This window comes from Micropterus salmoides, unplaced genomic scaffold (assembly GCF_014851395.1).
Source record: "Micropterus salmoides isolate LMB-PRFRI ecotype aquatic unplaced genomic scaffold, ASM1485139v1 Ms_hic_scaffold_17, whole genome shotgun sequence".
In the NCBI taxonomy this organism is placed as follows: Eukaryota; Metazoa; Chordata; class Actinopteri; order Centrarchiformes; family Centrarchidae; genus Micropterus; species Micropterus salmoides.
The window spans coordinates 28830962-28975140 of record NW_024040817.1 but is presented as its reverse complement, the minus strand read 5'-3'; the positions used below and the strand labels follow the sequence as shown (position 1 = coordinate 28975140).

At 41.1% G+C, this 144179-nt stretch overlaps 5 protein-coding genes across 7 annotated transcripts; 3 read left to right on the top strand and 2 right to left on the bottom strand.

The window, feature by feature from the left end:
* Positions 1–8991: 8991 nt before the first annotated feature.
* On the bottom strand, positions 8992–12377 carry stmn1a (stathmin 1a). Its single transcript, XM_038725515.1, has 5 exons — positions 12282–12377; positions 10550–10593; positions 10274–10446; positions 9876–10067; positions 8992–9777 (listed from the first exon to the last, which is right to left on the bottom strand). The coding sequence occupies exons 2-5, from the start codon at positions 10563–10565 to the stop codon at positions 9715–9717; spliced, it is 444 nt and encodes a 147-aa protein (XP_038581443.1). The 5' UTR covers positions 10566–10593; positions 12282–12377; the 3' UTR covers positions 8992–9714.
* Positions 12378–31917: 19540 nt separating this feature from the next.
* Positions 31918–53734, bottom strand: pkib (protein kinase (cAMP-dependent, catalytic) inhibitor beta). 3 transcript variants are annotated; one of them, XM_038724941.1, is made up of 4 exons: positions 53551–53734; positions 53358–53459; positions 33981–34134; positions 31918–33161 (listed from the first exon to the last, which is right to left on the bottom strand). In XM_038724941.1, exons 3-4 carry the CDS (start codon positions 34120–34122, stop codon positions 33079–33081), a joined length of 225 nt encoding a protein of 74 aa, XP_038580869.1. In that variant the 5' UTR covers positions 34123–34134; positions 53358–53459; positions 53551–53734; the 3' UTR covers positions 31918–33078. The 3 variants fall into 3 exon arrangements, with proteins under 3 accessions (XP_038580869.1, XP_038580868.1, XP_038580867.1); XM_038724940.1 differs by lacking the exon at positions 53358–53459 and having other exon boundaries at positions 53510–53732; XM_038724939.1 differs by lacking the exons at positions 53358–53459; positions 53551–53734 and adding an exon at positions 45057–45114.
* Positions 53735–59352: 5618 nt separating this feature from the next.
* serinc2 (serine incorporator 2) lies at positions 59353–66276 on the top strand. The gene is made up of 10 exons (XM_038724938.1): positions 59353–59488; positions 61447–61608; positions 61913–62100; positions 62263–62342; positions 62875–63012; positions 63431–63600; positions 63882–63972; positions 64148–64316; positions 65253–65468; positions 65550–66276. The coding sequence occupies exons 1-10, from the start codon at positions 59450–59452 to the stop codon at positions 65686–65688; spliced, it is 1392 nt and encodes a 463-aa protein (XP_038580866.1). The 5' UTR covers positions 59353–59449; the 3' UTR covers positions 65689–66276.
* Positions 66277–69498: 3222 nt separating this feature from the next.
* hivep3a (HIVEP zinc finger 3a) lies at positions 69499–116782 on the top strand. Its single transcript, XM_038725422.1, has 7 exons — positions 69499–69598; positions 98549–102786; positions 103316–103500; positions 105362–105519; positions 105620–105655; positions 112673–113256; positions 115492–116782. Exons 2-7 carry the CDS (start codon positions 98941–98943, stop codon positions 116038–116040), a joined length of 5358 nt encoding a protein of 1785 aa, XP_038581350.1. The 5' UTR covers positions 69499–69598; positions 98549–98940; the 3' UTR covers positions 116041–116782.
* A 7855-nt stretch (positions 116783–124637) lies between these two features.
* On the top strand, positions 124638–127939 carry edn2 (endothelin 2). The gene is made up of 5 exons (XM_038725802.1): positions 124638–124820; positions 125352–125505; positions 125663–125779; positions 126379–126462; positions 126569–127939. The coding sequence occupies exons 1-5, from the start codon at positions 124760–124762 to the stop codon at positions 126666–126668; spliced, it is 516 nt and encodes a 171-aa protein (XP_038581730.1). The 5' UTR covers positions 124638–124759; the 3' UTR covers positions 126669–127939.
* Positions 127940–144179: the final 16240 nt, after the last annotated feature.

Below are 144179 nucleotides of genomic sequence, written 5' to 3'. Positions count from 1 at the left end.
ATCATCTTGAGGCTCCACTGATTGGTGCATCGTGCTGAGGATGCAGATTGTAATTTGACAGTTTGTAGGCAAGTAGGTGCCATGTAAAGTTGTCTATTGTTGCATTTCTTTCCGCTCTGCGTAGCAAGGCGGGTGGGATGCCTCCCCAGAGAGGGATATCCACTGACCATATATTCCATCTCCACATCAGCAGTGATCTAGAACTTGATTCTGAATTTGGCAGGTTTCCTCAGCATGTATTGAGTGAAGGGGCAGCAAGCTTTCACATAGAACAGCTGTTCACCCACAGTAATTTCTTACCCTGGTTTGTATGATGCGATGCTGTTTATCAGCCTGTCCACATATCAATAACCTGTGCAAACGTGTCGCCTGACAAGTGGATGCGTCTGGTGTCTTCAAGTCCTCCACATCCATATTCCTCCCGTTGTACACTCCTCTGGCTAAGAGCAGTGCGATAAAGGCTTTGCTCACCTTCTAGTTATCTGCTCCTGACCGGTGTGCCTCTGCCACTGTGCAGTCAGAGATGTGTTGGAACATCACTAGGTCTATCATACATGTGAAAGTACTCAAAGGATCTTCAAAGTTGCGGAGTGTGTGTGCAGTTGGGCCAGCACTGCCCGATGTCCCGTGCGTGATCTGCGCAGGATAGCGCTCCAAACCCCCCTACATCTTTGCCTGTCTTAGGCTAAAGCTCACCTTGGTTAAGCCTACACTAAAGAATATAAATGGCTATAATTAGTTTAGCTGAAAATTGCTAAAATTGCTCGGAATGTGTTAAATATAGAAGTCATAAGAGAAGTGGCTTCACTGGCTCTAAGGTTATCTATAATTTTTGCTTCAAGAGCAGAGGATTCCCGTGGTGGAGATACGGGCAAAAGTAATTATAGGCTACATTATATTGTGATGCGTGGTTTATGCCATAGTTGTAGTTGTGCATTTAGAAGTTGAATTATAGGAGCCTACCTTTAACCAGAAGCTTAGGCCTTTTTCTTTAAGGGGGCTGAGGCTTGTACCCTTCCTCAGGTGAATACAATCCATCAGGTGAAAATGACGGGTCAAAGCTATCTATAGATACCCCCCCCCCCCTCAAATACATTCTCCTCACTCATGTCCTGAAGCATTGCCAGTGCCTCTTGGATTGTTTTGTTACGGTTCATTTCTAGTTTTTGTTATCTTTTAGTAAAGCTAGGCATAGCCTACTGTAAGTGTAGACTACATGCAGTCTCGCAATCAAAAAGACATCTTGACTAAACAATGGGCATTGCTAGGTAACCTGGCATGGTGTCAATGTTGAGCGCGTTATACAGCGGTCCCTATGAGGGAATGACCCCTCTGTGGTTCAAGGATGAGAATATTTCTTTGCTTTTCATTGTGTTGTTACATCAGTTGAAAACTGACCCCTTGGTGGTTCTAGTATTAAAGTAGGTTCTGCCTAACATAGACTTTTTACACATTGTACAGTGTGGAAAGAGTTTGGGCTAATTTTGTCTCAGGGACACCTGGCTGGTTAATGCAGCCATGGGATGAAAATGTCCATATTTAATTTCTATCGGTATTTACTACATCAGCCTTCAAATATCTTCATCAGTAGTACTCTGAGAACCCAAAACCTGCAGGGAAACAGTCCAAAAAGCGGAGAAATTCCTAGATTTTCAGTGACTGGCAGCTACAGAGTCTTGCTGATATGATACTCCCCACACACATCAGTACGCATGTTCATCCACCTGCTACTTTTACTATTAACAGCATATCTTTGCTACATTAAAGACTCAGTCAGCCCTGTAATAGTATTTTCACGTCCGAGATCATCATTCCTCCTCCAGTTCCTCCCCATCCTGGCCTTATCTCACTCTTACTCACCATCTCTGCTGATCTGTGTTTCTCAGCCTTAATGTGCCTTCTACACTGCCTCCACTGACCTCGCTCAGCTCCGCTTGCCTTATCCCTCCCTTACTCAGCCTATCTGCACAACGTCTAAAACCTGTAGTCCTAGCCTTAGCCTGGCCCTATTTGTTGTTTCCCCACAGACACTTTCATTAAGATGATGTCAGGATAGACTCAATTCATTCTACATTATATTTACTCAAGAAGATACAGGCTAGAACGTCTTTCTTCTTTGTTGTGATCTTACCAGGCTCAAACATGGCTTTCTTTAAATAAATAGAATAATTGAGAAAAAATGGAAGAAGATAAGAAGAGCATGTGGCAGAGAAATTGTGTTCTGTACATTATGGATTTACCAGGCTACTGGGTTTAAGATGCTAAAATAAAAAAAGAGAAACTGACATAAATTTCTATTTCACTAAAAAGCAGTGGTTCACAACATAGGGGCCATCAATAAAACATAATAAGGAGGGGGAATCCTACTGACTTTGGTAGTCGCCTGACTTTTGTTCACCACCATGAGGTTGACATTTGTGGTTTTGAGTGAAATGAAATGAAACAAATGTCGGGTGGATTGCCATGAAATTGATACAAACATTCAAGCCACCCTCAGGATAAACTGTAATCAATTTGACAACTCCCTGGCTTTTCATCTAGCGCCATCAGCCTAATCTGTGTTTATTGCAAATTAGCAACTGTTAGCAAGCTAGCATGCTAAACTAAGATGATGAACATTGTATAAATGTTAGGCTACACGTTCTTAACATCAACAAGGTAACATTGCCATTGTCAGCATGTTAGCATGCTGAAGCTAACATTTAGCTCCAAGCACTGCCTCACAGTGTTGCTAGCATAGCTGTAGACCCTAATAGTTGTGTTAATATTTTTGAGCTGTTCTTGAGAATGAGTGCTTGGCAGCCAAAGCTGTGACAGGGATTGTCAAAAGAAACAAAATAGCCATGTACACTTCAGTGAAGGTACAAGTCACTGCTGGAAGACCCACTGTTAGCATTAATGCTGGCTCCCAGCATGCACATATTAATCCCTGTATCATTTGTTCTTTTCAGATTCAATAGGGAATCAAAAACAATTTGTTTTAAAATTTTTCAAGTCAAAAAAATGAAATAAATAATGGGCCACGGACCAAATTTGATTTTAATATTTAATGTGTCTGATGACCAGACGTCTACGTTTTCCAGGGACGGTCCCCGGTTTTGGTGGCCTGTCCCCGTCTGGAGCTGTCCCCGGAAATGTCCCTGTTTTAAAGTGAGTGTTAATCAGATTTGTGGTCACTGTGGCGGGACGTCCCGACAGGAACTCCTGACATATTAACCCGATTTATTTTTATACTGAAAAACTCTGACAGGGTAACCTTCAGGGTGCGTTAAGCACTAAATAACCTGTAGATTAATCCTTACTGTGACACATGAAACGAGACACACAACTTGTAATTCAAAAACAGTCCCGCTTCAGAAATTTACTTACCATGCTCGCAAATTGCTTTCCAGAGATGACCGCGGGAAACGATGACGAAATCACACGAAATTTGGCAGCTTCATCAAGGGTTGCGTGCTAAAGGTGCTGTCACAGCTTTGACTACAAATTCAGTCAGGGCTCTGAGAAAATCGCCTTGTTACTTTCGTCCCATGTTACTTTCGCCCCGGTTTACCCCTACCAACAAATCCAGTCCTTTTGACCTGTTGAAATACCTTTAAATGGCCAGTGCAACTCTTATAATGCAGTATTCCACTTCCAGAAAGTGATTGCAGCTTCTACTTATTGACTGAAAGGTAGATTGCCTGAAAATGACTTGATTATATTCATGAGGGTTATATTTGACAGATTATAACTGAACTAGGACTTTTTACCTTAAAATACGTTATTGACTCAAATGTTATTTCTGCCATGAAATTAGTTGATTATATTCTTTAGGGTTATATTTGACAGATTGCAACTGTCCCCCTTTATTATTTCACATATATAACATTATATTTTTAATGACATACTGACCAAACCAAAAATGTCCCCAGTTTTCATTCAGAAATCTGGTCACCTTTTGTTACTAGGCAGTTACTTACTATTAAAAGTCTTTACTTGTGTGGACAGATAAAACTCTTACAAGAAACAGGAAGGCAGGAAACAGGCAAGAATCCATGTTGCCATGGATACAGTGAGTTAGACTGTGGTCAGCAATGTGAGCCCCATTTTATATTTGTTTACGTTTTGGAAAATGTAGTTAGATGAATAAACTAATAAAAGTAAATTGTGTACTTAAAAATGGAGGATTCTCAGGTAAATCATGAAGCGTTCCCATTTCTGTCCCAGTACACGAATACAGTGAGTTACACTTTGTGCTTCAGTTTTTTTGTATTTAAACACACTCTTGTTGATGTTGAAGATCATATTCATTACATTAAAACAGATTGCGCCATTGCTATCGCACGTTTATTATGATCAAGACACAAAGAAGTTAGCAGCTTTGCGTTTACACAAATCAGACACATTAAATCAGAAACAAACTGGGCCCAGGGGTCAGCGTACGTTCCCCTCCGCCCCCTATTTTACTATTTTTTATAGTATTTAAGTATATAAGTAAGTATTTATACTTGAGCATAAAATCAAAGCATGAAAACCATGCTGTTCATTTTCTTTTGTCCTGAATTTGTAAATAAATAACAAAATAAAAAAATGTGTTATATTTTTCAATTTTGGATTCCCAACTGAATATGAAAAGAACAAATGCATGGATTCCTACTGGTCATGCAACATTTGGGTTGTGTTGATGTTGGTGTGTTATTTAACAAAGCTCATCCAAAACCGTACACGACATTATCACAGAATTATCAAAATTATCACAGATAAGTACTCTGCAGGCTGTGCACTAATAGGTAGTAAGTACTAATGAGCTCCCAGTCTATACTGTCAATTCTGAGTAAAATCAAAGTGTAGGCCTGCAGTGTTGTGCCACTTAAAGCTAGTTTTACAATGTGTGTATTTAATATTAAGAGCAATCCTTTCATGCTGTGTGTATCAGTAATTATCAGAGCTCTTGTGCATACAGAGCATTATTGAGCTGCCATGTAGAAGATTGTCTTGGGTCACTCCTGCTGTGGTAACAAAGCTGGATCGCAGACGGTTATTACGGGTCATTTGTCCATGGAGTGGGCTCTGTTTCTAGTCATGTTAAAACTCCACAGTTGGACACGTCGATGGTGCATTTAACTTTTTAACCCGCGCATTTCTCCTTTCGCCAAGGTATTGAGTCTCAGTGGATTTTTCTTAATTACTGTCCTCTGCCTGGGAACAGCATGGCAAATCAGGCACGGAGAATGAGTTCCCCGACAAGGACTTTAACAGCCATAATATTTCTTTTGTCACTATTTTTTTGTTCTCGTTTCAGACAACTACCAGGCTTCGCTATGACACCCTGATTGTCACCTGCATTATACACAGCATGTGTTCAGCCAGGTACTTTCTGTGAAGAGCCACAAGGAAGGTTCTTATATGGGCTTATAAGATCTGACAGGAATTCTACAGGATTTAAATATTTTCAAATACTTTTTACAGTTAATATGTAAGCTGGCACAGCAGCTCCCAAACAGGCACTCCGAGGGGTTCTTGGTGGTGTTTTAGGGGTTTATAGACCCAGTGAGGAGTAGTTATCTTCTAACTTTGGTGGAAAGGAACTAAATGTATTATATATGACGCACTTGAACTCAAGCATTTCCATTTTATTCACTTTATATGTTTATATATACACTATATAGTTTTTTTTCACAGCTATATATACTAGTTCTTCTGTCAATTAAGATTTCAAAACATATGATCCATAAAATATGATGCATTTTTAGCCACGCTGTATGGTTATAGGGATGGCAACGCCAGTAGGTCTGTCGTCCACCACTTTACTCCATACTGAAATATCTCAGAACCTACAAGATGTGTCAACATTATAAATTGTAGAAACACCTGGGGGTTGAATTCTACTGACTTGGTACCCTGACTCTTCTTCTAGTTCCACCAGTAGGTTGACACTTTTGGCCTTTACTGAAATATCTCAACAACTCTTTTATGAATTGTCATAAATGGTGTCCAGAGGATAAAGACTAGTGATTTTGGTGATTTCCTGCCGGCTGGAGTGCCGGTCAAAGTTTTCGCTTAGGTTTTCCCCTAGTTAGTGTTTAGTGCTAATTAGTATACGTTAGCATCTACATGTCATGTTAGCATACATCTCATACTTAAACGACAAAATAGGTCAATTGTCAATGCCTCCCAAAACAACATATATGACCATTGGAATTCACATGACATTAAATGTGTGGTTATTGTGCAATGGTCGTAGTATGGTTAGGTTTAGGCAACAAAACTACTTGGTTAGGTTCAAGAAAACATTGTGGGTTACAATAATGATATTGTAAGTAAGGAATGTAAATTATGTGATGTTACTCTGTTAATGCTGTTTCACTTAAAACTGTGACACCACTAATCCCCCACTTACAATGCTGTCCTTTTATCACTTCCCAGGAAACTAAACAATCACTTTTGGCTTCAGGTAAAGTTGCCAACAATGGTCGTTCAGACTTAGCCTCGGGTGGCTCTAACAACCATAACAACTGCCGGTATAAATTATCTTGGCAATGACCCCACAGAGCTTAAATAGCTGACTTTCCCTACCAGTCTGTCAGAACTGAAGAAGTCTCATGCATGAGGGACGGAACATCTTCTGGTCTTCTTGTCTGCAAACTTCACAACAGAGTTCTCTCCATGTCTGGTGATGCAGTCGTGGGTGTACAGCGTGAACAGGAGGGGGCTGAGCACACAGCCCTGGGGGGCTCCGGTGTTGAGCACTAGCGTGAAGGTAGTGTATCCACCAACCTGAACTGTCTGGGGTCTGTTTGTGAGGAAGTCCAATATCCAGTTGCAGAGTGCTGAGTTTGCTATCAGTTCCATGGGGAAGATTGTTTTGAATGCTGAGCTGAAATCCACAAACAGCATTCTGAATTAGGTGTTGTTTTTCTCAAGGTGTGTGAGGGCTGAGTGGAGGGCAGTGGAGATGCCGTCCTCTGTGGATCTGTTTGTTCTGAAAGCAAACTGGTGAGGGTCCAGGCTGGCTGGGATGTATTCTTCATGTGCTGGAGAACCAGCCACAGGGCAGTACTTGTTCAAACTAGACACGGCAGACTTTTTACAGGGATGATAGCAGCTGTTTTAAAGCAGGCTGATTGGCACATGTTTTTAGTACACGGCCAGGAATGTTGTCAGGCCCAGCAGCTTTACTCATATTCCCTCTCAGCAGGACTCTTCTCACATCTGCTGCAGGTACTGACAGTGACCGGTCCTGTGGAGGTGGAGTAGACTTTACAGCTGACTCTTTGTTGAGGAAATAAAATCAAGCATAAAGGTTGTTAAGCTGGTAAAGTGGCCACACACGCTCCTTTTTGAGCACCAGTAAAAATAAAATTATGCTTATATGTTACTGCATCTATAATAACAAACAAATGATGTATATTGCAAATACTTTTTAGTGATCTGTAACAAAAGTTTGATACTACACATTTTGCTGATAATACTTTAACGTTTTACTTTTAAAAAATGAAAAGGTACTTTTCCATTGTTTTATTTCTACTTTTACTAATGTAAAAGATGTGAATAATTATTTTATAGTCCTAAAATTCAGTATTAATCCAACAACTTGAGTTTTTCCATATGGGTTCTGGAAGCTATGCAATGAGGGTATGCAACCCTACATGCAATATTACACTGAATACAGTTTTAGTGAGGGGCTTGGAAATTTTGCTGCGGCAATCTTCAAAAGTAGGCTTTCTGTGAAAGAAAATAGATGGATTTAATCCAAGTTTAAATAGTCCTTCCTCAATTTAACTGATAGGATGGCTACTGGGAGAGAGACAGAGGAGCAGAGAGGGGGGAAGTAAAGAACAACATTGCCCTCTACTGGTTTGCTGAAGTGATTACTAAAAACAAACACCACGTTTTTTCAATGTGGAAAACAGAACTTTGAAGTGTGATATGATAAAATTAATTTCCATGGCTTCCAGTCAGGGGAGCAGCTCTCATTAGTAAGATTTTTTAAAATACGTTTAGGAGTTTTTCTTTTTCCAAATTAAGGGTTCAAGGATAGAGGGCACCAAATGGTTGTAGAGTCCTCTGAGACACTTTTCTTTTGACAGGGCTATATAAAATTGACGTCACTTGACAGAACACCAAGGTGGCCCTTATTTGTGTAATTGAGTCATTAAGGCTGTAGGTTATAGTAAGATTTCAGCATATTTTACTAAAATACACTTACATACACACAGCTAAATATACTGTATAACATTTCAGGGTAACTGTCCCTTTCATTGCTGCTATGTCTAACACTCAACTCAGTATTTTGTATCTCAACATCACTGTAATCGGACATATTATAATTTCAGGTTCCTGTATTCTGTAGAAATATTCAACTTCTTGGTATAGTTTAACATCTATGTACACGACCCCCAACCCCAAATCAAACGACCAGCAGAGGGAGACAAACACTGCAGTTTTTAGGAAGCTAGTACACAAAGATTGTTGCCATCATGTGTAGTGATGTCACCGATACAGATCTACAGTATGTCATTAAACTTGCAAGTTAGTCTCTTTCAAAATATTGGATTTTGTGGTTCTCAAAAGCAGCAGTCACATTTTAATTTACCACAACCGATGATGATCCAGTATTTAAAAGCATGATTATAGTTCGACAGTTTGTAAATATGTAGTCAGGCAATCTGCTGGGGGCGACATACATCCGAGTACTCTTACAACAGTCTACATTTAGCAATGACAGTTACGTTCAATAATCAGTACAAGAACAGTTATTCTACAGAGGCAGCAATACCAAAGGTGGGTTTAGTTTTATTCATTGTCATGATATTGAAACCCATTAACTGGCCAAACCTCAAGTACAATCTCACTGACTAGAAGCCTCCAATTTGCTCAAAAACCGTAACAGAAATTGCCATTAAACTGAATTTGCTCAGTGACTGCGTGTATTATTGAGCCGCTACCTTCCACAGTAAAAGGACAGATGAAAGTACAAGACACCAGTAGTTTCAACAGCAAGCAAAATGTTGTTTATATTTATTTTATTTGTTTTAGTACAACAGTTCAAGTCAACTAGCCACTGTATCTATTGAGATGCTGAAGTGTATTGCTCTTTTGCATTCCATGTGTAGGCCCCTGTTCAGAAATGTTCTAGATGGCATCCATTTACACGTCTGGCATGTTAATTCACAGCTATACAGCAAGAAGTCATGTGCTTTGAAGACGACCCCATATTTTTAATAAAGGCGAAGAATCAGCAGCGGCACAAAACATGACCTGCAGGAGCAAACTAGCAGAATCTGGGTAGCAAAGCTGCACTAACACCTGGATGTATAATGGCCAACGCCTCAACCAAACCTTGTGCTACTTCAGTATACAGTAAGTGCCGAAGACAGGTGTGGTTCACAGGGACATTTTCAAAATGCACTATGAAATAGGCAGGGATAAAAGACCTATGCATAGAAACATGCTTCCTCAAAAAGGATGAGTACACACTGCTAATGTTCAAAAAGGGCAGAAGCTGCACTGACAAGCTACATATTAAATGGATTAGACTCAACAAGGGGGGGGGGGAGCCACATGTAAAACCAGCCCAAGTACACTTATAGCAGGAAAATTGAAAGTTTCACAAAGTGGAATTTATTTCAAAAAGGTGGGTAGTGAACACAACAAAAATACTGGCTGAACAAAAAATAAATCAATCTTTGGATACGTAAAAAACCCTATACAATCCCCTGTTTGTAACTTTCAGTCTTCTGAAGTGCCCTCTTTGGTTTCCTTGTTCTTTCGCACCTCCTCCAACTTCTTGTCCTATTAAGTTGAGGGGGAAAAAAACAACAGGGTTAAGTTCAAACATCAGTGTTTGAAAAAGAAAGCCAACTCCATCTATTTTTAGAAAACACACTGACCTTCTCCTTGAACTTCTCGTTCATGGCTGCCATAAGGGCTGTGCGGTTCTCTTTGTTGGCCTCCATCTTCTGATTGAGCTTCTCCTCTGCCATCTTACTGAAGTTGTTGTTCTCTTCCATAGCTTTCTGTAGCACTTCCTTTTCATGCTCACGCTTCTCAGCTAAGTGCTTCAGAACCTCAGCCTCATGGTTCTAAGGGGGGGGGATTAAAACTAGGATGTTACGGCCCATCACATTCTCATTTCTCCACCCATCATCCACCACTAGCTGATGGACTTAGTGTTACAGACTGAAAGGTTTTGAGATTTAAACAGCATCCACCAACATGTAGTTTGAGTGCAAGTGTATTGTTCAGGTTTATAGGACACTCCGGTTTACTACACTGAGTACATTTTTACCTTGCGTCTCTCCTCTGCAGCGTCCAGCTTCCTCTGAATTTCCTCCAGCGAGACGTCCTTCTTCTTGGGAGGAGACAGAGGGAAGTCACCCTTGGCATCTGGGGCAGGAGCAGCAAGGATGACCTCAAAGGCTTGGCCAGAGGCCCGCTTGTCAAGCTCCTTGACCTGGATATCTGACATAAAAAAATATAAGTTAACACAATGCATTAAAGCATGACAAACAATCCTAATTAATGTATTACTATACATTAAAATAGTATTTTAGATATAATTCACCTTCAGAGGCTGCCATTTTAAGAGTGCACTGCAGGTCAATTTACCTGAAGGGGAAATATAAGAAAAGGTCAGATTAATGTGATTGTGACTCAGTGTCGCTGATAAATTCCCATCAGCAGATGGCTCTAATTAGTGACCTCTAGCGGATGTTTTATAGTATTTTCCAATGCAACCATCTCCCTCTAAATGAGCCAAGATAAAAACCAAGGCACAGTGGCAACACCTCATGGCCGTCTTCGGCACTGCAAGCAACCACCGCCCATCAATCCACACAAAACGGCACTGGCATTCAGTGACTGCATGTTAGACACACACCATTGTTTCTTTGAACTTGTGGCAGCAATGCCATCCCGAGCCATCAGCGAGCGCTTGAACCGCTTCATCAGACAAGAGGGACGGGGAAGTCGTTTGAAAGCCTACCTACCGCTGGGCTGATTGTTAATGAACGACACAAGCCTCAATATGCTGAAACAAAAGGCTGTGATCAGGGTGGGCACGGCAGGCCCTCCCAGGTGCAGACAGGCCTGGACTCGGCCTACTAAACAGCCAATATGCACCATCCCAAATGAGATTAGTGAGCAACGTGCGTCTCCGGCAGACAATGGTCATCGGGGAGCACCTGTTCCTTGCACCATGTGTTGGAGCCGCAAGCGGGGGTGGGAAACATGCAGACAGAAACATGCAAACGCGGTGTCAGCATCATTTGATAATGTGTAATCGACATGCATCTGAAGAATCGTTGAGGCACTGACAACAGCTGCCATGTCCTGTGGTCAAATGTATACTGCGAGTCATAAACCACCAGCAAGAAAAATCAGATGGGGTTGATGAGTGAAAGACCCCTCCCTTAAGATTTCATAAATGCTACCAACTAGCTAAACGTGGCATTTGTGTAGTGTCTGCTTTCCATGCAGTGCCAAAAAACAGAAATTCAATTTGACTTAGTTAAAATAATAAGGGTTTGGTGAATGCCCACACCTTGCCAAATGTGCACCCACAGTTGGCGTTCAGTGAACTGCTGCCCGTGTTCCCCCTTAACAATGTCCTCGCTGACAACGCCAAACTATCGCCTTCATTTAGATTCAGTTTTCAGGGAGCTTTGTGGTGTCGTTAGTTAGCTCGAGCATAAAGCGAGCAGCATTAAACAAAGGCGCCTTTGACGGCAACGTGACGAGCAGCTGCAAACAAAGGCGAGCGGGCGGCAGGTTTTTTATCACCACCGAAAATGTCCAAGAATTAAGTTTTGCTCACATGTTGGCGTCGATGAGGGATGACACAAAAAGGACAAAGTGTGTCTGCGCCCCACAAATTCACAGACATTAAATAAGTAATCGAAGTCTACCCTCGTCTGTCTCTGCCAACGGTGCCAGTGTCTCCCACCATACAAAAGGCTAACCCGCCAACCACACGCCACAAAGAGCAGCAACAGCCGCCTCAGTCTCGTTCTGCCGTTGAAATAAGTCACAAACGAATGAAATGCCGAACGAGGTCGAAAATGTCTAACGAAAACCTGTCGGGTCATAATGTTTGTTGGCTCACATGCTATTACTCTGACTCAAGTGACACCATTCACAGAAGAAAATTCTAACGTTGCTATGCAAAAACACCGAACCCATAAAAAAAAAACAATTAAACTTGTCTCGCATGCGTCTCTTCACATGGCGTTTAATTCAGCCACAAATGTAATTCCTGTGGACCTCTTCGGTAAAAAGATGCTGTCAGTCACACCCACCTTCAACAAGCCGCAGACGCTGTGCTCCTCTCTCACAGAAGTCACCACGAGCCTTCTGCGCGAGCGTGTCGCGCGTGCACATAAATGGACCAAAGCGAGTGCCGTCACGCCGTCTGCTGCCAATCATTGGTTGGCTCCCCACTCCTAGGTGCTTCCGGGAATTGTAGTTTTTTTGTGTGTGATTTGACGTTTAGACAATGAGCCTCAACGATTCCACGGCTCAAATTTGATTAATCGTGTTTATTATTACAATGGAGGCAAACAGGGCGCGGCAGCAATCAGTTTGTAGGAAAAAACACATAGTATGGCAGTGTTTAATGTGATTGTTCCCTGTTACAGCGGTTGTAGTCATCCCTCTACTCAGTGCCTAATATAACGTTAGTCTAATGGAGTTTGGAGTTTATTTTTGACATTTAGGTTGTATTAGTTTTAAATTCTGTTCAGAAAATGTGTTAGCCTACTTCACTTTGACGTTTGAGCCTCACTGTGCAGAATGTATGCAGCTGAAAGTGGAACCTTTCTCTGTGCTCACCTTAAATCCATGATTTTGTGATTTGTTTTGATGCCCGTCGTCATGCATTTTACATGGACTTTTCAGGAAAGTAGGAGACCAATTAAACGTTTTTGTTGACAAAACCATGGCAGACACAAACTTATTTGTGTAGCCCATATATCTTAAAACATTGTCTAGAGGACCTGTAACATGGCAGTGGGTCCAACTTCAACGTCATTTCAGGGTGAGAAGAGTAGACATCATCATAAGACAGGGAATGCAGCATAAGCAGCATAAAATACAAATAAAAATGGCACTCCTAATTACCATGCTTCCACATGTACTCATAAAATCATGTCACCATTGCATCTGCCCTGTCTTTTAAATCTGGAACTGAAAATGCATATTTTGATAGATCTGATATTTGAGATCTTTCCACTATAAATATTCCAATATTTTTTGATTCAGGGCCTACAGGGTGGTGGATGGAGGCGTCAATAAGGAAAATGTAATGTTCTTACACTGAAATGCATACAATTCCTGTATGCCCATGGTGACATAAATGTGGGTGACGCTGGAACATATGTTTTATTTAAGGAAATGATGACATGCTGTTGTGTGCTCACTGTTTGAGCCTCCATTACTGGCACAGTGTTTACTCAGACATGCAGACAGCAGAAAGCCTGAAATCAAATTGCTGTACAGGAATCTTCTGCAGCCCACTGTTCCTTTTCTGCTGATACATGTCATTGGGTCCAGCACACGCAGCCTTTACTGTGTAAGATAACAAAGCTGAATTAGCAATAACAACTGGTGCATGATTTAAGGGTTGTACTGCAGCATTTGTAGCAGCAAGAAAAAAGAAATCTACTTGCTTCAGGAAAGGAATTACTTTTTGTTTTTTGTTATTCTTATCCCTGCTATCATGTCTTTCCTTTATTTGTCTATATTCTGACGAACAGTTTGTCATAAGCAGGAGTCAGCCCTGTGTGTTGCTGTTTTGTTTCCAGAAAGCTGTTGTTCATCTTTCTAAGAAGTTAAAGTACTTTGTGTGCTGCTGCCCTCTTCTTAATTTATTTATATTCTGATCCAATTTAGGGCTCATCAGTAGATTTTAAGTGATATCTAGGAATCTTTCTGGCTCCTGCTCCACAATTTCCACAGCTCTCTGAAAAAACTCCCGGGCATTATGTAAATGCCAATGCTTGGACTGAATTCAGCTTCAATCGACCCAACCCAGACTATTTGATTTCAGGCTATTTTTAGCGTAACATTATTTTGACGACAGGAGGAGCAGATCAGTGTTTGTTCAGTCAGAGTGATGCTGTGCTGAATATATTTGTAACCACAGGACAACACAGTTAGATCTATTTTTACTGTTGCCATGTGGATGTCATTTCATCTTGTGATTAAGGCTACTGATTTTTGTTGAAGACACTTTCAGTGGGATGTTTCCTTGAAGAGAGAGAGAGAGAGAAATCAGCCCATTCTGCACATTGGTGGATGGACGACATCCTCTCCTCTCCATCAGGTCACTGACTGAAGCTCTGGCTGGGTGGATCACATAGTAGCAGACACTCTGATTTAGTTTCACACTTTACAATTGCAAAGTCACCAACAGGGCTGCATGGTTTCACTGTCTTTCACTGTCTTATCTACACCAGTCCTTCATTTTTGCCCGTCCGCACTAAAACAACCCTTTTTACAACAAAAAACGGGGTCGGCAGCGTTTTCAACCTTCTCCGTTTTAGGTCTTCGTTTTCACCGTTTTGGTCTGGACAGGAGGTGTGAACGTAGCAAAAGGTCTCTGTTTTAAAACAAAACGCAGTGTGAATGGGGGCTTAGGGGAAACACAATTAGTCACATCACTCATTCCCCAAAAGTAACTGGTGCAAGTCCTTAGGGTCTTGGTGGGAGAGCTGAAAGAGCAGCACACTCACACAGATAAGGGGCAAGGTGCCTTTGAATGCAGAGGCCGCTGTGCAGGTCCTGCAGTTGTTACTGTCAACAATGTGAGAGTGCTGTTGTGTAGATCCAGCGTTTACGTAGTTCCAATCAGAGTTGAAACAATTAGTCAGTTAATTGATTAGTTAACAGACAACGATTCTGAAAATCGACTAAGCTATTTTAGCCATTTTTTATTGGATAGATTAGATTAAATTAAATTATAAGTGTTAGGAATGTGGTTTTGTGTTCATGTATTTTCCTGTTTAGTCTATTTTCATGGGTTTGGTTTTGGATTCTGTATGCTTTATTTGATCTTGTAAAGTTTAGTCTTTTGTTCTTTCGCATATTTAAGTTTACTTAGTATCTGTCTTGTCTCTTATCTTACTTCTTAGTAATGTGCCTTAGTTCTTAGTCCTGTGCCTTAGTTCAGGTCCTTGTGTTATTCCTGGTCTGTGTACTTCGGTGTTTGTTATTATTTTGGTCTTGTTTCATCCTATCCTCTGTCTTTCTGTTTGGTTGTTAGTTTTCTACCTGCTACCCCTGATCACTGTGCCCTGTCTGTTCTCTCCTTGTATCTGTGTCGTAGCCCTTAGTCCTATGTCTCCTTGTTTGTGTAGTCTTGTTTCCTGTTTGGTCCTGTCTGTGTTCCCTGCCCTGGTTTTGTTCTGTCATGCTGTTGTTCCCTGTTTTCTGTTTTTCTTTGGTAACTCTGTCCTTGTGTGTTCCCATATTCCCATGTTTCAGCTCTGCTTCCCTTCCTGCTCGTTTGCCTGTGTACTTAAGCCTTTAGTGCTGTTAGTCTTTGTGACGTCCTTAGTCTTGTGTTGAGTGTTCAGCCGTGTCTTGTTCCCCGTGTTCTTGGATTTACCTTGTGGATACTACTTTGTTCTTTGTTGGGTTACCTCAGTTTTGGACTTTGCCTTGCACTTTCACGTAAGCTTGTTTCAGTTTGGTTTTTGAGTTAATAAATCTTCTGAACTGCACCTTTGCGTATAGTCTGCATTTGGGTCCACACCTTAGACTGCACTCAGCCATCCCCTTCACAATAAGAGGTTTTAGGGTGAACCTCACACATTAACACATTTTCAGTTACAAGAGTTATAATGATAGAATGTCCATATAATTATGATTTTAGGTGCCTGTACACAGGATAAACAGTTGACGATGGATGGATGGATGGATGGTGAGTGCGCAGATAATCATAATTTAAGGAAAATCGTTTATGCAATTAAAGCTGCTTTTTGAGAGATTTCAGTTAAATTTCATTGTCATCGCAGGCTTATGATTATAACTGAAAAGTATCTTACACGTCCGTTGGAGCCCCCCACCAGTCATTCACTGACATCACTCATAGTCTGACCACCTTCACTGGCCATATTTAATTGTTTGTTTAAACAGATGTTTCCCCCTTTTTCTAATCTTTATGCTAAGCTAGGCTAACTGTCTCCTGGCTGTAGCATCCTGTTAACTGTACAGATACAAGACTCTCGGCAAGAAAGCAAGTATTTCTGAAAATGCCAAACTATTCCCTTAATCAGGAACGATTCATTTTCTGTCCATCCTCTTTCATATAGTTATCTTAGTCATCATAGTGTTTTTCACCCATCAGTAGGAGCCTGTGTGCTCAGTCCCAGTCGGTTCAGTGTGGTCGAGTAGCTCTGTCTTAGTCAAGAGGAGCAGATGGTGTTCACGGCCTGCCAGCATCAGTCTCCCCCACTAACTGGATCTGTGGTGCTTCACAGGACAAAGACGGGCGAATGAGAGACGGAGACAGAGAGATGGGGAGGGCAGGCGGAGGCACAGTCCAGTAGCAGCACCAGCCAAAATTTGCAGATGTGTGTGTGTGTGTGTGTGCGTGGAAGAGGATTTAGGTCTTGGTAAAATATCAGCTGTGTCTGGGGGAGGAAGGTTTTAGACTTTGTTTTTGTGTGTGTTTGTGTTGTTGATTAAAAAGTCAGTTTTGGTATCCAGGTCATTGCTTTGATTTAAGAAAATTTGCTTACTCATTTGCATTTTTCGATGAGTTTTCAACAACAAAGACCAAACATTTTTCAATGCCCCACTTTTCCAATGATGGCGTGGCAGAAATGATTCATGGTTCAATTTGATCACCAGGGAGTAAAATGTGCTTGCTCATAGTTTTTTTGTTCAAATATTAAGGTCTAGTTTATATGTTTACAAGACGTTTAGCTCTGACTTATTCCTGCACTGTGCAAGTATTGAAAACATTTTCACGCTAAGGACGGATGCTGTCCTACGAGCGGTGCACGGGGTTAACTGCATGGAGATTTCAAAGCTTAGTGCTAAAAAAATAGGACAAGTGGTTGCATGATGGGAAACAAGGGGGGGTTATTATTAATCGATGCATCTCCTACTGGGCTGCCACTGTGTCATACACACACACCAGCAGCTGATCCACAGGAAGCATTCCTCCTTAGACGCTGAAAGAGCGAGACCCTCCTTTTCAGAAGCGCTCATCCACGCTTGTGTGTGCTGTGGCTGGAGCTGGAAGCCTGACCCATTTTTAGTCCACACAAACACGGTGCGCCCCCCCCCTCGTCCACAGAGGCAGTGGGATCCAATAGTGAGCAGATCAGGGAAACGGGGTGCCAGGAGTCCTCCATGTTTCCAGGCTGCGCCTCTATCGGTTTGTGCTGTAATTGTCCAGATAGGAAGCCTGGCAGGCGTAATGTTTGTCTCTGGGGCATGCAGAGAGGAGGCTGTTACATGTGCAGGTAGCCAGAACACAGCAATTACACATTCAGTAGCCTATCTCATTGAGGTGTAAGTAGTGGAAGCGTAGATAAAGAAAAACAGGGATATTGCTGCTTGGGATGAACGCTGATAAGATCCTGTTGAGAATTTAACCCTCTGAGTAATCTAACAACTGACTCACAAGGAACACAAAAAAAGCCCTTTTTGTAAATATTGCATGCAAGACGATACAGTATGTCCTCTGTTACCATGACGCTAAATCTATAAGGCAGTCATGTTTAAATGTAGTGATAACATTTATGTAACTGTGTGTTACATAATCACCAACTCAGCTGCAGGCTGTCTAGAAGTGGTTTCAGCATCCCTGCCCCCCCCCCCCCCCCCCCCCCCCATTTGCTCTTCATGTGTGTACTGTGTGTGATGTATCCTCAAGTGCTGGATGTAGGCTACTGTAGAAATATGTTGTGTTGTTAACTCAGAGAGGAGCACTTGGGTTCTTTGCAAAAGTGGATAGCAAAAAACAATGGAAATTTTAGGCAACATCTGTGCCCTGTCAAATAATATTCATTCTTATCCTCGATCTTGTTGTTTTTCTCAGATATATCAAAACAAGTATAAAAGGATTGTGTGATGAAAGAAGAATCGAAAAAGAAAAGGAATGGACCTGGACTATGGCATTGGTCTCCCTAAACATGACCATCTCCAAGATAACTGGGTGTATCCAGTAGATGTGATATGATAAAGAAAAATGCCTTTTATATGGCTCCTTACGCTGGGTTTTTAGAACAAAAAAGTCCAACTGATCAACTTTCTCTACCTGTATTAGTTAGGCCATGTTCTCAGAGTCAGACTGTATTTGAAAAGTGTCATTGAGATGGACTCTACAGCTGGAAACCAGTGCTTGCGGGGAGGAAAACAAAAAAAAAGAAAAGGAAGCTTAAAAAACTACAAACCTGAAGGGAACTGTGGAGTTTGGTGAAGTATCTGTGAATTCGTCACTGCAAGTGACACCATTTTAATCAATTAGTCATTTCAACCATTGTTAACATGAAATATATTGTTTGGTGCAACTTTAAGTTTAGTCTTGATCATCTTTATTGTGAAGAATGCAGTATATATAGGCTATTTGGGCTGCTAATTAACATATGCAACTGAATTGCTATACCTGCTACACCTTTGATGTATACTACTTTTTCTTTTTGGTTTTATTACTTATATCTTATGTAACAACATAACATAACATTCACATCATGTATATTCAATATAAACACTCCACTGTATGCTATAGCCCTCACACCAGAGCCAAGAAAACAAGTAGTAGGCCACATAAAAAGGGCGTATGAAAAAGATAGAGACATAGTGTTCATTGATTGTATTATTTATAATGAATATATTTGAAAAGAGTATATTTGACTAATTAAATAACATTTGCATACAATATTTTCACACTGATTAGATATAGACAAGGAACTGGGCTGTGGGCCGAGGTCCGGGGTTCGAGCTGGTTGTCGGGCGTGACTGGCAGAGACAGACTGAGATCCCAGGTTTGAGAGTTCCAGGACCTCTGGCAGGCTGGGAGCAGAGAGAAATGTGAGTTAGGTCGGTTGGAAAACAAACAGTGATCCAAAATTAACTAGTTCCTTTCTAAGGCTCTAGGCAGGTAGGGTACGTTGGCTAGACGTACAGAGATGACTTAAAAATCCAGCGAGGACTGGATCTCTCCTTAAGTAGTAGGCTTGAGCAATGATCAGCAGGTGTGACATTGGAAGCAGGTGAAGACTGGCCCCCAACCCAGGGCTCAGTCACGCCCCCGAGCCACTGCAGGGGCGACTGAGAGAAAAGGAAGACAAGAGGAGGAGAGGAAAAGAGGGAAGGAACAAATAGACAGACAAAACCAAAACACAACAGGCATTACTCCATTCACACCGAAGGTCAAAATAACTCCAAAGCACAATCACACACAAACCAGATGTCACAGCAGGTGTCACGGTAGGGGGGTCGTGACATTTCTATTGTCCATTATTGACAAACTGCTAAACCCAACAAGGTCAATTCAGCCTATCCTATCCATGTCATTAACTGGCTCTCTTCCCACCTAATAGGCAGGACATTCTCTGTGTCTCCCGTTAACTTTAAAACTGGTAATTTTAACATCTGTTGTGGGGTCCCACAAGGCTCAGTCCTAGGCCCATTTCTATTCAAGATATGCGGCCTCTTGGTTCCATTGTAGTGAAGCACAATGTATCTTACCATTCATAGGCTGATGATACACAATTTCACTTTCACATGATAACCTCAGCCCTTGTCTACTGTATGAGTGAAGTCAGATACTGGATGGCCTAAAACTTTCCCTTTCCCCCAAAAGATCCCTGTGGTAGGTGCTAAAGGTCAGAGACCAGAGAGCCACTCAAAACTGATTTCAGGGTCTTTAAAACCCAGCGATAAGATTAGAAATCCGAGTGTTATCCTAGAAAAGGAAATTCATCACCATATTACAAGTAACTAGAACAGCATATTACCACCAAGTTAAATCCATCCTGTCTCAGTCAGATGCTTAAAAACTGGTTCATGCATTCATCTCCTCTCGGCGAGACTACTATAATGCACTTCTTGCTGGACTGCCCAAAAAGACTGTAGGATGGCTCCAGATTATTCAAATGCTGTAGACAGAGTACTCACTGGGACAAGAAAACCTGAAAGGTTATTACTCATATTACATTTAGATCACTTCACTGGCTTCCCATTAAATGCAGAATTGATTTCATTGTGGACAAATCAAATAATGGTCTGTCTCCTAAATACTTCTCTGACCTGCTCACTGCTTACAAAAGCCTGAGACACTGGTCTCCTAACTGTACCCATGACTCAGGCCTATGGCTGTTAGTGCCTCCATCTCTCTCTCTCTCTCTTTCTCTCTTTGTCTCACTCGCTCTCTTTCACTCTTTTCCCATGTGTGGGTGGGCAAGTGATGAAAATTTGTGTCTTTTTTTATATATACGTATTTAAATATGTATTTCCTATTTTATTTTGTTCATATTTGTCGTGTGTGAAGCTCATTTAGCTTACACTGCATGAAATATGTGGTATGTATAAATTTGACTTGACTGAGGATTGATTGAAGAGACCTCGCTCAGTGCTGCTTGCCTTGGCTCATTTTGAAACTTTAAGACCATAGTGCAAGGTATAGGTGGAAATATTAATAAAAGTTGACCTATGAATAAGCAGGTTAATGTTTATGGTCTTTTATTGGTGCTTGCACCCACCTGCTGACCCTTGAGGTCAAAGCGATTGCCCCTGTCAAGTTCCAGATCCCCAATGTCAGCTAGCACCCCTCCCTCAGTGGTTTGCATTAAAGCTGTCCCATTAGCTAATCCTTTGGTCTCTGCATTTACCCCTCCAGCCCCACCCACCCCTCCACCTTGGTGTCGACCTCCCGCTGGCCTGTCGCTTTAGTCTGCACACAATAGTCCTGTTTTGGGATTTCTCCCCGATGTGCCCAACAGATGGGACTCACGCCCGCTGAAACAGCATGCAGGGACAGAGCTGAGAGTGATAAACCTTTTTGTTGCACTGGCCCACAGAGTACCACCTGGTGCATGTCACAGTACAATAGTTTATACATGAGAGAGAACATCGACCAGTGGTTGGTATTAGCTTGAAATTACTGGATTAATAATGCATGCTTGCAGCATGGAGGATAAGGCCACTGTGTTGGCTTTGCCTCATCAGCAGTTTAGACATATCATAGTCATGTCTCAATAAAACAATTCTGCCTTAAGACAGTTATTGATTGTTATCTCTTCCCAGCGACACCTTTTGTTTTTAACAGGAAACAGAAGTCTTGCTCAAAGACAATTCTCTCGTTCTTGCAGGAAGACGATAGTGGAAACATGGGAGAGGAGTTTGTTGCATACATAGAGGAGCTGTTAGCTAGGCTGTATTTCCCAACGTTACTCCAACACAGCAATCTCCTCTCTCCAACTGACTCATGTTTCCACCACCATCCTTTTTGTGGATGTAATTGTGACGGGCACAGTTGCCTCTACAATTGCTAATATCAACAGCTGGCTCTCTCATGTATAAACTAAAACCATCTCCTGCACGGCTTCCAAAACATTTTCTCATTACGACACCAAAATAGATGAAAATGGGCCCAAGTTTAAAAATACTGAAATTTTGCTTTAACTAATAATAAAACACATAAAAGAAAACAATGTAGTAGTCTGGACTGTTCTTCTATTCTAGTAATTGTTGTATATTCATGTAAATTCAATAATAATAATAATAATAAATTCTATTTGTTTATATTATATATTTAAACAAATCCCAAAGTGCTACATGATAAAACAGGTAAGTGCTAATTTATTAGAATAACATTATTTTAAAGTTTCTTTTGTCATTTTTAAAATAAAATTTTGCGCCTGAATTAAACCACCAAACCCTACATTTTTATTTTTTTTTTACAATTAAATTATTTTTAAAGTGTCATAAGAAAGCATAATTGATGCGGTACTGTAGGACTGTGGGTCATAACGGTTTACAGCTTGAGCGTAAGAAGACTTTTCTTTGTCTTCATTTGCTGTTTTTATTTTTGTATCCTGTCACAGTGAAGGGCTCTCTTCATGTTTGCCAGGTTGATGCCCTTTCTGGCAACTGTACAGAATCCTTTCCTATTTTGACAGTGCTTTTAAGCAGCATTTTTAAAAATTCATCCCTCAGCCCCCCTTAACTTAGTTTTACTCTTTGGTTAACATTTCTTTGCCGCAAGTGAGACCCAAATGCTCCGACTTGAAAATGGGAAGCAATCTAGTCTGAAAAGACGGTGAAATGTACGTAGACGGTAATACTTCAGTGTCCTCCTCCATATTCATGCTTTAGATGAATATTTCATTGTGGTGTTGCCCTGATGTTACCCAGGAATACTGTACAGTAAAACTGTAGGCGTCCTAGGCACAGCCTATGGTGAAATAAGAGCCCTGCCCACTTGGGAGAGCTTGTTTTCAGCACAGTAAAAGCAGTCTGAGCCCATGAGCCTGCGAGACCTGAGGGGTGGGGTTATTTTGGAGGGGTGCGGGGCAATCGCAGAGTGATGCGGTTGGGGCATAGATGGGACTCCTTGGTGCTGAATCAGGGCTTGTTACCATCACAGGGCTCCTCTGGGACTGTGATGTCAGCCCCGGGACAGAGAGAGGAGGGGAGGCAAACAAAGGGATGAGAAGGACGAGAGGGAGGTGGAGGTAGGGTGGGGAAAACATTGGGGGATTGACAAAGAAGACCCACAGAGATGATCCACAGATGGCTGCTGAAAGCCGCAGGCTGAATATAAATGCAAATGTATTAGGAAGCTACAAATGAGATTTTTGTCCCCATGATGAAATTAGTTGTATGACTAGATTTAAATTGTTATAGATTTCTTCTGAATTACACTGATTGGCTTAATGAGTTGGTGCTAAGACATTTATTTATATGTTACTGATTGGCCCAAACTTGGACTACCTCAGCCTAGGAAACAGACATGTTAACAAATCTGATGTATGGAAGAAGTTTGTGTGCTGGCGAGTGATAATCATAATCCCAATCTGGGCGATTAGTGTTATCCTGATATTATCATAGCAACATCCACTCGTCCAAGCCAGATGTCTGCATGTGGGGCTCAGCTCAGTTCATTTTCAGTGTTATCTCAGACTGTCCAAGCGTTTTAGTTGCCCTTAGCTCTCAACTCCTAGACGTGATAGTGATCTCTTTAGCCATGTTGCGAGATGAAGAGAATCCCAGACAGTTTTCTCTAACTGAAAAAAAAATCATAAAGATGTAGAAGGAGAAAGCATTGTGCCCTTGATGTTTCAGCAAGTATGAGCATTTGCAATCAACGTTCATTCCAACAAGTCTCAGATCAGACCAGGATATCTAGTTTCAATTTGAATAATCAAACAAAGATAGCGTTACAGCAAGGCACGAGAGGTGAAAATGGCAATAATGGCTATATTAGTACATTTTGAGATATAGCATCTACTGTGAAAATCATCTAGGAATGGGTATATTAAACATACCATATTATACCAGCTGTATAATAAGTACAAAAAAGCACAACATTTAAGCTTTCCATTCATCCTATAATATACTTTGTATATTGTCATATATATTCTTAGCCACACTAGCTGCATGACTCAAGGGATGGCATCGTTGGTTAGACTAACACTTGGGTCCAGACTAAAATACCTCAGCAACTAAAGTAAGGTAAGGTATACTTTATTGTCACATACACATACATGTAGCAAAATTCATACATTTAACCCATCCCCCATTCCTCAGGGGAGCAGTAGGCGGCCAGTCATGGCCCTCAGAGGATGAATCCTCATGACTTTGGTGATGCCCTGGTGCATACATTCATCTATTAATGTCATGATAACATTGTCATTGTGAGCATGTTGGCATGGTGATGTTAGCATTTAGCTCACAGAGCTGCTTGCATGCCTATAGACTTGTTCTCATTCTGGTGGATAACTAGTCAAACTGTGGGAAAGACATTTTCATTATAAGCTTAGTTACATTTCATCAAGAGTCATACATAGTTAAAGTCATAATATAAAGTCATTTTTAACTCCACAAACTCCCATCTGACCTGCTCAGGCACGTTCAGGAACACTTTCGGGGCATTTAAAGGCATTATGGGATACTAGGCAACTTTCTTTTTAAACAATATATTTATTAACATTTTCCATACTGAAACACATGTGTACACAGTGTAGAGTTCTCTACTTAAAGAAGTATACCACTCAAATCTACACTGAGGTATTGGTGCTGGAAATAAAAATCTGACAACCAGGAACAGCAAACAAGTCAAAAGAAAGAAAGGGAAAGAAACCCTTCATGTACAATGTACAAAAATTATGTAACAAATTTCTGCCTAGCCGATTCAATTAAAGTTAATTTCATTGCTTTAGATGGAACTCTTATTAGCCACATCACGAGGTTTACATTATTCAATCCTCCTCTTCATCTGCTAACTCCATGCCTTTCACATTTAATTAAACTGTTCCCAAACCTTCTCAAAAAGGTCCTGATTTCCTCTTTGTACATACGTTTTTTTTTTCCAAAGGAAGGGTTATTAATATTTGCCAAATCCAATATGTGACACGTGGTCTGCTGGTCTTTTCCCAAAATAATGTAATTGATTTTTTAGCTTGTGAAAGACACATCTATCATTACTCATTCTGTTTTGGTGTACTTGTGCTATTCCTAAAATAAAATAAAAACTAGGTTCATCAAAAGATCTTTTGAGATAATCCTTTTTCTATTGTTAATTTCCTTAGACTAGTCAACTTAAGAGAAAATTTAATTGCTGCACATCATCCCGAAATAGTTCCTCCAGTACGTTAGACATCACAGACTTTTGATATCCTGCAAGAAGTGTCTGTTGTTTCTCTGAGAGGGCACTGCGGCCAGATTGTGAACAGTTAGAAGACATAAAATACAAACAATAAATGCCAGCAGTTCAATGTGCTCTGCCTGCTGAAAGTCTATAAAGGGCAGTCTGCAGAGTATTGCTAACAGTAAATCCACTGACCTATTACTGCACAGAGAACATTGATGCGATGGAGCAGGGACAGGGGCAATCCTCCCTCAGAGGCTGCTGTTGAAGATCACCAATTAAGAACAGACTTCAGCTGAGAGACAGAGGAGAGGTCAAGATTTGGGAGTTGGGAAAGTCAGTCTCTTTCGTCTGAATCTTTCTTTTTTATCAAGAATATGCTGGAAAAGATGAGGGAGATAGGACATTAGAAATGCCAGAAGTCAGAGGTAGCACCACATACTGTTTATGCAAAGTGACTTGGTGTCCGTGAGAATGGGGTCAGGCTTACAGCTCGTTTCATCTTATTGGGAGAGAGTGATGCCAGGCTGAGCTGTCTGACAGAGAGCTTATGGAGGGAGAGGAGTCGTGTTATTCCACTGTGTATGGTTGTGTGATGCCAGGCTTACGCTGCCAGTCTCCGCCCCGTCACTGCTTGGGTGATGTCATATGTCTCTCTGTGTGTGTTTCAGCCTTGTGATCCATCGCTGGACAAAGACTGAAGCCACCGCCAAGCTGGTGTGCAGTGGAGGGAAGGAAGAGGGGAGGCAAAGTGACAAATTGACAACATTTGTTAGCACATTAGCTTTGCTCAGTTTCAAACTGCCCTCATTTCTTGACAGTCTTGGTATCGTCCATACATTGTGGACAGAGGATTAGTTACACTTAATTAACTCGACTGATGCTTGGCTACTGCTCAGTGGTCTGTTCATAGATTACTCAGCGAGAAAGATCCAATTACTTTCTGTCAATCTGCTTAACTGTCAGGCACCAAATGCTTTGTGACTTGAAATGACTTGATTGTTTTCCACCTTACAGTTCATGGTCAAGACAGTCTGTTATTGAATATTTGTCTTATTGTCATGAAGTCCAGTAAAAAGACCAAAACTATCCCTTTCTATGGCCCTCAGCATCAGGACCTTTAAAAACTTTAAAAACTGGTCTCAAATATAGTTTCATGTTTACAAAAAAGTGCAAAACGGCTGTAAAAACTGTTCCTAGCAAAAAGAGCTCAAGCAGGATGAAATAATGTATTTGTCTGGGGCTATTTTCAGCTGCAGATGAATACACAATTTTAAGACACCAGGACGGTGTATGTTGGTTTGTACTGAAGATCAGAATCAGAATTGGTTTTAATGGCCAGATATGTTTTCACATACTAGGAATTTGAAGGTTGTTTATTAGTCATTACACAGCACAAGGCTGCATAATGAAACTAAATTTGTAGTTCCTTCATGCTACACACACAACATTCAGTGTAGGCCTATGTTAAAATATGGTAACATAAAATAAAATAAAACAATATATACAGTTATTTTTATACATATTTACATACACCTATACAAACTGAACATTCTACAGTGCATTTTTTAAATTTCCATCTCGGGGGAACGTAAACGGCAGTAACTAGATGATAATATGAAAGTTTCATCTTCACAATAAACAGTCTGACACTTGGGAAACAGAGTCCCATTTGACTGCGTTTGTGCACCAAGCATCATCGATGTCAAGCACCTCTCATCTTGTCGGAGTCTTGCGCTAACAGCTGGGAACATGGACCACCTGACAAGTGGTTGATCCGGGATGTTGTTGGGGCAGGTCTCTGTAACAGCAGAATTTAGTCCAAGCTGGGCCAGCATGGCTCCTCTCCTGGCTGTCTTTTATCTCCTCTGAGCGGTCACTGCACCCGCCAAGGAGCTTGGTCCAGTTGTTTGGGCCGGGTGGATTTTTCTCTCAAAGCTGGGTCGCCCTAGCTGCTCTTTAATCCAAAAACCCCATCTTCCAATCCCACCCCTGTCTTCATCTTCCTATGACTGTATTCATGTCAGAGGCAAAATGGCAATAAAGCCAGAAAAAAAAACAGATAAAAAACAAAAGTGTAGTAAGGTTTAAGCAAATACACAGAACAAGTATAAACAAAAAAGCTCAGCAAAAAACAGACACAAACTACAGCGTACCTTACACACATCATAAACAAAAAGAAACATTTGTAGACAGCGACACAATAGTGTTGTGAAGCATAGTGCAAAGAATGCTGGAATAAATATTTGTCTGTTATAATGTACATGAGGTAGGTTGATATGATATATACAGTATATAATATCTTGAGTGCCACAGACAAGGTAGAGAAATCAGCCGGGCTAATGCGTTGTTGGATTTGGTGTTTTCGTGGGATTTGTTGATAATAATAAAAAATAAAAATGTCAGCCTTTTCCTTAAGATGATCTGAGCATGAGAGCATCTTGGTAGTGAATGACGCAGCGACACTGCCATGCCTTAGGAGCTTTGTTGAATTGATGCTCCAGCAGCTCCTGTACCTTGTGTTTCTTTTCAACCTCTCTTTCTCTGTCAATTGCTCTCTCTCGTGTCTGGCATCTCTTCCTCTTCTCCATCATTCCTCCCGAGGCTCCCGTGTGTTGGAAATGGCACGTTGACTTCCACGTGAAGGCTTTTGTATTCGCTGGGCTGCCTGCCTGCCTGCCTGCCTGCCTGCCTGCCTGCCCGCCCGCTTGCCTGGCATCCTCTCTGTGACCCACGTCTGCATGGCCTCAGTGGCAGTCTTACCATCCGCCCTCCCTCATTTTCTCTATCTCTGTTCCTCTCTACACGCCTCTCTGTCACTCGCTGTCTCCTCCACAGCCGCTGGATCACTCACTGGCCTGGCCATCGGTGGTGAGAGAGGAAGAGATATAGGGATTGAAAAGGAGAGAGTAGTGGGGTACCTAAAGGCTGCAGCTGCTGTTTATTCACTTAGCTTCGATTGATAACCAAGCGTTTGGCTCTAACCTGTCTGTGAGAGGAACCACAGTGCATTTCTGTGAGGCAATTACACGAGTTTCCTTGAGGAAAGCCAATAGCTAACCGCTTATACCATACTATTCAATTATGTAAGAAGACAGAGAGCCTCTTTCTCTTCACTGCTTTTCTGTTCTATGGAATTAGAAACACACAGCCTTGTTATTTTGGATTTGTAAACGTGTGAACTGTCAGGTTCACAGTAATCAATGTTAGAATTTATGGTTGGCAATTCGCTACAGCCAAAGCTATTTTTGGATTGGAGACACATCTTTTTCTATCTTCTATTATAATAATTAGAAGATAGGAAAAGAGTCGCACTCAGGGCCTCACACCTTGCCATACCCAGTCGACACCATGCATATGCCTCCTGCCCTCATTGCAGCCAAAAGCCTTCAAATCAATTCTTCACCTTCCCTCATGTTCTTAAAAAGCATGACTGCACACAATAAGGCCCAAGCCTCTATCAAAGCTGGGTTGCCCTAGCAACAAGTTACGTAGAAACAGTCTGGGCGAAGGCGCTACCTCAGAGGAGAGGCGGGTGCCTGAGAGTGGAGGTGGAGACTAACAGGAAAATTTTAGCCAAAACAATATGTCTCAAATGGATTACACATTTCTGTTTTGCTTGAATAAATGACCACCATAAAGGCATAAATGTACCATGTGCAGGAGAGCCATTGCTATGTCTCTTATAAATAAAAATGTTGCTGTTACATAATTATAGACCACAGCATCAGCTAACAGACATTAGTATTACACACAAGTGCTTTACTGTGGTTGTGTCTGCAGAGACAAAGAGCCCTTGGGTGTATGGATGGTCTCATCTCCTGTCAGCAGGGATGCTGGGACGCAGCCAGACAATCAGCCTGCATGATCACAAAGGTTTACTCATGTCTTCCAAACACATTCTGCACACACACGCCCTTCATTATACACCCCACATCCACAGGTTAGTAGCAGTATTTGAGATGATTAATCCAAAACTAATTCAAGAGGTGTTCATTTTTCGTCAAATCACTCCCTACCGCTGTATCAGCATCGAGAGAACACTGGGTGTGTCCGAGTCAAACTCCTTACAAGGTTTACAACTGAAAGTTATGTGCAGGAATGTGAAACCAGAACCGCCAAATCATGCTTCTAGACGCCACATTTACGTAAGTTAATGTATTTATATAAATATTGTTGTCAAAAAATGTATTTCGGCCATTTTCTTTGTACCAGACATAACAAAGAAATTCTCCTGTTGGAGTAGGAGCATCATGTGGGGTGAATGATAATCCAGTGAGTGTCTCCATCTGCTGCACACCCACAGGAACTGCTGCATTATGTAACAGGAGTGTACTAACATGGCCATTCTGGAAGGAACAAAAGGAGTGCATGTCTTGCTGTGCTCCCTTCAAGTGCTACTTATGCACTCTTAATTTTACATTTCAGAGGATGTAAAAAATGATTACCGCCATTTCAAGTGCCTTTCATCAGAGATGGTGGATCTAATCAAATGGAACAGAGCTAGCTAATACTTGTGAGAAGAAGAAGAAGAAGAAGAAAGTGTATACATTGTTTTTGTTAATTCATTTGTCAAAAGCTTAATACATTAAGTCTGCAGTCACTAAACCACCACCACCATCATTATTATAGCTACATCATGTGAAACTCGGGCTTTCCCTTTGTGTTCACTGATTTGGTTGGCCATGCTTGTGGTGTCAACCTGATATGAAATCTGGATTATCTCTGCACTGTTGCAAAAAAAGGGTGTGATAAAAGGGTGTGTCTGGTCAGCTGATTCAGGTAAAATAAGTATTTATTTTATGTATAATCACTTGTAGTTAACGGTTTGGCCTAAGGGTGGCGCTACAGAAAAACTCATGGAGAAACTAAACTGGAAAGGAATTATCCTCTGGGTAGCATGAGGCCTCTTATGGCAATTTGTCATTTAAATTTAAAAAATTTTGTGTAAGTGACACTCCAAAGTCCTTGTTTTAAGTCTTACAGACAAGTAAAATTCATGCATTATGAATTTTACCTCATTTACCTGATGCAATCATAGGTACATTAATCTTATCTAATGAGGGTCTAAGGACCAAAATGCTTCTAATACAGTGAGTTGAAGTGATTGACACCATGTTGGATTTATTTTTTGGTTCTTTCACTTGTGTAGAAGTGAAGTATTTGGCCTGATGTTGCTTTGACCTGACGGCTGCATGAGACACAACGTCTGCGATGTCAGCACTAGTTTTAGCAGTCCTCCCTTAACAACCATAGTAAAATTTGTGTTAATCTGGCAGGAATTGTAAAGATATATTGCTTTCACAGTGGTGCATGTTAGAGAAAGTAGTCCCTGTCCCCTACATTACCCACAATTCAACATGCCAGTTTAAGGGACAGACAGGTGAGGGAGTCTAGTGTTTATGAATGTAGCAGCTAATGTAGCTTCAAGCAGTGATGAGCAGCGGGCTGGTGGTCTGGTGAGCTCACTTCTTTCTAACTCCACACCAACTGATTTTCAAATGTAGTCTTCAGTCCTCACCGACGCTGACTCAAGTGACATCACTTGAGGACATTGATCAGACTTCATGCAGCTCCCTCTATACAACTAGACAACTTTTTTCACATATCAGTAGTGCAACACCTATAAACAGACTTAGATGGACATAACTGCAGTAATTGAGTTCCCCTCTAACTTTTGCTTTCACAAGTCTTTCGGCTTTACCTGCCGAGTAATAATAATCGTAGCACTCAAAATGTAGGTTTTTTTGCAACAAAATGAGTTTACAGTGGTGACAGCTGGGGCATTCATCAGCTACTGGTCCATTAAGACAAAAATGTTTACAGCCATGCTAGCAGCTCTGTGAAGCTGTATGTAGTACTGTGGTGCTTATGAGCTAAATGCTAATGTCAGCATGTTATGCACACTAAGGGCATGAAAACATGCTAATATTTAGCTGGTAATGTTTTCCATGGTCATCTTAGTTTAGTGTGTTAGGATGTTTTGCTAATCAGCATCAAGCACAAAGTACAGCTGAGGCTGACTTTAATATTGCAGGTGTTTAGGCTGGTATTAAATAAACCAAAGTGTTGGACAAACTTTGAACTGCTGGTGGCCTAGATAAAAAGGCAGGGGATCAATAATGTCTGTAGGCTTTATCTTTATCTTAATGTCTGTACAAAGGTCCATAGCAATCCATACAAAAGTTCTTAAGCTATTTCAGTTTGGACCAAAGTGGTGCATTGACCTTGCCCTCCGCTGAGATCTGTCACCAGCGTGGCTAAAAGCGCCATTTAAATATTATCCTTATTTCTAATAATGTATGCCAAAATGTGAAATGGCCTTTCATAGAAATGACACTATTCAAAACACAGACATTTATGTAAAGCTTGTGGGTTTAATATGGCAATATTCACCTCCAGATAGAATCAACATAAGGGATCCAATCCAGCAAAGTAAAATATATGCACCACTTAGTGATCAGGACACTACAAAATCCACCTCTGATTCATCAACCCCCAGAAAGTGTAGATCATATAGCTTCAGATAGACCATAAACCCTTTCCCATCAGCATTAGAAGTAGTACAGCATCAAAACAGAGGCTGGGCAGCAGCACACCAGGCTTTCCTTGTTGCATTTGTGAAACATCCACATAAAGACACAGCCACCGGCAAAACATCTTCAAATAGAGACAATTACAGAACATCATTTCTTTTTGGGTACAGTATGTGAATAAAGTCTGTTAATCATACAAGCAGCATGTATGACGCACATTATACTACAATACAGTACAGTATTTACACAGTAGCAGAAAGTGGCTAGCTGACAAATGTGGACTCTCGCTGCGTTTCTCACTCTCCGTCTTGCATCCTATTCACAGCTCTGCTTATGTGTTGATGACTGTGAACAGACTTTTCTCAGTGCGGAAAACGGGCTGCCATTTCCGGCACTCAAAACACACTGTGGTGTTGCTTGATGCTTGCTCCCGCGCCCAGTCAGCGGGCATATGCTGCTGTTGCTATAAGAAGCAAGTGCGAGGAGCCTCGCGCTGCAAAAAAACAAAAGCCCTCCTGAAGTTTACACAAAACTGACTGAACGCGTTTCCTGACAGTATACAGTAGGAGTGCAGAATGTTACAAAAGTGTTTATTCTTTCATTTAGAGTTCAAGCAGTAAAGATGTGTTATGGTCTCTCCTATTAAAACAGGAAATATCAGTAGCCCAGAATGGTCAACAACAGTACTTCACAGAGAAAGAACACAACACAGGTTTTTGGTTGTGAACTGCCACTAGGCACATTTTCAGAGGTTTGGAAAATTAAGAGATGTTTAAAAGTAGATTTGAGTGAAAAAAGGAAATCTTTGACTTTTCTCAGTATTATAATGAAGCAGCGTGTAGATTGCTGGCAGTGTGACCCTATTCTCTAATGGAATGTTTCAAGATGTGGACATAGCTCCAACTTAACGTCTCACATTATATGAACACCTAAAAAAAATTTATGGAATCCCTGGTCGTTGTTGCTAGGATCAAAACAGTCTTGAGATGAGGGGTAAAAACTGTACATTTGTATACTGTACAACAGCCTCCGATTTGAAAACACACAGTAATCATACACATTTAGTGTAAAAGCAAGACAACACAAGGAGCTCCCAGTTTTATTAAATCTACAGTTTTCTCATGTCATGTGTTATTTCTTGTGTTATGTGCCATTTTGTATCCAGCTGGATTAAAAAGCTTTGAGCCACTAAAGGCTGCTATCAAACCCCTCCTACTATTGTAAAATAACACACATCACTATAAAACAAAAATCAGCAGGAAATTCAAGGACATGGTACATATTACAGTTTGACTTATGAGAACCTGTTTTTCTTTAGTTTTAAATAAATCATACAAAAATAGTAGTGTACATTTTACAATCTGTCATGGTCCCGTTTATTCTCAGTGTAGCGTCTGCGGTGAGTGTATAACTCAACTATACACACACACACACACACACACACACACACACACACACACACACACACACACGCGCACACTCACTGGTTCATTACTAAGTGATGTCTGACTCTTTTCAGATAGTGCTGAGTGCCAAACAGTCCTAAGCTCCTGGCTCCAGTCCTTGGGGAGTCGGTCCGTCACTCTCCCTCCGTGGCTCAGCTGCTTTCGCAAACACGCTGCCTCTCCACAGATAATCCCTACTTCTCCCCCAGGTCACCCTATATTTTGTTTCTCATCCCGTCTCTCAGGTTATCTTTGCAGGTCTCCGGGGAGGTAAAGAAAAAACGAGTCCCTATGATCCCTCTTTGCCCTCTGAGCTCTCCGGCGGCGCTGGAGGCTCCTCCGCCGTCGGTGACTGCGCCCCTCCCGGACCATCTGCACACAACACAAGAAGAAATATGTAAAAAAAAAATAATAATTAGACTGTCAAAGCTATTGCTGATCAATACCAATGAGATAATGATTATTACATCACTACGGTAGGTGCTGAAATGTTTCGCTTGCAAGTCATTTTATGGCTCCTGCTGTTTGAAAAAAACACAAAGCCAGTTTCAAAACCCCCAAAAGTAGCATGGCACCAAGCAACACCTACATCTGGGACTCATTTGGGGCTATAGAGGGAAAATGTATGGTGTGTCCAGAACTCCAGTATCATAGATAAACAAGTGTAACGTAACAAAATGTTGTTAGTTAATTGGCAATAAAACTATAGAGCCTGCGCAGTCTGCAAGTCAAGATTTGAGAGTGCACAGAGATATGCATGTAAGGATAGTTAGTAAAGCCAGAACTGTTATATATATTTGGATTATGCAAGACCAGAGCTGGGCCCTAGGGAGCAAATGTTACAACTGGGTAGCTAGCAGTGTCATGCCTGAGTTTGAATTAGAAGTGGGGCGTCATCATGTTGAATTAGGATATTTCCCAGTGTGTGCCATCATCTTTTCTTTGTCATAAAAATATATATATACACACATATATATACATACATACACACAGCCACATTTGGCATGTTAAAGTTCATAGCAGGCAAACTTTCATTAGCTGTGCATTCCAGTACTAAAAAAAGAACAAGATTGACAGATTTGTGCATGATATCAGGACTTGCACTACAAATTAAATATTCAAGTTGTATAGTCTGAATATGCCATGTGATCAATATTGTAATAATGAAAAAGAAAACCTTGTGTATCTTACCTTCGAGGGACAGCTCAGCCAGCTTAAGAGGCAGGTCGCCAGGGTTTACGCCTGCAGGAGAGCCCAGGATGTCAGGCAGTGCATTTCTCCTCCCCGAGCGCCCAGAGGAGGCAAAGTCCAACACTGGCTCTACTTCCGTCATCTCAGGACCCCTCTATGATAAAAAGCGGGACACAGTACAATGTTACATGTATGCCTGCCCTTCAATGTAGTGCTCTACAACAAGAAAGCAAGAGTACTGTTTGGAGAGCTTAGCAGTTCTGTACAGTAAGGACTGAAAGCACCGCCTTGTTTGTTGCAATATGAAAACCTGTAAATTAGTGTAAAAGGAGTGTTTTATGAAAAAACATACGTTTCACCATAAATTCAGCAGATCTCTTTCTATGCTAAAGTGCTCTGTGATCTCAGCTGAATTATCAGTAGCTATACAGTTAAAGTATTACCATATTAACTAGTCACCATGTTAACTAGTTGCTTGTTGCGAGTGTGCTGGACAGTTAAGTAGCTAATAGCAAAGGAAACAAAGGTAACAATTACAGTACCACCCACTCGCACAAATAAGATGAGGCTGAAAGTCTCTAACTTGTAGCTCAGTTAGCATGCATGGAAAACCCATCTGTAGTAAAGTAACTAATGTGTAAAGGAAACATTAAGTCAACTCAACATTATTCACTGTTTTTCCCTGTAAATCATCAAGGTTATTCATGAGATTAGCTGAAATGTTTCAATATTATTGGATTGTTTTGCTTGGTTTTTCAAAATGACAGAGTTACTGTAGCTACAGCTAGCTAACTGATCTATTGGACAGTTGGATAGTTAATAGCAAAATAGGCAGACTTGTTGTAATGTTGAATAATCAGTGCAACAAATGCATTTCAGCCTGATTTAGAACAGATTGGCATACATCACATGAGGTTCAGGGTCTAATTTCTATGACCATTAAATAAGTGAGCTTTCGTCATGTTAGCATGAAAACCCCTGTGCAGTAGGCTACAGTAAGTAAGCACATTTTTCATTATCTTCACTAAGCCGATGTAGTAACTTTAATGACATTCTAATTATATCACGCTGGAAATGATTGATATGTTACATTATGAGTAACACAGAGCACAGCAGTGGCCATTTATCTTGACGTATCTCAGAAAACAAAATGTACCTAAACTGTTTAGTGATTTGAGCATCAAGAGAAAAGATTTGTCATTGAAGCGGAGGATGTGTCTGTCTGGTCTCATGGCAACCAGCAGCTGGGGAACCAGCTCCAGGCTACGCTGGTGACAGGCAGAATTACATCCCTTGTCTCACACACACACACACACACACACACACACACATACAGCGAGCTGGTGTTGCCATGGCAACACAACAGAAAAAGCACCACTGGCAGGTAAACATATGACTAAACTCCATTCTCTCACTATCTCACTTTCTCTTCCCAGACTCCCTCTTTTGTTGTGTTGCCTCGCTTTAAATAACCATACCATTCTGTGGAGCAAAATCCCATTTCCCCATCGCTCTCATTCAACAAAGGAATGACATGTGAGTTGATACGTACTTGCAGCTATAAACTCACACACTCGCAGGCGAGATCTCTAGAAAAAAGGGCCACAGGTTGGCCATCTGTTAGCCTCAAGCGCTATTGTAGCTTAGCCATTGAGCTCATATAGGCCAAAGTACAGCATTGTAGCCTATTTTTAAAAACAACTCCATGAACATATTTCCTCCAACACTTTTGCATAATCGCATGTTGACAACTAAGCCCATGACTCTGCACATAGAGGGAGGAATAGGCAATGCAGGGTAAATACAATGAGATTGTAGCTTTTGCGTGGCTTTGTTAGATTAAAAGATGACAGACGCAGCATTTTTGAACTTTAATATGTAATCATCTAAATAACTGTGCTGTCTAAGATTACCATAAATGATTGATAGTTTTCATTTCAAAGCATAAGTACTGTTTTGAAATCTATAACCACATTACCCATTCACCCTATGGCCATCCTCCCTCTCAACATCTTTGGATTTAAATACTGAGATCATGAGTCCTCCAATGCACCCCCTACCACCATCAGAATCATTTGACCAGAATCCAAAAAGAAGTTTGATATAAGTATATATTTGTCTAATTATTTCATAGTTTGTGCATTCAGTTCAACTATGCTTTCTTGAATTTTTTTCCTGATATAAAAAGGTCTAAATAGTGTTTCAACTTCAACTCCACACTGTTAGAAATGCAATTCTGAAGCCTTTATTCATTTATGATTTTGTTGGCATCAAAGCAGTCAAATTTATATTCACAGAATCAAAACTGGAATCAGCCTATACCATGTCACATATTTAAAAAAATCAAGTTTGAATAAAGTTGAACCACCATGCACGCAATCCATGTAGATCCTAAAGTACAGTGTACAATTGACCTTCTGCTCGTAAGCGCTGCCTCACATCAGTGACAAATTAACTCTTACTTTAAGGCAGTTGCATTTTACAGAGTCTGCAAACAGCCTCCCGTTTATGTTTCCAAACATTCCTTCCTTAAGCTAGTTGACTCCATTTTTTGTTAGCAACAGTGGATCTATGAGTGTTTCCATCCACCTGTTTTTATGTGCATTCTCAATTTGTGATTGTTTGAGGTCTGAGTGAAGCTCTTTTAATTACATCATCTCATTACGTCCTCTTCTTCTGCAATGTTTAATGGCACCCAAGTGGATAATTTGTGCCACCAATTGTTAATGTGAATGCACCAACTCCTAATTTGCAAGTCATAATGAATGGGTCAAACAGTTGAGAGGACAGTAACAGTGACAGCCCTAATCCACCATGAGTACGTTTTCAATTGCAGAATGTGAACTCCCCCATGTTGCTAAAAACCCCAAATGTACATAAAATACAGTGGATGTGGCCTCAATGTCCTCTACGGCCACTGTAATTTCAGGTCTTTAAACTGAAGTGCCCTCTCGCGAACCATTCTGTAGTGGCAGTAAACTTGGCCTTTCAGTAGGATCTTACTGTAGGCGTTCCGGGAGGCTAGAAGAAGTGTTCCAGTTTCCCTTCTCTGGCCCCACATGTCAAAGATGCTCTTTGTCCTGGATGGCCACAGTTCAAATGAAAGTTCGACAATAGGAGTGTAATCAGGGTTCCCTCAGGAACACTTTGGCTAAATCAGGACAAAGATCATCTCGCATTCCTGCTTCAGTCTGACAAGGTTATTATCAAGAAGAACAAATCATTGTCAATGAAAAGCTAGGATTCGTCTGTTAATCTGTGCAATTAAAACTAGAATGTGGCTGAAATATATTGTTAGCTTTGTTTTAGTATTAAATGGTGCTTAGAGGATTCCCTCTTTAGTTGTTGTGTAGAAATGATGAAAACATACAAAAAGTACCAAACATTGGCTTTCAGAAGCCTTAATACATAATTATCAGTGTCAATAACCTCCACCGTTAGTACAGTCCTAATTAGAACATTGGTTTGGTAACTTTTACTAAGCCATCTGATTAAATATTAAACAGGCAGTGACCCATCATCTGAACAGGTTATTTTAGTTGATAATCCAACAACAGTTAAAATAGGATTATCTTGTCAAGAAAATTGACCTAGATACTATGATGCCTGCGCCGGCTCAGTCTGACACGGGAACAAGCCGCAGGTATGTTATGCAACAAGGCAGAGTTATAAAAGCCTTTTGACTGAAGAACTGTCAAAGGTTAAGAGTTGTTCACAACTGAAATGGTGCAAAGGTGCTGAGTAACAAAACACACAAACATAAAAGGCTACCTTTCTTCTTTTCTTAAAACTGTGAACATGTGACGGCTCTGCAGGATTCCCCAATGTCCTGGAAAATCTGGAAAAAAGTTGACCAATTTTCCAGTCATGGAAAATAAAAGGAAAAATAAAATGCCCTGGGAAATTTTGTGTTGTCCTGGAAAATTCTTTCAACATTGCCCTATTTTCCTCTAGCTGAAAATGAATAGTTAAATAGTTAACTATTCTAAACTAAAACATTTTAGTTAACTAAAAACTAAAATGTAATTTATTTTAGTTAATTATTATTTTAGTTTAGTTAATAGCTGTAACAGTTAACTAAAATAGTTAAAAGTTATATTCAGGATCATAGTAATGTTCAAATGGTAATTTTTGGATGACAGTCGGGTCTCGGTACATGTTGTGGAAATGCTATGAACACACAGATGCCACATGCAGGTTGGATGACATTACAATTTAAGTGGCCGAAACACTAAATAATGTCACTATTAGTCACTGCTGGCTGGTAAGTACTGTAGTTTTTTTTAGTTGAATAGATAAACGCTGCTTTCTTCCTAACTTGGTTGAATAATGTTAAATTGGTTAGCATGGTTTAGTTCAGTTGCCAATGTTGACGTGCTTGCTAGCTTGTTTTGCCTGCAAAGGTTTAAGTTTTGTGATTCCACTATGACTAGCAGCAGTGGTGTGGGGTATCATTGAGAGAGATGGATAATAATGAATGGGAGTCCAACTACGGCAAAATACTTGCTAACGTTGTCATTACATTGCTAGCATTGTCTCTTCAAACGCACACTGGATTGTTGGGGTAAAATGGACCATAACGTACAGCGGTAGCTCACAGTTAATATTACTAGTAAAGGGGCTGAAGAAAGGTGCAATAAACTAATAAAGAGTCAGTGGCAGTTAACAATCCTAGTCCACTCTACGATCTCTGAATCATACATTAAGGTATATATATTTGTCAGAAGGCAAAATTGTAATAAATGGATTACTGGTATAAATGAACAGCAGTGATAATGGTACATTTTATTTACAAAGCACTTGCCAAGCATGGAGAACAACGGGCTTTCCAAAAGAAATAAATTAGAATGCCAGAAAAATAAATATATTAAAAAAGAACATTTAAACAATATTATATATATATATAGCCTATACATAACATATTAGTGTATGGCGTGATTCCTGTTCACCAGCTAGATAATCATTGAAAATGTCCTGGAAAAGTCCTGGAAAATGATCTCAAGAAAAGAGTGGGAATCCTGGTCAATTAAATAAGAGCTCATTAATACTGCAAATTGCTACCTGGGCTATTTCTAAACACAGTGACCTCTATAATTTAGTAACAAATTCTACAATATCTACTTGAAACATCCTCTATCTTGCAGGGCCACTATGTAAATAATGATGCAGCTAAAAGTATCCTCACATCTTGTCAATTGGATGTGCAAATAATTCATCTATGTGTTTAACAAAGCGGGTCTGTTGGATCGCTGAACTTCAACAGCCCATCACATTCAATTTTGAAGGGTAATTTTGACCACAACAGCACACAGTATTGTCTCTGATCAAACCTCACAGTGCTCTCAATGCCGGTGAGAGTGGCTCTATTCAGAAGAAGCCTTGCTGGCTTTTGGAGAGAGCAGCTCCTTTTCTAAATGGAAAAGCAAGTCCAAGGACACTGAGCAAGAAAGCTCGTCTCAGCAGGCACTGAGAGTATGGAGGCTTTCAGCACCACGGACAGAGCAAGAGAAAGAGCGACAAACAGAAAGGGATACAGAGAGCTCAATAATTTGGACTTTGTGCATCAGTGCAACCAACACTGACATATTGGACCTTCTGTCGCGTGGACAAAATGTCAAAATGAAACTCTATTCAAGAACCTGGCAAGTAAATATTCTTTTGATATTGACAAATGCTTCACATGTTGTAAATCTTCACTGGAGACCTTTCACAGTCAGTATACAACTAACATCCCAAGGAGCTCTTATCTCATTCCTGCTAACTTTAGCCACCAAAACACAGTATGTAGAGCAGCAGCAACATAGTTCTTGATCATTTCTGACCAAACTGAACACATTTAATAATTTGGCAATACTGACGCAAATATAATACAGGGTTTCAGTACCATTAATAGAATTATTATTTATTATAATTATATATACTTTTTCAACATCACTTTTCACCATGACCTACCTCTTTCACAATAGAAACAGTACTATACATACTGGAACTGACTGGTTTCAGGCTTACAAATATGTATTATCAGTAATTAGGCCTGAAGGATTTTATAAAAAATATCTAATTGCAATTATTTTGACTGACATTGCAATTGTGATATAATTTGCAATATTGGAGGGAATGATCATTCTTACATTATTATTCTCATTTTCATTGAAAAACATTTAAATGATTATGGTGTGCTTTTTTGCAAGAATCTGTACCAAACAGAGATATTTTCTTATGTCTGTAGAATATGATGTGTAGGCCAGCCCAGGACATCTCTGCAGCATGACAATATTTAATTAAAAAAATATTGAGCCTGTAATTTGAAAAATGCAGTAAGCATTATTGCGATTGTGATAAGATTTCAATTAATTGTTCAGGCCTATAAGTAATCAGGTACAATATCAAAACAATATTTTAATATATGGGTTATTTGACACGTGGATGGTTCAGTTGCATAAAAGATGCTTTGAAGGACCCATCTGCTGCACAGAAAAGGACATGAATGAAGGTGTCATTTCCATTACGGTCAGGGGTCATGTCAGAATAAATGTGACATTTATCTGCTTGAGGGATTGCAGACACTTGGAAACAGTGTTATGTTTAGCTATAAATCTGGATAAAGCACTGACAAAACCGCTCTCTAAACGGGCCAGGAAAATTCCAATGTCTGATTCTCAAGTTTTTCTGGGTTGAAAATGTAACAGATCATGACGCCAGTAAAACATATTGAATCAAACAATAAATGTTGTGATTTTTACGCTGATAATCAAGGAGAGTTCACAATCTCACCAGGATTCCACTGATACACAGTTTTGCTATTATATATTGTTTTTAATCATATAAGCATTAGGGCTGCAACTAATGACTATTTTTGTAGTCTACTAATCTATTAATTAATGATTCGATTAGTCAACTATTAACGATTATTTTTGTCACACCTTAACCCTAACCCTAATTAAACCATTTTACTAATTAAATATCTTTCAAGTGAATTACTGATCTGCAACACACGACTAACTAGCTAACGTTCCCATTAAGTGAACAGGGTTTACTATTCAGAATGAACACCAGTATCAATGCCAGGGGGAAACCAGGGAAGAAGACAAGACAGGATAGGCTCCTCCTATAATTCACTGATTTATACAAACTTTAAAACTTTTAACTGTTTAACAAAGATTTTTGCTTTGGAACTATATAAAATAAAAGCAAATTAAAAGCAAGTACTATAACGACAACTGTACACTAACAATGTATTGTCTATTTAGAACAATAAAGCAACAGCCCCCTTATTTTTCAAAAGACATCATGAGCCAGATGTTCCTTGATGTACTTTAAACCATTACTCATTACTAATAACTTTACTAATAAACAACCAGAAATGCTCCTAATATGAAGATTGCTATCTCTCCCTTAAATGGCAACCATGCGCGTCGACAATGAAATTTCACGCTGACGGATTTTTATAGTCGACGTTGTCGACTACGTCGACTAATCGTTGCAGCCCTAATCAGTATCAGCCTGGACTGTATGAGTACATCATTGTCTAGAGCTATGTGAAAATAAAAGAGAAAACTACCTTCCTTTACATATTTTATTAATTCACTTTCAAAGCTGAATGTGCTCTTAAGTTTGATTTGGGGAACTAAAAAAAATTGATTCTTAACCTTGGGTACACTTATTACACTTACACAATATTCTACACTCAAGGTTCACTCACTGTTCTTTCCCCCCTGAAACTTTAGACTGTATCTCATGGCCTTCTTCATCAAATAGAACTAATGAACTCATACGTAAGACAACCTGCAGACAAAAACTCCACTTAGGTCACCTGATGACACCAAGCAAGTTCCATTCACTGCAGCAGGCCATGCAATACGGTCAAATTCCATGTGTATTGTTAATTTAATATTAATATTAGATAAAAATAAAACTTCATTGTATTATTTAGTAGCAAGTTTGGTAACGCTCAAATTTTCGGGTGTGTAATTTCCATAATATTTCTTCATAATTTCCTTGGGAGTTTTGTTTAAAGAACTATGTAATCTAGTACTACTTATTCATAGTTTTCACATGACGTCACATTTCAAAGAAAACGCTCCCTTGGAGGGCAAAAAGATGTCATTTTCCGCTGCCCGCCAACCAGGAAGCTAGATGTTAAATAGTTTTTATACCGCTGTGCACTATCCCCACTGATACAGATATCTACATTTGAGTGTTTAAAACATTTTACAGTGTAAAAATACTTTGAGCATTTGTGTACTGTAATGTCAACATATACACTCTTAGTGATATCTGCAATAACCTAATGTTGCTTATAGTCATAAACTGTTTACACAAGCACAAAATAAAAGCAACTCTAGGCAGCTTCAGTACAGAAATATCAGCACTGGCCTTTAAAAAGCCATATCTGTCAAAGCTTTGTTCTCTCCAAACAAGAGACAATGATATATATCAGTTCTCTGAGCAAAGCAGCCTGGCCCTGCCTGCTGCCTGCGGCTGACCTCTATTCTGCTTCTCATCAGTCACAGAGTGACAGCCTCGGAGAAGCTGCCACTGTCACCGCACACACTACAGCTTCACTATAGTCAATACGTCACAAATCAGTGCATATAACACATGAACTGGCAATAATTACATTAAACATTATTGCATTTTTCCATTCATGTATGCCATAATTTAGAGCGATATTTAATATATTTAATTTAGGTAGTCACTGTGGATGATTTCCAGTGACAAAGCAATTGTGTTCATTTCACTTATGCAATCCCATTCTTAACTCTCGTGCTCCATCTAATAGTAGAAAGGAAGCAAGGAAGGAAGGAAGGAAATAGGAATAGTAATAGATTGCTTACAATAATCCAGAACCAGTTTCCCTCACCGCAACAAATCCAACCCCTATATATGTATCCCCCTCTCCAATTATTAGTCAGTAAGACTGTGGGGGTTTCGGTCAGAAAACGGCCTGCCCGCCCAACAAGGAACTGCGAGAGAAATGATGTTTACACAGCCGGCGCAGAAGTTTCAGATGAATAAATAATGCCTGGGATTAAGTCCCTTGCTATTTTTAGTCCCTCATACCCTGTGATTATTCCCTGTCCTTCTCCCCACTTTTTTCACTGTTATCCTAAAGCTTAACATGCCCTAGCTGCCATGGAAACTGCACCATTGTTATAAAGGCAGTTATATAGTGGAGGAGGGGAGCCAAGGAAGGAGCAAACTATCTTTATACTGCATTGCCATTGGTTTGTTTTTTTCTTGCTCATGTCTTTTGTTACAATAATGTCAGATTTGAAGTGAACATTAAATTAAGGTAAACTAGGATTGTTGCTGCTGCATGTATAAGCAAAGAAAATAATGCAATAAAAAACTGTTAACACTGTGATATGTAGGAATATATTATTTAAAAAATATTATTAATCACTATCCAAACTGATTAAATACAAAAAGATTGATGCAATATTTATAATGTGAAAATATAACGAGATAAGACATATGCAAGTTCTATGCAAAATACAGCACCTGAGGAAAAATGCCAAGAAAGAAAATGGGCTTCGCTCATCATATTCACATTAACAGGTGCACAGAAGGTCATACATATGCATAAAGGCTGGAAGGTGAAGCACGACTCTAATTTCAGCAGTTGATTTAAAAAAATAAATAAAAAAACAACATGTTCTTTTCCAAAGTAGCAGCAGTAGAGAGAGAGAGAGAGAGAGAGAGAGAGAGAGAGAGAGAGAGAGAGAGAGAGAGAGAGAGAGAGAGAGATGGGCAGAGAGTTGAGACTGATCTAATGAGACAGCATGATCACAGCCTCCCTTCAGATCTCGCAAACATCCTGGGCAGATCTTCCTGTCTCTTCTGCTGAACCGCGCAGCCCTTTTTCTCACTATGGCTGCTTGCTTTCATGTTTCAGAAGCCAGGACTCACAGACAAAAACGCATCAGCGCAGGTTTTTACTTTGCAGATAATTTGCTTAGGGGGAGAATCTTTTGAGAGAGAAATTGTCAAGGTCCTGCGCTACAAGTCTGTGCATGTACACAGTATAACCCAAATGAAGAATGTCTCAAGATGAAATATTTTTCTAGGTTTTTAATAAACCTGTCAATGCCAATTATTTCTCAAAGAATCTGAGGGATGGATATTTTCTTATAATTATTATCATCAATATTATTACTTTTAGTGTCCTGCTGTAGTATAAATTCAGAGTATTTTACATCTGAATATGAATTTAGTTCAGGGGAAATCACTCAATTGCCTGTTTGCTAAACACCTTCCCCCAATTAGCAATTTTCCAAACCTAGCCTAGCAAACATAAACTAGGCTCCACAGGTCCTTCAGGCTCTGGAATTGTCCACATAAAAACAAGAGTTTGCAGGTGGTGTTTTAACCCTTCCAAAAACAAAAACACAAGAGAAAAAATGTTAACAATGCATTTGGACATAGTAAGCTTGAAACGGTATGCCAGGCTAACTCTTACTAGTCACATAGCGTTACCAAAGGCAAGGAGCATATCATTTGCTAACTACATACATTTCTGGGGTTTCAGGTAATCAGGATATGTTAGAAAAAGCTTGGTTCACGACTGGAACCTCCACCTCCTGGGAGACATTGCAGCTATGTCAGTTTAAGCTAATGTTTGCTGCTTTTGCCTGCTCTTTATTTGTTTTGACAGTTTACACCACAGCAATTCCAGCCAAACCTGTGCCCTGCGATATCATTATGTTTGACAAACATATCAGTTAATTCTCCTTCTCAAATCCTTTTCTTTCATAAAAAGATTTCTCCTTAATTAGCCTGCTAGCTGCAGCTGAGAAGCTGTGCCAGCAACTGTCACGACAGCCGGCAAAATCTATGGTCAAGGTGTAAGAACAAGAAGCCTGCTTTTGTTTTTCTTCTCTGTGAAAATAATTGTTACAAATTTCAAGTGGTAAATCTGCACATGCGCCATGCTAGATGGGAAACTTGGAAACAAAAAAATATATTAAAATAATAAAAATGAATATCAATTTCCCAATTATCATCTTCAAACAACTGGCATTGCTAATGAACTTTAACTACCCACAATACCAAAGGGAAGTTGCAAGCACTCACTGAAATCATTCAGCTATAATTCAGCAGCATTGTTTACTGGTACACAGGTCCAAAGAGCACCTCCCGTTGCAGTCCTTCAAATGGCACCTGAAAGCAAACCACCCTGTCTGTAATTAACTGTGTTTAATGTGCAATAACAACAACAAGCCATTATACGAAATGAGCCCGACAAAGTGCCCTCCACGTTGCCAAACAGGAGACAGACTGAGCAGCGTTTCATAAGGGTCAATCACAACCAGCACCCCGCTATTTACAGCAATTAGCACACTTGATAGAGAGCCGTAAAGAATGGCTGGCAGGCAGCGCTGGCAAAAGCCTCAGGGATGATCGGAAGAAAAGAACATGCGGAGCAAGACAGTTTTGGGAGATTTACGACTTTTACACCTCATGTTCCGATTTATCTCTGATCACCAACTAATCCTGACTATACACCAATGGCCCTCCAATGTGCTCCATTAGAAAGTTCAAACATGCAAGAGAGAAAAACCACATTGTCCTAACACTACAGAATGTCCTATTTTTTGCCTAGTGGTGGCTGCACACATGACAGTGTGGCCATTGATCTATCAGTCTAATTAGACTGAGTGAATGTGAGCATAGATCGGTGGCCTCCGACGCCGATCTTCACCGGTTTGGTTTAATTGCTTTACGCAGAGCTCCACCGATTTTACGCATCAAAGCCAGCTTACTTGTCAATTTCAATTTCCAATTTCACAAGCTGAGTAGTACCTCAGCTTGTGAAAACTGTCCACTGCAGGAGCTGTGTTAAGTCAGGGAAGCCTACGTTACAAACAGGAGGCACGGAGTTTGGAAAGCATGGCTTTTTACTAGCCATGGAGGGTCTAACATAATGACACTACTGAGCTGCATTAGGGAACGTGTACGATACAGCTTTATTGCAGCTTGACCCATACCAGGCACTTAAAGTCAATATATGTCTGCCTTTGCTGTATTCTTTTTGATCTGTCTCTTGCTAGTTCCCCAACTTGGTAGCAGTGCAACACAGAATCATTTGACAGAGTTTCTGCTTTCCTGATGTCCACGGGTTTTCTATCACTATTAGTGCTGGGCAGCGATTAAAAGTTTTAACGTGGAGCACAAATCATTGGAAGAGAGACTCATCCTCTTTATTTGTGAGTTTCCAGAATCTATTACTATTATCTATTACTAAATAGGACATTAACAGGAGGGAATTCGCATGACAGAGAAAGCTACATGTAGGCCTATCAGGTAAAGTTATGTAGCCTTTAATTAACTTAAGTTAAATAGGCTACAGCTGTGTAGCGCACAGAAGCCGTTGCCATGGTTACTATCCATGGAGTGCCTGCCGTTTACTCGTGGAGCGCTTGTCTCCCTTTCTGATCACCGGAGCAAAGAGCAACCTCGCCGGGCCAAGCGACTATGTTGTGATTTTAACAACATTCTTAAGACCGACATCATCCTCAATACTAATCAGCACGCAGTGTGTAGCTCTCCATGTCGCTGTGGCGTTTGATCGCTTGTCTTGCTTTTGTTTATCTACTTCTCCCACACGCTCCATCCAGTTTAGTCTGCCAAAGCCTCCCACCACTGCTTGTTTGAGTGAGTGATTTGCAGGCTGATCAACATCCCGCCCCTCCTGTGACCCATGGATTGACTGTATGTGTATTCAGAGCCAGTGAGCAACAGACTTTCAAAATAGCCCTAGTCACTTTATATATATATACTGAACAAAATTATAAATGCAACGCTTTTGTTTTTGCCCCCATTCATCTTGAGCTGAACTCAAAGATCTAAGACTTTCTCTATGTACACAAAAGGCCTATTTCTCTCAAATATTGTTCATAAATCTGTCTAAATCTGTGTTAGTGAGCACTTCTCCTTTGCTGAGATGATCCATCCACCTCACAGGCGTGGTATATCAAGATGCTGATCAGACAGCATGGGTATTGCACAGGTGTGCCTTAGGCTGGCCACAATAAAAGGCCACTTGAAAATGTGTAGTTCCATCACACAGCATAACGCCACAGATGTTGCATGTTTTGAGGGAGCGTGCAATTAGCATGTGATATTATTATTGTAGGAGTTGTAGCAGTAAAAGCAAAATAATTTTGGTATCCTATGAAAAGGCTTTCCAACCTGCCAAAAATAAACACTCAATACTTGTTTTTATTGTTAACCATGTCAAATGAAAATGTTGAAGATCTGTCAGCAAAGGTTTCAATCTAGCGCTGCAAAGTGATGGGTATTTTTTGACATACAAAATGAAGTGCATAATACAAAACCTAGCAAGTTAATATAAGTCTAAGAAAACAAATACACAGACATGGATAAAAAGTCTGAAGAGTCTAAAGATTATAGGTGTTTTGAGGAGTTTTGTGAATGATGTGAATGTGTCTGCCTGTCAAATGTGAGGGGGGGGAGTGCATTCCAGAGCTGGGTGCCAAGCAGCTAAAGGCACGGGGTCCCATGGTGGGGAGGCGGAATTTAGCTGAAATAAATCCATGTATAAAACACGGACGTAAACCCATAGGTTTCTGAAGAGCGATGGTGAAGCTCAGTGTGGTGGTTCCAGCCATCGCCATCATGACTGTGCCTGACTCCAGCTAATCCAAAAATTAGCGGCTAGCCACCTGTGAGAGCACCCCTCTGTCACTCAAAGCAGCCATGCTCTTAATTAAGCATGACTTATTTAAGCCTTAATATAATTTAAACGGGGAAATTATAAAATTAAAAATCCCCCCCCCTACATTTGTCATGAACGGGGAAATAAGCTATAGGAAATGACTTGCTTTTGGAATCACCCTCAAGTGGCCATACGATGAACTGCAGTTTTTGGAACTTAAGTCCTATAGGTTGTTTAAAACAGAAATTAGTCGATTGACCTCTGACATCTGTGGCTGACTTCTTAGAAAAGGCAACAAACGGTCTGACCCACTTTGAGTGTTTCTGTCACTCGGCGATTAAGCTAGCCCCACCGAAATTTGGAGTGCACACGTATTAAAGCCTTTATGGTAAATCCACTGAAACGGACCAATGCGAGCTGACAGGCAGGTTAGAGACTTTATCCTGTCAGTTTCTCTCTTTACAAAGACAAGTGTTGCAGTATGAGAGTCCTACCTGAAGAGAGGCTGTGAAGTCTTCATGTTACGCCGTACGAGAACCACATACAAAATTATTTATCAAATTGGGTCGGACTTGATGAATTTGGCGCGAGGATACACGTGTCTGGTTTTCAAAATAAGGTGTCTCTACAGTATGGAAATAAGATTAATTGAATTATATTCACAGAAAGTATAAAACATATTACATCATGTGTACAAGTAATTGTACACATGTAATTTACTTCACCGGACCCTCTAGGGCCTTGGACCCACCACCCATAGTCTCTCCAAATCCTTTGGGAAACACTAAGTAAAAAGCACATTTTGACTATTTCATTTATGCAATGGTAAAAAAAAAAAGGACAAATAAATGGAAAAAATGGAAATTCATTATATTCGGTTCCGGCTTCAGCCAAGGATCTTTATTTCGGTGCATCCCTAACCAGATGTAGTAGTATCAGCTGTCAGAAGCCATATATCAGTTTCACCCTTGTAGTGGCAGTAGGGCCAGAAGAATAAATCTACTGTATGTGTCACACGTATCGGACATGTGTGACACATTAGAATGAGAGAACACTGTGTGCTGCCATCACATCAATATTTCAGCACAAAGCCTGATTTGAGGAGTGCAACCAAGGCCGTCCTCCACCCCGGGCACTCTCCGGACTAGACCATTGTGTCAACAGCGATGCGGCCTGGGTGGCTTCGGCTGCACGTGCTGCTCCTGCATGCTGGCTACCACCCATGGGCCTCAAGCACTCTCTGACAACAACCCTGGCAAATGGGGCATCGGCTGAGACACACACACACACACACACACACACACACACACACAATTGCTGTAAAGCCAACACACACACTGCCACCCTGCATCAGCAGAAGTGTCAAGCTCTTGTGCTGTTTTTGTGTTTGTGATTAAAGCTGCACTCAGCAGCGGGGATAAAAGAAGAGCTGCAGGAGAAGAGGATTTCATCTCGTCCAGTAGAATTTTCACTCATCTAGTCATAATGCAATCTTCCAACTTTTATCCAGGTCCAGAATTAACAGAGGAGGACTAACATCCACTTCCCAAACATTTCCATCAGCTCCTCCTGGAAAATCCCAAGCTGTTCCCAGACCCAACAGGACATATAGTCCAACCTGCGTGTTTGGGACCTAACCCACCAACATCAGATCTGTAGGTCCAATATTAAATCTCCTTTTGGCGCTGCTTTGGTCTTCCCAATGCCAGAGAAAAATATCTGGCTCTTTAGATGTAAATGCTCCACTGTACTGAGATTTTTTTTATTCTTAAGATTATGTGAGAACAGCTGCTTGCTGCTGCTGGAAATCATGTGATGAAAGCAGAGTTGCGCGCCAGAAAACCAAAACAATAAGCTACAACAAGACTGAAGAGCTCCTTAGGGCTCATTGAAACTCCAACTGGGTGATGATTCTCTGTTTGTTTGTCATTACTAGGGACACCAATAACATTGCAAACAAAAATAGTGATTAGTGCAGCTTTAAGTTCGGCACAGTATATTAGCGCCAGTGATGAAGCCACCAAAGCTCTTCTCTAGTCCTTCCAGACTAAATCCAACTCGGATGGAGATGGAGTTATTTTGATTTCTAGCTGATGACACTCAAAATGTTCAAACATTTGCTGCCATTTGAAGATGCAAATGTGCAAAGCTGCCAGGTGCAGCTGTAGAGAGTTGTCTTCAGTGTGAACTACGTTTGGTGGGTGCCCGCTGAAAAGCTATTCAAGCAGCAATTGTACCTCCTCACCCTCTTACAGCCTCTCCATTTGCCAATCAACAGAATGAGCTCTTCAGACGGCTGGTGTCTGACAAACGGTTTTGAGATGCTGTGCCTGTTTCTAGGGCAGACGGAATTTCACGCAGTAATTATGGGGGAAAACAGAGCAGCTGATCCTATTGTGTGTTCTGATGCACTGAAAAGGTCACTGATCTGTGGACTGAATGGATGCCTTGGGAATTACAATAAACTCTTTGTCTCCACAGAGGAACCAACCCATCTCACCTACTGTTCCCTTCCCATCTAATCAGTACCGAGAGGCTGGCAGCAGGAGAGATGACATTGACGAACCACAGTCCTTTCCCATAGAGCCCGGCAGAGGCATGCTGGGGGACGTCTATTGAGTTATGCTGCCACCCCCCTGCCTCTCGTCAGGCCGGGCTGCTGGGAAAATGGGCATGGAGAGGTCAGAACAGTCTAACGCAGCTTCTTAGGAAACAGGTCCCCTCTGTTCCTATTATAATCCTCCGTCCTCTACATCTCTGCAAAATATGTCCGCCGTCTTATATGTCCTCCAGACCCAGGTGGGGGAAGAACTGACTGACATGTTTTAATGGCAGAAAGATAAAAGTATCCGTAGCCAAATGGCAGCCAGCCATAGGTCACAGTAAAGGGCAATGGACTTTACAGAAGCACCGAACTCTTATAGGTCACTGGTCAATACAGAGGAATAATGAATGACTAGAATATAGCCCGGCAAATTACTCTTTCCCTCCTCAAAGAGGCGAGGCCCGCAATCAATAGGAATTAAATTTGGCGGCGGGTGGTGAGATTATAAGTGACAGGCAATGCTTGGCTGTCGTTTATCTTGTTGCAAAGTGACATATTTTCAAAAGAACACTTTTCTTTCCTTCAGTAGCACCTTTATGGTGGACAGCAGCAGCAAAAAAAAAAAAAAGTCCCAAAACAACATGTTTTTTTCATCTCAAAACACAACAGGTCTGCAGCAGGGTTGAGCAGGGCTGGCTATCTTTTCAAGTGTTTGGATGCTAACGCCGCTACGATACCTGCATTTTGGGGCTGATACCAAAATGCCACAGTTTTTGATGCCTTACTTTGAGGCATACTAACACTTGATAATCAGACTAAATTGTCTTTTTTTTTTTTTTTACTTCAATATGAATGTTGTTGCTTGCCCTGACCAATCAGCAGTGACTGACAAATCCAACCGCTACATTATTTTCACTTGACAGGAAAGGCACTTAAACGCAAAGCAACATTTCACTTTGTGCTCTCTGTCCAAAACCCAAACATACCCAAGTTATATATATATATATATATATATATATATATTTTTTTTTTATGAGAAAAGCAGCACTGCCTCACATTTGAGAATCTAAAACCAGCAACGGTATGGCACGTTTGCTTAAAAGTTTTGGAGCTTTTTCATATGCAAATGGTTTCTGTATTGAAATATCAACATAAAATATGAGCAAAATATCTCTATCACCCTAACATGCATATTGGTCAAACCTGAACACACCGTTAATGTGACCATCTTGGCTCTTTCATGAGGGAAAATGTTAGACAGCTGCTGAAGGTAAGCTGCTCAGTATAGTGTCGAGGCCACTGGAGATTAACCAGATTTTATAAGTGAGGCAGTTAGCTGTTTATGGATTAGAGGGGCAGCCTTTGTAACATATAAAAGGTAAGGCCGACTGGGGCTGCTCATCAGGTTATTGATAAAGGACTGAGCAGCCAGTCACGTCTGGCACCTCTGGGACTCTAGGGTGGGTGTGCAGAGGGCACGTGGTGCGATGTCGTCATCTGTCCGCCGTCATCTGTGTTAACACACAGTGACATGAAGCCTTTTTCCTAGAAAAAGCAGGATCCGGAAGGAGAACAGATGATAGGACGTCAAATGATTCACCCAGGACCGACAGAACAGAGCATACTGCCTGCTGCGATGATTTATATTACATTAAATGCTGGTACTGTATGTAAAAAAAGAAAAGAAAAAAGGATTGAGCCTACAGCCAGTTTATTGAAGCTTTCATGTTTACTTTTCTAACTGTTTTTCTAGTAGGTGTTTCCTAGGAAGAATCACAGGAAGTCATGTGTGATCCCGGTTATGTTTGTAATAAACAATAAAAGACCGCCACCAAACCAAGACGCACACGTTTCAGCAGCACAATAAAAATAAATCCTGGTATTGCCCATGCTGTCTGATTGGCAGGTAACTAACAGCAAAAAACGCCACAGCAACCAGCCACTGAACCAAGAATGATTTTCAGAAATGACCTCCTGGATATGTAATTAACACGGGGTGAAACCGTAAAATTAAAGCAAGTGCCTTGGAGCTAAAATGAGTATTAAAAAAAGGGAGGAGCTGCCGGTCCCCCCCCCCAGCAGACCCAGACCTCATTTCCCCCTTGACATTGCACATTCAAGACGACCAGGAACAACTACACAAACGCTGACACTCTATTCACGGTTTTAAATTCTGTGCCTCTTTTTTTCCCTGCAAAATATTTTCAGCTCCATGTTTACCAGAGCATAAAGGCTGAGGCTTGTTCAAGGGCCTTTGCACATGTGGAGCTGCATGGCACTCGTTTGAGTGGGAATAGATGCTTTCATAAGGGTAAGGACATGAAGGGCTAAAACACGCACACAATCATTTTTTGTCATGTCTGGGACAGTTTCCTTAAGAGTTTATCAGATTAAAGAGTTTGCCAGTTATTACCATAAGGCAGTTAGGTTTATCATATATTATTTTCAGTGGAGGTTTTTATTTTTTCAGCATCTCATGATGGTCCAAGTGGTATATTAGGACTATTCTTAATGCACAGCGGTCACATTTAAAACAACACAAAATACTGCCCACTAGGCTGATACTGACTGAATAAACTCTTTAACTCGTATTCTAACCATATATTCTCACAGCCTCGGTCCCTTTAGTGTGAAATAATAACCAAAGGTATGCTTTTCTTATCGGTTACAAATTCCTCTGGGTAGCTATAACATTTCAAATTTGAAATGTCAGTTTTAGACTGATGGTTTGACTTCACCATCTCATCATCATCATCATCATCTGAAGGTGACGGTTTTTACGCACCTTTGGAGAAACCAAAGCAGAGAAGCCAGCCGCCATAGAGCTCTCTGCTGGGAGCCAGTGGCATTTTCATTTGAGCAGCTGATACACACACACACACACGATGCCCTGACCCCATATGGAGGTGACAGGTAGGCTGCTGGAGTTGACACTAGCCTATTGTCTGTTTGTTTTAACAATTGCCAAAGTGTTCGATTTAAACAAGCCTGCAGCTGACGCCAGATAGGCTATGCCTGGTGTTGAGGGGGTCACATGAAGCTCTGTTGTTTTAGATCCCGTTTATGTTTTGCTATTTTTTTAAGTCAGTTTCAGTGCCAATAATGGCTCCAGCATGGCTCATTGATTCTTCCCTGCACGCCTTTACTCAACTGTTACCAGCAGCTTCTTCTCCAGCAGTCATTCCCCCGCCTGCTTTGGAGCTTTGTCGTTGTGTTTAGCGAAACAGCAGCAGAAGCCTGTCTGATGTCCAACCTGTGGAGCAGAACAGGTGACAGTGTAAATGCGCAACGATGGACACTCACCAACTGATTTCAGTGCGCTTCGCAGAGGTAAAAACAACAACCAAGGAGTCCGAAGTTGGAATTAGCCGCCAGCCACCATCTTCTGCAGGGACGAAGAAGAGAAAGTGCGGGGTGTCAGGGGGTCCGTCCTTCATTACAGCCGACACCGCTGGACCCGCGGCATTGTGGACCGCACAGCGCTCGCACCACACGGACAGCCGAGCGCTTCACTCTGCGCTCATTCCCAGCAGCAACAGGGAGGTGCAGCAAGCTGCACGCACTCAGCCCGGAGGATACAGGAAAGGATAGGGGTTTGGCCCTTCAAAGTAAAAGCAGAACGGCTTTAGAGAAAGACATCTTGAATTGGGCAGATCAGGAGAAGAGGAACCTATTATCAGAATTAGCACAGAAAACAAAATATAAATCATAACACAAATTTATAGGGAAATAGAAAAATAATCAATGTAAAATATGCAATAGGCCTGCTATTTAACCAAGGCTGTTTTAGTTTCACTTATTCAGTAAGTCAAACCAGATGATATATGATAGCTAGTTATAGGCTATATTTATGGTACAATTATTATTATTATTAACAACATTTGGCTACTATCTAGCAGTAGTATAGTAAGGTAACGTTGCAGAAAGTCTATTTACTTTTCTCTTTAAAAAGTGTTTTGTTTTATTTTGAAGTCAAGGACACAGCTTCCTGTGGAATTCTCATTAACTCCTTATGTTTTGTCCTGCCGCTGCTGCTCAGAGGTTTGTACCATTGTGCTTTTAGTGAGGGGTGCACCATATATACACATTCAAATAGGCTATTAAGAAATGGAATCGCCTTATCACCTGTCATTTGACAGAATCCAATCACTCAGTAATTTGTCCTCAGTCCTGAGTTGTATGGCTCATTTATTTTATCTCTCCTTATCTCCTTCTTATTACATGGATAATCAAACCAGGGCACGTGTATTGATGCTACCACTTTAAAGCAGAAACAGAAAAAGCACAGCAAAACCAAAAGCTGTCATTTTTTCAGTCAACGGGCTTTTCTTTACATTCTCAGTATTTTGTTTTGTGTAGCTCATTTAGAGATAAGCAATGCATTCATGAACCCATGCATTGATGCGAACCACGTTTTTGGATTCTTCGGAGGATATTCTAAGCGTGCTGTGCTTTGGGGGAGAATCTAGGCTTTACCTTTCAACTGATTCTTCATAGGTGAACACCTTCACAGTATTTCTGAAGGTCAGACACAAACAGATGGAGGTTCGCCCCCCTGTTGCTTTAAACTGTCTGACCTGTCACACCTGTTTACTCGCTGTGCGCTGCTTCTGGTGAAACTAATTCAGTATCAGTCCCATCTGCTTGTGACTTTGCACTGGCTTATTCTGCATGTGGGCTATTAGTGCTTTCCCCTATAATTTCCCTTTAGTAGAAATGTATAAATATGTTCTAATACAACATACATATAAGTTAAGGGTCTTTATTATTTAGCTGTAGCCTACACTATAAAACTCTTAATATTATGCCATGTTGCCCACCTGAGCATTAATACTGTCTACACGCATAGGTGAAAAAGACACTCTTAATAGAAAAAGTCTGTTTATTTTACTCAACACTGAGTTTACTGTGTGATACTGTTTAGAATTTTATTCAGTGCCCTATTCAACGAAGGTTAAAATCAAGGGCAACTGGACTTGGTTGAAGATACTGGAAGACGTTTCGTCCCTCATCCAAAGGACTTCTTCAGTTCTGACTGACTGGCAGGGAAACTCAGCTATTTAACCTCAGTGGGGTCGTTGGCCCGGGTCATCGATACCGCTGGTTCGTTAGTGTTCCTTGTTGCTGTGACGACAGTCGTTACAGTCGTTAAGACTACCTGTGGCCGAGACTGAACGACCATCGTTGGTATCTTCACCTGAGGCCAACAGGTTAAGTTTGTTGAGTTTCCTGGGAAGTGATGAAAGGACAGCATTGTAAGTGGGGGATAAGTGGTGGCGTAGACCCCCTCCTCTGTTCAATGACGGCTTCTCGACCCTGGTGTAGATGGCTTCCTTGACACCTCTTTCAAACTATCCATCTTCTCTGTCTAAAATGTGCACCTGGTGGTCCTCAAACGAGTGTCCTCTGTCCTTCAGATGTAAGTAGACTGCAGAGTCTTGACCTGAGGAGTTGGCCCTTCTGTTTTGAGCCATGCGTTTGTGTGGTGGTTGTTTAGTCTCCCCAATATACAGGTCTGTGCATTCCTCACTGCATTGGACCGCATACACTAGATTGCTTTTCTTGTGTTTGGGTGTGCGGTCTTTGGGGTGTACCAGCATCTGTCTTAGTGTGTTCTTGGGTTTAGAAAACACAGGGATGTTGTGTTTGTTAAAAATCCTCCTGAGTTTCTCTGATACTCCAGAAACGCATGGAATCACAATGTTGTTGCGTTTGACCTTCTTTTCTTTATCCCCTGTAGTGTTGGTCTTCCTGGATCTTGTGGCTGTTTTCACAAAGGTCCATTCAGGGTATCCACAGGCTGTTAGTGCCCCTCTTCAGGTGTTTCTGTTCCTTCTCTCTGGCTTGGGCGCTTGTTGATATGTTATGTGGATACCCTAAATGGACCTTTGTGAAAACAGCCACAAGATTAGTAGATAAAATATTGTGGTGACATATGAAGTTTGATGTCATCATTTGCAGTCTTCGTAAAAAAAATAAAATACAAATCTAATCACAAAACACAAGTAGTTTATGCAATTATAGAACCCAGGAGAAGTTAAAGCTGATGGATACATGGAGCAACTTTTCCTTTACGGAAAATATAACTACAACTTCTGATTACGTCAATTAGTTCAGATGTGTCACATCTCATGGTGTCATTCTGAATCACGTTTTTTCCTCTCTTCTTTGCTACTCCATAGTTATTAGAGGCGGTCCCCTCAATGGCAGGTTTTGATATTACAGGAGAGCTATTCCATCGATTTAGCTTTAGCTAGATTTAGATTTAGCACTCCTTGGACACCCAACTCGACACATATGGACGCTTGGTCAAGACCCCTCAAGAGTAGCTTTTCAACGCACTGGGTTTGATTCCCTTTAACATCATTTTTGCACGTGTAGGGTATGGTCGTCAAGTTGGCAATAATAAACATGTATGGTTATACTAAATACAATAAATAAGATAAGACAGACTTTATTGTCCCCAAAGGAAATTTGTCTTGGACACAAACAGCATCTGCTGTTAAAATAATAATAACAACAATAAGAAGAAGAAGAAGAAGAAGAAGAAAAAGAAGATGAAAAAGAACTTAAATTTATAAAGCGCCTGTAATGAAACCCAAGGACACTTGATTCAAATGACATACATGTACATACACAGACTGTGACATACACAATACTCACAGCAACAAATTGCACACTGTCCTTGTACAACATCCCTGTTGTATCATAATCATCATCATAATGGTGAACATAGTATATACATTATGAGTAAGCCGCCTCATCAACATAGTTATCATATAATGTGCATGTGTACAGTTGAAAATAATGAGCCTGCACTGGGGAACTCAGAAGTGTCTGCCAGAGGGAAGAAGCTGATACTCAGGGTGGAGGACATAGGAGGGGTCTAAAATTATTTGGCCCTGTCTGATGATTGTTTCATCATAGACAACATGGAGTGTCAGATTCTGCCTGAATCCCATGATTTCCATGGCTCTCTGTGTCAGGTTATCTGGGCTGATATGCTGATATGCTCTGAACTACGGCATGGTAGAAAAGTAGCATCACTTTCTGGTATAGCAGTATAGCAGCTGTTGGACCTGTTTGCAGACATTATCTACCTAAACATGTCAGTTTGTTGAATAAATAAATAAAACACGTTGTGAAATGGTCGCAGTTTGGTTAGGTTTAGGCACCACAACTCCTAATGTTTAGGAAACGATCAAGTTTGGCAAGTTTTGGTTCAAATAAGTATGTTAGTCACAAAAGTTACTTAAGTTATGTAGCATGAGTACAACATTGAAGAATCAACGTTGACTAAATGTTTCACACAGGAAATGAACGCCGGTCTCCTGGGTGAAAGTCCGAGACTTTTCTAGGCTTACTTGTAGTGTTCAACAATGAAGCTAAAGAGCTTCCCAATGCATTAAAAACTGACGCTAAGGGGTGTTGACCAAGCGTCCGTATTGTGTGACCACTTGGGAGTGAGTTGAAACCCAACAGTCTGCACTGTTGAGCTCACAATTGACAGTTTCAGAAAAGGATCGATGCAGCAGAACCAGAGATATTGTCTTTATAGTTGTGTCCGCTGTGCATTCTACCTCCTTGTCAAAACCTGCTGCATACATTACCCACAATGCAACTGAACCATCAACACTGCAGTCAGAGATTAAGGTGGTATTATTCTAGTAGCGGCCAATGTAGCCTCAAGTAGAGATGAATAGTGGTCTAGAGAGGTCTGGTAAACTCACTCATCTCCACACCATAAGCTTTTTTTATTTTCAAACTTGTAGTCCACACCCAACCCAATGCTGACTCAAGTGACATCACTGGAGGACATTAATATAATTTATTTATGTTCATGCAGCTCCCTCTGAGACAGACAAGGTTTTTCACAGTACTCCACATCACCTGGAAACATGCTTTGATGTGTAAAATTGATGGAGTCCCCCTTTACTAACTGGCAGACTGACAATACAGCAAAAGTTACAAAGAAGGTTATGAACTGTCACCATGCCAGTTAGTAAACCACACTGAACAGAGTCAGGCTTACATGTCACACTGTATATGTTATGTTTGTGTAGCAGACCTGATGAGGACACCTTTACTTTGTTTCTTTGCAGGTGCATTACTTTCACCATGGATCTGCTCCTTTAGCACTCTGTACTTTGTCTTTCTCTTGCCTGTGTTTCCCACACGACTATAATGTCCTTGTAAGACATATTTTGGCACAGAATAGAGAATCATGCACAAGCCTCAGTGGCTGGTTATAAAGTTTCAATGTGAAAAAGTTTTCTATTTATTTATTTAGCATATCTCCATAGGGGGTAAATACAATACTATACAATACAATAGTAGGCTGAATTGTAGATCTTAATACCAACCTGTTTGTAATTCTTAGATCAAGCCATAATAATTACAGTTTTGATCACCGCAAACACACTGTAAGACCTCATAAGGTATATTGAAGAGATAACAGTGGAAATAAAATATGGACAATAAAATTAGGCTTGTAATAAATAAAATTGTATTACAACAGATACGTAATGCAATGTAACAAAGGTTTCATAGCAAGAACTTTGTGAATGTTATGTTGGCTGGTTTAAAATGAATTGGTTTTGCTTTCTTTCTGTAGGTGATGGATGTGTGTTTGAAAAAAATATAATAAACACAGCCTTGAATATGCCCCTTTTTTACCTGAATTCCATAAAACATATTTGACGTTGAAGTTACAGTGTTTAAAGTAAATTATATGACTATAAGTGAGACATAGTTTCGCTTTAACACATTCATCTCTAATTGGTCCAACCTTTGGAGTGACGACTGACAAAAGCAGTCTGGGTGTTGGATAACAGGAAAACTGCTACAATGGGTTACACCCTGTGTGAAGTAACATTCACAGATTAATATTTCTGAAATTACCTAAACAAAGTCGGAAGTATAGGAGAATGTGCTGCTAAAATAAAACTGAGAACGTCAACATAGACGGTGTCTAGAACAACAACACAGTTCATAATAATCCGCGGATTCGTTGTATTTCATGTGGTTATATTTATCCACAAAACGCATAAATAAATAAATTGAAATAACATCAGATTCTCCTAGTGTGAATGCATCGGCGACGCGAAGCTTTTATTTTGGAGGAAGTAGCCGGATTTCCGCCTGTTCTTTCTAACTGACACTTGACGTTGCCATTTTGACTCCGTTTCTTCCTGAACTTTTTTAAGCTTTCGCGACTTTCATCGGAATCGTGAATAAAACAACATGGGTGCCTGTTTGGCATTGAGTTCCCTAGCCAGTTGTGTGAGTACACATTTAACGTTACCGACTGTGTTGTTTCTACATGATATAACGTTACGTAGACTTACACCATTTATTGACTAATTAAAGTTTTCGAGGTTGTTCAGCCGAGACTACAAACATTAACGTCACGTCGTCACGTCGAAGATATCAACACAACGTCTTGTGAAAATACTTCACTGCTTCTGTCGGCGTGTGCCTGTCCCATGTGTATTTAGATTTTTTTTCGGAATAGTTGAATACATGTTACTAGTTAAATTCGGCAAGCATCCTATAAACCATAACCCAAGACATTGTACACATTTGTTCTGACGTTTTTCAGTTTGTCCCGCTTGCCCCTGTTGGAAAGTTGTGAAAATAAGCGACCCAAACATTTGACAACCTTGGGCTACTTTGTTAAGTTTAACGTTATAATGTTTACTTAACACGACTTAAACTATAAAACCGACTTGTAACATGTTTGTTGTTTTTTTTTTTTTGGTAAAATGGCGTTCAATTAAGGCGATAACGTAACGTTAACTTAAGTGAATTGACAGATTTCTGCTGTCTTTGACTTTATTTACATGTACTTATTATATTACTTATAGGGCAACTTGTCTGTTCAGTGTTTTTGACTTACTGCAGTCAGCGAGTTATATGAACAAAATGTAACGCTAGCGCGTGTCTGTTAGATCTGAAAGGTGTTTTCTTAAAATGCGCAATTTCCGGGTTTCACTCAGGTATTTCCGTCATCCTCTCTGGAGGAGGAGTCCCTGCTTTGTTGTGCCCATCATGAGTCCATCATTCCTGCCTTGATTCACATTTGATCCCCCTGTTGTGGATTTACCCCCATTTGACTTTTAAACTATTTATTTTTTTACAACGTAGAACTACAGTATACATATGAGATGTTTGACACTGATAAATACTTGTGAAAACAAATCTTTACAGATTGATGCAAGTTAAGAACAAATGTAAAAACGTAGAAGACAAAACAAAGACAGATTAGAAGACGGTTATTATTTAATGTAAAACATTTAAAGGAGATTATCTTTTTGTAAACAATGTGATTTTAGGTCCCAAACACCCAGGCTATATCTGAAAGCTCCAGCTGCTGCCTAGTCAACTTCAAATCAAAAGCTGCATAATGAAGATAAAGGCAAATTCAGTTTCCAAGACACTGAATATTCCCCAGTATAAAAGATGGAAGAAAGTGTGGCACAGTTACTTGCTTCAAGCAGGCAGATCTAATTTATATCTTAACAAGATTTGTCTATATTTTGTTATATTTGCAGTGATTCAGTGTTGGGACTGGGCATAAATGGCAATTTAGGCAGCCCTGCCTAAAGTTATTATCTTCACAAAGTGGCAGACTTCACAGTTTTTGAGATTTGTCAGTCCTTTTCACCTTTGCAAAAGTGCAAAGGCAGTTTATACATGCGCCCTGTTATTTTTAATATCCTGTGTTATCACTGTGAGTTCTTTGTAATATTCTTAAGTAAACTTAACTGTGGAAGCTGGATTCTTCCCGTCACAGCAGCAGTGTTTTACGCCCAAGGCCTGTGTACTCCGGTGTCTAGTCATATTTAGCGAGGGATGGCTGATCTCGGCTCCAGTCTCCGCCTCATCGCTCCACACACCTCTCAGCAGTCTGCGACCGAATCATGCAGGAATCCTCTGTGATCCTGTTCTGCAACAGAGAGAGGGGGAGATTTGTTACGATGGCGGCTCTAATCGCCGGCCTGATTACTGCCACAATCATCATTTGTCTCTGCTTTTCTGGAAGCACGCGGAAGAAAGTGATAGATGGTTGCCCTGACAGCAGACACAGTGTTATTTGTTTTTTTGTTTTTTTTCCCCTCACTGCAGGCCATGCATGCATTACCCTGATTATCCCGCGCCCTAGAGACCTGTCTCTGAGTCTAATAAAATATGAATCTGGATGAAGGCCTTGCTAATTCTCAACTTGGTCTCTTCTCCAGGCGTCCTGTTTGTGCGGCTCGGCCCCCTGCCTCCTGTCATCATGCTGCCCGTCAACGTACAACTCCACCATGAGCCGGCTGGCCTTCTCCTTCCTGCTGCTGCTCGGGACCCTGGTGTCTGTCATTATGATTCTCCCAGGCATGGAGGAACATCTGAAACAGGTACATGAGATAAGACCAGATTAGATCAGATTTAATGGGCCACATGGGGCCATTTAATCATTTGGGGTTGCCCAAGTGTCATTACATTTTCATTTCATTTCCAGTCCAAGAAAAAATAGGAAAATAATTACAATTGGTTTCATAAGGCTGTAACCCAGCAACAGTGATACGGAAGAGCAGCAGGACAGGATGCTTGGGTTATTGTTATCAACCAGTCATTTTTTCAAGAGAAGGAAGAGATTCCAATATCAAAAAGCGTTTAATTTGTCCAGATTTAATCCTTACTTCCTTTGTGTGCTTTCAGATTCCAGGATTCTGTGTTGGTGGCACATCCATACCTGGCGTACAGAACAAGGTGAACTGTGACATCATTGTCGGCTACAAGTCTGTGTACCGCATGTGCTTCGCCATGGCCTGCTTCTTCGCCCTGTTCTGCATCATCATGATCCGAGTGCGCAGCAGCAAGGACCCCCGAGCCGCCATCCAAAATGGGTTTGTACTGTACACTGCAGCCTCAGCGCCACAGATGAGGGATGACAGCATGCTGCTCTCTGGTGGCCAAACATGGGGACTGCATCTCTGAGACTGGATTTGCACTGAGGGCGGAACCTACCTTGTTCAGTACATACTTAAAATAACCTTTTTTCTTCTCAGTTTCTGGTTCTTCAAGTTCCTGGTGCTGGTTGGCATAACTGTGGGAGCGTTCTTCATTCCAGATGGCATCTTTAACACAGGTAAGAAGCCCAGACCTGTAAATAAGTGTCTTAGCCAGAGTGAGGACACAGTTGATGTCTGCACCGTCCAGCAGCTCACACACACCGCCACACAAAGAAGATGCTACACTGCGTGGTTCAAGTGCAAAGCTGCAGACTCTTGAGTGTAAATTAGGGATTGAAAAGAAAAGCTGGTAATGAATGCTTACTCAGATTTCTACTTTCTATTACTCAATCAGAAAGTCTGCTTTTTTCATTCATAGTGTAATCTAAGGTGAAAAGTTCGGTTTTTGTACAACTGATTAGATTAGAGTTTGTAGCTTCCTCAAAGTAAAACAAAGCATAATTCACATATCTGTCCAAAGTGGAGTACAAACTCCAGTATCATACCTGTACTACTATAAAACGCGGCCGCAGTTCATGTAACAACCAGAACTGATAAATGTTGACCAACAATGGCACATACTGTACTGTATTTAAACACCTCTGTCATTGCCCAGTTTTAAACCCTCCTCAACAACTTTCCTGAATCCTTTTTTCTGTCTGGTCTCAGTGTGGTATTACTTTGGCGTGGTGGGCTCCTTCATCTTCATCCTGATCCAGCTCATCCTGCTGGTGGACTTCGCCCATTCCTGGAACCAGTCCTGGTTGGAGAAGGCAGAGAACGGGAACCCCAAGTGCTGGTTTGCAGGTAGACGGGCAGCACACCCTCCATTTATCCCAATAAAAGTTTCGGTAAAGGTTTAAAATTAAGGGTTTGACCAATTGGGTCTCGACAGGCACTACCTGCATTTTAGGACTTGGGCTGCCAGTAATGTTTACATTTTTGGGTCACCTTTCTTTCCAAAAATCATACGGCAGAGTAAAAAAGTCTGGACAATAAAACAAATTACAATTGTAACTGATAATCACAAGATGAACCTGTCCATTGCAAGTAGGTTCATGCGTATGTGATGAAAACATTGCAGAGGAATGAAATCAGGTCTGTGCACTAGTGTGGTGTTGATCCATCAATTAAACTACATAAAATGTCCTTGACCGAACTACATGTGAGTCAGGTTCCGTGTGGTCATGATGACTCCACTTTGTGCTTGCGCTTTTCCTCGCAGCTCTGCTGTCCTTCACCATCTTCAACTATGTCGCCGCTTTCGCCGCTGTCGTGCTCTTCTACGTGTTTTACACCCAACCCAACGACTGCACCGAGCACAAAGTCTTCATCAGCCTCAACTTCATATTCTGCATCATTGTGTCCGTCGTGTCCATTCTGCCCAAAGTTCAGGTAATGCAGACAGAAGTTAATATGGGAATCTGTAGACTAAAGCTACTAAATGTTGATATTTTGTGCCCTGATCTTTCGTGTCATCCTCTACCAGTGATGTATGTTTATTAGCAAGAAGTAAGGAAATGAGATGCTCGATCTAGAAGACAAGCTAATATGGAATTACCATTGGTCCTAACTGTGAGCTTCTGTTTTCTCTGTGAGGGCAAAATTACTTGAGTGATGAAGAGAGTTTGGTTTTAATGGCACGTGGATTTATTTTCTGACCCATGTCTCCACAGGAGGCTCAGCCCAGCTCAGGCCTGCTCCAGGCCTCCCTCATCTCCCTCTACACCATGTACCTCACCTGGTCAGCCATGAGCAACAACCCCAGTAAGTCCAATGAATCTGAGACACAACAGAACTGTAGTTTCTTCAGAACTTGAATCAGGATAGCTGACCTTGGGAGGCAGAATAACAAAATGTGTCAGCGCACCTCTCTGTAGCTGGATTAATTAGTTGTCATATTTTCAGCTGTTTACATTGTTCTCTGTGTTTCCGACATCAGACCGGCAGTGTAACCCAAGTCTACTGAGTTTGGTCCAGCCTGTTGGTCCACCTCCAACTCCAGCGCCAGGACCCGCCCCTCCTACCCCAGCCCCTTCAAACGTGCAGTGGTGGGACGCGCAGGGCATCGTGGGACTGACCATTTTCTTGTTCTGTACTCTTTATGCCAGGTATTTTAATGTTATTGTAACTAATTGTAGTTTTCATGTTGTCATGATTTGCCTTTGATCGTTATTTGACACCAGGAGTGCAACACTTGTTCATTTCCTGGACACGTCTGTGCGTGGCGGCTCTCGATGCACTGACTCCCGCCTCAGTCCACTCCTTGTGAAGCTCCCCCAAGTTCTTGAATCCTCAAGTTGACAATCCTGCGGTCATCAATGTTGCTTGGGCACTTTTTCCTTCCACTCTTTAACCTTCATGTCAACCTTCTGTGAATGTGCTTGGATCCAGCACTCTGCGAACAGCCAGCCCTTACCCTCCACGTGGAGGTGGTCAACGAGTGTCTTCTGAACATTTCTCAAGTCAGAGCTCTTCCCCATGATGGTGGTTGAGCGTACTGAACCAGACTGAGAGATTAAAGGCTCTTCTCAGGTCCACATTTAGTTCTTTATTCTAATATTTTAAAATATTGTAAGATAATGTAATACCGTAAACCGTAATCATCAAGATTAAAACAACAAAAAGCCTGGAATATTTCACTTTGTATGAATCGAGACTATATGAAGGTTTCACTTTTTGACTTGAATTATGGGAGGAAATGAACCTTTTCACGATATTGTAATTTTTTGAGATGCACCTGTAGTTTAAATTTGATAACATTGCTCAGCTTTTTCAACATTTAGTAAGAGAGTATTGATTTAGCAGAAGAAATACGACAACTCATTTAGTAATTAATAGAAGAGAGATTGGACTGTTGTCAGCACAAGAACACAGTTTTACATATAAATAAACCAAAAAACAAACAGATCTCCTCCTGCATACAGAAGGTCCACGAGTAGATCTAAACATTCAGGATCAGGTTGGAAACTTTTAACAGTATCTTTGACTGAGGGCAAATGAATACTGTATTTCAAGATGACGTGTTGTGCTCTCACCCGCCACAGCATCCGCTCCTCCAACAACAGCCAGGTGAACAAGCTGATGCAGACCGAGGAGGTCCAGGGTCTGACCGCTGAGTACACAGCCGCGGCGGGGGAGGAAGGAGTCCGGCGGGCCATGGACAACGAAGAGGAGGGAGTCACCTACAGCTACTCCTTCTTCCACTTCAGCCTCTTTCTGGCCTCCCTCTACATCATGATGACCCTCACCAACTGGTTCATGTACGTATCCACCATCTGTTGTTCTTGGCGGTCTCCTTCAGACACCGGCTTCCCTCTGACTTTGTTCTCGTGCTTCATCAGGCCCGACACCGACTACCAGGTCATGCAGAGCAGCATGCCGGCCGTGTGGGTGAAGATCAGCTCCAGCTGGCTCGGCTTGGCCCTGTACCTCTGGACCCTGGTGGCCCCGCTGGTGCTCCCCGACAGAGACTTCAGCTGAAAACATCTGTACGTGTGGCCGCTAGCCTCTTGCTGTTTGCACCTTGAAGAAAGATAGCTTTAGCTTCAAGTTGATCTGCTTGATTGTTTGATTTGCTTGCGACTCCACCTTTAAAATTGGAAAATGAAATGGTGATACGCCTCGTTTTTGACGTGAAGCCATCGCATGTGATGCCTTTAATGTCATTTTTTTGTGGCTCAAATTGAAATTTGCCGTTTGGCAGCAACATGGGATTGTTTGTGTTGACCTTTAATCACACATTCCAGTTTTTCCCCATCAGGTTATTCTTTCCTCCGCTGTTACAAATATTCTGATTGAGAGCACTACATGTCTTTATGGGACAAGACCAAATGAAACCTAAAATGTCCTGCTGGGGAAGAGATGTTTTGGCTTTGTTTGTCTGCATTTACGTTTAGTTGTTTGTACTTTTTTATTGTTCATTTTAAATCAGTTTGGTTTCATAGAAAGGTGTCCACATTTTATATATAACAGTGCCTTATTATATTCTGCACACAAGTTATTCAATATCCTAAAAGTTGAGTTATCAGTATGAAGTTACTCCTCAATAAACTGTATGCTCATACTAAACTGTTTAATGTCATCAAATATTTCTGTCCTGTAGGTGGGGCTGTTGACCGAACTACCGAGTTTAGGTTGCTTCTTTGTAGGAGACGTGCTGGATTTGACTATGTAGAAACTATTTGGACATACTACATGTGCTGTAAGATTTCTAAACCCATTTGATAATCTGTTCTTTTTGTACACACAACTGTGGGAATTGGCCCGTGTTTTGTTCAGATAAAGGCAAACACAAAGTCAGAAAGTGTGGTCTGCAAGGATTTCCAAATGCTTCACTGCCCTCCCTCCCTAAATCACATGATCCAGCTAAAATGTGATTTATTGTGTTCCTTCGGTGCAGGATTCCCCAGTGCAACACACACACACACAAACTGACACACACACACTCACACTCTCTCTCACTTGGCAAGTAAAGTAGAGGGAATGTGTTTTTCCCTATCACAAGATCTGCATGAGCAGGGGGGCTGAACACAACACTTCATTATACTTCATTCGGGGCTTGTGTTGGGGAAGAACCGCAAATGGCCACCCGGCCTCTGAAATCGTGCTTGGATAAAATAATATTTTAGTAAACATGAAATACCCACTGTGACTTCCCCTGCTTGTTTTTCATTCTCTTCTTTTGCCTTTCATATTACAAATAAAACCAGTTTATGGGCATTATGAGCATATAGATAAACCAGCCGTATATGCATCGGATATGTTTTGGCGGTTATTTATTTTGTGGTCGGATGAATTAAATGCATTCACAATACTGCTAATGCACCACATAAACCATGTTGGTGGATTATAGCTTGGAGACTCACGAGAGAAAGATGAAATAGAAATCAAAACAGCAGAGACTGAAAGATCCCAATTTTCCGTCTTCTGTAGGTTGCGCTCCAAAAACACTGAATATTTAATTTCCCATAATGCAAACGACAACTAATTAGACCATTAGATCCTCACAGCCTGATAAAAGCAAAGATTATTTTTTTATTCTTTAGAGTCGGCTGGTTCATTTCACTTCATTATTCTGTCAGCGTGCTCTTGTTAGTCATTTTCTGTTTGGTATGGGCAACTTATTTAGTCATAAATACGGCATATAAAGCTGTAAGGAAATAATAATGATTCCATCATCAACACCTTTGACTTGTGAGAGGCAGATGAGTTGGTCATAACATAACACAGTAAAGATGAACCAATAAAGGCATCTGGAATCAGTCTGGGCCAGTGTTTGTTGACAGACATCAACATCAAGCAGGCTAATTTAGCACGGTGACCGGTTATGTCAGTAATCTGTCGTTGGTCCAATTTCTCTCCGGGAATTCAGCCTGCTCGTTCATGTTGCACTTAACATTTAATGGCACTAACGAGGCAGGGACGTTGACGCCCCTGCTACACCTCTGCGCTCTCTTCACACACTCAGACCATCTCTGAACAGCAGATTTGTGCCTAAAGTTGTGATTTGACCCCTATTGTTCTAGGGGACGGCGGTAGTCCCCGGCCCAGCTGTGAGCAGCAGGCTGACCTCATGCTGTTATATAATGCAGGATGAGGCTGATCAGTTGCATAAGCCAGTTATAGGATCATGCTCCCAGTGGGGGCTCACCACACTCCCCTCTGCCTGGTGGTATTCTGGGCCCTGCCCTGGGGGACCTTCACTATCATCATCAACAGCAATCGCACCCCTCCTTTCCTCGGAGGGTTCGAAGCACCTGGCAACCAGGTAGAAAAACAAGCGATGTGGGGCCCTGGAGGTTTGCACCAGGCGGCCCCACTAGTCTTCATTAGACGGCTGTATGATGTTCCTCTCTCTAATCGCAGGTTTAAAAGTGTGAGGCCACAATGATGTCAGGATTGAGCTTTCCTGGAATATGCTGTAGGTGTGACTAGATACCAGAAGGAGACATTTTACATTTTAAAGGTTAATATTCTAATGACCAAAATAAATTACAGAATCAAATGGGCCTATTTGTTGAATAATTGGTGAGTAGGCTACAACTCTTTATGATTCTCATGTGACCACATTCAGAATTGGCTGATAGAGTAATAGTTTTTGTGATTCATCTCTTTCTGTGTTGTGTTTCATTGGACTGTTTCAGTCCGCTGATGCTCTAAATGCGTGTGAAGAGGCTTTCCCACACTGACAAAGTCGACATTGTGTGTGAAAAACAATTTAGAACCAGCAATAATAAATGAATGAACCTGTTAGACTTAAAGATCGTAATTTTATAATGTTACTGTAAGGGGGCGGGGTCTCGAGGTAGCGCGCGTGGATTTTGGGCAGCAGCGTGTTTGTCTCGCGCTCCAGCTGTGACCGTGTGTCAAGCTACACCGAATAAGTTACACAAACCGGAATTAAGGCAATTTTATCTTCAAAATAATTGCGCAATAAAATGTGACAATAGACAGGTTTTGATCATTTATTAATATACTTTGTCATAGGATTCCATAAATTGTAACGTTACGTTAATAATCATTGCTGTAAGTGATGAGAGTGCGTTTTGTCGCTATTTTGTTTGTTTCCATTGTGTGTGTGTGTGTGTGTGTGTGTAATGTATGTCCCCAACGTTGTTTTTCATTATGCAGTAAAGAACGTTGCTTTATTGAGCACAAATGCTTCCTCCTTTTATTTTCACAAGTTAAGGCTATGGGCTTCGTTCACTGAGAGTGGTGCCCGGAAATGTTCTGTTTAATGTTTACCGTACACTGACAATGATGATGCTATCGCGGTGGCAAATTGCAGCATCAACTTTCCGGAGAATTCATCCCGTCCGTCCCGCATCTGGACTGGACCACTCACGTTATGAGCCGGTAACAACCAAGCCACTTCTGTCTGATATGAAGCAACAAACTACAGCCACAGACCCGAGTTTACAGGTTAGTGAACCAGATATCAGCGGTTAGAGGTGTTATGATGAATATGCATAATTACTGTTATCCGAGGTACTGTGAGGTGTTGCTGAAGATGCCAGCATCAAGCTAGCTAAAATGAAACAGGGCGTTTCCGGTCTCAAATGTACCATGGGTCACTAAATCAGGACGCAGTGAGTTAAGCTCAGAGACTGTATATAAAAAGGTGAAGCTCCGACCGAAAAATAAGTTGAATGTGTTTGTATTTATAACAGAAGTGGACTGAAAGACAGGGATACTATGTACTGCTTTAGTATTTGAGCTCCACGTAGCGTTGCGCTTTTTGTCAACACCCCCAAAGCGCGTAACTTACCTTTCCGCTTTTATTTTGAACGCCATCTTTTAAAGGTTCCTGTTTCGTCTTGATGAACCTCGGCTGACTTGACGCAGCTTGTGAAGCCGTGGCCGCACCGCAGAGAAGTTGAGCATCCTGCAGGTAATGTAAACTCATACGTGCTGTCAGTGACGCACTGTTAGAAATATTACCACGTATTTTGTAGCTTTGTGTTGTTGTAACAGTTTACATGGTGTGGCAGGGCGGGCATTATTATCTGGCATGTTTTCTTGTCGCTATTTCTGCGGAATGGTAAGATAAAGGTAGCTAACGTTAAGATGGACAGCATGTCCGGAGCTAAGGGGTACAGGTTTCCGGGTTCTGTAATGTTTTGGGGTTACATGTTAGACGGGTGTTCAGCTAACGGTACCTGAACTGGTCCTGGGCTTGTCCATTTCCCAAACTGGCTTCATTCATTGTCTGTGAGAGGGAGGAGGAGGCGGTGAGCTGCGGCAAGTCAGCTAGAATTGGACATAACGAGACTGGAAGTACGGAGATGTCGTGTTCAAAATAAATGTCGTGAATTTGTCTCGTATAGTTAAAGTGGTGCAGTAGAAGTGCGTAGTTGATTGCGTAGAGCAGCCGAGGCGGTGTTAAAATAATGCACTAAAATAATATATTATAATACGGAGCGGAGCTATTGCTGAAACACTGGCATGAGTAGAATAGGTTGGTTTTGTGATGTAGCTTTATTTTGAAAACACTTTATTTGGAGGCGGTGATGTCCCTGTTAGCTTGACGCTGATTGTAGTAGCACAACTGCATGGTTTGGTCTGTGGCACTACGTAGGAAAACTGGAGTGGTCTACCTCGTTGCCCGAGTGTTTTGTTAATCGATATTGCCTAGTAGTAAAGCCTTTGCTTCAAAACACAGGGGCGCAGATATTTTGTGTCTCAAATAACTGCAATTGCACCGTTTGAAAATCCCCAAATGAGACTGTTGCACGCAGGTGTGTAGAATGTTTTGTCATGGCTTTTGGTTATTGGCTGTTTAATTCGGCAGCGCGTTGCACAGGGCTACATCACCGCCGAGCAAACCAACCTCCATTCAAAAAATCGGGCACTTTAATATATTTTTATTCATTCGTCTGCAAGCGCGCATGCTCGTTAAGACCATATAAAAATTTATTGGTATTTCACTACTACTTTTTACCAGATCTCATGTAGTCAGGCTCCCACTGTCCGTTGCTATTTTGGTGGAAAATCATTGTGAGAAGTGAGATCCAGCGCAGGAGGTCCACATTTATTGAATTTATAAATGCCGAATTCACAAATAGACCTTAAATATTTAGAAAATACTGTTATTCGCATTCTCTGATATATGCCTCTTGTTGAGAAGCACATTTAGACTAATACGTGCGATTCATTTAACGGAATTTGGCGTGGCCGTTTCCCACATTCAACAGAAAACAAAACCTATCGGCTCCAGCAGTGCCTGCGTAGTGCCTTCCTACTGATCGGACATTTCTGCATAACCTGCTTGCAAGGAATTCAACATGACATCATGCGTGAGAAACAGTACCACTCGGGGCGGATTTATACATCTATTTTTTTTTTTTTTTGTGGCTGCAGGATCAAATCGCCGATAATATTACATAATCACAGCTGGGCTTAGATTGGTGGGTTGATTTTGATGCCAAGGTAGTGGCCAAGTGGATAAGCTTTAACGTCCCATGTTGCAGTGGATTTCGGCAGCCCCAGTGGTTCTGCTCTTTCTATCTAAATAAAAAAACAAATATGCATGAGGGTGTGCCTACAAAGAACATGGAAATGACCTACTATACAGAGCAGCACTCGAACACTCCTCATGGCAATGATGCCTACTGGATTAGAGGGCACCTGAGGACAGCTGTGGCTCACAGCATTGCTCTGCTACAAAAACACTTGATACAACAGGGCCTTTTTTTCATTTCCTCCATGTGGATGTGATTGGTTTATCACAAGATTTAGAATAAGCAAATTCTCCCAAGGCAAGCCGCTATGTCTTGGCATAAAGTGGAGCTATATCTGTCTGTACAGTATTTGATCAATATGGTAAACTGTCTATTATCATACCAGCTTGGCAGGAGGTATAATTGGTCCTGAATAAGGCTGCAAATGCTGATTATTTATATTATCTAATCTATCTAAACTGTTGATTAATTGTGATAATTGACGTCTTCAAATTGCTTGTTTTGTTCCCCACAAGAATCTGTATTCAATTTCCAATGGTATAAACAGAAGAAGGCAGCAGAGTTTTAAATCTTGTTTCCTTGGTAAATGATTAAAATTATTAATTGATTATCATTGTCATAAAAAGTTTTATCATGAAACAACTTTCTTAAATCAACTCGCCTGCTTTGAACAAACCTTTCTCATAAAACTTAAGTTGGTATGTTGTTAGAACAAGAAACATGACTATCTGTGTCAAGACAGACAATCACATTCACATCTACTGGCCACATTTAGAGGGCTTACTAGCTGAATATGTTTAAACAAAAAAAGTGTATATATTTTAGGTTGTTCAGTTTGAATAGGCACATAGCCTCATGTGGTACAGTGTGTGGTCAGGAGGGGGAAGGTCTCAGAGAAGGAGTGGCTAAACTGCCTGATTATGCTCGCTTGCTCAGATTTAGTTGATTTGGTAATTGTTTGTGTGTTTTTTATGCTTCTACCAGGGGTGAGTAGGCTTTTTTGGGTCTTTTTTAATTCTGTTTATTCACGGATATACAATCGGGAGTCTGCACAGGGTGTTTTATTTTGTAAATTGACTGGATTTAGTGCTGTTTCTGTTTCTGACTTCCTGCCCAGCTTGATCTGCTCTGTGCAGCTTGTCACGGCAGCCAAAATGCAACGCAGCCAGAAAGTTGCGCAGCCATGCTCGGTGGAATCCAGCAGTAAGAAGCAAAATACAGTGCAATTTATTGTAAATGAGCCATATTCTAGTTTGTTTTTACGTATTCATTGCGGGCCATTTAAAATCCAGTTGTGGGCCGTAGTTGGCCCCCTGGGCCTTAGTTTGGCCACCCTTGTCTTTGAGGGTGGGACACTGGACATTGGTGCTGATGAGAGAGATAGGCTCTGAACTGAATGTGCATTTAAGCGAGCTATCGTCCCTAAAGTCAGCTACGGTATCTGGTCTGGGCCATGGTGCTTGTGCTGCCAGGAGGTGCCGCGTAGGGCAGGTCACACACACTTTAACATCAGGGGCCCTGTTTGCCAACACCACCCTGACCTGTACCAAGTGGGAGCGTGGCCACTGATAATTACAGATACTACCCAGCAAAACAAAAGCAACCCACAGCCACGTTACATAAAAACACCCTGCGACAGATCATCATGTCGGATGTGTATCAGTCATGATATGTGATTGTTCCTCAGGCAACGATGGACCGTTTGCTCCTCTTTACACCACATGTAAGTTTCTTGTTATAACAACACACCAACTTATCATGTCACCAGGTACGTAACAGAAATGTTTGTTTTAATGAGATACCTTGTTTTGTGAAATAATGAGAATATTTTGTGAGAGAAACAGAAAAATAATTTAATAAGGAGAAGATGTGTCATAATAACATGAACAATATCTTGTAAAACGAGAAAGGTTTATAATTATAACAATAAGCTGAGCAAATATTTCTTTGTCATGGGGGCAGCGATACGCTGCTGTACGTCACAGATACTAAATGATGACTCAGGCTAGAGTAAAGGGATTTCTCCAGCATTGTGTTTTTAGAGTGACGTCTTTATTTTGCAGTATGTGTAGCGCTCTCATCCTTTAACCAGAACCCGAGGCTGCCTGTTAGTGTGTCAAGCACTCCTGCTATCTCGCTCTGTAGTGGGGGGTCAGATTTTTGGCATTCTTTTGTCAGCAAAGGCTCCAGTGGCTGAGACTGTGGTTGTTTATTATCATTTTTCCTTCCCCGGAGTTGTCCTTCACCTCAGGAAGGATGTACAGGGGACATAACAAGATGTTGCTGCATGTTCCAGCAGTCAGGTTTGATGCTCTGTACCTGCATCAATCACTCACCCAGCTGATGAACAGGAGACAGCTCCAGTTATTTGTTGTTGCGGGATGCTAACATTGACCTTATGCCTCTTCTCGAGCTCAATGTTTTCTTATTGTCATAAACCTGTCTGTTGTGTGACCATGGATAGACACGGATGACTAGGCTTCTACTAGCTACTGGATAACAGTTGAATCTATGTTTTATTTAAATAAGTGAAGTGAAAATGTGATACTATTGCATGAATATATCACATTCTGTGCAAAAAAATATTGTTGAAATGCACCATGGGAGCACTTTTATCCAGAACAAGCTCTTGATGCGTCTTTCAGTTTGTCAAGTGTAAACATGTCCATCATCACGGCCATTACCGACGCTGTAGTTCCTGTTAGTTTGTTATGGATCTCTGTGGGTTAGTTGCCTCTATTAACCCTGATGTTTCATGGTTGTTAATGTGGGAGCATAATGGGCTTATTGTGGCACCGATAGGCCCGAAGCCCAAATGGCTTTCAATGTGTTTGCCACTGGAGCCAGAATGGTGTGTGTGGTTTCTTGGCACTGGACACGAGCAGCACGGCTAAAAAAGGGGACCAGTCTCAGAGTTAACCCTGCCCTGCTCTTAACACATGCAGTGGTGGTATGGTAAACATTTATGCGGTGTGCAGAGTCTCAGAGTGTGTCCTGAAGGCCCACGGCATGCTGTTGCATTATGAAACGGCATATACTCTGGGTTTTTGCTATGGCCCTGTCAAAGGTCCCTCTGTTCAGCCAAGGGCGGTAGAGCCGAGGAGGACAACATTGATATTCATGCAGCTCGTTCTTATGGAGTCACCAGCGGGAGCCTCATCCCTCACATGTCAGTCATTACAGTGTCCTTGGTAGCAGGTGAAATGTGAAGGCACTTGTATCTCTAGAGCTTCACTCTTCCAGGCACACAGTCTTTCAGGTGAGGGAGTGGAAATGTATTTACCTGGGAGAAAATGGTGAATCGTCCTTCATAACTGCGCCAGTCCTCTGAGGACAAAGTGAGAAGGCCCAAAAAGTTTATTTCAAAATGAACTACGTAAATAGGGCTGGGTATACTTAGTTCAAAAGTTTTATGTTACCTGTGCCAATATGTTACTTGAGTTTCAGAAAAATTATACTTTTTGGTGATAGCTCAAGGGGTCAGTATATTAAATTAAGGCCAAACACTGTCTGCTTTCTGACTTTGGAAGTGCAAGGAATGTGTCTGACAATTATTGTACTTTAACAAAATAACAATCCGACTATAGGCCGCTTCAGACAGTGACTGGCCAGCTTTGCGGAAGTGAGAAAATAGGCATTTCTGTCACTTTTGATGTTTAAAGTGTGTGCAACAGCATGAATGCCTGCAAAGACTGTCAGAAAGTGTGCACCTTGTATTCAAACTACTGTTGCATCTTGCTCTTTCTCGCTACGTTCAAGCTACGGGCCTTAATGCTCAATTCCAATTTATTGCGCAGATCAGATTTTTTTGATTGACTGTTCGCATACATTTTTAATGTGGCCTATATCAGACTGCAGTGTGAACTGGCCCGCATGCACAAAAGAATAATAGGAGGTCACACTAGCAGCCGTACAGAGACTTTACCTAAATAGAATACTCTAAAATTGGCAGAATTTTTATTTAAATCAAAATGTCTCATGACAGAAGAAGTTAACAAAAATGGGAATCTGGCCAGGGACCCGTTCCACAAAGCAGGTTTCCTGCCCTTAATGGATAACTTTGCTGAGTAAAACCTGAATTAGGTGTTTATAAATAGTTTGACTTTTCCGAGTTTAATCAGTTATCTACATAGCTTTCGGAACTTTATAGTTTTTAATACTATTATTTTAATTTTCATCAATCAACCTGCCTGTTAATTAAGTTTCTGATACGTCAGAAAATAGTGACGAAAAATGCTGAAATTGACATATTTAACTTTCTTTTTTTTATCTGACTATTTATAATCATACCATATAATAAGACAATCGGAAAATAATCACATTTAATAATATGGAAACTGTGAATTTATTAGCAATTCGGCTTAAGAAAATGATGGAATTTCAGCTTGTCTGTATGGACACATGGTCGGTTGGTACCAAATAAGTGTTGAGCATCCTCTGGCTCTTAAGAAGCCAGCTCAGGACATCACAACATTGATTTTGATCCACTACAGTTTAAATAGGAAGTAGGAAATGGCCATTCTCTACAGTGGTTACTGTACATAATGCTGAACTTGCATTACTCTTATTGGAACAAATCTCTTCCCAATGCAATTTATCATCAAACTCCGTGTTCTTGCCTTCCAACCTGGAAAATACCCCTTTTTTAACCCTAAGTGACTACAGCAGTAATAAATCATAGATTCCTTGCGCAAAACCTTTAGTTTATGATTTAAGATGTGTCATGTAACCAGCGCTCACATGCAAGTTTAGGATGTGTAGAGCACACACACGTACATCCACACGTAGATAATGGTGACAACACTCCAGCAAGTCGTGCAGCAGAGGACCCCAGGGTGGCTCTGGTCATCAATCATTAGGACTTCCCCCAGCTGCAGAGACACAAGCTTAAATGTCAAAACTGCCGTAAGTGAACAGGTTTCCTCCCCGGCAACCGGCCTAAGACAGCGGGAGCGGAAATTGACCCTCATCCTTGTTAATGAAAGGATACACTTGTGTGTGTGTTTCTGTGTGTGTTTACATCCTTGCCTACGCATTTGCTTGCCCAAGTGCGTGTGCACAGGAAAACGTGTTGGCACAAAAGCTTGCACGTGTGCTTTGTGAACACCGTATGCTCGGGTGTTAAGTGTTGTGTTTACATGCAGTGCGTGTGTGTGTGTGTGTGTGTGTGTGTGTGGGAATCAGAGCATGTGTGCACTCGCTGTGAGTTGTTAGGCCCTTGGCTGAGCTGCAGCCCTTTGCTGGAAGGGGTTGGATGCCGTCAGTGACCCTGGAGGCGAGCGTATGGACCCAGCTTGGGTTGCTCTGCGAGGTGGAAGGGCCTCTGGTTTCTGTGACCCCTGTGGAGAAAGCAGCCTGTCAGGCAGAAGGCCTGTCAGCTGCAGTTCTCATTCACAAATCACCTAGTGGACGCACACATACACACACACACACACACACACAAGCAGCACGATGAACACACATCCATGTGCTGCACCTGCTCTCTTGTGTAGATATAATTCACACAATGTTAAGCTTACATTTGATTGTCATCATTATGTTATTATTACACAGGCAGTATTCTTTTTATTGTTAATCGTAGCATAGGTTTAAATGAGCTGCTAGTAGTCCTCTTCCACAACAGACATTTTGACATGTTGTTGCAGGAGACACACAGTAGCTAATAACATCACTAATGACTGCATTGCATATACAGTAGGCTCACTGGAATGACTTACTGGGACACTTAATGGAACGGAGCAGTAATTAATGGTATTAGTGACACTATAGGGCTGGGCAATAAAACAATAATGAAAATTATCACAATATAATTTTACATAATATTATCACAATATATCGTCAATAAATATTTGGTTTAATTCATTTGAATCACGAACAAATTAGAGCTTAATTTTATCTATTAAAATATTTATTTTGTTGAGGAAAAGGGACTGAAAAAAGATTTACTAATCATATTTGTTAAAAAGATTTTTATCATAATAGTTTTGAATGTTCTCCCTCAGATTTGTTAAGTGATCCACTGTTTGGCATCAAGTGTTTGTCCAATTCTGACCATAGAGAAAAGTTGAACCACATAATTAACCGTCTGGTTCCTTCAATATTCAACTGTCAGGAGCAAAAATTAGCCTTTAAACTGGAAAGAAAACGTATTGTCTATTTATACTAATAAAGCAACAGCCCCCTTTCATCAGTTTCTGTTGTTTATTTATTTTTCCCCCCCAAAGTGCTTCTAAATGTCACGAGGCAAGCGTGTTATGTACGTCACGAGCCAGATGTTTCTTGATTTACTTAAATGTTACAACATTACTGAGAATGCAAAGACAGAATAACAGCGCTACAAACATTAAAACCATCTTACAGTTGTAGCCTTTCCTCTGCTGCAGTGGTCTGTGTGACTGTGGGACTAGAGGGCGTTACGCATAGTCATTTGATCCATTGTTTAACCAAAAGATACGGATTACAGCAGCTTTAATGTAGTGTGCATGCATACAGCATTACATATAGTTTCTGAGGAGAAAGAATTGACCGTAGTGCATCACACTGGCGTCCCCTCCTCTCATCTGCTTGCTCCTGTTGACGTTGTCATTGTCCATCAAGGTCATGTTTTCTCTGAGTGAAGAAAACTATATGGTCCTAGACCACGGGCTTTTATATTATGTAACAGCAGTTGGGTCATTTTTCCTGGATTTGTCCCACAGTAGGTCTTTTGTCCACCATCCTCCTGTTATAGAGACTGCAGCACTGGTATGTTGCTGGCTTCACGCTGAGCTACTGCTGACTCAGCCGATTCCTACAGGTAGACCTCAGTATCATTTGCGGCCACGTCCCAATTATTGCTTTGCATCGTGAGCGCATGTCAAAATATTACAGCTGCCTACAGTAACACTAGCTTCTCCCTGTCGCTCTGTGTGGAAGATATAGATTCCTGGACAGGCAGGCTCTTTGGCAGACTGCCTCATCATCCCTGTCTGTTGATTCACTGTTGGTGAAATAAGAGAACATATGGCTGCTCTCTCCCTGCATTATATCACCTTGAGATCCAACCATTTACAGCCCCGTTCAAGAGAGAATAACGCTCACTGTATTTGGATGGGGTTTATGTTGGCCTCTGAAGTGAACTGTGTTTTAATGAAGTGGCTGCACAAAAGGTCACTGACTATTTTTGCTTGAAATAAAAGCAAGTTGGGATGTACCTTTTTGTAGTCCGTATCCTGCTTAACCCAGCACGCAGCCCGGCCAGATGCATCAGGCTCAACGGTGTTAGTATTGATCCATCTGAGTTATATCACATCATGCAGAGTTACTGCCGGCTGCACGCGTTCAGGCTCGTGTGAAGACTTTGCATGTGGTTGTTATCAGCTATTCACTGGGTTCCATTAGCTTCCTGATTTGGCTTTCCTCTCTGGCTCTTTTCATGCACTGTGCACCCTCACTGCTCTCATATTGGTAGTGATTTGGTTTGAAACATCTTTATGGCATCACAACCTCAGACACTGTCTCTTCTTACTAAGCCCAAACCACTTTCATTACATGTTTAGTTTAAAGTGTAGAACTTGTGTAGAAAGTGTCACCAGAGCTGGATATGGAAGCGCAATATTTTTTAGTAAAATATGTATCAAAAACAGTCAGGTACCAAAATCATGGCTCTTTAAATACATAAGGCCTGATTTCACCTGTTTAGATCTCATTTATTGTCTTATTATTGTTGAATGTTTAATATGAAGTTAAAATCAACTCAATAGCCACTAATTAGTATTTTCCAGAGCCTTCAACACTTCAACGTGTGAAATCATAGCAATTTTCCCCATCTATTCGCTACAGAACACTTGAAGTAGTTTGCCTTGTGGTTGAGGAGAGCTTGACCTATTGCCTCATTGACCTATCCATAAACCAAGCTTTCGCCCGTGGTTAACTGGGATAGGCTCCAGCCCCCCACAACCCTGTATGCGTGATAAGCGGTTGACGATGGATGGATGGATGGATAAACTAAGCTGTAAATAAAAAATAGTGAGAAAAGCCGAGCTGATCAGATCATCTTCACATCAAAGCATCTGATGCGTGGAAGTATTTTGGGTTTTACGGCGCAGATGGCAAAATGATACAAAGATAAGACTGTTTGCCAGCTTAGTAAAAAGCAGCTTCCTTAATCTACAACCATAACAAATGTGAGGACTGGTAGAAACAAGTGGAGCAACACAACTGTACAACCTGGTCTGACTGCCTACTTTTCAGTTTATGGGTTGTTCGTTTTCATTCAGTTGAACTTGACCTTTGGAAAAAGTGACAACCTTAATAGCTGCTGAGTCAGTATGACAGCCGAGCGAACTTCACCCGATGATAAAGGGCTTGGTGTTGAAACCTCAAGAAAAGCCGGTTGTGGACCTCGAGTTGGGATTTTGTAAAACATTTTAGATGGTTGTTACATGAAAAATGCATTTTGTAGATACTTGTTTATAATTCATCAAGTAAGGAATCTTAAAAAGAGTACTATAATCAAAACTGAGAAAAAAGACTGAATGATTCATAGTCATGAGGATCTTCATAGTGTCCCAGTATCCTAAGATACTTTCTGTATAAACCACTTTTGTTACAGTTTAGGGCTGCAACAAACTATTATTTCATTATCGATTCATCTGCAGATTATTTTCTTGATTGAAGAATTTGTATAATAATTTAGGTGTATAAAATGTGAGAAAAAAGTGAGAAATTAAAATTTCCCAGAGCGCACAGATGTGTATTCAGATAGCTTGTTTTATTCAACCAACACTCCAAAGTTTAAAGATATTTAGTTTACTATCATATATGACAAAGTAAAGCAGCAAATCTTCACATTTGTTATATATTATATATAATATAATATATATATATTTATATAAAATAGTTTAGACTCACTCTGAAAGTCCACTGAGTCAGTGCTTGTGCTCACACCAGAAGTGTCTCTTTGCTCCTCTCTGGAGAGAATACGCAGTCATTTTCAAAATAAAATACCCTGTGCAGACTCCCAATCCTATATTAACCTTAAACACAGTTAAAACAGACAAAAAAGAAACAATTTAACTATGTAGCTTACTTAATCATAGTAGAGGTACAAAAAGCAAGCATTTATCACCAAATCAACAAAATCTAAACATGTCAGCAAAATCAGGCAGGCAAAACGCTCTTATTTTGAAATGCTCCGTGTGCGATCTGCAGGTGATGGTACGAAAGCGGGTAACGCAGAGCTTTGAAGAGAGGTAGTAGAAGCACAAGAAGGACATATTAAAAACAAGTCATTTACGAGGGGCAGGCTGCACGCTCTGCTGCTGAGCTTCCAGTGGAAGTTGAGGACAGAACTAAACTGTGATATATAGCAGCCTAAGTCCATCCCTCAGAATTCCCATGATGCATGGCGGTGAAGGGAGTTTTGTTTGTCTCCTATTTGTTTGTAATACAAAAGTTACTTTGTGATTTATGTTTGTGATTTATATGTTTAAACGTGTCTACTTAGAATATAATGTTTTTTGTTGGTAATTGTCATTCTTGTGGTGGTTTTTGAAACCAGGAGTGAAGGGACTTTTCATTTGAAAAGGACGGCTATACTGGTGCATTTAACTTGTGATGTTACCAGCGTGCAATTCTCTTGTCCGGCCGTGTCTACAAGTAACTGATTGTGCCTCAAGTAGAGGACTGATACCCAGCCGGGACCCTGGGTTGGCTGCCCCCATACACCCACGCTACCTCCGCTTATGATTACGTCAACAGGTTTTATGAATCTTGTTACCTTTCTGTCTTCAAGAATGACTTGCTCAAGTCCGGAAATATAGATTCACTCAGTCTTGCGAAGGTGTTTGCTTTTCATTTGGCTTCAGCGTTTAGCAGTATGCCTTTGTCATCATGATGGTGATGATGAGTGCATGCAGTGTCACAGTTTCAGTCAGCGGCCTTACCGAAACCCACACTCACACCCTGAAACCACAAACGCTCGCAGAAACAGCCTAACTTAGATGTGGGGATGAATATAGCAAGTGGCTGGCCATTAATTCTATATTTAGCATTTCCTCTATTTTCTACTTGTTTTTTTCACTGCTTGCACAATGCCTCCCATTCTAGGGTTCTTTGTGCCACTTTTCTTATTTCTGATTTGGTTTACTGCGGCTCTAAATTTATGCTTTCCCCACCTTTCTGTAAAAGAACCTGTTGTTAGTGAGTGTCTGTCTTTAAATATCAATTGACCTATTATTATTTATAGAGTGAATTTATAAATTAAATAAAATATAAATTAAATTAAATTATTATTTATAGAATGAACGCCCTTGGTTTAGCTATAGGATATGCTTTGGATCGATTAATGCAGTTTAAAGGGCAGAAAAAGAATCTCCAGTATTTCTGTGAGTGCTGTCTAACAGAAATCCTCGGACTTTGATTACAATATATATTACAATGATCCGGATGATTATTGTTTATGGGGTCACTATTCGGAATTCCCAAGCAAAGCATATGGCTAGTTATTTGAATCCTGTCCTCTGCTCTTTTTTATAATTTAAAGCCATGATGTGTCGACTTTTATCAGCCTGTGTTGCTGACCAAGGAACTGCAGAAACATCAGCCGGTGTCTGGCGCAGCTTCCAGTGGCCTGTAAGCAGGGTTTTTCCTGGCTCAAAATAGGACTTTGGGGGTGGACCACCCGTGCAGATCAGTATGTGGAGCATGATTGACTGAAAACTGTTAAGGGATAGGGTGACGCTTTGGTGGTCCGTGCTGCACATCAGTAAATATTGACTATTGAAGAATAATGAAGCATTTATCAGGATTTATGTCTGATACTATGGTGTGCAGTTGGAAATAAAATACACACAATAACAAGAATGGTCTTAAAAGCATCAATAAAAATAATGCATAAGGTATTATTAACAGAACTCTTGAGTACAATTTCACTGTCAGACAATTAGTTTAGTTTTCTTTCATGTTGATTGGTCTAAAAACTATGAGGAAATGGCAGTCTTGCTAATGTGTGTCACTAACACAGATGATCTAATGGAAACAAAATTTGAGATGATAAAATAACAGATACAAGAAACATCAATGTTAGAATTTATAATTACCACTTACTTAGCATTCATGATTCATGACACTTAGCCAAAAAGTAGCCAGGCAGTCAGTAATGAAAACAAACAATGATGATATATTGTAGATACATATATACAGTATAATGTACAGTATGATGCCAAGTCTGAAATTTATGTCAATTATTTTCTAAATTGACAGCTTTCACAGACTAACAGGACAAGCTGCTGCTCAGCCCTGAAAGAAAATCTCAAAAATTATGATTAGGAAATGTATAGATCAATACCACTTTGATATTTGTCCCTTCAATATCAAGCTGGAGCAGAAGACGCTTAGCTCAGCATAAAGACTGCCAAAACAGCTAGCTCTGTCCAAAGTTAAAGAAATCTGCCTACCAGCACCTCTTAAAAGGGTTATATGTAGTTTTTCAATAAATCACTGTGTTACTGCCTAATTGTCAACGGGCTGAAAACTCCCATATAAATAAAGCACACCCCTGTTTTCTCTGTTGCTTGAAACCGCTACTATTCTGCTTCTTATGTGAAGGAGTCAGGTCGGGTTTTCTGCATGCTCGCTCCCGGTCCTCTAGTCTACTACAGCGACCACACTGCACTTACACCATAAAACGACCGGCTTCCAGCACAACACAGACTCCAACACAAACTCCACCTAAGGTTAAAAGCCAACAATAAAGTTTTACGTGCTGGAGCTTGTCAGGCCAAATGAGAATCAAATCGAATTCGGGTGAAAACACAGTCAACATCAGAAAGGCTTGAGTCATGGAGACCTGTTTGTGTTTGGTTTGGAACCTACAAAACTGACACAGAGCTGGCTTTCATCCTGTTGGACAGGTAAAGCAACAACACTGAGCAGTTGCTATTGTTATCCGCTGCAAAATACTACAGTTGCATGGCTTTTCATGTTACTTCACCAGCTAACGCAACCAATATTACTATCATGTAGTCATGGGCTGGCTAACGTTACTGGTTTAAAGATATCCCACGGTAGGGAACCTCCAGGTCTGAAAAGTGAGGCAAATACGGAAGTCCCTTAAACCTGCATTGTGTCGACCAGCCAGCAGGGGGGCGACTCCTCCGGTTGCAAAAACTAGTTTGGTTCTATTAGAAACAATGGTAAAATGATCCTACTCACCTGATTTATTACCTTAGTAAACACTTTCATAATGAGGTAAAGCAGGATATACTTTAGGTCAGAACGATCTTGTGATTGACAGGTCGCTACCATGGTGCCTGTGTTGAGTCCTGCCTCATCTGCCTCGGCCGCAGTACCTTTCCACCAAGGAAAAGGTCGGTTACCACACATTTCTCTTTCCTCTTTCTTTCTTTTCGACATATTTACCTTCTCTGTTGTGCTTGTCACACAACCCAGGGCTCAGTTAAGCCCCGACAAAACGTATTGAGATTAAACTTCTCCTAGGTGGAAAGTAACCTCCTTTTATCCCCGCCGTTAAGCCAATCAGATTTCAGCAAAAATGAGGACTGGTCCAAGTTGGGAGGGGCCAATGTTGACAGAGCAGCTGTCAACTGCGTGTATGAGTGACAGAAATAAAACTGATGGACTGCACACTAGGGATGCAGGGAAATTCACTATTAACTGCGCTTTAAAACGTCACGGTTAATTAATCGTAAAAACTCTTCTTCTATTGCATGGAACGAAACTGTGGGAACTTGCACAAAATGAAAACAAAATTACAGGAGCGGTGCACCAACTGAAGTGTCCTGCTTATAGGTTAATGTACACTGGCTAAAACTATGGCAAAGTGACAAATTCTGAAGCTTTATTTCCACCAAAGAAACGGCTGAAGTCGGCAGTGTGGGAGCACTTCGGGTACACCAAGTCTGACCAGGGCGTCACTGAAGATGACGGATCACCTGTTCAAAAACTTGCCATTAAAAGGTTGCTGCTAAAGGTGCGAATAACTACATTAAACTTGATGCAGGAACTGCGGGATCACCACCCAGCTTTGCACGGCCAAGGAAAGGTAGACCTAACACAAATTGCACATATATTAGGCATTATAATTATAAGAAATTAAAGTTCAATTTCTCCTGCTCCTTTTCTTGTGAACACAAAAAAAACATTTCTCTTTGAATAAAACGTATGTGGGGAAAACAACTTTTACAATTAAATAAATAGAAATTAAAAATGGCAATTTAAAATAACTGTAATGACTCTCATTAAAATCCTTAAGGGCTCATCAAACCAGCAAAAAAATATCTGCCCCTTAGGGCAAGTCACTGCCTTGGTTATCCCTTTAGGGCAAGTTCTTGGCAAAGAAAACCAGCATGTTAACTATGCTAGGTTTAAAACATGTACATAGACATGTTACCACATTCCCTGAAGTGCTGAAAAGCCTCTCTGAAGGTGAACTAGTCGCAGGTATACAAAGATACTTCCGAGCAAGTTTGGTCAGCTTTGGGTAGGTGACCTGGTGGAATTTCCACCAGGCCAAAGGGTCAGCTTCACTGTGAATGGTGGGGGAGAGCAAGTAGCTGTTAAGTTCAGCTTCAACAGCTTGCGTCAGATGCATGAAAGATGCTGTTGGAGTGGGGCTTGGATTTGTTTTGAGCAAACTGCCCAATAATCGCTTTGTCTTCTTTTCTCTGGGTGGCTCCATGGTCTGGACCTCTGTGTTCTCGGAAGGTGTCCCCTCCTTCTGTGCTGAGTTTTTCATTTCTGACATGATCCTGCTCTTGATGTCCTCCACTTTTTCACTGCTGATGTAGGTGACCTTGAACCTGGGGTCCATGAAGGATGCAATGTCCAGAAATTCTTGTGGTCCTGGGTCATCATACTTTGTATTCATGTAATCCAGGATTTTCACTTTAATGGACTTGGTTAAATCTGTGTCATCTTCCTTTTCTGCAAGAACCGATGTCTTTAAAAGATGAAGGACGGGTTTCACATATGAAACACTGACATAGATTTCCTCGGAAAGAGCATCAGTAAATTCCTGCAAAGGGTGTAATGCCAGGTTAACAGACTCAAGTACATCCAGGTCTTGCCAGGAGGGAACCAGATGCCGTGTTTTCCGGTTTGCCGATAGAACATCAGAAATGGCCCGCCACTGCTCCAAGACCCTCTCTATCATCTTTTACCTTGAGCCCCACCTAGTTGGAGATTCGGTGATGAGTGAGTGCTCAGGGAGGTTGTGCTCCTGGGAAAAATGTCCCACCAATGTTTTGCAAAGCCCAGCAGCACGGTCAATGCAGCTGTCATCCTTAACAGCATTTTCTGGAAAGAAGATATGAAATAAATTGTTACAAACTATTCAAACTACCAGTAATCATTGTGGCCAATTAACCCTGACACCTATTATATATATTAATAAATTCAAGAAGTCTTATTAAGAGGTCCATCCAGGAGATCCAAAAGAAATATGACAACTTGGCAAAAAGGAGATTACCAACTACAGGAGGGAGTCCAATAAAACTGGTAAGAACAATTCTGTTTTGGCTATAAACTAAACTGTGTCATTTTGACAGCCTTCTGTTTTAGACGGGAACTTCACAGCGGTGTTCAGCAGACGGGTAAGGGCGTTTGATACTCTGTGAATGACACGGCACACCGTTCACTTGTGTACAAGTCGCCAGCCAAACCAGCAACAAGGGATAATCAACTAGCTCAGCTGCATGAAGAAATGGTACTTTTACTAAGTGTAATAATATATTAATGATTCTTAACGTTCATAAAATATATACTGATCATTTATCACTAATGATGAACCCCACAAAGAATTATATAGCGTTTAAAAGCAGAACTTTAATGCATTTTCATACAATTCTCGGCAGGCATGCAAAATTCGGCATAACAGCTGGGGCAGTCGACTGCCCCCCACCACAGTTATGCTGTCAATCTGTGGGAAACACTGATGTCCTTTGCCAAATAATGAGTTATGGCCTCTGTGATTTCTCTGTGGCGTTTGGATGATTTGTCATAAGGAGTCACACTCTCAAACTCTGAGAAATTGACTGTTGTTGTAGTGATGGCAAAGTTTTAGATTTGCTACTACTCAATGTTTGTGGTTTTGTTGTTTGGCTAGTTTTGAACTGTTTGTGTAGGTCTTTATGATTGTATTGCAGGTGGTGATGGAGGTTGGTTGTGACTTCTCCTCAGTTGCCACTGCTGTACTGCATGTTTTACACAGTACCTGCGCTTGCAACACGTCATTTCTTCTGAATCCAAAATAATTCCGTATAGCTGAAGTGCTGTTCTTTTTCACCACAAGGTCTTCGTCAGCCACATTTTCCTCACTCTTCACTCCTTCCTCCGCCATTGTATTTGCAGAGTCGCCACTAAATTGATACCAATCAATCTGAGCGTAGCTGACGCTTCCTGGGGCTTCATCTAATTGGCCATATAGCATGAATGCACCAACCACACCTTCATGGATACATGTGATAAGTCAAAGTTTGGCAATGTGGAGTGTGAATGCTTGGCGCATGTAATAATTTTTTTTTCTTATTCATCGTTTTAGGCAGTATTTTGCGACGTGTTCATTGCGCATGTTCATATCACGATGACGATGAAAATAAGATGTATCGTTCAGCCCTATTATGTACCGCTGGTATTATGTCAAAGTGTACAAAGCAAATGTGGAGTGATTGCACTAGCCCATAGTGATGCAGGGCAGGAGCATCCAGCTAATGTTACATTAGCACAAATCTACTGTTGTTTGCATCATAATGTTCAATTTAGATTTACCGATACTTAGGTGCACAGCTTCTCCATCGTCGTTGTAAGTTGCTCATGAGTTAGACCGCGCATATGAGCACACACCTGGTTGCGATCTAAAAACCGCACCGCAAGTGGCTGTTGAAAACTAGATATAGCCCCTTTAAACTTGAATTAACACGTTAAGTCTTGGTTCCTAATCTAAACAAGTTGTGGTTTTATGAGGGGGCTGTGCGTCGGATTATTTCTTGGCCCGGGAGCAGTAACATCCTAAAGTGCTGCCCTCTATTGTCCAGGCTAGCTGTTTCCCTGTTTCCAAGATGAAACCATTTAGCTTGGGAAAATAAACTGACTGACCTTAAATCTCATGTAACTCCCAAAAATAAACCCCTGACTGTGACCAAAAATAACAGTCACATCTTAGCACAATCTGAAGTAAACTGGCAAATAAAATCAAGAAATCCAACAAAACGGGCAATGCATCACCATGCAGAGTACTTGGACATAATAAAGCTCTTGACAAATGAAAATGTATGATGAAGTATGGTATGTATTCTGTGGTGTTTTGAAAAGGCAGCGGGCTGGTAAATGTATTTTGGTCACGGTGCTGTGGTGCACAGTATAAATTTTAATTATTGCACCTTATGTACACACACACAGGCCTCTTTGGTCCATAAAGGTACATTTGTACATGCATGAAATTAGTATGTTGTTGGAACATTTGGTAGTAGGGTTTGAACCGGCACCACCCACCACAGCTGAGCCCTGCACTGCATCTGTCAACATGGTCTGCTGTTGGGAAGTCAAGTCATCCAGCAGGCGGAGCCTCTTATTTTGTTTTTGTTCAGACACGTTTTAGAGCTCAAGAGGTTATTTCACTCTGTAGCCTACCACGTGTTGGTCATTGGGGCAGTTTGAGGTTGACAGGGGCATCTGTTGCATTCTGGTTGCTGGTTGTCTGGTGAAGTGGGGGTGGGGTGTCTAGTCTGTCTATGACTGGGGGTCTGGAGGGAGGCAAGGGGACCTGTGGTTTTAGTGATATGTTGGGATGTACTGGCTGGCTTTACATACATATGTACACATGCTGGGGGGAAAAAGTGACAACCTCTAGACCAGGGATTTTCAAAGTGTGAGGCGGGCCTCCATAGGGGGGCTCAAAACTGTTTCAGGGGAGCCGCAGTGAATGGAAGCGAGACAATATTAAATTACTTATTGCACTAGTTATCAAAAAGAGATCACATAGAATAGCCTGCATGTGTGAGAGTTCAGAGATACAGTAGTTTTTGGGGAACCCCCCCCCCCCCCCCCCCCCCCAGTGTAGTCTGAAGTTATGTCAAACAGCAATATTAGGCTATTTAGGCTCAAATGTTGAGTGTCTATGGGATCAGATCATATAATCATGATCCCATAAGCATCCAGTAATTGAGCGAAACTTACCAAGAAAACTAAAGATGTGGTGGGGGGGCACTGTTTCCCAAGCTTTGTCTGAGGGGAGGCCCACAGTTTCAGACTTTGAAAACTCCTGCTCTAGACCCAGACATAGTGTTATTCATAGCCAGGCACACATAAACGCCCTCTTCTTAATTTCTGTACTTTGAAATAACAGTGTGCACTCCCACACACGTGTTCAACATCAAACATGCAATCCCGCATTTCCAAGAGACTGTGATAGTGCATTTCAGAGGTCATGAAGTACTACAGGCTGACTCACTAAAGACCACCCAGTACTGTAGGAGGCAGTGGCAGTGACAATTCCGCTGTTTCGGTGGTGTTTAAGGACCATATGTAAAGCCCTGGACCGCTGGGATGCTGAGGAGGACACTGCCTGTGTTTTCTCTCCTCTGACAGGTGGCTCAGTTCCCAGAAACTACCTCTGTGGCACTGCAGGATGGAGCCGGCACTGTCCTAAGCTTAGATGCTGCTGCTGCTGCTGACACACCACCACAAACCAACCACGGTCGGACCAATATATGTGTTGGTTTTGCATTGGCCGTTTTGTTAACATGAGATATTCACCAGTCTTTGTCGTTTGTCGTTTGACGTCTAAGCAGAGAAAATATTTCATTGTGGTGGGTTTCTCAAATGCATGCAGATGTTCCAAAAACAAAAGGACATTTATTATTGTAGTTTAGTTCACTGATTTGGCCTGTTACAGCAACAGCTGTGGTTATGACACACAGCTCACAGAGGCAATTAAGGTACTTAACCGTCTTCTTCTCTGCAGCTCAGTCAAATCTGAGCACACACGATACACATCATATTTGTAATTTACACTTCCAATGTTACTTACACTTTCCAAGGATATATTATCTCTGATGTCCGTAAATAAACATCTATAAATTTGCTTAGAAATCATAGAAAAAAACATGCTCCTTATGATTCCAGAATTATTCTGGTGACATCCATGGGTACATTGCAAACAGGAACTGCTAACAGTTAATTCAGCACACATTTATTGTCTTTGATTTGTCAGTTGTCTCGACTTTGTCTGAGGGGAGGCCAACAGTGTCGGACTCTAAAATCCCCTGCGTAAGATCATCGCTGTGTGATAAATGCACATGTTTTTCAGACTTCACGTCCCTAGTTTGTAACAGGTTTTCTGTAATATTTTTTTCGTTTTCCAAGCGGAGATACTCAGGTAGGGCTGGGGCGACTCATTAACGTCATCAATTATGAATATACATCAAAATGCATAATGTGCCTCGGCGTGTGGCAATGAAGTGCTGCTTCCTGTCAAAGCAGGGATTCCCCTGGAGAACAAGCTGCAGCTGAAAAACCTTGCCTTACCAATATGATCATCTAACGTTTGGGAGTGTTTTAGACCCCACAATGTGGTGCTCTGTAAGCTTTGCATATTAGAAATGGCTTATGACATCTGTACAACTGCTACACACCAACACTTGTGAAACGATATCATCCCGGTGCACTTTGTCAAGACGGCAGCAAGACAGCAGAGCAGTTCCTGTTGATTAGGATTATCAACATGAGGAAGGTGTTTCTTATAGTGGTAGTTCAAATTTATTTCCTCCCCATGTTAAAAGTCATTTCTGCACCGCTGCTGTTATGGAAACCTATTGTTACACCATGAGTCACGTAACATTTGACTACCATTACTGTTCACTATAATGGCTACGTGTTAGTGAGAAAATGTCTTGAACTAATGTTACTGACTGTTGTTAGAATCTGTGTTTCAGTTATTTTTTTTGCCAGTGCATATCTTACTGGGCAATACTTCAGAGATCAGATAAATCCATGGCATAACCAAGTTTTATGTCAAGTACTTTTACTAAAAAAAATACAAGGGGTGTGAAGAGATCTTGTGAAATTATCATAGAAGACGCCTCTGCCACTTTTAAATAGTTTTTGTGGCAGCATTTTGGCTTCCCGGTGCAAACAATAAACGCAGACAGAGTGAAAGACACGAACAAATGCACATTGTTATGCATTTTGTGACTTCAGCCGAATAAAAGACTATTTTTCCAGTCATATATTTCGTCATTGAAGATTTCTAAGCTAAGTGTATCGTCACACCCCTAAAAATACTGATTCTCCAGTTCAGGGAAAGGACATAAAGTGTGTAAATTAATGTGTCTGTGTTAAAGCAGTTCTTTTAATTTGAGGTCCAGTATTTTTCTGATACGGCATCTGACAAATATGGCCTTTTTATTATTATTAATATCATAATACAACAGTGATGTGGAAATTAGATTTTAAATTACGCCTGTGTTGTCATTATTCTGGATTATGCTAAAATATATATACTTTTTTTAATATTTAGAGACAAGTTTTTAAATTAATTTCCAATACATTTATTGCTATATTTATTGAATAATAATAATCTTTACAGTAATCACTAAATTACTTGTTTTGTAATTGACTAGACAAATCGGAAAAAGAATCGTTTGATTAATTGATTTAAAAGAAATCATTGCACCCCTATATTCAGGTGATGTCAGTAATTTTCTCAGTCAGACAAACCAATGACAAACCAATAATAATAATGTAGATCACTTTTACAAATTACCCAAAATGAAAACACAAGGCTTTACTGAAAAGCTGTGTTGGAAGACGTGAAGTGTCTGGCCTGTTAAAACTGTGACCTTCCATAAACAATGATTTTTACATGCAATGCTTTTGCCTTGTTGCCAGTGGTAAATAAAAAGATTAAGTAGGATCCAAAAACTACAAAATAAACAAAACCCTTTCAATTTCAGAAAAGCATTAGTGTGTGCTTTTTTTCACTTAAAGGACCCGTTCTTCTTAGCCACAGGTTTATGTCAGCTTTAAAAGCAGGATAAACCTTATTCTGCAAATAAAATGGTGGCTAAACTGAAAATTTGGCAGCTTCTCCCTCTATATCTGCATCTTTAAAAATAGCCCATCATTTCTATTCAGCCACTGCTAAATGTTAATGTATTGTATAGCTTGAGGTACAAAATGAATTCAGTGTTCGGTTAGCGAAGAGAGGACAGTATTGTGAGACCTTATCTTTTGTTTCCATCCCGTGCTCACCCTACATTCCTAACAAAAAGAAATATTCCTGTTGAGGAAATGTGTTTGGTAGCCTTATGTTCACACTGTGACAAGGCCATCCAGACAAGCCCCAGCTGCACAGAGGCAAAGCTCCCCTGTGGAAGGGGACAACACTGGCAGCTCTGTCACCTCCTGAAAGGCTGACAAGTGGAGTAAGACCGATTTACTGAGCCAATATTAGTCTTCATGTCATACTCAAATAATAACCAAAAACCACCTTTATTTTCAGCAGATTTAGGCCTCAATAAACAGTAATTTCTCATAAATGGAATGTTATTTCTAAGAAATAACGAAAGTAACCTCTGCCTTGCCTTTCAAAATGTGTTGCCATGAACCACAGTGTTCATTCTGCTGCTTGCATTAAATTGTTTTATTGCAGTGATTAAATTTGTCTGTATCATTTATTTTGATTAGAAAATGTTTCTACCAAATTGCTGAGTAGTGTTCAACCAGTATGGGTTTTTCAATAGCCGATACGATATATTTATCTCACCTGATGATTATATAAGTTATCTTGCTAGTAGTAAGAAAGCAATGAATGTTAGCTAGCATTACCGCGCTAACATGTTGCCGACGTATATTGTGCGAGACGAGAGATGTAGTTCATTGAACAGGTTTTGCACAAAACGACATGTAACTTTACTGTTCTATGACAAACTGCGACTTTCTTGACTTGCAAAATTATATTTCAAATTGACCAACATCATGTGTGTAATTCAGGGCTCAATTCTAACAGGATAAAAAGATAAGTTCTCTCTCGCCATTGACTACTGTGCTTTTTTTTTTCCGAAGTAAGGTCCCATGGGCCGGAAGCAGAAGCATGCGACTTAGGCTCTCAATTAATCCAGCGCCAGCTGCATGTGTAAAATACAGCGGCTGTGGATGAGAGGAGAGGTGACTGCTGGAAGTCCACACGTCGTATTTAAGTTGATGTTCTGCTTGCTCAACAGTTGTTTGATAAATGGCTATTAAAACACATTCGGAAAAGATTTGAAAGGTTGTTTCCAATTCTGATCATTTTAGCGCTGGTGATTTTCCTTTGGCACTCGCTAAAATAGTGTTGTAGTACTCGAGACCGGTCTTGGTCTCGTCTCGGTCTCGACTGCATTTGTACTCGGTCTTGTCTCGGTCTCGGACATTGAGGACTCGGGATTTTATTTCAAGACCAGTCAAGACCATAACTTTGGGAATATCAATAAATTGCTTTTGCATTGTCTGATTTGTTAGCATCCTAACTTTGATTGGAAGTTAAACAAATTGCTTCAAATGCAACCAATAACCCTAATTAAACACGTGTTGTTCCTGTTAACAACTGTCACCCCTCCCCGCGATGCTTACGTTGATTTCAGCTCTTAGTGTTTGTGTGTGGGTGTTTTAATGGGAATGTGGATCTTTCAGATCAATTTGAGAAGTACCTATGATCTCGTTCCACATTTTATTGAATGCCATGCAATGCAGGGAACTGGTCTTGGTCTTGACTCGGTCTCACCCTCCCTTGGTCTTGTTTTCGACTTCTCTCAGCCCCTAAAAGTCTTGGTCTTGTCTTGGTCTCGATAAACTCTGGTCTTGGTCTTGACTTGGTCTTGGTTTGGGTGGTCTTGACTACAACACTACGCTAAAACCTCTCTGGGGGGCGCCAAAAATTTCTCTATGCAGGAAAAACCCTGTAACATGCTGTGATTGCTAAAAGAAGCTAGTATGACATTAGCTGCTAACATATAATGGGAGCATTCCTATTTCCACTTTCCCTGCAACACAAAAGTAGCCATTCTTAACTTGTTGTGGCCAGTAGCTAGTGTAAAATTAGCAACTAACTCTAACTAATGCAGGAACACTTATTGTAAATATTACTGTGTCTTGCTACAATATTAGCCACAGCTGGTTGTTGTGTTGGCTGCAGTCGTGAAGCTGGATAGTGCATGCCGCCTTTATGTCATACCGTACAGACTCTGTTAGCCTCCGAGCGATTCCAAGTAGGAAATATCAAGAATTTCTGATAGCTACAATATTTCCCACAGGCAGAAACAAGTGGCAAAGTTACTGCAAAGCATCCATCGATGGCAGTTACATCCCAGTAAAATTCCAACACAATTAATTCAGCATATATTAAGGCTTATTTCTATTTAACTAGTTTGGATAAAGAACACTCCTAAGCCTCCATTCTTGCTGCTCTTTCATACTGGCATGAATGCCGGATTAGTTTTTGGGGAGTTGGACCTTAAATGCACTCTAGCAATGAACACAGGATATTTTAGGAAGGCGAGGTTTCCATCCAAATTTATTGCAATCGCAATAAAAGCGGCCAAAAAAAATGCACATATTAGGAGATGAATGAAAACTGAATTAAAGTAATGTGGAAAACGTGATGAAAATATGGCATTCATGTGTGTTTCATGTATTAAAATATGCCACAATTTTTCATTTCTCCAGGGGAGTAGAAGCTTTATTGGACATTTAAGCCACATGCTTCAAGGAATGCGTTATATATATATTCTGTTTTCATTGCACTTTGTCACATTTTGTTTCAGCCCAGCATAACAACTTTTTGAAATTATATCCAACAAGATGGTGACGAAGTGACTGTTAAAAGAGCAGCCTCAGGGGTGACTTTTAGGGTCAGGTATTGGTCAAAATCTGGCTATCAGCAGCCTTAATCCAGATTTTTTACCATCAGAGCTGGGCATCATATGCCACTTTCAAATTTGGATCCCTAGTCACAAGTGCTCTCTGTTGCTTGGTTCAGGATGGACAACCTGGGCTCTCTTCCACTCCCCTCTCAACTTCCCCTTTTCACGCCCGGCCAGATGAGCGGCTGACCGCCTGCCTTCATCCCACCGGCTGGTATTCCCTCAATGCTCCACATGTCTTTCAGCCAGCTGAAAAAAATTCAGTTGGCAGAGGGGGGGACCATGGCAAAGAAGAGCGGAGAGTGATGTCAGAGCTGCCTGGACCCGTTTCAGCCGGACCCCTGGCTGGAGCATGAGCGCTGTGCTGTGGTGTGTGGACATTCTCCAGAGATGCTCTTAAAAACTGAATCCCTGTGCCTTTTTTTTTCTCCACGCGGGTCCTTATATGTTTTCAAATTTTCCAGGGTTTTCTCAAAATGCAGCAGGAATCGCAATAGCCGCCTATCCTGGAAAATGAGACCTGAATGGAGAAATTGTGTTTTAAAAATATAAAGTAACCCCCGCCACCCCCACTCCCAGTCAAATTAAAACACCGTCCACTCACCCTGCCCCGCTACCTCTCACCGCTTTGCCAGCTGTGCTGCCCGAGACTGCTGCCAAAAGAAACACAAGCTTACGTCAACTTCCAAATAAGGAGCTGCTACTTCACTTTGACCTGAAAGAGAAACACTCTGGGGGGGGGAGAGGGGGGGGGGGTATGAAAGTGGTAGAGAGAGACAGGGTAGAGAGAGACAGGGAGAGAGTGTCCCCTCCTCCTCATTCATACGCATGATATACTCAGCTACCTGTTTGTTAGCCCAGTGCACGTAGAGCGGAGACTCGATTACCCCTCTCACTCCCACCGTCACTCTCATTCATCCTTTCTCTCACTCTCTCTCTCCTTCCCTTCACCTCTCTCTGGCTCTCTCTGCTCTCCCGTTTCCACTCATTCACAATCGGAGGACAACACCACCTGCTACCAGGTAAAGAGAGAGAGAAAAAAGCCGTTGATATCCTTTTCGTCATCTGCTGTGATTTTGATATGTGTGTGAGGTGATGTGAGTGACGTGATGTGAGGACCGGGGGATTTTCTCCATTCATGTCTTTGTTATTGCAAGAGGCTGCTTCATCAGTGAGCCAGTGAGTGGTGGAAAGAAACAAGACTCATTTGTGGAATCATACTCTGAGCAAACAGACATTTGAATTGAAAATTTTTGCTGTTTGAAACCTATTCAGACAGCGCAGCTTCTGCTGTGTGTGTGTGTGTGTGTGTGTATCTGTGTGTCTGTGTGTGTGAATGAAGGAGAGGGAGAGTGCATATAGTGAGTGGTTCGTGGGCTGTGTATGTATTAATGCTCACAGCTCAGCCTGGGAGTGAATGAGCTCCCTGTGTTGTTCATGCAACCCTCCTATGCTTGGCATGTCCTTCTGTGGACTAGGGAGCGCTCCCGAGATTCACACACACACCAAACACACACACGCACACAGAGGAATGGTTGTATATGCACTGACTCCCAGAGGGCTCTCCTCCGTCCCTAGAGAGCGCCGCTATCAGGCTGCGGATGAAGCTGCGCTTTCTGTCTTGACAGCATTGCTAATGCTCAGCTGACGCGGTGGTGGTCAACAGATGAGGGCACTCACGGTGTCACTTAGTTCAGATGAGTCTGCAAAATTATGATTTAAGATGACAGTGAATTAAGTCCAGATTAGCATGCCGTTTTCATTGTGTTTCAGCATAAAATGAAATACCTACTTTTTGCCTCCACATGCTGATGCTTTGATTGTCATTGTTTTAGTTGGATCCTGATTTTAGTAATCGCTTATTCAAGCCAGCATACATATTATTACAAATAAATCTGTTGTATTTGCCTTTTGGAATACTGCACTGTTTTCACATAGAATCTTTTTTAGAACAAGCTTAATAGGAAAAAAAGAAGAGTTTAAAATTGTTTATGTGGTTGACTTGTTTATAATAATGTAGCTTAGTATTTCATGGAGACTGGTCCAGTATTCTTTGCCATCCCCGTGTACAGTATGCACTTTCCTTTCTGGAGGAGTATCAGTGTGGTATGACTTCAAGACTCCCAAAGTATTGATTTTCTTTTGAGATGTGTAGCGTTCTCTCCTCAAAAAGCCGTAGCTTCTAGGAGGGAGGCACCTTCGCCTGCCTCGCTCTCTCCCTCTCTCTGTAGTCGGTGAGGATGCTGGAAGATAAATTTAGCCCTCCAGCTCTCCTTCCATCTGCTACCACATGGTTTAGGGCCGTTACCATAGGAACCACCGCTGGGTGCCCATTAGTGTGAGAAGAGGAAATTGACAAGATTTTTAAAAAGCCATTATACAATATTCTCTTTCAGCGTGGTGTGTGAATGGACGCAGCATTTCACAAATTGATATAAGAGAGTTTTGTTTTTTTTACTTGAGGTGATCTGTTTCAGTACCTGAAGATTTTGAGTATACTCTGCAGAGTCCTTCTACAGAACTGTATGCTCACACTGCAAATATGTACACTGTAACCAGTAGACAAACATCAGAGATTACTTTTATATTGTGTCGTTATAAATTGTCGTTTACAGATTTTTTGGGAATTGCACTAAATACAGTATTTTTTTTTTTTTTTGTACCTTGCAATAAGGTGTGCCAGTTCCATGAACTTGGTATTATGCACCCTGACTCACTGGTATGGCTTATTGAAACACTGTGGAGTTCCCCTTTAAGGGGATGTGTTGATTTCTGCAGGACGTTGATATTCAGTTTCTACTAAATGTGCAGTGTTTGCCCCATCAAACAGCTGTGTGACTTTAACACTGAGAAAATGACACCTAGACGTGTGTTTTCTAGCAGAAAATCACAGAGGCTGAGAACCAACAGGATTCGTGTGGAGAGAAGGGCTGACGTGAAAACGAAACTGCCTTCTAGGTTCATTTGCACCATGAGAGGTGCAAATGAACAGTCTCCAGTTAGCTCTGGAATAAGTGTGACACGTGCAAGTGTAACTGAGTAGATGCATGCTTTTAAAAAATGCCATTTGGTTTTAGTTGCCAGTTCTGTACTGCAAAGTGCTCCATCTGAAATGTATTTCACTCTAGTCATCGTCACCCTCATGCAGAGTCTGCAGGTGCTCTGAACGTCTCACAGTCTGAGCTCTGAGGCGTTATTTTCAGCAAGATGACTGAGTCTCTGGACTGCTGCAAAAGCTCTTTATCCAGTTCCACTACCTGTCTGACCTACATTTAGCACTTACTAGTCTCACTGCAAGAGATTTAGGCCCACGACATCTGAATGGTCTTCTGCACAGTACTGATATAATATAAAGAAAAGTAATCTTGATTCAATATTCACCCACTACTGGCATGTATACTCTTTCCACAAGTTAAGCCAAAGATGGTTATCAACCTGTTATCAGTAATTTGGATATAATCCAGCATCTTTGCCGTCTTCCACCAGAATGTGGGTGTAGAAACCAGCTGGTCAGTGCGTGGGATGCCTTGTTTACTGTTTCAGTGTGCTGGCACAAAAAAACATTGGGAGATTTTTTTCAGTATGTCCACTGATTCACCTTGTGTATTCACTCACAGCTATCCGTTGTCTTCATTTGGCTTGGACTTCAAAGTATCTAAAAGCACAGATAATCAGATGAAATGATCCATGATCCATATGCTATAAAGTAATGAAACAGGCAGAGCCATTCACAAGCGCTCTGTACTGTGGCACTGTCCGATGATCCTGATTTTCAAGGAAGTGTGGTCTGATACTTGAAAACATAGCATGTCAAATATGCAGCATTAATTAGAGCATGTTGAGACATGCTGCAGGTTCACATGCCACAGTCAATGAGTTAATCCCACTAATAAATTTTGCAAAGAAAACTTCAAGCAAGGCGATTTCATTAAGAAAAAAGTGATTTCATGGCAACACACTTTAATATGAGTAACTCCTCAACCATGGGGAGGCTCTTGCCTAGTGAAAATGACAAACTCTTCTTTGTGTAGTATTTTGTATTTGCTCTATCTTGCGGCAGAAAGATCTGACTCATTTTACGGGACTGGGTGGGATTTGTAACACTAAATATTGTTTTCCACTGCTTTGAAATAAGTAATGCATGGCTGATTAGAAATCATTGACAAATTCATATCATGCAGTTATTGGAATGTTCCTGTCACAGTCATTGGACATATTGCCTCTCTCTGGGAATCAATATTTTTGACATGCTGCATGCTGATATATTTTGATGGAAAAATATTACATAAACCATTCTAATTTAAAAGTATTGAACAGCCAAGGGACAGTCAAAGTGGTATGTTATGACACATACATTGATTATGAAACACATGAGACATAAAAAGCCAGATTTGACAAGCGGAGGGTCAGAGGGTTGAATTGAATTGAATTGATTGTGTTGAATTGTATGCACTATTCTATATGAGTTGTCTCTCTTCACAGATCTTTATGTTGAGAAGACCTTGCAAAGGATCATATATTCAGCTGAGTCAACTGAGCATCGGAGTGTGTAGCAGCAAGACTGGCTGAGTTCTTCATGATGGCATTCTTTAGGTCGGCATGGCAGAGGACTTCCTCCACAGCACATGATATATCACAGCTGCATTCTTTGATGCCGCCGTTCTACATTTGATGACAACATTCTGCAGTTAAGCAATATAGTATCAGCAAAACAAGTGAAAAATATGAAGCCTGACAGTCAACAAAAGTGGATATAATTTGATAGGTTTCACTCACATTAAAGTCATTAGTCAGTTAATGATTTGGCTGGAACTCTGTAGCCTGGCTCAGGCAGACATATCCCACTTGTCTACCTGAGGCTTTCCTCCCATTTTATGGAGGCCTTGCATAGTCGCCTGTCGACTGGGGAGCAGTCCGGAGGTCAAGAGCTTTGTCAACTAGAGTCTCCTCATAGAGGCCCACGTAAGTCTCCCTCCAAGCCCCGTCAGCAACAGCAAACTGGCTCCCCGAAGCCCCATGGCACACAAAAGCAGGCCAAACAGTCCAGAAGACCGCATCCTGAGCGTAAACGTCTCAGGCACCAGCGGCAGAGCATTGACTCGAATACATCGCCGGAACACAAACATGAGACAACAAAACCAACTACAGCTTCTAGTTTATCCCCGGGAGTCCTACCTTCCTCCGTAGGTGGCACCACCCAGTCTAAACCAGAAACGCAGGAGGGAACCCCAAAACAGAAACGCGAGCGTAAGCCGCAGAGACCAGGCAAATATGTCTGCACTTACTGTGGTCGTGCATGTGCAAAGCCTAGTGTCCTACAGAAACATATTCGCTCCCACACAGGTGAAAGACCCTATCCCTGTGCCCCATGTGGCTTCTCTTTTAAGACCAAGAGTAACCTGTACAAACATCGCAAATCACATACACACAGGGTGAAGGCAGGTCTGGTACTTGGGGAGCCGAAATCTTTAGAGGAGCAAGTCACTGAGTCAGAAGATGAAAGTAGACAGCGACCAGCATCTTCCCATACAGAAAGACAAGGCAGTGAAGCCTCAATCAAAAGTCATGAAACAGACAGGGCCAAAGATTGCACTGGAGGAAACGATGACTCCTACGCAGTGAAAAAGAGACTGGCTCTGCGTCTGAGTAGAGGAAAACATGGTCCTCGAGATTTATCTGATGAAAAGACCTCATCTCTAATTTTAGGGAGTAAAGGCAGCACAGAATCTGGCTATTTCTCTCGTTCTGAGAGCACTGAGCAATCACAGGACAGCCCCCCAAATACAAGTGCCAAAAGCTATGCTGAGATCATCCTGGGAAAGTATGGACGTCTCGGACACCTGCAGAGGATGTCTCGGCACCATAACCAGCAGCCCTCTGGTCCAGAGGACAAAAGCATCCCGTTTACAGTCCCCAAGAAGCAGGTCATTGACCATATCACCAAACTCATAACTATCAACGAGGCGGTGGTGGACACCAGTAAAATCGACAGTGTTAAACCAAGGAGATTCTCACTCTCCAGAAAGAATAGTTCAGAATCTCAAAAAAGTTCATCTGTGAAAGAGCCGCTTATTCATAGCCCTAAAGCTGGAGATCTGGGCTATAAAAACAGTGGCTCTATCACCATGGGAGTTCCATGTGAAAAATTTCATCATCCATCGCTAAACGTGGAGCAGCCAGCTGGCCAAACATCCACGGCCCCTCTGGTGAGAAGTCACTCAATGCCATCTGCAGCTAGTTCATTTGACGCCTCCGGCGTTGGCCCCAGTAAATTCCGTCTAAGTCAGTCCTTTGATGAACGACAGCCTTCCGAAACGCAGGCATCCCGTCGTTATGGGATGCTACGACGTCAGCCAGCTATTGAAATCCCACTTGGTGCCGAACTTACAAAAGAGGAACATGAGGTTTCTCATTCATTTTACCTTGACAGCGTAACCACTGTGCCTGACCACAAGCAAAGTCAACCTCAGCCATATGAGTGTGAGGCCTGTGGCACTGGATGCAAAGATTGGGAAGGTTATAAGAAACACAAGCAAAGCTTGTGCTTAGCACATCATCCCAGAAATGAGGTGGTAATTAGTCAAATGGAGTGCTCACAGTTAATTAACCATGCAGTCAGAGCAGGAGCTTCAGCAGTGCGCAAGAGAAGGAAAGAGGAGAGTTTTGAATTTGATGACCCGTCTTCTCCTTCATTACCCTCTGACCTTTTGTCAGGACAGTGTAAAGATGAAAACAATGCAGCTTATGAGGGCCCCAGGAGACCTACACTGCAAACCTGTTCAGTAATTCAACATACTAGTTCATTTGAAAAACAAGAATCTTTGTGCAGTGAGAATCAAAGCACTGAGGCAACAAGAAACTCTCCACCTGATGAAGAATATCAACTGGTGCCTCAGAAACAACCCCAGCAACAGTCGACAAAACTAACAACCCGAAAGCTGGTCCGCCAACACAGTGTGCTTGTTCCAGAAATACTGGTCACAGAGGATTCCAACATGAGCACCTCGATAGAGCCAGCCTCCACAGCAAAACATTCAGAGAAACCTGATGAATTTCAGTGGCCACAGAGAAGCCCCTCTCTGGCCCAGCTCCCTATTGAAAAGCTTCCTCCAAAGAAGAAGCGCTTACGTCTAGCTGAGGTTGCCCAGTCCTCCGGAGAATCTAGTTATGACTCCATCTCCCTTCCCCGCAGCCCTAGTCAGGACAGTTGTGCATCTTATGCATCCAGTCGTTCCACATCCTTTGAAGAGTCAAATAGGCCAGACATGGAAATAGCAACATCAACACCACTGAGAAGATCAAGAGCTCCTCACATGTTGACTGTGCCTGGGGTGCATCAGCACAGAGAGATGAGGCGCTCAGCATCTGAGCAGGCGCCTCATGACCCACAACCAAGTGTCCTAATGGCTGAGACCCGCAGCAAGTCTTTTGACTACAGTTGTTTGTCCCCTGAGCGCTCTGCAGTTGGCTGGAGGGAAAGAAGAAAATGTCTCCTCATGAGACACACTGCTATCAGAGATCCAGATGAAGAGGAGGAGGAGCAATGTGCCATAGCGGGCCGTAGTCCTGAACATGTCAGCACATCTTCTCATGCAAGCCCAACTGCTGTGTACTGCAGTAAGTCCCCTACTCCTCCTTTATCAGGTGACACAGTCTTGCATAATCCAGTGAAATTACAATGCAAAGAGATCTTCTCTCAGTGGAAACTCAGTCAAAATATTCAGTTAACAGGCAGCACAGAACCCTCCCATACTCACTGCCCATCTGCAGATCCTGTAAAAGAAGAGGTCTCACACATCCACACAGGGCAGCCCCCTCCTCAAGCACCACAGCCCTATACTCCACATGGACCATCAGGGGCCGCCAGAGCTCGCTACCTCCCCATGTCTACAGGGCTAAAGCTAGAGATTCCCTTACTACATAATGATTATTCAGAGGTTCGAGTGAGTCAGTCCCAGATCAAGCACTCTGTCCCTCACATCACTACTAGTCTGGAATTACTAACCCCAGTCACATCTCCGGCAGTAGCAGTGCGTCTCCAAACAGACACCCTGACCCTAGCATGTGCCATATACACCACATTATCTCAGTCCACCTCCCAGGGGCTCCAGGAGAAGGTTGATGCTGTTTCACACAATGTAGGTATTCCAACAGCTCAAAACAGAAAGGATTGGAACACAAATCCAGACCTTCAGTTGTGGTCTGACAATGGCCTGAGGATATCAGGCTCTGGGGGCAACAAGCGCATGCTTTCCCCTTCAAACAGCATAGAGATCCCCCCTGAGTCACAGCAGCAACAGAAACGAGTCAAAGAAGAAGAGGAGAGGGAGGTGGCATTTGTGGACAAGGCATTGGTGGACACCTGCAATCAGGAAATCAAAGGGGAGAATCAGTCATGTCTACCCAGTGTTTGTTCTTCCAACACACATGTTGAACCGTCGTTCCCCAGTCTGCTGTCCAGCACCTGTAATAGCTGGTGCTATTTGAACTACATTAAACCAAACCCTTCTACTCTGGATGAACAGAGGCCCTCAGTGTATTCATCTTGGTCCACTAGCGGCTATGACCCCAACCCACCTGGCCTTTCCAGCAAGACAGCTCTCTCTCTGCTGCACTGTAAGCAGAGGCTCAGTCCCTCCATCTACACCATATCCCCCATGTCAGACAGGACGGCTGAGTCAATGGAGCACGAGGACAACAAAAGACCTTACTCCACGGAGGTAATTACAACACTAACCACTGATTACAACTGTCCTGTAAATCTGTAAGATGCACTGTATGTAAAAATTGACCACCACAAGAGAATTTCAGTCTGGGAGAGGGTAGATGATACACTATACAGCCAAGAAAGGGTGTGAGTCACATTTGAAACTGAGATACTACAATTAAATGGTGGGTGTCCAAAGTTAAGGAATCCTGTAGAGCCATTACCAAGGTTAAATTGATCCATGGGTCTTCCTGGCATGCTCGGTAGGTTAGCATAGTAGCATAGAGTATGAGGTGTGGCAAAGGGTGGCAATTAGTTAGCCTCTATCCCTAAAAAGTTTGCTTTGCTCACACTTTGCTAAAAAAATATATGTTGATGACCTGAGTACAAAAGTCTTTACAATGACATCCAAAAGAAAAAAAAACATAGTTGCTTTAACAAATGCTATTAAACACAACGTTCAATGAGAATTCCCAATTTTTGTCTCCCTGGGCATGCTGGAGCAGAGTTGGTGAATTTGCCCGTGTCTTTTTCGAGTGTAGGTCTACAACAGCGAGTCGTACTGTAGAGACCTTGAGAGAAGAGGGAAGGGACAGCAGTCAGCAGATGACAACTTGCCAAACAGAAAAGATGAGAGGAAGGAAGAGAAGGAGGAGGAGGAGGAGGAGGAAGTACAGTCATGCTCCAGAAATAAACAACCTCCCGAAGTTTGGACCTCTGAGAGAGGGTGAGTATGAACCTACGACGGCTCAGCACTGTGTAAGATGCATCAAGTTGACATATTGTATAGATTTACAGCTTTCAATCTGATGTACCTCATTACTTATGTACCTCATTAGTGTTGAGGGCTTGCTTTACATATTGTGGTATGTTGTGGAAACTGTTGTCTGTCCGCCTTGTTGGAGAGGCTAAGGCTTGGCTGTCTGCACCAACAGAGCCCGTCTGTTGAGGGGCTGAAGCCAGGAAACTACTTAGCTTCCTTTGCTCCTGCAGAGATTCATTTACACCAACCATCACAGCCATTCACATGGAGCGGCAGCACGTTTTATTCTCTTAGACTGACACCAAAGGAATGGGTAGAAAATAGACAGTACATACAGTGCATACATCGCATTAGTCATTAAAGGGAGCCTGGCATATGGAATGGAATAAAGCATGGGATGGGTTAACAATTTGTGAAGTCTGACCTAAAGCAATAGTCAGGTGCACATATGAACATCGAAGCAGCTTTTGCTTTCTGTAATGGGCAGATGTCATTGCCATTGAAAGTAATTGTTTCTGATTGGCTAGCAGGTGTCATTACAACTGCATTGCAGGACACCTTAAATAAACATCCAAAAGCTTTACCACTGTTCTAAATCAGTTTACAATAAAGTTTATTAAATGGTATATTAAAATGAGAGAAACCATAGCACCAATACATAGCACTGTTACAGACCTGAGGTGTCCTTATATAGGACATGATGCCACTCTGCTGTGTTTTTTTGTCCCAGCATCAGGGTTCAGGACACTTTGCTGTGTATTGTCCCTAAACCTGACACGCTCAGTACTTCTGATACCCATCAGAAATGAAAACTGCTTTGATGCAGGGGAGTGCAGATCTGGCATGTGCCATCTGTGTGTCTCGTTTTGGTTTGGGAGTGTGTCTGTGAACAAATCCCTGGTGTGACTCATGTTGACGCTCATCACAGCCTTCCTAAAAGAGTGAGTCATCCTCACGCCTGCTCGCTTTCTCCTTCCCTGTCGGTTCAGTCTTTCTGGGGGACAAAAAGACAAAACTGAGGTAGCGAGGTAGTCCAGCAGTGCCATTATTTCTTGTTGGCTTGGGGGGGGGGGGGTAAGGGCACCTGGACTCAAATCTTGGGTGTAAATATGTGCTGCATGAGAGTGTTTCACTTTCATTAACTTGAAGGTTTCTCAGCACTGTAAAAGCCACCGTTTATGATATGTGCAGAGGTTATCCAGCAGTGAGGCCTGTAGTGAAAATAGAAGAAAAAACAGCCGATTATAATCAGAACCATTGTTTGACATGGGAATGTGTTTTCATTTTATGTGTTTTTTCATTTTTATTTGGAGCAGCAGCTGGTCTGGGCCAGGGTTTCCCTCCCTCTCTGGCCTGTTTTTATTGGCTGGCTGCACCAAAACCCGGACCTTGGGCCACATTGTAGGCTCCCCCTTGTTTGGACTCGGTGGTGGTGTGAGGTGTGAGCTGGGTTCTAAGGCAGTGGGAGGGGGCCGGGGGGGGTGGTGGTCTGGTTTTGGCTTATGAAAGCTGCTCTGTTGAAGCTGAAGTGGGTGCCTCGCTGAGGGACCCTCAGTGTACATGGAGGGGTGGACCCCGCGCCCAGCTGCCACAGTGTGAGCTCCCTGTGTAGTAGAGGCCTAACAGATAGCGTACTTACACTGGATAAATACAGGCACTAAAAAGCTGCTTACAGGTGCTGAAGGGCCCGCAGCCTATCTGTCAGCTCCTGTTACACTCATATTGATTGTGACTATCATCCTGAGAGGAGCAGCATCAATAGACAACTGACATGGAAATGCTCTGAGGACGAAACTGAAACCTCTTGCTCTCTTCACACCTACAGATCAAATGAGAAGTATGCTATCATTCATGGTGGAGGTGGAAGGAAGTGTCAAAGTGAGGACTGTGGATTCCTCCTTAAAAATACCAGTGTGCTGCAAAAGTGCACCCATAGCATCACAGAATCCCCGCCATACAACTGCGTTTCACTCAAAGCCAAAGGTAAGGATAGACAATGATGTAAAAAAAAAGATCGTAGTTTGTTACGGCTATGTTCACTGTGCATCCAGTGTGAGCTCAGCCTTTCTTTTGTCTTTTACAGGAAACCTCACTGACCAGCTGAGATCTGAGGCAGAAGGTATGTTATGTTGTTCATTTTTGCTTGAGTGCCAGTGCTGATATTTTTGGATTGAATATACTAATAACCATTATTTTGCTCTTTTTGTTATGCTAAAAATATTATTAAAACACGGCCACTGAATTTTTAGGTGCATGTTTTTGACAGAAAAACAGATCTGATTTGTAAAATTACATGTCCTGATTTTGCCAAATTAGCTTACCATTAGCACCCATATTAGTTTTTATATCACATTAACTGTGAGCAACTAAACAAAAGGTTACAAAGCTAACTACAACTCTGAGAAACTTTCTTCTCTACAGCATCGACCAATATTTACTAAGGGTGCTCCGATCGTAATCGGCCGATAATGGCTTCAACTAGTTTGATCGCTGGTCTCTAATAAGGCCAATCAGAAAAGCCGATCAGATGATGCAATACCCACCAGCAGCTAAAATGGTTTCACTCTGCGGCCTGAGCAGTTTTCAAAACTAGCTAGCACCTAAGTCCTTTTTTAGACAGGAAGCGATTGATGCTCCCAGTTAATCATTTACATGAGGGTTGAGCTGCAATCAGACAAGCGGAGCAACAAGCAAGAGCAATCATGTGAAACTGTCGCGGTCGTGCTCATCTCACGCCCACGCCACCTGCTACCAGAGTTTAATTGTCTTGACCCACAGCTCATCAGGCAGAGAGAGAGAGAGACTGATCCTTCACTTTGAGTTTACTGATGTAAAGAGAGGCGTCACTCAATCAGCTGACTGCTTCTCTCTCCGTTTTCGTTTTAAGAGGGAGACCTTTTGCTACGTTCCCACCTCCGTGCAGATTACAAAGGCGAATCTGAAGATGTTTGTTTGAAAACGCCGCTGACCCGGTGGGAAAAAATGGAGGACTTCATAAAACGATGACACGGACGCTCACATTTGGCTTTCTGATTCGGTCTTATCAGTCATGCAAAGCAAAAAAACAATGCTACTGACAGTTTTAGTTTCAGTATTTTTATTAAAATATAACACTTGTACTGTGCATCTCGCCGTATTCACTTAGCAACGACTCCGAGTCTGTTTTCCGCTGCCACAGCCTCTCTGTACTCCCGTGTTACTTTCAGACCATCTGCTTCATGTTGAGGCTACACCGGCACGCGCATCCCCAGAGTACGTGAACGGCCACTAGATCTGTGTTTTCAATCGTTTTATTAGACAGAGATCAACTCTGATACGCAGCTACACCACTGCTGTGGACGGAGATCATATTCATTGTAAACCTGTGCCTGTAGTCGTGTGGATGTCAGCTAATACCCCCAGTATAATGTGGAATTAACATTGTACTTTTATTTATTTAAATTTCCCTTATTTTAAAATTTCACAGATGATAGTTGACTCCTCTGTAGCCCACTCAAAGAACAAAAAGCGGCTACTTCAGAGTTTATCATCGGCTCATGATGTCTGTGCTCCTTTATCTCCTAAATATTGTGGCTACAGCCTTTTTTGTTGCAGTTTTTATAGTTGAAGTAAATTTATAAATGCTGTTTGCTCTGTTTTTGTAGTTTATTCCACTGGAAAGCTATTTGTGAAGCTATAAGATGTTCGCAGTAACCAGGCAAAGGCTGCTATGGTTTAAGTCTCTTACACAGAGGGAGTGAAATTAGTTACCCATGTTTTCTGGCAATAAAATTAACAGTTGTCATTTCATGAACTTTATCATCTGTTAATTTTAATACTTAATACAATGTTTTTAGGACTAATTAAATACAGTATAATGTATAATTCTGCATGAAAAGGTCCTGATCGGAGCACCTCTAATATTTACATAGCATAGCTAATTAGATAACTTCTCCGCCCATACAGCACCAGGATCAGCTGTCAGCAGTCATACTGTTGTAGTCATGGTGACTGGTCAGAATGTGTTGGTAATTGTTAGGCCCCGTGTCCACCAAGGCGTTTTTTTCTGACGCCAGCGTCTTTTTTCAATTCATTCCAATGGGAGCGCCGTGTTTTTACTAGCTGGTAAAAACGCCGGCAGTGTGACGAAGCTGGGCGTTTTTTTCCGGTCGCCGAGAGTTGAAAATGTTCAACTTTGGGAAAAGCGCTGCGCTCGCCACTGTCACTTTTTACAAAGCTGTCCAATCACAGTAGAGGGGGGGCGGGACAAACACCGCACCGAGCACATCCGATCTTGAACGAAACCATGTGCCTACTCGCCGAGGTGTTTCCTTACCCGCAAAATCTCATGAACCCACGTACGGAGAGTCTGTGGTCTCATGTTTCAGCCTTCTGTTCATGCCGAGCAAGGGCCACAGCAAGTAGGATTACGTACTTTGTGGTGATATTTTTACATTCAGTAAAATTAAGTAGGCTACCCTACTTGCTCATAGCAACCACAGCGTCTCGAAAAAAAAAAAACACTGCACCTCCAAAACGCACCCTAGCGCTCCCTGCTAGGCATTTTCAGAGCAGCAGGTGGCGTTTTCAGGTTAAAAGACGTCCAATAGACGTCTAAACAGAGCCCAGACATCTAGGCTAAAACAGGTCTGAATTTGGGCTGTCAGTGAAAGTTTGGTAGACATCTAACCATAGCCCAAGACTAGTCTAGTCATCAATTAGACCACCATTGAACATATATATATATATATATATATATATATATATATATATATATATATATATATATATATACATACATATATACATACATATAGACCTGTATTAGATGGTGAAAATGGGTCTAGGCTAAAGCAAGGTTGAATTTGGGCTGTCAGTGAAAAGTTAATAGACGTCTAACCACAGCCCAAGAATAGACCAAATACACAGCTTTTAAATGACTACATATCTACCTCTAAAAGACAACAGAATAGTGGCTAAAGGATTGTTTTTACTCAAACAAAACAGGTTCTCACAAATGGTAATCCGTCCAAACAAATTAAATATAAAGATTTTATTAAGAAAAAGGATTACAACGTAGAAAACTTAAGATAATACAACATGATGAAAATATAAAGGAATTATTGCTAAAATATTATAAATACAAAACAGTTCATATATATATGAAAATACAAACAATTTTAACAACATGCAGTAATAAAAACATAAATAATGGGTTGGCTACATCCAAATCTAGATCTTCATCTAAGCTGCTACTTGATGCAACAAGAGCATCAGTTGGGTCTCGCGGTTGGCGCCAGTCTCTCGGGTAAATGGGAGCCATAACTGTTGAATATGTAAGAATATGAATATAAGTTACATTATAATTTGACTATGACTGTTTTCCCATAAGACATGACTACTATCATAAGATGATTTTAAATGAAAACATACAGTATATTTCTAATTATCATTCTCATGAAGGTTAATTTAAAACTAACGTTATTTATTACTGACCCATTTCTCTATGGAAAACATAAAGATACTTGAACAGGACACATGTTTTAGCCATGTTGCATTAGAACAACCAAATAGAGAAAGGTGCTTTTATTCTTTTGAGAGAGCTAACGATCTGTGCTGTGAAAGTGTTCTGTTCTGAATATTTATTGCTGTCTTTGCTGACTGTATGCTGGAGAATTTGCAATAAATATTTACACTAAATATTTATTGCATTATAGGCCTACATTTATTGCATTTTCATATAATAATGATCTAGTGAGTAAAATATGTGTGGCTTTCATTACAAATTATAATAGGTAAGGTTGTACATGTTTTATGTTCACCCCTTCTGAATTCAGATAATATAACGTTAGAGTTTGTAAGGGCACGAGGAAACCTGTGGGTATCATGGAGTAACGTTAAGTTACACTTGCATGCAGCATGTTAAGCTAACCACAGTGCCTTACTCTACACTGTTACCCGCTGAAATGTTACGGTTCCTACACGTTAACATATAATGTAGATAAATAATGAAGACATGTCAAACAAAGACACAGATACTTACAAGACCAAAGTAAATGTCTTTTCGCTTCTACTGTTTCCAGTAAACTCTCGCCCGTTGCTCGCTGAAAGGCCGAAATCTGTATCCCTCGTTTAAAAAAGGCGGATGTCTTTATCGCGAGATCTGGCCGTCCCTGATGTCTAACTTTCAAGTCTCACATTGCCAGTAGTCATGTCTCAGTGTGGCTACAGCTGCCATCTAGCGGTTGAAACTAGTAATTTCATTTTGTTTTAAATTAAAATGAAAGTCAATGTAGTGAACGTTACAGCAAAAATAAAGATAATTTAAATGTTTCAAACATTTACTTGCATTTGATGAAATGATATAACGCACCTCAACAGCTGCATGGATGAAGACTACATGTAACCTATTTGGTCTGAAACAGGGCTACAGCCAAGCCGTTGATTTTAGACCACTGATTGCCTCTATTTCGCCGGGTGGGCTAAAAGCAGACTACACGTAGCCTGTCCAAATAAAAGCTAAATCGTGGCTACAGATAGACCATGTCAATTTAATGACATTTAATATCTTGTTGATATTATTGACATTGCAAAAATAATGGGATATCAGCTATCTCACGTGCTGCCAGGGCAAAAACACACTTTTTATCATTTTTGACTTTTTTGACTTAAAGTGGGCTACAAATAGCCGGTCTGTCTATGAGCTAAATCGTGTCTACGCACAGGCTGAACGTAAATCATGTGTAAGAAATGAAACAAAAAACTTTGTAATCACTGTAGACCTTGCTTAAATGATGGAATATCATACACATTGCAAGTTATTTTGGCAAAAACGTCATGTAACCACATGTAAAGTTATTGCGGCTAGAAGTGGGTTACTCATAGCCGGACTAAATTAGGTCTACCTAGACGGTGAAATGACGGCTATTGCTTACTGGGTTAGGGCTGTCCCTGGATTTACATAGTCGAATCAGAATCGTCAAGTCCTGCACCGAATCTTCCACTATTAGGGGTCAGCTTTGGTAAATGTTTTATTATGTTTCAATAACATCATGATATTATAACAGAAGTGGTCGTGGTCAACAAAATTTCTAAAAGCAAAGTAGACCCACAGTGGGAGACTCATGTGGTTAGTTACACTTTTACATACAGTCTAGTTTCCGTGACATGAGCTTATTACTGTGAAACAAGCTGATTATTCAAGTATATCATTAATAAAATATATATTATATAGTTGGGTAAAAAAGTTTTATCTTAATTAATGTTGATAAATCAGCTTCCAGACCAAAATACTAAAAATCAGCTGGTTTACTAAGGGTTTGTGGAGAATAAAAAAAAGGTAATAATTTAATAATCTGCATCATTGTACTGGTAAACTGACATCAGATCTCTTAAAGATTTTCACCACAGAAGCATCAAGCTGCTGCTGCAACACACAGTAAGCTGGCTGCGCTAGCTGTTAGCTGTAACTAGTTAACACAGAATGTACTATTTCGCCAAAGTGTTATTAAATTAAATTAAAGTGGTCCTTATTCTTTAGTACCACTGCTAGAAAGAATGTCTCTTCTTCATGTAGTTACACCTGCTATATGTTTACATTGTGCCTTGGTGGCCTTGATGGCTCAGATGTCACTCAGACATGTACAGTGTCACGCCCGCTCAAAGGCTTGGCAGCTAAGGAACATTTCTGATCTCTCCAAAGACCTCAGTGTTTCCCATTAATTAACGAGACCATAGCGGCCGGTCTAATTTGCTCCGCCATAGTTTCAAAATGAACCGGAAAATATTTTTACATCTCATAATATATTACCGACCTCTAACGTTGTAGGCGCTGCTCCGCGCTACTGTAAGCTCACACACGTTGGCCTCCGACTCGAGACAACCACTTTTCTTTTGAGGTAACTACGGTAACGTTACCGGCCTGTTTCTGTCACTTGTCTGTGAGAAGGCGATTAAGCTAGCCGCGCCTACATTTGGAGTGCACACGTATTTAAGCATTTATGGTAAATCCACTGAAACGGACCAGTGCGAGCTGACAGACATGTTAGGGACTTTATCCTTTGTCTCTTTACAAAGACAAGTGTTGCAGTATGACAGTCCTACCTGAGGAGAGGCTGTGACGTCTTCATGTTACACCGTATGAGAACCACATACAACATTATTTATCAAGTTCGGACTCTGGTTGGACTTAATGAATTTAGCACGAGGATTTTTTTCAAAAAAAGGTGTCTATACAGCATGGAAATAAGATTAATTGGATTATATTCACAGAAAGTGTTAAACATATTACATGTGTCCAATAAAAGAAAAAAACAACAACAATAAAATGTTAGGGAAATTACTTATTCTATCTTCTATTCTTTGATTTAGGGTTTTTGGGAAAACATAAAAAATTCTTGACTTTTTTTTGCTGTTTCATCACCATTTATAGCTATACAATGGGTTTATGATCAAATTGTTGTTTACAAGCGTACCAAGTTCTTCATAGATAGCCTCTTAATTTTGCACCAAATTAATGCATTTAACTTGTACAAAATTTTCTTACGGGGGGGGTCTATTAATATCCTGTGGGAAACACTGGACCTTATTTTATTACTTTTCAGAAAAAGTATTAATAGTAAATTTGACGTTCACTTTGCTGAGGATTTTGTCCACAAAAAGGGATCCGTTTTGTGGTTGAGCTTCAACATTTCACATTTGTTTGAAGAGAAATGTAAACATTGGTTAGCAGCATATCAAGATGGAAGATATGTATATTTACCATGAGAAACATGGGAGAGGCTCTTATACGTTACACCCAGGGACAATATGTACTCGGCTGGTACTAACTGGCCACAACACACCCCACCTGTGCCTGTACTCATAGTCATATTCATTCCTGGACATCTCCATACACTGGTGAAGTTAGGAAAGTTAAGACTTAAATAACACAATATGAAATTTAATTGGAAGTAAAATATTTGTGCTTGATGGGGCAAAAGAAATTGCCAAAACTAGGAAGAGATCTTTTTAGGAAGAGAGTTTTATGTAGAATAGATGACTTGATATTGAATTGTTTTAACTACAGAACGGAGTTTGTTGTTAGCGCAAGAAACCTGGAGAGAAAGTTATACAAAGAAAATGTGAAAATGAAAAAGTTTTTCTTTACCTGTCTTAGGTGTCTGTGAAGATAAACAAATAGATCATCAGTACTCTGATCAGGGGAAAAGACATGATGAGGAAGTCAATGCTAAGGAAGAGGACGACAGATGTGATGAAGACAGCAGGTCCGAGGCTCCTGAAAGCTCTCACGCCGCCTCCTCTGATAGCGAGAAACCTCATCCAGGAGGCCAGCCGATGGAGCCTGAACCCAGCCAGTCCGTCCCGCTTCCCTCTAAGGAGTCTACCCAGAAGAGCTCTGCCAGCGCCAGGAGGGCCCTGTTCGCGCGCAGACGCCTTGACGCTTCAGCATCGGCGTCTTCAGGAGGCTCCCTTTCTCCAAGTTCTCGACCCCTGATTCCACGGAGGGAGCCGTCACCCACGCCTCGCCAGTCCCCTGCTCCCCCTTCCTCCCTCTCACCATCCAGTTGTCATGTCTCCACCTCCGCTCTGAGACCAGGCTCCCCCGTTAGAGGTCTTTCTCCTGCAGTAGTTCAGTCCCATGGAACCGAGTCCTCGGGGCCTCCAGGCTCCCTGGCAGACACCTCTGCTCAGTCTCAAGCCTGTATTTACCCGAGACACCTACCAGCTACAGCAAGACTGGTGAGTCACAAAGACATGGTGACATAACATCTTTTGCAGCATTTTCAACAGTTACATCTAATCTAACCCAGGGATTGTGTTTTCTGTCTGAACCTGCCATGACGCTCTGTTTTTACCGTGTGTATAATTACCGCTGGTCAAAACGTGGCTTTTGTTCAAACCGCCGTCTTCACTCACCTGTGACTTGATCCATCTCTGTTAGTTTAGCCTACAGTTTTAAATAAATCAGCTTTCGGCTCACAAAGCTAATCTTGTGTGGCTCAGTTTAATCCCAGTCAGTCAACATCTAGAACAAATATAGATAGGCTGGTACATACAAGGTTATTTTAAAGTCGGACATTTATTGGAAAAGGAAGGAAAGGCATCTCTCTTGTTTTATTTCACTCAAACCAAGCCTGCAGCTCCGAACCTTAAAATAATGCAGGAGAGCTCCCAAATAGGCACAACATGTTTTCCCTGGGTAGCCGCTGATAAAACCCAAAGCAGGCCGATCGTTAAATACCAACGATTGGAACCACATGTCGACGACGAAAACAACGTGGGTGAGTTTACGCTAATAAAATCAAATCAAAACATGACTACTCCAAACTTGTGGTTATGTCATGGAGTAACCTCACCACTTCTCCCTCACACTAATCGAGGTCTCACAGGAGTAGGTACTAACTCACATTCTCTAAAGGGTTGCTTTTTAACATCTGCACTCATTTCAGTTCACATGTTAGCTATATGTGTAAACTGGTTGTTATTTTTAAATGCCTAAATATTTGATTTACACGTGACTGTCTGTAGACCTTCTTCTGTGAAAAGAATATACCTCACTTGGCTTTCTTTATGTCCTTTCTCAGATAGATTTTCTTAATATGCATATTTTAGCATATTTCGTAATAATTTTGCACATCATTCTATTAATAATACCTTAATTTACAGTAGCGATATCAGCCCGTTAACTTATCACAGATATATCACTACTACTCTGATTAGTAACAAGGTAGTGCAGTACAAAAAAAAAAGATATTGTTGAGGTCACAACGCTGTCACGTAGTTTGTCCACCAGAGAGCACTAACAAGTTGATTTCAACTGTAAAACATCCCACCCAGTAGGCTACATATCTCGATCACATTTAATTTAATAAGAAAGTGTAAGGGAATATCATCAAAACTGTTTGCCTATGTTATGTTAAAAATACATACATTTACTAACATCATATTTTTATAGATACAGATTTATATCAATATCTGCTTTAAAAATAAATTATCGAGGCTCTAAGTTATACATTTCTGCTGTAAAATCCATGTGTAAAATGTTAAAGGCATGTTGGAATAGCCGTTTTTGGCTAGTTTTTAAAGGGAGACTATGAAACTTTTGAAAGAAGAAATAACACAGATGTTGAATTCAAAAGCAATAAAACACTCCCTTACTCAACTCAATACACTCAGCGGTTTTATTGCCACAGTTTATGTTAGCAAACTAAATCACTACATTGATAGACAAGAAGTAAAAGCACAGGCTGAATCAAAATATCTGACTCTGTAGATGGTACATTTGGACCACAAACTGTAAACTGTGTACAACTTGTAAAATAGAACACTTTTGTCAGAGGTTTGTTGCATCACTGCAGCAAGGTGCACAGTTATGGCACTGGTTAGCAAAAACAAGATTTTCAAGGCCTCTTAAGACGCTCTTGAAAGTAACTGACTCAAGAGAATCACAGGAAATAAAGGGAGATTCAATTTACCATTATTTTGTAAGTGCCACTTGTGGCCACAGTGGCCCCGGTTTAGCAAAAGTTACACAGTCTCGCTTTGAAAGGGAATTAAGTAATGACTGAATCAACTGTCTGGTCCTCTGTAGTTAGCGTCAGCTGCTTACACAGCAGAGACAGCTTCTAGCTAATTAAACTGAGACCCAAAAGAAACATTTAGTCAAAATAGAACACATCAGCATGCTAGTTATTATTATTATTTAATTAATTAATTAGCATGTGCTTGTATTGCTTGAGAATGAGGCTTTCCAACCTCCAAACATAAAATGTCTTCCACTGCTTTACCACTTTCACAGAAGGCTAAGTCATCTATGGTCATAGCTTGCCATGACACTTTAAAAATTATACTTATTGGCCCTTTAAATCTCCCTGATTGTCTTTTCTTTACTGTATCCTGTTCATTTTGCTGCTGTAGTGACCTAGTTTCCCCAGCAGAACTGTTAAGGTTTCATTTCATCTTGTTTTGTTGTAGTCTGTGGGTGAGGTTGGCCTGACCCATATCGCCCCACATCCCACGCGGCCTCGGGGAGCTCACAACCTCCTGAGTCACCTCCCTCTGCACTCCCAGCAGCCAGGCAGAGCCCCAGGCCACCTGATTCCCATCGGGGGGATACACATGATTCAGCCCAGGTCCCTCCTCCCTCTGTACAGCCTGGTGAGCAGCCCCACAGCGGCCACTGCTAACCCCGCAGGGTCAGGCACAACATGGAGATTAAGTGACACTCCAAGGGGGAGGTTTTCTCTGCTGCAGCGCCAGGATACTCTCAAAGAGACGTCGCCCAGCAGCCGAGCCAGCCCGCCGGGCCCCGAGGCGTTAGGGGGAACGCCCGGGAGCAGCCGATCAGACGCCCTATTGCACAGAAAGAGTCAAGGATGCTATGGCGTCCTACAACCATCGAGTCCTGGGACAGAGACGAGGCGTCTGGAGGTAAACACAAACGCACATGTTACAGAGAGGTGTGTTTACCCCGAGACCACCCAAGGCCAAAAAAAGGCTCCTTCCTCCCAGACACAACTCTGATAGGAGGAACAATCTGAAGGGACAGTGCAAAAGACTGAAAGTCTAAAAACCAGTCTGTTGTAAAAACACAGCACTGCTTCTGAATGACGCTGTTATGTAATTATCTGAATAATATATATAGACACTATGTTAAATATGCAGTATGTTTTGTAAATCTTTTTTTACCCTCTTGTTTGATGTCATCGGTGTTAATTTATTTATGTGCTATTATGCAAATTCTGTACTATATGCAAAAGCAGCTGGAATGAAAATAGACAAAGTTTTAATCCGTTTCCTTATGAACCCCTTTGACAGCTCTGATATACTATTGCTGTGTTAATGTACTGTATTACCAAAATGGATATAGAAAGGTACTACAAATATTTATTCACCCGACCAGTATTTTGAAGTGCAATTTAATGTCAAGATTGTGGTTTGAAATGTCATTCTTAAAGGCTGTGATTATTATTTGTCAGTTTTGTTGTTGTTGTTGCTGTTGTCTTGTTCAAAGAAGCAGGGTTACGATCACCTCCTTTTCTAATGTCTTTAGGGAAAGAAGTTTCAGATCAAGACATTTGGAGTGCACTGACAAATAATTTGATATCCAGAGGAAACCTGTTTCACGAACATGGTAGCTACGGTACCGTTTTTTTCATAAACAGATACATGTATTTTTGTGTTGTTGCTTTTATAAATGATACAATCACTCTGTCATTTTCATGTTTGCCATTAAACTTCTCATTTTTACAGATTTATATTAAAACTGTGCTCCGTGTGCGTTTTTTGAGTTAGATAGTGGTCTTCTTTTCAAATGCTAAGTGATTCCATGCAAGTACTTTTGGTCCTATTTGCTCATGTTTTCTGGGATTTAACACAGCGACGATAATTGGCATTTTAGGAAACAACAACAATTCAACAGCAATGTGTCTCTCCAGAAACAACATCCTTGTGAGCCAGCTCACTTTGGGATTAACCCTGGCTTTTTGGTCTAACAAAGATAGCTTGAGTTTACACTTGAGTTCAGTTGCCATGGAAACTAACGTGCTATTTCATAAAGCATGATTACAAGTTTAGACTGGGTTATTTCAGAGACAAGTTCTTCTACAATTCAAAATGCAATTTTAAAAAGTGCTGCTTTCCCTCCCTTTTGCCCACTGCCCGTTGTGCAGCTCAACAGCAGCTGAGGAGGAACGTGGAATTACTGAGTCAAGCTTTAACTCTTCAACTTAACCTTTAACTCCTACTCCTGTTAGCACACAATGATAATGGGATTACAGCGAATGATGAATTCAAAATTATGATGTATTTCCAAAGGAGGAGTGCTGTGATTAGAAGCAATATGATCATTCATCATAGAAAACCTTGTTAGCTCATAAACAAAATAAGAAAGGAAATATTCCCACACCTAATTTCCTTTATCAAACAGAAAGATACATCCGTACATCTTCAAGTTTCTACGTTGTTCTCTGATTGAACTAACGGCCTTGTTAACTCATCGTAAAAAAAACACACTTCATTCAACCTGACGAAAACCATTTTGGCTCATCTTTCCACTAGTCCAACAATCACCAGCTCCGGATTATTTGTTTGGATTATGAATTTGAGAGTAGCCTCAGTTCTCACACACCACATCCCATTTTTTTGGTTGAACTAACCCTTCGAAGAGCTTCAAAATGCAAAACACCTTTGTGGTGTACATTTAAATACATTTTCAGCAGAATATCAGCTCTCTTTTTAGTACATGTCCACTGTTAATAGTGTCACCTCTGCTATGTTCGTTTACAGTACTGGATTTGTCTTGTGTCTTTTTTTTCTTACTTCTCGTGTTTTCTTTACTTATGTCCATTTTTCTCTGCTTTTTTAAAATTTTTGTTGCTGTTCTTTACAATGTAATTCCAAATAGACAAAAAAAAATACAGAAAAGCCAAATTTACTGTTCCTGAAACCTGCAGACACTGTGGTGATGAATGTGGCACCACCCTGTGGCCCTGTGGCTTTGATAAGATTAAACTTGATTATACCCCCCACCCCCTTCAAAATGGAGACACTAATAATACTTCAAATCTGTTTTATGGGCTGCCTTGATTTAGTTATTTAACATTTCTGTTGTTGTCTTTGACACTGACCTTCCTTTTCTCCTCTGTGGTGATGCGCTCAGGAAGGCAGCTCGCCTTTGTTTCCCAGATCTGAAGATGTCACATGTAACCACTGGGTGGCAGGAGCAAGCAACTTTACACTCCTGCTTGGGCACTGATAGGGATGACGTCACACACTGAAAGTATTGGCCCACATACTAAAACCTGCTCCTCAGGAAATGACACACATACAGCAGGAATAATCCGATACAGGGAGCGGACAGGGGGTTTCATAGTTTTATTTTTAAAGTCCATGGTGATAAAACCCACTGTCAACAGAGGTGTGGAGGAGCCTCAACCGATGACTCACTTGGATGTGATCGAGTGTGTTGGATGCCAGATGCTCCGCAGCATCAGAAATAACAGGAGTCAAAGACTCCCTTTGAAATTGTGTTTCCTCTACGCAGTGATAATGTCATTACAGCCAATGATGAACTCCAAACAGTGATGTATTTCCAAAGAAGGAGTGCTGCAATTAGGTTCAGTGGAAGGAATGTGACCATTCATAATTGAAAACTTTTGAGGTGAGGGTTCTTCCGTCCTTTCTTCCTCCTTTGTTCCAAAGTGAAACAGTGCAATCATCAAGGAACAGTAGATAAGAACGCACTTTGATACCAAACAGGATTTTGCTCATAAACAGTCCCATGGTGACACAGCAGGTCAGGCACAAATCCTTATATCACCTGTGTCTACAGGAGAGCAAAACACTTTCTGTTTGCTAATACCTCAGGTTGTTATTGTCCTCTTGATAATAAAATATAAGTATATGAAAGTAAGTAAGCTCAAAGATGCCATTTTATAAACAGAAATATGTTCCTTCTGCGACCATAACTTCATTAAGTTTCAAAGTGGAGATCCTCTTAACACTAACTACAATGGAAACACAAGGGTCCCTAAGGTTTTTCCTTTCACTTTCTCTTCTTATTTTCTCCTGGAATGGTTTCAGAAAACACATTTTTGTTCCATTTTGCAGTAATGAAATTACGCCCCTAGTTGCCATCTAAACATGATGTGAGTCATGGGAAGTTCATGGGAATATTATCTTACCGATAAAGAGTCATAGATGTCTGTTACTAAAGCAATTCTAAATAAAACAAAATGGTCTGCTAATAATAGCTTAGATATATAAAATTTTAAGGTGTTTTGCTCCAAAATGTTCCTCCTGTAAGAATGTAAAAATAGACGCAGTTATACAGGTCTCTCCTGGAGCTCAGTGCTCATGAGTTGTAGGCGTCTGTTGTTACGCCAGTTCCAAACCTTTCTGGGATCTGCAAATATATAAGTATATGAGAAGACTCATTTGTCATCTCATAATAAAGTTAATACAAACTCATAACACTAAAAAACATTATATATAGACTGTTGTCATGTCTCATGAGTAATGTGACGGAAATAAGGCTGCCATGCTGTTGTGCTGTTGTATTTTGTGATGAAATATTCAAAGGTGTTCTGAACTTTTGACCATATTCCACTGTCTTCAATCAGTGAATGGAACTTGCTCAGTTACATGGAGGTCCCAAATAGGGGCATCATACGCCTGACATAACCCCTGACACCTGAGCAAGCTCCAGTCATGGGTCATGGAATACAACTGAAAGCTCCAGACAAAGCTAGTAAGTGAACATTAAGTTTACATTGTACATTGTTTAGCTGTAATCTGAATGGGGTTAGCTGTCTCATGCTGTAACTTCAGATGCTTCTCACTGTTGGATTCATACAGAGCATGAGGGGTACAAAACAGCATATGTCTTGGTCATTGTATCTATGAAGAAACACATCACATGACCCAGAGCCTCCATCATCAGTGTTCTTGTTTTAATGGGTCTACCTGGTATGCATAAGCACCTACACGTCGCTGGTCATGCAGACAGGTGCAGCAGACACCCTCATCACTTGTGTCAAATACACTGAAACGGTCTGCTTAGTTTTGTAGTTTCGGTCTGTGAATTTGACGTGCTGGCAGCGATGCTGCAATCAAACTCTCCACCCACCCGCACGGTGCAGGGACATTGGGCCATATTCTTCGCGTCTTACCTCAGGCTCCATCAGCAGTTGCCACTTTCTGAATTCACGCATATGCAAGATGACAGGACGGCAAATTGTCAGCGCTGCTGTTCAGTGACTAATAATTATGCTCTCCCTCTAAATGCAGTAGTGTGCTGGACCTCAGATGTCTGCTGCCTGCCACGACTGCCAGGCTGGGAGCTGGGTACTGAGTTTTTTGTTTGCGGGACTGTGTTAAGGACTGCACAGAGGAGCCCGGTGAGAGCCAGCCGGGAAACCAGTCTGTGTGGGAAGTTTATGTTAAGAAGTGTGAGTGGCAGTGTGTTAATAAAGATACCATCGGTGTCCATACTGAGGTTACAAGTAGCTAGAGACTCTGCTACAGTAACAATTGCTGCTAAGGGACAAGTTCACTGCTGTATTTTATCAGACATGCTCTCAGGGCCTGAGGAATTCTGTTTTGTCAGGGTTAAGTTGGAGGAAGTTATCTGACATCGAGTCCTTGATAGCTGTTGGGAAGTCTTGCAAGGCAGAGATTTTGCTGAGGTCATTTTATTAGAAGGAAAAGTGTACATCGTCTACATAACTGATGAGAAAACTACATAATAACAAGCTAAAAGAGTGATTAAATTTCAGTAATCACCGCTCACCCGCCTTTTTCCAAACTTGCAGCAGAAGCTACGGTGGCTGACACGCTCTGTCGGCTAAAAAATACATGTGGGCCTCCATTTGTCCAAATTTCTCTTCTCTTTCTTCTAATAAACCAGATGACTGCTACTACTCCTTACATTACTTGTTGTCAAGTCAGATTTATTTAAAATGTAAAATCACCAGCTAATTAGTCCCAGTAAATTTTACAGAAAACAGAGACACATAAAAATTGAGTTGGATAAAAACTTGTTGTTTATCTTCTTCTTTTTCTTGGTACATGTACAACGTAGTGACGAAACATGCTCTGTAGAGGTGCCTGTCCGTTTGGGCTGTAATGTAGATAAAAATGGCTCATTCTAAGGTAATAAAAACACAATGATTCAATATGTAAGGACTTTATACACCACTGAAAACATAGTTATGTATATTGTTATTACTTATTATGTTATATTGTATATTGTGTTTCTGTCAATAGATCCTCCTAATTATTACACACTGGACCTTTAAACAGTGAGCAAATATTTTGCTGTTTCATGTCATGATTTCTGAATTACCATTTGCATAATAGCCTTAGAACACACCACTTGATGTTTTCACTCTGTCCTGAACCTGAGGACTTGTTTGTGTTGTTGTGTCACAGCGCATACGTTTAACCTCATCCTGGTGGAATTTTAAAGGACTCTGCAATCGTGGCTCCGCTATTTGTTTATCATCACACCGCCTCACATTCCTCCGTCGCCCTCAGCAGCAGCCGGAAGTGGGAAATAGATAAGGGCAAATTTTTTTACACTGTGGCTGCAGAGTCACCGTGCTCCTATGCTGTGTTGTCTGGAGAGAGCAGCAGGGGAACGGGACAAGGGGAAGGGGAAATGAGGGGGAGGGGGTACCTTTAGATCAAGCCCATTCCTCCAGTCTGCACCACTGGACAAATATTTGCTCTAGACGAGAATTTATTTTTTTCTTCAATAGTTGGTCAAATGCCAGTCTTTCTGCATTGTGACATGCTTTTGGCATTTCCCCCACCCACTGACCTCTATAAACTATGACCACACACACACACACACACACACACACACACACACACACACACACACACACACACACACACACACACACACACACACAGATATGCATGTTTCAGCAGTGTTTTTTCCCCCCTGTTTCTGTAGGTGTCTCTTTCTATCTTATGGGTTCCTGTTTGGGTCCTGATGTAAAATTCCTTGACGCTGGCAAGACGTTCCACACTTCTGTTAAAGCTCTTCATTGGCCTAAACAATTTTTCTCCTTCCTGTTTAGCTTGGACTTTAAACCACGTAGCGTGTGACGCTAATGTACCTGAAAATGACTGATGAACTTCCAGAGAAAATATATTAATGAACTGACCTTTCCTTACACAAAAAACACTGATCTTTAGGCCATGATTACAGTAGTACTGGTGGAGTTTTCCTAAGAAACGCCATGGGTCACTTTATCAGACTGCCAGAGGAAGAAACACAGAAACGTGTTCTGATTTGATTTGAATTTCTTAGTATTATGTTTACTTTTCTTTTAGAACAGAATACAACATTTTCATAAAGAAATAAAGTAGAAGAGGGTGTCCTTTTATGAAGCAACAGTGTAAAATAATTTAAAAAGATACATTTTATAAAAAAGAAAGGGACAACTGTAGATGAGTTAAGTGTCTTGCCTGGTTACTGTTACTATAATAACATTTTACAATTTATACAAGTATAGTAGAGTATATGTAATAAAAATGGCCATTCTTTTGAAACAAGTCTCTTTTGTTAACTGTCTCCTGACTGATTGTCCTGATATATCAGTAGAATCAGAACATGCAGAATTATCTGCATAGATTTAAACAATACGTGACTGTCAGATTAGTTCTTTACATCTTGCAACTTTGTCTTTGAGTTTCGCAGTTCATCCTAATCCATCCACTGGGTCCTTATGATTGTACAGACCTGTGGATTTGAATTATATAGTCCCTTCTATAGCTGACGAGTAGGAAGGAAAACCTACAGCTGTTTGCTGTCACTGTCCTGTAACTGTTGAGACTGTTTGGGCGGCCAGGCTGTGGTCAAATCAGTGATGTCTGTTTTTGTCACTGGTAAGAGAAAGGCAGAGTAAACAGACAGAGACAGTGTGTGTGTGTGTGTGTGTGCGTGCGTGCGTGCGCGCGCGTGTGCATGTGGCAGTGCACTCTCTGCATGGTGGCATGTGTGTGGTTTGCAGAGAGCTAATGTGGCAGGCGGCTGCGTATCTCCCAACGGAGGCCAAAGCGCGTTACACGCTGAGCTACTGTTTGTGTGACAGTGCAGGGGCGTGTGGGACGATCGTGCCATGACCTCACCTTCCTGCGGGGGGTGCTGACAGCCCTCCTTGACTTCATCATCCTCATATCAGCCGTATCAGCCGCGTGGCACACGCAAACCCCATGTTCCTACTGCCCTCTGCTCATCTCTTCCCCTGCCGCCTCCAGCCTCATCCTGCATGCCCAACGCCTCTGGAAAAAAAATAAAGACAAAAACATGCATGCCATGATGCCCCCCCCCACCCACCCACACACAATTTGTAACAAACATTTCTACTCTCACAGGTTCATACAAGTATTGTTGTTGCTGTTTTAATCTATGATTTTATTCATCAGAGAGCCATTTAGAATTTATAACAATGAATAAATGGTAAACACAGTATGGTGTAGTTGCAAGCAGATAAGGAAGTTTTTAAGTGTTCATTAATGTATTTGTCAGCAGTCATGTATAATTTGAAAAGAGCTAATGTAATATAACACTGTTGTTGTTGCCTTCGTGTTTTCTGTTAATATAACATGTGAAATATGTGTTATTACATTTATTAAGGAAGAATATTCATATGAAATACTTGAGCAAACACCAACAGCTGATGAAGGCCATGAGATGCTTCCAGAGGAACTCTTACTGAAGCATTCAACACGTCTTCATGAGTTTCAAACACATTTGTTTCAGGCGGCCATGATGAGCTTCTTTCTGTTTTCTCTGTATCAGGCCACTTCTTATGAAATGTGCTGATTCTCTTCTAGTCCTCCTCTTATCTATCACCTCATTAGTTTTTCCCCATGCCACAGTTTGTCCAACTGTTTTTTTCTGTGTTTTGCTTTTCTCTCTTCAGCCTCACATGTCCACATAGACAGATGGAAGCACGCACTCACACACCGACCCGAGTATATTTTGCAGAATGCCTCAGTTTCATCTCAACCCCAGCTTTCACACACTACTTACGTAAGCCACTGTTGATGCTGCACTCCAATAATTCAACCGTTAATTGTCTTGGAAGTTTGTTTTGGTTTGTTTAACTTTCAGGACAATGAATGTGCGCCACGCACTCCTTCCACTTTGGGATGCCAGTCAGTCAGTCTCAGTGTCAGTCTAGGATATTCTGAGATTAGGTGTAATGTCCAGTGATGATCTAAGTGCTTTTAAGCCATGTTTGCAAGAGTAAATCTAAAGCAAAAACACTCAATACTGGTCATTTTTTGGTTTGAAAAATCGAATCAAATTGAAACATATAAAATACCAGCAGAAAATATAGACTTCTGTCTCTTTAATCCAAATCCACGGCCTGTAAAAATCTCAGCATTAGTTGATCCCTTACATGTTCTCCTTGTCCTTCTTGGCCTGTTGGGGGCGCTGACAGTAATGCATGCTGATGTCACTGCTGGAATGCGAGGAGGGCAGGTGGTGGAGTGTGTGTGTTCTGCACTGACAGACGAATACACAGAGGTAGGAGGGGCCATCGTGATATCACCCACAGGAGGGTGTATAAGTAGATGTCCTGGCAGGAGGGAGAACACAAAGCACCTGTTGCTGCTCTCCAGCCTCAACACACACAGCTGTAAAGACTTGCCCACACCTCTTGGAGTGTGTAAACCGACCGCTGCTGCATTTACACATCAGAACACCAGACACGGCACGATGGCCTCCTTCATGTGCACGACGCTGACTTTATTCCTCATCTGCATGGCTCTTCAAGAGGGTGAGTAACTTCTTTATGTGCTTGGGAATTTTAGGGTGTTTTAAAGATACTTTTGACTGCTTTTGTAGATTTTTGTGGGTGGAATCCAGTAAAAAAAAAAATATTTATTTGCTTTCATAATATACTCCTTTTTATTGACTGGTTAAGATAAAGGTTTTTAGGTCAGAAATTAGTTGATAAAAGGAATTAAGATGCAGGTATAATCCAAACTAAATTATGTAATACTTTTGACCCTCTGCCAGTACCACAGAAAGTACAATCCAAGAGCTGTGTTCAGTCTTCCAGAGAATATTTTCCTTTGATAAGTTAATACCGCAGCACTATTGATACAACAGTTTCCAGCCAGTTTGCAGGATTGTTTGACTTTTATTATGTTCATTGATTTCACTACTGATCACAATCACATTTATTTAACCGCACAAGTGGGTGTTAGCCCACCAAGTGGACCTACATGTGATAATCACTAACTGCAGGCATTCTATGAGGGATTAGTTGGCGCTTTTTAATCTCAGGATCCTTTGTGTTTTCTAGGTTGTGGACTCCCCTTATCAGACCGGGCCGAGCTGCCACCTCAGGCTCCACATCCACACCGCGTTAGGACCAAACGCTGCTCCTGTAACAGCTGGGATGATAAAGAATGCATCTACTTCTGCCACCTGGATATTATCTGGGTCAACACGCCAAGGTGAGGCTGCAGAGTACTTCGGATATACACTCAGAAAGCTGCATTTGCATCATTAAGCAAACCCAAGCCTAAAATGTATAACGCTGACCCCATCCCTGCCCCTAACCCCCCAGCAGGAATAATTTTCTAAGACATTTTTTTTCGTTTTCCTCAACAGTAAAATACTTCCTTATGGCCTGGGAAGTCCCCTGTCTCGTCGGCGCCGGCGTTCAGCTGACCGTTGTGAATGCCTCAATGCAGCCGACAAAACCTGCTCTGGCTTTTGCCATAAAAGGTGAGTGCCACGCTTCCTTATTCCACCTACCTAGACCTGCAGCAAAATACCTTCCCGTCACGTACAGTCCTTTGGATGCTAGATAGTATCAACGTGGCTTCTGTGTCAGTCATGTGTGACAAGCCTGAACAGTAGGTGGATGAAGAGGACGAGTCACAGAGGAGGCAAAATGATTCAGCCTGTGATAATGTTACTGTAGCATAGGGGTAGTAGTCATAGTGCAGAGAATGACCCGCATGTCCTTTGGGGCCTTGAATGAAACCACAAAGGTTTGAGCAGAGCTGCTATATCTGGAAAGTTTAGATTTATGCTCAAGGAAATGTTTGCAGAGTTATTGCGGTCATGAAACATCCAGTATGGATTAGTCACCATCTCTAGATGTTATCCAAGATGGGGTTTAATAAGGCGCGCCCTGCATTCCTGCCCATAAGGCGCCAAAAAATATATTAGTTTGCAATTCCAAGGAAATTGCTTTGTCGACCCTGAACAACTTTTGTAGCAATGCAAGACAAAAGCCACAGTTTGTAGAGGTTTAACTTCCTTGAGGCATTGGCAGCGTTGTGTCCTTGTTTTAATGCTGTTCTTGTGTCTGTCCACAGCTCAGAGAATCCAAGGACTACTGTTGTGGACCCACAGTTAGAATCTGCAAACGCAAAGAGCAACAAATTCCTGGAATCTTTCAGGTAAATGAAGAAGAATTTAAAGTTAAACCTTTAAAATCCATTCTGTTCTCTGTTTGATTTTTAAGCCATATGAAGCATCTCTGACATGTTATGTTATGACCTGCAGAACTGTGGTGAAGTCCAACATGGTGATCGCAAAAGAGATTCTGTCAACAAATGAGGACCCCGGTGGGGTCAACAGGCTGAGGAGCAGAACAAGGAGGTAGAGGACTGAGCAAACACCAGAAGCAGTTCAACCTCCATAGCTTCAACCTCCATGGACCGGAGACTCCTCCAGCTGCCTTCACTGTAAGCACCAGGGTTTTGTAACGTATCAAGACTCTTAGCGACTCGACTTAGGACGTGGAGGTGGAAAAGATGGAAGGCAAAAGAGGCAATGGATCAAGCATTTGATCAACAAAACACTGGCAGCTCACCAAGACAGAAGCCCTAGGCTGGGCCTATGTTGGGTGGAGACGTTTAGAATCATTTCTTGAACTCTCTTTGAACTTATCTGAACTCAACAACACTCTACACATGCTAAGAAAGGATCCATAAAACTAAGAACATGGGAACTGATTTTGGGCAACCACATCAAGAAAGTTTCCAATGATTAATCAGTCACTGATCTACTGTCCTTTTCCTTTTCTATGGACAAAGCATGCCTGTGACTCGTCTGAATGGATAGTTTTGAATCCCCAACTCATATTTATAATTACATATTGCAGTGTCATATGTAATGATTATCACAGTCATACTTTGTATTTAGTTGGGAAACTCAGATGTCCTTGAAACTAAACTTCTGTCATTGCTGACCTTTGGTCCAGTTTAATATTCCTCTGTATCAGAGCTGGAAATTGCTGTCGTACCTAATGTTTAGGGCAAATCATCAAATAGCCTTTTAATTGTCAGGAAGTACTTGAAAATGGCAGCTTATTCCGAGAGGCACACATTGCCTCAGTGAAATGAAGGTTTTCGCTTTGGGATTTATCTAAGAAACACATACACATATACAGCATACTTTCTGCTAGCATAACAACTACATTAGGTCTATTGTGTTGTCATGAATGTTTACTGCGTAGCTCCTGTTTAATGTTTTGATTGAACATAAGCCAAAAAGTTTCAATGACAATGCAGCTTTCCAAAACTATTTTTTCACTTCTGACAAATATTCACTTAATTCCTCTGTAATTGGGACATCATGACTCTCGACTTGTGTTATGCTCTTCAAAAGCTATTTTTTCTGTTCCATGAATTCATTCACTCTATCTGCCCTGTTCGACTGTAGTCAAGCTATGACAGGTGTAAATATAAACCTCCCTTGTAATGTTCATCCTTAAATATCTTAATGCTGTATATGATGGATAGTTTATCAGCTTAGAAGTTTACTGTAAATAGAACTATTTATTAATTCTCTAACTTATTCAGAGATGTATTTATATTTGTATGAATGATGCACTGAATTGTTTATGAGAAAATAAAATATTCTGTAGCAGAATGGTGAGTTCATTATTTGACTTATGATATGTAATTGCTCTGTCACTCACCGGATCCTCAGCTACATTTTCGATGTTCCAGCAAACTCTTTTATTATTAGGACTATTATCTGAATTAATTTAATACTAATTTCACAGTTTGCACTAACAACAACAACAACAGCAACATCAACAACAACAGCAAAAAAAACATTTTATGATGAGGTTCCATTATTGGTTCATGACCACTTTCTCTTTCAAGAACTCTTTTTAGAAGAAACGTTCCTCTTCTGAAGAAATAGATACTGACACTATACACAGCATATCATTTTACCACTTTAGACAAATGTAATTGATGAGCAAGGACCATAATTGTTAAAAATCTAGTCCTTGCCAGACTTAAAAAACTAAAGCAATTAAGACTTTGGGTCTAGCCATATAACAAATAGAGGTACAACAGGAGTAAAAATATTTTTTTTATTTGAAAAAGAAGGCAATAAGCTTTTCAAACAGTCCATTGAAGAGCATAGTGACCAGTTGTTTCCAGAATACCAAACATATTGAAATCAGAGATATTTCAGAAAGGTCAGTAAGTCCTAATCTTCAAATGTGATGGATGTTAGTCATCTGTTTAATTAGATGTTATTGTGGAAATATTTCTGAATAGAATATGGCCACCAAAAAGCCCCCAAAATATAATAGATTCACACCTAACCTGTTAAATTAAACTCTAGTGCACCATGACTGCTTGAAAAGTAGGATCTCGGTCCACTTTTGACTGGTGCAGTTCATTTGTGGTCAAAAACCAAACCACCAGATTTTGTGATAGTGGATCTGTGATTTTAGCATGGATTCAAAAGCTAAACTACTAACGGAAGCTATACTGTTCTAAGAAATGTATATATAGGCTAAGCAGTCTCTATTTTTATACAAATAATTTGGTGACCATGGGAACAAGGGGATTTTCCCTGATAAGTCAGAAAGGCAAGAGCAATTTAATCTCATTTTATTTTCATTATCAAGTTTTCAGTCTAATTATTCTGATGATGCACATAGTTATTTGTTCGTTAGTCAATGGAAAGATGCAAAGTGACAAAAAGTCATGTCCCTGTGAGTTCAAAATGTTTTAACTAGAGTGAAAAATGTGTGCGTATCCTGGGGTTTTATGGATCTGCTTCATAAATAATACAGATATGAGAGGGAAAAGAGGAGATATAGAACTTTCAGAACTTTCTGGTGAGTTTCGAATGAGAGACTGAGCTGTCATACAAACATACAGGGACACACAGACAGTCTGAGTTAACTGTAAGTTACCTTACAGCTTACTTACAGTTGCTACATTGGTTGTTTTGGGTGAATAAACACAAATGACACAGCGGTCAAATTCACTCAGTGACAATCTGTTTCTCTTTCTGTCATAGACACCATAGACTTTATATAAAGATGGACGATGCGTCTCCACTTCCTCTCACTATACAATAATTAAGCCGGATACAGGCGTTGTCATCTTTGGAGCCAGAGCCTGTGCAGTAGTGACCGGGTTTGGAGCTGCGGTACCAAGGTACCACCCATTCAACGGGCCGACTCATTTGCGAGCAGAGACGACCGCAGAGAGCGACAGCATGAGACAGCACTTTTAAAATCCCATTTAAAATGTGTCCTGAATTAAACATAAGATGTTTGTCAATTTAAAAGATAAGTTTGCAAGTCAAAAATCTGTTTGTAAAAGTATGTCATGAAGCAGTAAAGTAATATTTAGAGTTGCGTAAAACCGCTTAAAGAACTACATCTCTCATCTCGCACAATACACGTCACCAACATGTTGGTGCTGTAATGCTAGCTAACAATACTTGCCTAGTCGCTACTAGCTAGGTAACTATGCTATGTTTCACGCAAAGATGTATCTCGCCTGCTGTGTTTAATCCAACGACTCCTGGACCTTTCATCGCTCATCTACACATGTAAGTTCTAAGTCAGTAAGTCATTGAGAGAAAAAGTTATGATGTCACTATGGCTGACCCCGAATAGTCGAAGGTTCAAAGCTTCGAGGGACGGAAGTTCAACTGTCAAACTCACAGTCGAAGCTTCGCAGTGAAAAAAGGATCATGCCATTTTGGGGATATGGAGGTGCTCAACGTCTGATTTAAATTAAACTACCAGCTTTCTCCCAATAAGGTAATATACAGCCTATTACAATATACATTTCAACGTTTAATGCTGTAAATAAACATGTAAAAAAGAATAAAACTACCAATAAATGATTTTAAAGTGCGTGAATAAATCCAAAATTGTAACCCTAACCCTGGGTCGTCAGTGCGCATGTATAAGCCTAGCGTCTATGTGCAGTGGCAGAAGAGGAACACTTGCTGAAGAGACAGAGCTCCAGCTTCACTGGTGTTGTGCCGAGTTGTCCGCACCTGGCGGGACTTTCAGATAATTTATCACTGTTGATGAACCACACAAAGAATATTTTAGCATTTTTAAATAGCCGGCTACTTAAAATAGACCCGTTATGTGCATGCAGTTGTCGGCAGCACAGCATGCACGGTAAGACCGGTGAATGGCAGGCGAGAGAGAGAGAGAGAGAGAAAATGGTCAACAATAAGCCTCTGTTTAGCAATCGCCACACACAAAAACACACATAATTCGACTGTCAGTCGACTATAGGCAGGACTTGACGATTCTGATTAGACTATGTAAATCCTTAGCAGGGGACAGCCCTAATAAATATAAATAGCATCGTGTTATAGCCCGCATCGTACAGCCTAATGACTTTGGGGTTACGTTGTTATTTTTTGTACTAACAATGTGGTTACGACAGATAGGATTTGTTTGTCCATAATGTAACGTGCGGGTGTTATCTCGTCATGGTGGGGAGTCTGTCCCCTTGTACGCTGATGTTTACTTTAGATAGGCTGTTCTTGATAACCACGTCGCGCGTGAACATGCGCTCATACGTGCACGCACAAACCTTATTGCATTCTGGCCGCAACATTAATATGGACCAGTCTAGACAACACACAGATGTGAGGGCACTCCTAAAAGACACACAAAAATATTCAATAAATGTGCAATCTTATTCATTTGAATCGGCACTTATTTTTTTAAATTAAGATAGTTATTTTGTTAAGGATAAAGGGACTGAAAAAAGATTAAACTAATTTTACTCGTGCATATTTGTTGAAAAAAGATTTCATAATAATTGTTTTGAATGCTCTACCTCAGATTTGTGAAGTGATCCACTGCTTGGCATCAAGAGTTTGTCTGACCAGAAAGAAAAGTTTAAGTTTGGCTTCTTCAGCTTTCACTAAGGAGCAAAAACTCGAAAATGATTTGACATTTATCCTGATAATTATTGATATTGAATGATTTTGATATTGAATTTTTTCTAGCATGACAACATTTTTGGCCATACCGCCCACCGCCAATATTTTAGCTTTGAAAATGTCTTAAAGGAAACCTGGGGACAATGGGCATGGGAATGGGCCTGATGCAGCTGATAACATTAACATCTGGCAAGTATTGATATCTGTTATTTACAGGGGCTATGCTTAAATTTGTCAGTAGAGTAGATGCCGGATCACAAGCCAGTACAAGCACTGTTGATACAAATCCAGTACTAGCACAGACCCAGTCCAGACTTCTTTAGCAGGTCACACAGATCCAGGTGAAATACAGGCAGCCTCAGCCAGTAAAAGCACAGCCAGAGATGTACAGCCAGCATCAGTCTTAACAGACTTTATGAGGATTTTTCTAGAAGAGATTTCCATTCAGGCTTATAACAGAGACAGGTAGTAGTGAGAGCAATGCAGTGTCAGGTGTGACTGTGCAGCAGTGGCAAATTATTTAACGCCCCTGTTTTTTACAGAGCACTTTGTAGACTTTTGGCTTTAAGGAATGACAGATTATAACAGTAAGTGAGGCGTTAGCACCATAAAAAGTCAGTCACAGGTTATTATGGTGATTTCTGCTTGTATTTTAATTTGTCAAGTAAATGTTTGTCTAGGACTAGGAGAAACAAAGTAGGCCATGCAGTAATAATATGCACCTGTGTCTCCATTACTTCATGTAGTGACTTCCTAGTTATTTATCTTGACGTCAGTAAGAACTCTGCAACCCCCCAACGTGCGCTAAAGAGTGTGAATGACTGAGTAAGAGTGCGGAATGAAAACAGGATGCTTTTTCTGCATTCCTCCCAAATTCCTTTAGCACAGGAGAGGAACGGGAGAGGAAAGGCAACAAAGGAAAAAAACACGAGCATGTCTGCTGTTTGCGCAGGGAACTGATATGGGCTGGATGGAGGATTGAGATTGCAACCTTAATCACGGCGTTCTCATAACGCTAGTTGCATTGTTTTGCTCCTTATTCATTGTTGTTGCTAGGATTTTTGGGCATGCTGGTGATGATAAATACTGACTGAGTGACTAAGATTGCTTGTGACAGTCTCCTTGGGCTACTGCCTGTTGGTTTTGCAGAATAGACAATTATGTTAACCCATGTTTCATTGCTGTGCATTTAGAAATTAAACAGCTTTACTTAGGGACTGTGTGAAAATTACTGGAGTGAGGAGGGAGATAAAAAAAACCCTCATTTTTTAAAAACTTACTTTTATCTGGTTACCTAGCCTTGTTGAGATCTCTTCTTCATCAGAGACCTGAGAGCAAGAAACATGAAACTAAGAGAACCACACAACCAGCATACAAAAACAACACAACCACAATCGACAAATAACTCATAAAAACAATTACAAGAGTCATAAAAAAACACCAGATTAGCTTTGAGCTAAATGCTAACATTATGTTGCTGACATGCTCACAATGACAATGCTAAGATGCTGAACGGGAATAATGTTTTCCATGTTCACCATCTCAGTTTAGCATGCTGACATATGCTAATTAGCACATTAGTCTTTAGACTTTAGATGTAAGGTGTACTGCAATTTAAACCTCAGTATATTCATGGAAAAATAATTTTCACAATAACCACCAATGCCCAAATTAGAAGTGGAATCAGCAATCTCCAAATGCATGGGAAACAACTGAACTATTATTAACTAATTATGACATAGGCAAACTTTAAATGGCGTATTTCCCTTTAGATAATAATAGGCAACGCAGTAGAAGGTTCTTGATTAATATTTGATCAGCACTGCCTAGATTGACAGTTTGACCTGGGTTTAGTGAGCATGGTGCATTGCGCTGGACCGACCTGCAGACTGGAAGCAGGTCCAGAGCTACAGAGCAGTGAAACATAAGGCTTCTCAAATCTGGACTGGTGACGCTTCTCTGTAAGTCACTGTATCAAAGCCATCCTATTTTAGATAAACCATTGTGATGGGCGTGACTGGATTCACTCCAGGTTCTATCTACATGTGAAGGAGGTGAGATGGATCTGCCAGAGCAAATGAAACATGAGCTCAGCAGATTTGATACCTTTTCAACTCTCTTTGCACAGAGCCATCATTTGCAAGTATTTCATTCATTTTTAAAATAAAATCTTGCAAGGCAATGCTGAAATATAAATATGGATTCTTAAAAATAAGGAAAGGTCTTTATCTGCTCTCCCAAAATAAGTCAGACTACCCTCCCCTTTTCATTACATTGTTTGCATTGTGTACTTACCCTTTGTGTATAATGATAAAAGAAAACATGAAGGCATTGGCATCATCACTTGAATTTTGTGTTTTTAACTTGCGCTTCTGCAAAAATGCTATTATGAAATGTGTTATGACCAGATTTGCACACTATAATACTGTGACACATCAACTTTTTTGTGTTTTCACTTGCTTTTATACAGTTCCAGTCTAAACTGGCTGCGATTACAGTAAAAGCCGGTGTCGGTACATTCCGCCTCTTCCTGGTTTTGTTTGCTGGGACCAGAGCGGCTTGGGGACAGACTGGGGACAGACTGTCCTATCAGCACCGCCGGTCCGAACATGCCTGCTGATACCAAAACAGAAAGTCTAGCCATGGCCAAACAGCCAGGACCGACAGGAAGGAAGCAGCCTCGGTCAGGGAGAGAAGGAGAAGTTGTTTCACTGCATTAATGGGTAATTTTCCAGTCATTTCAAAGCAAGTGTCAGGATTTCAAAGAACTCGCTGACAGTCCAGTGAATAAACAGTTGAATCGTTGTTTTGAATAGCAGGCATTCTTTGGATGCTTCCTCACCAGGTTCAAAGGTGAGCCTCATTAAGCTGCAGCAGCAGTGTCATCATTCAAAGACAAAAGTGTTTAACACTATGCAGTATGTATATATTACAGTTTATGTGGTCCATTTTTCCTTTGGGAAATGACCTGATTTTTCTTGCTGAATGGCCTCAGACCATCAGACATACCTCATTCTTTAAACAGACATACTTATTTCTTATTACAACGTGCGGGCATGCCTGTACGGGAAGGCATTCTTCACATTATAGTCTAGATCATCATCGCATCTTCTTCTGTGTCTGGGTACACGTACACCAGATGCAATAAACAGTTGGTGCAACACTGTAAACATACACTGTCCTCTATACAACACCGCAGATTGAAATCTTAATTTACCATTCAGACACCTGACGATATCCATCTGCTATCCGGCAGGCTAACATATAGCAGGTGAATACGTGATGAACTGTGGCAGGTCAGTGTGAGCGAGGGCAAAGGGACAGTGTTAATATGCATGTTCCCTAGGACCAGATGGATAAATACTGTGTAGGTGACAGTTTGCTTGAACTTATCATGATGCAGTATGTGTAGATGTTGTCTGCAATCACAGTTGTGTCCCAACTGCATATATACTGTGTGTATTAAAGGCACCCTGTGGAGTTTCTGTGCTCTGGAGGAATGTGGGTCCCTATTTTGTCTGTGACTCAACTAGCACATGCACAGGAACGCACACAGGTAAGTGCATGAGGAAGGAGACCAGCTACTGTAATGCAATGCATAGTGTATGCAAACATTAAAACACAAAGAAGACAGACAGAAAACTAGAAACAATAAACAGCTTTAACAAGCTTGTCAGGTACAAAAAAAGTACACAATACAAGATACAGTGATACAGTTGATAACATTTTCAACATTATAATATTAAGGTATTTATAAAATAAAATCTAACAATCATTGAAACGTGGTCTCAAAATGAAAGACAAATGCATATTAAACATAATTTTAAAAAACAACCTATGGATTTTTATTGTATGTAAGAGCAGAAAAATTTAAGAAGTCAGTTTAACTCAATGAAGAAAAGACGGAAAGAAGGTTAAGAACTGGAAACTTTCTCCTTGTGAATAAAGCACTTTCTCAGTTAGCAAACATTTTTTATTTCTTGTCTCGATTGGAAACATTATCAGTTGTTAGCGAAGCCTGCACTTCTAAGTGACCAGTTTGATGGTATGCACTAATGACATTTGTTAGGCCAATATGATACACAGAATGTGCATGTGGATATCATTGCAGCACACAAGAGTGCTCCACCGATTTAGCATTGCACTCCTGTTGCACTCATGATCATACACTTTATAAAAGAAGTGGACACAGTGATGTCACCCAACTACCGTTTTGAAGTCTTGAGTTTGGTATTCTGCCTGTCGCGACCTTGGTTTTTTGAAACCTAGCTCGGTTGGTAAGGTGCATCCATAATTCACGTTAACTCTGACATTAACTGGGATGCTATTTTTGGCTAGCGAAAAACAGGCTTAAAACAAAATGTATTTAACAGGAAATATGAACAGCCGACTCCTTAGTGTGTCTTTTGGCACAGCTGACCACACATTTTTAGGCGACCAAAATGTTACAATTAACTTTCATGAACTGAAAACACACTGTGGGAGTTCTTAGACAAATACACAGACAACATTCTAACACAAGTTCACGGCTTGTTAAATGTACACAGAGCAGTGGAGTCACTTCTGTCCTGATTGACAGATTGCCGTGGTAGCGGTAGCGGCTTACTTGTCACACCCGGAGGTTCCCTCTTGCTCACAATGGACAACTAATATTGGATAATGAAGCCTCGAGCAAAGATGAGGAGAGAGCTACAGAATTCTGGTAAGCTCACTTCTCCACACCCGTAGATGCTTTTGATGTTGACTCCAGTGACATCACTGAAGGACATTTCAGTTCATGAAGATCAGTAGTATCCCAACAGCCTTTGATGTATAAAATCAATGGAGTTCCCCTTTAAATTAATAGCTTAAGACATTTATTCATTGTGGAGACATGAAAAAAGGTTTTGTATGCCAACTTCCATGCATAGACTGTATATAAGAAGTGGGTGTGGTCTTTGTGATGTCACCCGTTGGTTAGTGGACTGCCATCTTGAAGCCTCGAGTTTGGCCATGCCGCACCGGAAATGACCATATTTGGATGAGACGGTGGAGCTAACCGCCATGTGTGGAGCTAGCTAGCATGCTTGCTTAGCTGGGTGCATCTGTAATTCATGTTAACTGTCATTTTAACAGGGCTGACAACTTTGTCCAGCGAACATCAGGCTTAAAACTAAATGTACTCACCAGAGAAAAGGAACAGCCGGTTAACTCCTCATAAGCTTTTTCGACGGCGCTGGTTAAATTTACACAGTGCTCTGGGTACGAGTCACTCTAGTCTGATTGTCGCCATGGTAACAACTTGTCAATCATAGATAATCCCGCCCTGAAGCATACTCTGCTTTATGGTCTATGTTCCTCTAAATGGGACCATAATTTACTGAGACCATAAACTCATTAGGAAAGTGTTTACTGAGGTAATAAATCATTTTACCATTGTTTCTAATGGAACCGGACTTCTTTTTGCAATTAGAAGAGTCGCCCCCTGCTGGCTTCAATAGCAAGTTTAAGGAACTTCCGCACTGGATTCACATCTCAGACCGAAAGGTTCCCGCTTGCTTGCATGCAAACATTGCACAACTGTACAATGGAGGTAAAGCATAAAGCAGCTTTTTTAAGCTTTAAACTTTTGCTTTATTTTTCTTAAATAGTTGACAGTCGCAGGTGACAGGAAGCGATACGGAAAAGAAAAGAAATGTCAGTCATGGTGATTTAATAGCACACTTAACTGAATGATCAGTCAGTGTAATGCCTATCAATGTCCTAGGCTGAACACCCATTTTATGCATAACATTATATGAGTTTTGGAAAGCTGTGACAGCTCCCCAGCCTTTATGATGAAGAAGCTACTGCTTTATTTGGAAGAACTCCAAGAACATTGAAATTCACTCCAACAACAATCTAAACAGTCACACAAGGCCTCTTAAATAGACTAATGGTGAGTTGAGTTTTATGTTATACACATACAAATTTCTTCCTGTTTAATAGGGACCAAACTCGCCTCTGAATGCAGGACAGGAGACAGCCTGGATTAATAATGTGCAGAGAGTAGATTAATGTTTGATATGCCACACCTGCGACATCATGCATCTCTGTGTGATATTCAAAACAACAGGACATTGTTTGAGTCATGTAATGATTATGCCATTGTTAATGTCATCTACGCAGACAATGTCCAAAAAAGGAAATAACAGTTTTTTCCACTTGCACATGCAAACATGCGGCAGTCATGCGATAAGAATTTCTACCACCATTCCTCTCCGCGTGGGGTATCCACTCAGTTGTTTATTAAGTGCTTCCTCACCTGTTCTAACCATTATGCAGGCCATGAATCAGCACCCTCGCTCCACCTCAGCTTGAGGGAGAGAAATATGCGGTATTTGTGATCTGATACTAAAGTATAGAGCGTCACTTTCTCAGAAGGTCTAGAAGTGACTTTCAAAAATAGCTGTGACGGTCATGGACGGTTTGACAAGAATTCTTTTTACTTCAAATTGTTTTGCATATTGATTCATATCATCCCGACAGAGTCACTGAAGGTGTAACCAAGTAAGGATGGGGTTTTCTGTGTATGCCATACCAGCTTGTAACCGAGCTATCACCACCATCTGTGAGGAATGATGTTTGATGAACCTGGAATTCAGGGTGAAGTCATTCCTGATGGATGAATGTCGCATGACAGAGACATACATCATGCTAACACACTAATAATAATAAGAAACTGGAAGATTTTGGTTTTGGCTTTGTAGTTAAAAGGAAGCTAGTGCAGTTTCTGTGGAGTTTTCTTTTCTCATTTGATATGAAAGTAGTATGAAAACCCTTTGTTTCCCAAAAGCAGAATATAAAATATAACACTAGTGTTATTCTATATTTTCTTATTATAAAAGACCAATGCATTATTCTGTCCTTCAGTACTTTCCCAGTTCTTAACCTCCAAAACAGTTCACAAATATATAGTTTCACTAATTTCATAAAACATCTGGATACTGTACACTGCGTGCACAATTATTAGGCAAGTAAGTATTCTGAATAAATAATTTTTTCCATGCACATTTTCAAACTCCTAAACATAGAAACTTGAATTCTCATTGGGGTAATCGTTTTTAGGTGATTTGTATTTGTGTAATGAGGGAGGGTGTGGCGAATGACACCTTATATCAAGGTGTGCATGATTATCAGGCAGCTTCAGGTAAAATGTGCCAAAAAAGAGATTTAACTGACACTGAAAAGTCAAAAATTGTAAAATACCATTCAGACGGATGCAACACTCTTGAAATAGCTGAACGTTTGAGGTGTGACCACCGGACAATCAAACGTTTTGTTGTGAATAGTTAATAAGCACAAAAGCTATTGGAGAAGAAAAGTCGCAAATTCACTGCAATAGACTCGGGTAGAATTAAACTTGAAGCAACCAGGAACCCATTATCCTCCAGTACCACCACATTCCACAGCTGCAGCCTACCCGGCGTGTCCAAAAGAACAAGGTGCCATGTGTTCAGAGACATGGCAAGGTGAGGAAGGCTGAAACACGGCCACCACTGAATAAGATTCACAAGTTGAAGCATCAACATTGGGCAAAGAAATATCTGAAGACAGATTTTTCTAAGGTTTTATGGACAGATGAAATGAGAGGGACTCTTGATGGAACAGATGGATCACTGATGGTCACTGCACCACTTCGACTCAGGCGCCAGCAAAGTGGAGGAGGGGTACTCTTATGGGCTGCTATCATTAAGGATGAGATAGTTGGACCTTTTTGGATTGAAGATGGACTGAAACTCAATTCCCAAACCTACTGCCAGCTTCTGGAAGATAAACACATTGGTTACTCAATATTTTTGAAAGGCCAAAAAATGTATTTAATTGTCATTGTTGTGGTGGCAGCCCGGCTGACGGTGAGTGTCCTGGTTTTTTCTCCTTTTTATCAGTTTTTATGCTTTTTTCCTTGGTTTTCTGTTCTCTGCCTGCCTCCCTGTGTTTTCCCCCCTGTGTGCTCTCTCTCCCTCTGCTCCTGAGCCCAGCCAACTACCTGCACCTGCATCCCATCAGCCACCTCATCAGCCTGCCACACCTGCCAGTAATCAACCTCATCCCTGCCTGTATTTCAACCCCGGTTCTCCACACCATCCTCGCTTGATCGTCGTTGCTCCATACCCGGTACCACCTCCGTGTTCAGTCTTCCATGTTTCTTGTTTTTTCACATTTACCCTGTGCCTTGTCGCTGTCTTCCCTAACCTTGTCTCTCTGTCTGTTTCCCTCCCAGGTACACTCACCCTCATCCTCCGTTCGGCTGGGCTCATCCACTGGCCCACTCCTCCTCGGGCTTCCCTCACGGCGTCCTCCCTGTTCCCCCGCCTCTCCTCGCTTCCTTGGCCCCTGTGTTCCCCGGCTCCCTGGCCCCCTGTCTCCTTGGTTCCCCGTGCCTGTACTTCCCCGACGTCCTCCTCTCCCTCCACTCCAGTCTCTCTCACCCTTTTTCCCTCAATAAACCTCCTTCCCTCAGAGTGCTGCATTTGGGTCCTCTCTGTCCGCACACCACACCCCGTAACAGTCATCTTGAAAATAAATAACAAATTATAAATAATTCTGCACACTTATATATTCTCCTGAGCAAGAAACTCACTTTTCCTCAGTTAAACTTTAAGGTTTGAGTTTAAGTTATATTTTGGATTGACTGGGAGCATTGCGTTTGTTCAATGATAAAATGAATCCTGAGGAATGGAATTTGCCCAATAATTGTGTGCCCATTTTAATTATGACTTCAATGATCACTGTAAGTGTAGTATAAGTTAGTAATAAGGTTAATGATCACTCTTTTTCAGCAGTTCTTCCCGTAAAACAGAAAGGAATGCAGCCATCGTTAGTGTGATTACGTCTGTGCTTTCACTGCTCTGACATGTCAAAATGTCTGTTTTAAAAAAAAGGTCTTACAGTGACTCAAACAAAATTCCATCGTGATAACAGTTTCTTCTCTTTTTATATATTTTCTTTTTGTTGTTGAACACTTACACAATTACAATTTGCAATGTTGTTGTTTTTTCTTTGCCGAGCACCTCAGCCTCCTTCATTTAGGTAAACTTTCATGAATATTTTAACAGTTCAACATGAGACATAAAATTCTGTTACAATAATTTTTCACTGCTGAGTAAGGAAGACAACTGCATTATGACATAAACACTGCAAATTTACAAGGAACTTATGGCTGCAGTTTAGTTTTTATGCACTTATCTGGGAAGGCGATGACAGCCGAGACAAAACACGAAGGCGTCACATAACGTTCAGTTTTACTTTCAGTTGCAAAGTGGTCAAGGCAACTGTCAAACTAAATCAAAACTGCTAACTCTTTTTAAGTTATGTTTTAAAACCGAAAATAACAACAGTTGAACATTTGCAAATGTGTTCAACTACTTCCGAGGTGGCCTTGAACAAAAAATTGAACACCCTCCTCTCTGGCCTAGTGAGCTGCACAGTCTCCAATCACACAGGTACTGCATTTATGTGACACGGGGTATTCCTTTTCACTGGCTGAATAAAGGTTAAACTTTCTGCTTCTTGACATCTCTTTTAATCTAGGGCCATGTTCTCCCTAAACAAGCGGTCTCCAGGGGGCACCACACCATGACCCACATCTCAGCTCACCTAACCGAGACTGTTATCTCAGCCCCAGGGCCTCTGCTCGTCTTGAAGCCAATGTGCTACGGCTCATTGAAGATCAGAAGATGGGATGCGATTTGCATGACAATGACATCATTCATTTGCGCTGCCTACTAAAACCGCAGTAAACACAATTAAGCAGCTATAACCTCCGAACATTAAGACTCCCCTCAGGTAGTATATGACTTTGAGAGAGAGCAGCAAATGTCTCACACATCACACATTACCTGATCTAATCTTGTTTTAATGTGACCAGGATTCTTCCTTTTTTTTCTCTGCTTCTCTCCTGGTTGGATTTTTCCAGTTTTAACATGTTGTTGGTCCAAAAATGTGGAAAGTAAAACAATCACCTTGTTCACAAAGGAATCTAAATTCCGATGGGTAAATTCCACCTCTGTCCTAGACACTAACATGTCATCATTGTACATGAGGGAGAAAATTGATCTAATGCCCTGCTGAGAATGTTTATCCTTTTATAAACATTACAGACACTGACTCAAACCTCGATCTTATCAATCCCCACTCTCACAAATTCCATAACTTCAGACACCTTTGTTTTATTTTCTAGTATAAATATATCTGACACTCTGCAGGTCTTTGGGGAACTAATTATAGTCTCAGGAATCTCCCCTCAAAACAAAGACTCAAACTTTTTATCAAGTTTCCATGAAGCTCCAGCTCCTCTGGGTATGCTCCCATCCTCAGCTTTATCAAGCGGGGATGCCCAGGATGATGGCCTTTATTCATGGTGACAGGAGAGGGGGTGGCTGAAGGACGGGTGGAGCCAGCTGTGGATGACAATCACTGTGCCACAAAATATTTTTTATACAGTGTTAAGACTTGTACACACCACAAAGTGGTACAACAAAATGAATCTGCGTGTCTTTGTGAAATATTTTGCTCCACACTCTTGGTGATGCAGTGACCATAATCACCGGGCTAACTGGTGAACTGCTGTAGCTGGTGAGCTACAGTCATGGACAAAAATATGGGCACCCCTGCATGTCTGTCACAGAATGCATACCTTCTCCCAGAAAATTGTTATATTACAAATGCTTTGGTATTTGGTTTTATGTTTGTATCTTTTGTCTGCATAGGAACAAAAACAAAAAAAAGCCAAATCTGAGACATTCCACACAGAACCACAAAAATGGACAGAACAAAATTAGTGGCACCTTTTCAAAATCTCCAAAAATAATTGTATTTCAAACATGTAATGGTCCTTTAATTTGTAATTAAACTCACCTGTAGCAATTCACAGGTGCTGGCGATGTCAAAATCTGACATATAACCAGTTAAAATGGAGAAAGGTTGACTCAGCCTGTGTGTTATGTGTACCCCACTGAGCATGGACAAAAGAGAAAATCCAATTTTTGAACAAGCACGGACAATCTCAAGGCTATAAGTCCATCTTAGTGATCCTGTGTCAACTGTGCGCAACATTGTGCTGAAGTTTACAGCCCATGGCACTGCAACGAAGGATTGTTCAAATAGTGGATAAAGAAGCTTGATCAACTTCCTAACAAATTCAGGCAGACCTGCAGACACAGGGTAAAACAGTGTCAGCTTGCATCTGAATGAAAAGGTATGGTAAGAGACTCAGAAACATAAAAAAGCCAGATTGGCCAAAATCCTTCTGGGAGAATGTCCTGTAGACAGATGAGGCTAAAATAGAGCTGTTTGGTAAATCACGAATGAGGCCTTCAAAGAAAAGAACATGATCCCTACAGCCAAACATGGTGGAGGTCCACTGATGTTTTGGGGTTGCTTTGGTGCTTCAGGCACTGGATGTCTTGCCTGTGTGCATGGCATTATGAAATCTGACGACTACCAAAGAATTCTGGGGCGCAATGTAGGGCCCAATGTCAGAAAGCTCGGTCTCTGTCAGAGGTCATGGGTCTTACAGCAGGACAATGACCCAAAGCATACTTCAAAAAGTACCCAAAATGGTTTAAGACTAAGTACTGGAGAGTTCTGAAGTGGCCAGCAATGAGTCCAGATCTAAATCCCATAGAGCACTTGTAAAGAGATCCCAAAACCACAGATTGGAGAAGGAACCCATCCAATCTCAAAGACCTGGAGCAGTTGCCAAAAGAAGAGTGGTCCAAAATTCTTCTTTGTTGTACACCATTTTGTTCAACAAAAGTTATTGAAGAGGGGAAATAAAGCTTTCTGATCTAACTTAGCTCTGTTGCTAATGGGCAACAAGTTCACACAAACAAACTCCCGTCACACAACTGTTTGCAAACCATTGCCAAGAGTTAATAAATAAAAGTGAATGATGCAACGCAACTAATAAGCTACAATGGCTTCCTCAAAGGTCAGGACTGTTACACAGTAAGCCTGCTTGAGGGTGAAAGTTCACATAACGCAACATAAAAAAATATTCTCGCAGATTTACTTTGCCCCCCAACAAGCTAATCCACTAATCGTGGAAATTCCATTGTAATGAATTTATAATTGGAACACTTTGCTGTTTTTAATGCTTGATTGACCAGGCCTTTAGACAGATACGGTGTGAAGCCAAAAATTTACCTTAAATCACAAATTGTGTGTCCAGTAGGGCAAAAGTCTCCAAGGCTTTTTCAGCCCAACCATAACAAGCTGGATGCCGATAATATCTGGGGAATTTTTAGACCTAAAAATCTTAAGTCGGATGACTGGGTTTTATTTGCAGAGGTTGTCTTAAAAGCTTCATTATCACGATGAGGTAATCTATCTTGCTTTGCCAGGTTTGTTGGCAAAAGGAAGCCACTGTTGTATATACGACGATGTGGCCCGCAGAGTCGATAATGCCCTTAATGATCATGACCTATGTGGCTTATGACAAAATAATGTTTTTCTTGGGCTTGTTGATTGGTCAGCCTAGCACTGACTGCTTCTCAGCAATATCTACTGAAGACTGTGCTTATTGCAGCTCAGCTAAACACTCCTTTTGTGGAACAGAACAACATCTTATGCCTGTGAACAGCAAGAAGCAGAGAAAACAGCTATCTTGGCTCTCTTTAAAGCTCAAAAATACACCTAACCACACCTCTAAAAGCTGTCCTCAACACATTGCACCTTGTTGGACAGTGAATGGAACAAAACTCAGTTTAGCTACTTTTATACAACAATAAGAATATTTTTGACCCTAATATTATTCCTACTTATTTGTGGACAGTTTTGCGCTGGATTGGACACATGTTCAGGGAGTCTTCCTGGATAAGGAGAGGAATGGTAATGAAGAATCAGTAAACATTACAGTCATTTAGTCATTAAACCTTGTGTGACCTTTTCCAAATCTGTGTTGCCCTTTCTGGAA

Coding starts and splice junctions, on each gene's coding strand:
- stmn1a (XM_038725515.1), bottom strand. Junction 10,068..10,273: donor CTGCAGAGGAGAGACGCAAG/GTAAAAATGTAC, acceptor CCCCCCCCTTAG/AACCATGAGGCTGAGGTTCT. Junction 9,778..9,875: donor ACGAGAAGTTCAAGGAGAAG/GTCAGTGTGTTT, acceptor TCAACTTAATAG/GACAAGAAGTTGGAGGAGGT.
- pkib (XM_038724939.1), bottom strand. Junction 33,162..33,980: donor GGCTGAGCTGTCCCTCGAAG/GTAAGATACACA, acceptor TGTTGTGTGCAG/ATGGTCCGGGAGGGGCGCAG.
- hivep3a (XM_038725422.1), top strand. CDS start 98,941: ATGGAGGCCTTGCATAGTCGCCTGTCGACTGGGGAGCAGTCCGGAGGT. Junction 105,520..105,619: donor CGTTTCACTCAAAGCCAAAG/GTAAGGATAGAC, acceptor TGTCTTTTACAG/GAAACCTCACTGACCAGCTG. Junction 105,656..112,672: donor GCTGAGATCTGAGGCAGAAG/GTATGTTATGTT, acceptor TACCTGTCTTAG/GTGTCTGTGAAGATAAACAA.
- edn2 (XM_038725802.1), top strand. CDS start 124,760: ATGGCCTCCTTCATGTGCACGACGCTGACTTTATTCCTCATCTGCATG. Junction 124,821..125,351: donor CTGCATGGCTCTTCAAGAGG/GTGAGTAACTTC, acceptor TGTGTTTTCTAG/GTTGTGGACTCCCCTTATCA. Junction 125,506..125,662: donor ATCTGGGTCAACACGCCAAG/GTGAGGCTGCAG, acceptor TTTCCTCAACAG/TAAAATACTTCCTTATGGCC.
- serinc2 (XM_038724938.1), top strand. CDS start 59,450: ATGGGTGCCTGTTTGGCATTGAGTTCCCTAGCCAGTTGT. Junction 62,343..62,874: donor AGATGGCATCTTTAACACAG/GTAAGAAGCCCA, acceptor GTCTGGTCTCAG/TGTGGTATTACTTTGGCGTG. Junction 63,601..63,881: donor CCATTCTGCCCAAAGTTCAG/GTAATGCAGACA, acceptor ATGTCTCCACAG/GAGGCTCAGCCCAGCTCAGG.